General features: G+C 37.7%; 9 protein-coding genes and 1 non-coding gene across 16 annotated transcripts; 8 read left to right on the top strand and 2 right to left on the bottom strand.

Moving 5' to 3' along the window:
• The first annotated feature begins 18,072 nt into the window (after window positions 1-18,072).
• Window positions 18,073-27,032, top strand: notum (notum, palmitoleoyl-protein carboxylesterase). The gene is made up of 11 exons (XM_005801448.3): window positions 18,073-18,785; window positions 21,624-21,676; window positions 21,788-21,883; window positions 22,177-22,237; window positions 22,321-22,379; window positions 22,469-22,571; window positions 22,654-22,845; window positions 22,944-23,041; window positions 24,291-24,438; window positions 24,527-24,574; window positions 24,662-27,032. The coding sequence occupies exons 1-11, from the start codon at window positions 18,445-18,447 to the stop codon at window positions 24,963-24,965; spliced, it is 1,503 nt and encodes a 500-aa protein (XP_005801505.2). The 5' UTR covers window positions 18,073-18,444; the 3' UTR covers window positions 24,966-27,032.
• trnad-auc lies at window positions 23,215-23,286 on the bottom strand. The gene has a single exon. It is a non-coding gene; the product is annotated as a tRNA-Asp (tRNA).
• Window positions 27,033-28,396: 1,364 nt separating the features above from the next.
• On the top strand, window positions 28,397-30,556 carry myadml2 (myeloid associated differentiation marker like 2). Its single transcript, XM_005801447.2, has one exon. It carries the CDS (start codon window positions 29,135-29,137, stop codon window positions 30,044-30,046), a length of 912 nt encoding a protein of 303 aa, XP_005801504.1. The 5' UTR covers window positions 28,397-29,134; the 3' UTR covers window positions 30,047-30,556.
• Window positions 30,557-32,197: 1,641 nt separating this feature from the next.
• LOC102221562 (pyrroline-5-carboxylate reductase 1, mitochondrial) lies at window positions 32,198-37,231 on the top strand. The gene is made up of 8 exons (XM_005801446.3): window positions 32,198-32,302; window positions 32,509-32,580; window positions 32,692-32,762; window positions 33,500-33,679; window positions 33,771-33,992; window positions 34,107-34,199; window positions 35,831-35,994; window positions 36,250-37,231. The coding sequence occupies exons 2-8, from the start codon at window positions 32,514-32,516 to the stop codon at window positions 36,416-36,418; spliced, it is 966 nt and encodes a 321-aa protein (XP_005801503.1). The 5' UTR covers window positions 32,198-32,302; window positions 32,509-32,513; the 3' UTR covers window positions 36,419-37,231.
• A 790-nt stretch (window positions 37,232-38,021) lies between these two features.
• LOC102220945 (transcription factor MafG) lies at window positions 38,022-55,453 on the top strand. Its single transcript, XM_005801444.3, is given in 4 exon segments — window positions 38,022-38,504; window positions 38,507-38,544; window positions 48,946-49,018; window positions 50,026-55,453. Coding segments are annotated over 4 exon segments (618 nt in total). The 5' UTR covers window positions 38,022-38,450; the 3' UTR covers window positions 50,479-55,453.
• A 2,919-nt stretch (window positions 55,454-58,372) lies between these two features.
• Window positions 58,373-69,417, top strand: LOC102220329 (ethanolamine-phosphate cytidylyltransferase). Its single transcript, XM_005801440.2, has 13 exons — window positions 58,373-58,743; window positions 63,647-63,735; window positions 65,394-65,555; window positions 65,622-65,688; window positions 65,781-65,865; window positions 65,946-65,987; window positions 66,569-66,701; window positions 67,185-67,267; window positions 67,377-67,454; window positions 67,538-67,603; window positions 67,681-67,746; window positions 67,832-67,920; window positions 68,310-69,417. Exons 1-13 carry the CDS (start codon window positions 58,604-58,606, stop codon window positions 68,422-68,424), a joined length of 1,215 nt encoding a protein of 404 aa, XP_005801497.1. The 5' UTR covers window positions 58,373-58,603; the 3' UTR covers window positions 68,425-69,417.
• A 438-nt stretch (window positions 69,418-69,855) lies between these two features.
• Window positions 69,856-80,562, top strand: LOC102220072 (guanine nucleotide-binding protein G(o) subunit alpha-like). Of its 2 annotated transcripts, none has more exons than XM_005801439.3 (10): window positions 69,856-69,957; window positions 70,246-70,381; window positions 70,458-70,549; window positions 70,660-70,752; window positions 71,698-71,858; window positions 74,798-74,926; window positions 76,459-76,588; window positions 76,689-76,760; window positions 79,623-79,710; window positions 80,244-80,562. In XM_005801439.3, the coding sequence occupies exons 1-10, from the start codon at window positions 69,919-69,921 to the stop codon at window positions 80,432-80,434; spliced, it is 1,131 nt and encodes a 376-aa protein (XP_005801496.3). In that variant the 5' UTR covers window positions 69,856-69,918; the 3' UTR covers window positions 80,435-80,562. The 2 variants fall into 2 exon arrangements, with proteins under 2 accessions (XP_005801496.3, XP_023205284.1); XM_023349516.1 differs by having other exon boundaries at window positions 80,195-80,424.
• Window positions 80,563-81,924: 1,362 nt separating this feature from the next.
• Window positions 81,925-85,074, bottom strand: LOC102219813 (neuropeptide B-like). Its single transcript, XM_005801438.2, has 3 exons — window positions 84,986-85,074; window positions 82,617-82,967; window positions 81,925-82,105 (listed from the first exon to the last, which is right to left on the bottom strand). The coding sequence occupies exons 2-3, from the start codon at window positions 82,872-82,874 to the stop codon at window positions 81,977-81,979; spliced, it is 387 nt and encodes a 128-aa protein (XP_005801495.1). The 5' UTR covers window positions 82,875-82,967; window positions 84,986-85,074; the 3' UTR covers window positions 81,925-81,976.
• LOC111611573 (B-cell receptor CD22-like) lies at window positions 82,974-88,288 on the top strand. 2 transcript variants are annotated; one of them, XM_023348525.1, is made up of 9 exons: window positions 82,974-84,439; window positions 84,513-84,839; window positions 84,928-85,173; window positions 85,646-85,900; window positions 86,150-86,240; window positions 86,514-86,565; window positions 86,782-86,918; window positions 87,007-87,057; window positions 87,140-88,288. In XM_023348525.1, the coding sequence occupies exons 1-9, from the start codon at window positions 84,385-84,387 to the stop codon at window positions 87,144-87,146; spliced, it is 1,221 nt and encodes a 406-aa protein (XP_023204293.1). In that variant the 5' UTR covers window positions 82,974-84,384; the 3' UTR covers window positions 87,147-88,288. The 2 variants fall into 2 exon arrangements, with proteins under 2 accessions (XP_023204293.1, XP_023204294.1); XM_023348526.1 differs by lacking the exons at window positions 87,007-87,057; window positions 87,140-88,288 and having other exon boundaries at window positions 86,514-86,683; window positions 86,782-86,908.
• Window positions 88,289-94,803: 6,515 nt separating this feature from the next.
• On the top strand, window positions 94,804-131,778 carry rnf213 (ring finger protein 213). Of its 5 annotated transcripts, none has more exons than XM_023349655.1 (68): window positions 94,804-94,941; window positions 95,015-95,056; window positions 96,230-96,345; window positions 97,377-97,534; window positions 98,024-98,692; window positions 98,780-98,919; window positions 99,005-99,175; window positions 99,593-99,798; window positions 99,933-100,222; window positions 100,304-100,560; window positions 100,735-100,947; window positions 101,049-101,241; window positions 101,481-101,536; window positions 104,036-104,210; window positions 104,288-104,446; window positions 104,526-104,624; window positions 104,713-104,835; window positions 105,000-105,183; window positions 105,388-105,561; window positions 105,661-105,813; window positions 105,898-106,499; window positions 107,268-107,427; window positions 107,518-107,735; window positions 107,856-107,993; window positions 109,641-109,805; window positions 110,385-111,663; window positions 111,762-111,943; window positions 112,038-112,193; window positions 112,281-115,886; window positions 115,970-116,094; window positions 117,021-117,137; window positions 117,218-117,342; window positions 117,419-117,541; window positions 117,748-117,803; window positions 118,234-118,387; window positions 119,975-120,110; window positions 120,201-120,392; window positions 120,473-120,603; window positions 120,694-120,851; window positions 120,941-121,147; window positions 121,253-121,440; window positions 121,533-121,653; window positions 121,769-121,869; window positions 122,226-122,408; window positions 122,502-122,668; window positions 122,756-122,858; window positions 123,608-123,722; window positions 123,818-124,025; window positions 124,111-124,307; window positions 124,399-124,521; window positions 124,617-124,727; window positions 125,518-125,760; window positions 125,840-125,915; window positions 126,013-126,047; window positions 126,155-126,255; window positions 126,359-126,515; window positions 127,013-127,187; window positions 127,492-127,586; window positions 127,693-127,944; window positions 128,411-128,543; window positions 128,840-128,923; window positions 128,993-129,173; window positions 129,317-129,518; window positions 129,607-129,684; window positions 130,119-130,316; window positions 130,540-130,629; window positions 130,735-130,913; window positions 131,060-131,778. In XM_023349655.1, exons 3-68 carry the CDS (start codon window positions 96,246-96,248, stop codon window positions 131,214-131,216), a joined length of 15,603 nt encoding a protein of 5,200 aa, XP_023205423.1. In that variant the 5' UTR covers window positions 94,804-94,941; window positions 95,015-95,056; window positions 96,230-96,245; the 3' UTR covers window positions 131,217-131,778. The 5 variants fall into 5 exon arrangements, with proteins under 5 accessions (XP_023205423.1, XP_023205427.1, XP_023205425.1 ...); XM_023349659.1 differs by having other exon boundaries at window positions 97,377-97,528; XM_023349657.1 differs by having other exon boundaries at window positions 96,236-96,345.
• Window positions 131,779-143,174: the final 11,396 nt, after the last annotated feature.

Below are 143,174 nucleotides of genomic sequence, written 5' to 3' on the forward strand. Positions count from 1 at the left end.
AAGGAACATTTATTCTTACACATTGACAACATCTAATGTCACCTGGGCCGAGTTCTCATAATCTGTTCCTTTTTTTCATCAAAAGAAGCTGGACTCCAAAACACAGGATGTGTGCTGATAGACTAGAAAAAAGGGGGTGAGAGAATAAAAATACTGAGAAACAGCTCTCTGATCTTTATTCAGTTTTCCAAAGGGAGGTGTGGATTAGAATTACTTTAAAAAAAGTGTGTACAGATGGTGACAGGTGACAAGGCCTTCTGTCCACAGCTTAGACTCCTGAGCAGTTGCAGCTCCCTCCTGAGGTAGAGGTCTGAAACAGCATTAGTGCACGTTGCATTTTATATTAGTTTAAAAAACGTGGACAAGTTATACAAAAAAAATATCCATGTGTATTTACTCTGAATTAGAATGCTAATGGTTTCCTATTATTCGTATCTGATCGCAAGTGGAGTGTCTTAATACCTATTTTAACATTTGTATGCTACAAAAGACAACAGTAGTGTAGTATTGAGAATATAAATTGCTACAATATCTGTGAAAATGCACATTTAAAGGTAAATTATTTGCTTTGATATTCTTTTTCATATACGTAGGTCCAGCAATAACCATGTAACACAAAATCCTCACAGGCATGAGACAGGACAATGTGATATTTTGGAAAGCATGTTCATTAGATTTCATTTTTGCTTTGCAGCTTTGATAATCAAATCCATCTATAACACATTGTCAGTCACAGCCTGGTGCAGATCAAACAGGCTACAGACAACTTCTGTGAGCTCAGAATCTTATGTTGGCATCTGTACATGCAAACTTCATAAGTTTGTATCTTTTAGTCGTAATGTTAAAAATGAGATTGTTTCATATTGTCTTTGTGTCAGAAAATCTTCACATTGTGATAGTAAATAATACTCAACTGATCTTTTATAAAGGCAGGCTTTAATAAAATGGAATCTGTGTTAGTGTTATGTGCTTCGGCACATTGTATTTATTTCTGTCTATTTTTTTTTTTCACTTGGATCATTTTGTATAGAAGTTAGTTGTATGATTTTTTTTTGTTGTTGTTTAATATACTTTGGAGTTTTGATAATTCTTTCTTGTAATTTGGTCCGTTAATTTGTGACGCTGTTGGACCGCCTATAAATAGGCTGGGTTGCGCCAGGTAAAGGGCGACGCCCCCTCCCAACAAACACCCTGGTTTTTTTCACCAGTTTAATGTTTTAGAGACATTCAAGCAAAATTCAGATCAGAGACTTGCAATTGGTATAAGTTATGCAGAGGTTTTCAAGTTCTGTCACATTACAACCACAAACCTCAGCATAATTTAATCAGATTTTAAGTTATAGCCCCATAAAAAGCTGTCAATAACAAAGTGGAATGATACCGCAAATAAAATCCAGTGCAAGCGATTGCCCTTAGAAGTTAACTAATTAGTAAAATGATTACACCTTTGTGTGATCTAATATCAACATAAGTACAGCTGTTCTGTAAAAGGCAACACAAAGCACTGAATTTTTGTGCCTTCATGCAAAAGTCTGTGTGTGGCGGAAAACCACCACTCCAAATCACCCTTAACACAAAATCCCCACAGTGGAACATGTGGGTGGCAATATATTGCTGTGGGGTCGCTTTCTTCAGCAGTTGATGGGAAGATGAATCAAACTTAATAAGAGGCTATCTTTGTGAAAAAATTCTACTTGAAATAAAATGTCTATGAGTTGGATTATCATGAAGGTTGCCTGGTGGCTTTTGTTAACCCTTTTTTAATATATCCTAACTTTGTACATGTAAATGAATTGCACTGTGAACAAAAAGTCAAATCAAACTAAAAAGGGAAATGTGTCCAGACAACGTCACGCACGTTTCTCTAAGCCCCTTTGCGACGAAGAAGAACGAACAACAAAAAAGAACTGGAGGTCAACAAGACAAAACCGTTTTGTAAATTACAAGGCTTTGTGTCTACTATTCTGAGCTTTAACATGATATTCAGTTGAGCAACATGCTAGTTTTCTGGTATTTGTTTTTCTTTTCTTTTAAAACGGAGAAATGAGAAGAAAATACCACAGTTCGCTGGAAGAACACAGTGAAGAAAAGAAAGGCCATAATTATTGTGGAGGTTGAAAGAGGCGAGCGAGTCGCCGTCAGTTGTACTCATTTGCTCATCTTCATTTCATCCTTCACATGGGAGTGTGGTCAGCTCCGATCTTGTTTGGATGAACACATCAACAGTCATTCCAGTAATGACTGCATGTGTCTGGGGTCAGAGCATTTTTCAGAAGGTTCATTTTGGTTTACTGGAGCAAATCATAATCGCAAGAATTTTGCAGCTGATACAACCATTACAAACCTGTAGTCACCTCTGATTTTCACTTCGTGTAGAACGCAGTTAAAAATGTGCCGTACAACTGTTAAAATTTATTGGGAGGAATTATATCCTGGCTCCTTTGCAGATGTGATTTCCGCTTCCCATCTGGACACAGATGAAAATATGTCCAGATGAGCTTGTACTCACCTCAAAGACACAAGTGAGTGTATACATGCAAAAAAATAAAAAATAAATTCCATAAAACTGATGAGAAACAAATGGACTATTAGAGTAAAAAGAATGATTCATTTACTGCAGGATTTTTGCCCAGTTTTTAACAGCCTTTATGCCTTTCTTCAGAAGAACGCAGGGAGGAAAAGAACAATTTAAAGCTCACTAATTTCCAACAACAAATAAATAAATAGATTGTGTGTCTAGTGGAAACATTTTCATATTACAACAGTCTTGCTAAAACACGGCCTAGTCAAAACAAAGTCATTCTTCTCCACTGCTACCACATGCTTGTTCAGTGTTAGTGATTGGTGCAAAGTTCATGGTCCAATGCAATGGCTTGGTTTGGTTTCCTTATATATATATATCAAGATGACATGATTTATTTGGATTCAACTATTTACAGGTTTATTCCCAGTTCTTTTAAGTTGCACATTTTGCTCCTTCTACCTTATTTATCTTCTAAGCTGTGCTAACTGAGAAAGCCAGCATAAAAATGCAGTTAGTGTTTAATTTTTAGTACAGTTTGGAGCAATTTTTCATTTCTGGAAAGCCCAGCATTTTTTTTTTCTTTTTTGTACATTATTCAGCTATATTTTGCTCAGTGTCTCTGCTTTCAGGGGCTTCAGTTCTTCTCTTGTTTAGATACAGAGACATTTAAAGATAATTTTGGGCCAGCTTTGATCAGAGACTCGGTTCTGTCTTTCTGGTCTCCACCATATGGTTCCCTTGTCTGTGTATCTGTGCAAGTATCTGCACAAACATGCTAGATGCCTGAGCATCATTGTTTTTTTCCCTCCAGGCCCGGCCTACTGTTCTCAAGTGGATATCAAAGGGCTCCATTTACAGTTATCTTTGCTTGGTTGCGCCACGGAAGTAATCACTGCAGGTCAGGGGTCAGAACTCTGGGCCCAGACAGAAACTCGACTGACTGACGTGGAACTTCAAAGGAACGGGATCCTCTGACAGACTGTTGTTTTAGCCAGGAACTCTGGCTATCATAATCAGAAGAGTGAAAGGGGACAGTAAGAAAAAAGAAAGGGGTAAATGAGTGTGTGGAGGGACTCGTGTCTCTGAAGAGAAGTAGAGGAGAGAAAGACTACCTTTAAATAATAAGAGGCAACAAGATCAAAGAACAGGCTTGAGTTTGGTCTGCTTAACCTCTGTAACACAGAAATGGAGCACAACAAAAAGGCGTCACTTTATTCTGTCCTGTTGTTATTTCTATGCTTGGTGAAACCCAAAACCATGTTAAACATAATGGAAAATATTTGAGGTCTTCTTTTATTAACCAGGGGTGGCTTTGATGTTTGATGTCTTTATTTGTTTTAGAAGAAGAAAGAGAAAGGCCCAAAATGGCATGCTAGCGATCTTCTTTTGGAGAGAACACATGAAGTGTGTGCATGCGGGCATGCGCGTGTGTGTGTGTGTGTGTGTGTGTGAGGGAGAGGGGGGAAGTAATGAATGATATGAGAGCAAACCAAGCTTGTTTATGCTATGTAATCAATTAAACATCATTACTAGCCCTTTCAAGAGCACCAAGATGAAAGACCAGAAGGAAATGATCAAAGTGACGGCATTTTTTAAGCACTAAGCTGTCTCTGCTACTGTGTCCTTAGCAAGTGAACTTACAGCAGAGCTAATGATATGTGACCAAAATTGGTGTTACACAAAGTGCATCAAACTCTGATACACTGGATGCATGCTACTGTTTTCTGTCCATATTTAACATGGCAAAAAACCCCAAAAATGTCAAAGAAATAAAAAAGATAACAGATGGAAAAAAGACAGAGTACGGTAATACCAATGGCACCAAAGGAGAAACATATATATTTTCCCCATTGCTATCTTCAGTAGTATTTTCAGTATAAAGATCAAGTTGTATTGACTGCCATAAGCTGATGCACAAAGTCTCCCTTATTCTGCATTACTGTAAAGCTGGAAAATAAATAGGTTTTTCGGATAGTGATGGAGTGTTTTGACCCATGTAAGAAAGTCCAAAACAGCATTCCAGACACAAACCACAGACCATCTCAAGACTACATGTTCAGCAGCATTAGGGCACTTCAAATGTAGTCTGAAAAGGAGCCTCTTCAGCTTTACTGGATGTAAAAACAGGTAGAGGGAGTTTTTTGTGGATATCCTGTCATGAGAGAAGGGCAAGGGTGTAGCGACATCACAGCAGGATTTAAAGGAAGTCAGCGTTTCAGGGTGGTCAGCTGGAAAGAGCAGGAGGTCAAAGGAACCTTGTTGGCTACATAATCCACCTCTTATCTCTGAATCATTGTTGGATTTGGGTTTTCAAATGGGCTAAAGTCTATCAGTGCTCATGACATACGTATATATAAAGTACAGTTATGGAATTGCGGCTCTTTCTCATGTCTGAATTGTAGACAGAAGATGTAGTAAACTTTTATTTTGATTAGTAGATAAAAATACAATTGACACAGCTGGATTTAAAGTATTGTCAAAGTGATTCTTAATTTTGCTGCTGAAGGGCCTCTCTTAAAAATAATCTGATTTGCCGAATCTAATCTTTGACCTTCATTGTTTTGCTTGTATGTAAAACACCATCACTAAGATCAGTGTTTGAACATGTGCACAACCTTTGTTTATAAGATGCTGTAAAGGAAGTCAATCTGATTGGCTGAAAGGTCTCCTTAGATGACTCCTCATCTTGTAACTTCAGCTGCTTTTAAGCTGTACCATCTTCAAAGAGACACACAAGACAAACTCTGAAGAAACTTGTGTCCAATAAAGAAACAAGAGCTGATCTTGTCACATGGCCTGACCAAACTTTTCAGATTGCTGATACATTACAATGTATGCCAATCAAAGCTGTCTAATTTTGAGTGCAGCTCAGCAATGCTACCTTAATTGGGAGTAGTTATGTGTTAGAGGTGTTTCAAAGTAGTTCTGTCAACTCTGTAGCTCTCCATGGGAAAGAGGCCTTTAGGTCAAAATCGGTAGTTTGTTTAATCAGCATTATGTAATATTAACACCTTAAGATTTTCTGATTAATTACTGAAGGCTGTTTCATATTTCTAAGGACTCCGTATCTGAATTTACAATCCAGTTCTTATATGATCTAAAGTACCGAATCTCAAGAGCTTTGAAGAGATCAATAGTCTTTTGATAACTTTTAGTTTCTTTTAATGACTGCTGCCTGAGTGCTCTTTTAATGATTATTAGTGTTGCATGTCTTAATGTCTCTGAGTGATTTCATAAAGATTATTATACTGTAATTAGACTGATTGAAACGTTGACATTTTGCTGGTCCAACATAGTTCATCAATGCTGCATAAACGGTTGGGGAAAATTGATGTTTGTTTAACTCAAGCAGAAAGTCCGGTCATATTATATGCTAGCCCATCAAAAATTAGTTGTGCAAGACTTTGGTTTGGAGCTGGTCTCTAAGAGAGTGTTTCACCAACGCATAAAAGAAAAGATATTAGATCTAAAGCCAAAGTGGTGTTCTGTTTGGTTTGCAACACATCACATACTGCTGAACTATGCCAAAAAGGCTATTTGATTAGCGTCAGACTCGGGACTGGGTGACGTACCATCCGACAGGATTCACACGCTTCCCACTCTTGAGCACAAAGGGGCAGAACAACAATATTATGGTGTCCACTCAGACCTTACCCCCCGTTCCCCAGTAAAAACATTTCTGTGAGAGTCGGCTTGACCAACCTCTTCTCTCATATAAAAACACAAAGCTGTGCGTATTCTGACAGCTGCTGCCCGGGTGCCCTGTGGAGAACAGAAGGAGAGCTTTGAAGATCTTGACCTTCTGGAACAATAAAATGCCATCATCAAACACTCCTGAGAAAGGCTGCTGACCCACAGATCCATGTGTCTGCTTGAAGTAATTCATATTAAGCTCTGGGGATCCCTAGGATGAGTTGGGTGCTAACAGAAGCACAGAGAGAGTCAATCTGTTGCATTATGACGGTCCTAACTGGGAACAAGTGCAACAGAGTTTACCACTGTCACTTGGTTTTAGCAACATTTTTCAAATGATCTTTCAAATCTTCTTAGTTGAATAAAATGAACTCTAAGAAAACAAAAAGCATATTTCTCAAACCATTAAATCAGTCTTAGAATGCAAGAGAATGCATTTTTTTTGTTGACATTCCACATTGTTATTTTTGTTGTGAATGTTTAAAACCTTCTGCATCTTTTCCACGATCTTGTTTGTTGTCCTATAGGTCAACAGTTTCATTTATTTGAAATAGTCCATAAGTTGTCATCATCTTATAAGACTAGCTTCTCTAAGGGTTTGTCCTCAATTTCTGTGGAGTTAAAAAGGAAGTCTGCACTTCATTTAATTAAATATTTCCACTACAGTTGTTGTATTGTGTCCATGTACTGTATTTGAATGCAAATGCTGCTCCCTTCAAATATTCCTTTACTTAGCAGCTTTGCTTTCAGGGAAAACTTGGCCTTGGTTACTAAGTTGTAAACACAGGAAAGAGAAACAATCTACCTTGGTTCCTGAAAAACTTCCTGTGAAAACTGGAGCCTTTTTATACATTTCCAAACCGTAAAACTATTAACAACAACCTTTCCTTTCCTTTCAGTTCCTTAACCTGTATTATTATGACACACTGTTACTATATATTCTACATATTTTCAGTATGTCAGCTACTTTAAGTTAAAGTTAACTTAATATTTTGTCTAAAAGAGAATAATTTTCGTAGGCTAACCTTCAAAAGAAAGGGAATAAACGGATAACTCCAAATCAAAGCTATTCCATCAAATGGAGTCAGTGAAAGAGAATTGACCACATATGAAGTTGGTAATGGATGACTCAAAAAACCTTTCTGAACTTGATGATCAACATCTCTGCGGGGTTTTGGACTGAACAAGAGATCAGAGGAGATGAAGCGAAAAGCGACTTGTCTGAGCCGTCTCCAAGCCTAAGTTTGTGATCTATCAAGGTGAAAACAGGACCTGTCCCTTTGATACAGCAGGGAAAAAAACAAAAAAAATAACTTCAGAGAGTAAAAATATGAGGCACACGCTCAAAACAAAAAGGGCACACAAAAAAACTCATTCTGGATAAAATAGAAAACATTTTTCTTATCTCTGTTTTCATGCTTAGAGACTGACTTTCAGTCACACGACTGATAAAACAAGCCTTTGATCTTACATAACTCTGCATTTGCATAACTGTCAAAGAGGATTGCAAAGCAGAGATGCCAGCTGGGTCCACTTGCTCCTCAAGCCTTCTGTCTTTGTCCACATGTTAAACTTTACAGGGCTCTCAAGAAAGTGGTGTTGACAGTCTCGATTTGAGGTCAAGAGGGGTCGGGGGTCAAGCACTTCCTGCTGACATGAAAGCACATCGGAGCACACCTTGCTCTCAGAGTCTGTCGTCGACCCCACGGACCATCTGTACCTACATAATCTGGGGTTCATCGGGCCCAAACAAAACCCATGTGTTAATTACCTTTGAAGGTGCAATGACTTCAGAGCCACAGCTGATCTTCATCTTGTTTCAAAGGTAAAGCTGGAGAACAGGTTACGCTTCAGACACGTTACATTTGTCCTTTCCCAGCGGTAACCCGGCTGTTCAACAATCTCTTTAAGGAGATAAGCTTTCCGCTCGGTGTCCCTGATAGTGGCTAACCCCTTCAGTCTCACTCCGAGGAGCTCCCTAAAAATAGTATTGCAAAGATACAGTATATTTCTGATACAAGACGCACTCTGCTACACCTGCACACCAGATGTGACAGTGTTCTCTTTGTGGGAATTCAAGTTGTTCTCCTGATGTTTTCCAGTTTTTTCATCCCCATAATTAACTTTGTTCCACCATAGTAACAGCTTAGTCCTTCAATCGATCATTTTTGTACTTTTAGTAGAAGAATCACCAAAATACAAGAAAATTAACTGGAGCTGGAAAAGTAACTGGAGCATCATGAAAGCATTTATAAAGTTCTTTTTAGTCGTTGTATTTTATAAAGTTCACAGAAGATTCCAGGAATGTGATGATCACAACTCCATAGACATAGCAGAGGATGCTGGTAGCAGTCACCCTATTAGTCATGACAAAAACAAGATGATGTTTTCGCTCATTGCTTTTTCTTCCTCTGTGAGTTAAGCTTGAGTAATGCTTTTCTCTCCAACCACAAATGACCACCTTCCTCTGGACACAGGAGAAAAGAAAGTGGGCGTTGTACATTCCCAAACAGATATGTTAAATTCCTTAGAATAAATATACCTACAGATGACCTCAAACCAAAGACAGAATATTTGTGGTGATGACACACAATTTTAAAAGGAACACGTGGATGTGTTGGAAGTGGTTTCAATATGTTTGTTTGTTTTTCTACTTAGATCCCACAATACCTACCTGCTTTTGTAAGAGGGTGCTCTTTCACACATACCATCAAAGGCTACGTTAAATAAGGTTCAAATTGACTTGTTCCCACCACTGGTGAACTTAAAGCGTGACAGACCCCAACCTGTTACCACCTGATGGAAAATTCAAAAATGCAGTCTTTTTTTTTTCAATCAGCAATTTCCATAATATCACATACAAACACATTTAAAGATACAGCATAATTATGAGTTTATTTTTATTTTGAAGACGATATGTAAAAAGTTTGAAAATTAACAGGAAGTTGGCATCTCAGAATCCAGAATAAGCTGCTCTGTATATGAAAGAGCTTCAATAAATATTTGTTTGCACTTTTGGCTGTTTGTTTCACAGTAAAATTCTTGCACACACAATATGACACAAAGTTAGACAGGGAATCTGTTGTTATGTTACAGGCTGTTTTATACTGTTATGGTACCACTTCCTCTTTATGGTGGAACTGGAAGAGGGTTAAGCTAATTCTCCAAAGTTACAACTTCATAAGTACATGGAACATAACACAAGTGGTCAAGAAGCCTTGTTTCTGGTTCTCTATTTTTGGTTTCATCATAGTTATGTTGTATTTACTTTGAAAATATTTAATTCACAAAAACTTAATCTGAGTGCCACTAAAGGCAACCCCAGTGTCACCAGTGTTAGTTTTGTCTTAGTTTACAAACCATGACTGGGGAATATATTTAGAGATCGATATTTAAGGCAAATAAAGCTAGTCATGCTAATTTTTTCTTGCTAATCGCTAATTTAAGATACACAAAACAGTTTAGCATGTCAAAGTCACCCATCCATTTTATGTACACCCTTGTCCCCACTGGGGTCGGTAGGGGTGCTGGTGCCTATCTCCAGCGAACGTTTCGGGCGAAAGGCGGGGTCACCCTGGACAGGTTGCCAGTCTGTCGCAGGGCAACACAGAGACTAACAGGACAAACAACCATGCACACACACACCTAAGGAGAATTTAGAGAGACCAATTAACCTAACAGTCATGTTTTTGGACTGTGTGAGGAAGCCGGAGTACCCGGAGAGAACCCACACATGCACAGGGAGAACATGCAAACTCTATGCAGAAAGACCCCAGGCTTCTTGCTGCAAGACAACAGTGCTACCTACTGCGCCACTGTACAGCATGTCAAAATCATCTTTCATTTAATTTAATAAAACTATGTTTTCTTGACACAGACTGCTTGACTACTCAGACATGATGATTAGAAAGAAATCAGAATTGGGGACAATTGGTATTGGTAGGTAAAAGCATTGCAAATGTAAAACCATGTTGCCTTTACTCTTCAAATGTTTTTGAAGACTGAAGTCTCTAATCTCAAGATGGCGAAAATGAAAGCAGGCAGACCTGTAGGTGACAGATACCAATACTGTGAAAGTAATTCTAAGCAGTGATACAAGAGTATCGGCAACTAAAGTGGTAACAAAAGCCCAGCCTGAACTGAAGTTTCCTCGGGTTTCTCCAAGGAGTACCACACAAACTAATGTCTTCGATGTGCCTTTTTTTTAGAGAGAGAGAGAGGGCTGTAAAAGCTGAGGTGATGATTTCATGTTTCTGGCGAAAAAATTCCCAGGCTGGGAAGAGCCCGTGGAAAGTAATCAAGTGGCAAGGCTATGTCATTCTGATGAAAGATGGCTTGTCAGAAACTGGCGACTATGGGTGCTCTTTGGCATCACCCACAGCCCACTGTGCACTACAGTAGAATGTGACATCAAAGCAGGTACGAAGCCAGGCCCAGATGCTGGCAGTGATCATTGTCTTCTGTAGTACCAATGGCCTCAACATCTGTGTGAGGGGATGAAAGCAAATGGTGTTAAGAGTGTCAAAATGAGAACCTTACCACATGCTGGTGACTTTACAGTGGTACAATAACAAGAAGGTGCTGCATGCCAAATATATTGAAGCCATTTCTAAATCATTTTTGTCAATTATACCTTTATCCTTGTATCAACAGTTTCAGTCCATGTTTACTCATCCAGTGGTTTTACTATTAGACATATATGTTGCAGGTTAACAACACCAAAACAAAACAACATCATAAAAGTAATGGAAAATGCATTTTTTTTATCTACAGCTCAAAAAGAGCTCCAAATACAGCTCTTATAATAGAATAATGGCCATGTTTTATGACAGGGTGTGGACTTCAAAAGAGCTTCCCCATTGAGAATGGCAGGTTAAAGGACAAAAAATGAGTAATGTGTTGTGACTCTGCTGTGATGACCTGTAATAAGGGCTTTTCCATGTCCTATGGCAAATGTGTGGCATAAATAAACATTTTGGAGATGGTAGAGCCGGATTCTCCCTCTGTCTCACTGGGAATGAGATTAGACATAGTGGCAGGAGGGCTGCCGCCTCTCCGGGGATAATAATAGCACATTTTAAAAGGTAATTGGTCTCTGTTGTCTGCTTTTCTCCTGACTACCTGGCAGAGGGCATAGTAAAGGATGATTCAGGGACCAAGCATGAATACAAAACTCCCGGAAGATGGTTGCACGCACTTTCGTGCACCAGTATCTCCATCACACCCTGGTCCACCCCCAGTCATCCTGAAGCATACCGACACATTCCTGCACACATGCAGGCAAACACGCAAAACATGCATGTAAACCCCGCCCTGACAGACACACGCATCCATCTCTCTCAGGGTAAACGATGTGACAAAAATGTTAGCAGGCAGCAAGTGCTACCTATTCACTGCCAACAACAAACAGCTCAGCTGCAAAATCAACGGTTTGATTGCTATTTAGTGTCAATGAGATCTCTAATGCTATCTTAAGAGTTTGTTTTTATCAAAGAGGGCATCATCTGCAACCAATAGACGTTCTCCTCTTACGAAATGAGAGCCTGCTCGACAGATGTCTCCTGCCTCTCTTACTCTGTCTTACCCCCCCATCCCCAGTTTACATGCACATCTTAGATGGCACCTCTTGACTTCAGTCAGGATCAAGGTTGTTTACTGATTCTCTGGGAAATATCAGGAACATGTGGTTAGGGCACATGAAAGGAGCTCCACTGTGCATTAACACCCAAAAGCATCAGTACATGTTGTTGTTTGGGGTTTCAAACAAAGGTTCTAGCATTAAAATTAAGGGGGACCTCCTGCTTCCGTAGGGTTGCCTCAAGGTGACGCAGAACAGAAGCTGTGGTTAGAAAGGCTTCCACAGGGACATTATAACAGTGTTTGTTTGTAAAGGAAACTCCACAGTGCCAGGAAATATAAAATCTGGTAAATGAAAAAAATAAAAATAAAGAAGCACGAATGGTACAGGCAGTGGGGGAAAAGGTTTTAATGACACATATTCCAAAGTAAATATGCTCCTAATAGGTTTGTTGATATCACATCCATACAAAATGTTAGTATAAGCCCAAGTAATTCATGCCTGCAAATAAATACACACAAATAAGTACATAAATAACGTGTATTGAAATGTATTTAATACTTGGTAGAGACTTGCTTTGGCAAACAATACTTCAGAACGTCTGCTGTAAGCTGGGGTGCTCAAGTGTGACTTTGATTCATTTTTTCAAGGGAATTGTCTTCAAACAAACCAACATTTCTGTCTTTCTTTCAACAGATTTTTTAATTGGATCATTGTTGAGCAGTTGACAGTTCCATTGTTGTTGCTGCTTTAAAAATTTAGATTTTTCTTGGTTGTGTGGGATCATTGTCTTGCATCATGATCCATTTTCATAGTCTTAGCAAAATTGTCTTGACAGTGAGATATTCTCCCCTCTACACTGCACTATCCGTATGTGATTTCAGGAATAATGTGCAGCACCATGTCTCCTCTTACCGTGGCATGTATACAATAAAATCAATTGAGTCAAGTTTTGAGCTTGTCTTACCTCAGTATATTCAATATTTGGTTTGCTTGACTAAATGTCAGAGTCAATCTTAAAATGAGCTTCATTATTGTTTTTTTCAGCAGAGAAGTTTTGTGCAGTGACTTCAAATATATATATATATATATATAAAAAAAAAAAAAAATTCCCTTCTCACCCACCGCGGGTGGTTCTTATCCTCTGAGCTCGGGTCCTCTACCAGAGGCCTGGGAGCTTGAGGGTTCTGCGCAGTATCTTGGCTGTGCCAAGGACTGCACATTTCTGGACTGAGATGTCTGATGTTGTTCCTGGGATCTGTTGTAGCCATTGGTCCAGTTTGGGGGTGACTGCCCCGAGGGCCCCGATGACCACAGGCACCACTGTGGTCTTCACCTTCCAGGCCCTCTCCAGTTCCTCCCTGGGGCCCTGGTATTTCTCTAGTTTCTCGTGCTCCTTTTTCCTGATGTTGCAGTCGCTTGGTATTGCTACATCTATCACAACGGCTTTCCTCTGTTGTTTATCCACTACGACAATGTCTGGTTGGTTTGCCATTACCATTACCCAGAGAGAAGATATATATATATATATATATAAAATTCAAAATTCCCTTCTCACCCACCGCGGGTGGTTCTTATCCTCTGAGCTCGGGTCCTCTACCAGAGGCCTGGGAGCTTGAGGGTTCTGCGCAGTATCTTGGCTGTGCCAAGGACTGCACAGTATATATATATATATATATATATATATATATATATATATATATATATATATATATATATATATATATATATATATATATATATATATATATATATATATATATATATATATATATATATATATATAAATAAATAAAATCAAAAAATAAAGGGAACACTTAAACAACACAATATAACTCCAAGTAAATCAAACTTCTGTGAAATCAAACTGTCCACTTAGGAAGCAACACTGATTGACAATCAATTTCACCTGCTGTTGTGCAAATGGAACTTCGTACAGAACAAAGTATTCAATGAGAATATTTCTTTCATTCAGATCTAGGATGTGTTATTTGAGTGTTCCCTTTATTTTTTTGAGCAGTGTATATATATATCAGCAAATTCCAAGTCTTTCTAAGCCTTCTCCAAGTGGTCCGTGGCTCATCTGATTATAACTTCAGTCTTCTGTCAGAACTCTTGTAAGTAACTCTATCAACTTTATCAGTCTATACGTTGCAACAATGTTACAATGTCTCCAGTGTTATTTTAGCATCAATTTTTACACATAGTTTAATTGATTTTTGCTTATTTCTTTGCATAACTGGGTTACTTGAATTGTTGCTGACATATTGCATGATTTTCATGTCAACTACTCTATTAAAAATACATTTACTGAGAAAACTATCGATTTGTCTAATACTTATATTTTCTCCTGTGTCCCAAAATATCTTTAAATTTTAAAATAATTCAACACACCTGAGCTGTATTCCACACATTTCCAGATCCCTTTATGTTCTGAATCTGATCAGACTTCCAAGCTAAAACACTTTGTGGTATTATACTGCTAAATCCTGGTCTTTGGTATTGTGACCTTTATGAGATTTGCTTGAGGCTCACAGCCTTCAACTTACCATAATGCTTTAATATGTTTTATACTTCTACTTTTAGGCTTTTGCATAATGTGTGGGAAAATAAATGGTGATTTGAGGAAATTTAAAGAAACTCTTCAATGAATTATAAAAGTTTTATAGCTGGCGATCCCTTCTTTGTTCTTCCAATGAGGACCTCCACCTGTTTCTGATGATGTGAGCCAGAGCTTGTCCCTTTCAAGAGGCTGATCCCTCCTGATCTCTTTGATGTAACCTGACCTAACAGTTCCAACTAGCAGGATTTGACGATCACGGACAGACCCTCAGCAGCAAGCCTGCACAAATCAGAGCTAACAGCAATGGGGGCGATAGGAGATGGGGATGTGCACGCAGACCTGGTAGGGCACAAAGACGGAAAGGGGGCTCATAGAGCTATGAAGTGTCTGAACGCCAAACAGCTAGCAGTCACATGATCACTGCTGCCAGCTCAGACTTAAGCAGTAAAACCTGTGAATCTGTGAGGGCACATGCAACTGATTGGAGATGAAAGACAAGCTTTGACTTTCACAGGAGGCCTGGAGTTGGGGTGGGGGGGCTATTCAGGGGCACTTCTGAAGGACTGCCATCAGAACAGCTGGGTCATTTTCAGATGACCTAATTCTTGGATTAATCCAGTCAGGCTTGCATGGGTAAATTTGAGTGTATGCTACAAAGAGGACAAAAAAGGACAGAAAGAGAATTATTGGCAAAAGAAGGGCCTAGTTCTTCGATTTCAGCGAAGCTATGCAGAAAAACCCACCGTTCACACAATGGTGGGAAGTTGTAACCTTTCTTTAAAATTTCTTAAGTCTGTTATCATGCCTAATACATAGAACTTTAGATGCAATCATCTACAATTCACTCTTCTTTGGTCAGAGAACATTTTCTCGCCAGGGCACTATGTGTGTCAGAGGCCAGAGTCCATCTGCGAGTGATTTAAGGGTTTCATTTTTGAAGATGATGCGTGATAAAACAGGGAGGTATGGGTCAAAGTGACTATACACTCAGTCTGTGACAGAACCTCTACTCTTGGACCTTAGCACATGTTTTAATCTATCCAAGCATGTGTTTGAAGTTCGCATCGAGCACCATCAGATTCATTTTTCCTGGCTCACAGCGGCTTCACGTCATTTAGACAAGGGCTAAGTTAGGGTATTTTAAGCTGTTTGGTCGTGTTGTCTTTTTGAATGGCATTTTGATGGATGGTATATATTTGGAATTTCAATCATTTTGATCAACTTTTTGTTTTTTCACAATGAAATCATAACTTTTAACAGCAAACAGTGCAGCTGTTTATTTCAGATAATCTAAAGCCATTGGTTAAATGCTACCTCGATTATTCTGAAGCAACCCCTAAAGTGTTACTCCTCAAACCAAATCCACACAACCAAATGTGCACAGTAATAGAACTCTGGATGACAAATAATAGTCTCTTGGAAGACTGCCTAAAACAAAACAGGAAGTTAGCCATTTTTGTTAAAAAAAAAATAAAAAATGAACAAAATAATGTGCCATTTTACAGAAGTTATATTTTAACAGGCCTCTTCTATGTATTTTAATGTATCAGATGTATCAAACACAAACGTTTGATAAAAGTGGTATGACGTCAACAAGATGTGAGTGACATCAAAATTTCAACGTGGCATCACTCTTTTAAACAGGTGAGCAAGCTCCTCCTACTGAGAACAGGAAGTGACATGTTTTACTTGTGAAGGCATTCTAACTATAGCTATAGTTGAGGTTGCACAGGATTAAGAACTATGACTTTTCACTGGAGGGTGTGGCTATGTGGGTAGGCATGGAAGCATGGTAAATTTTGATTTATGCTGTGTTAAAATGTGGCTCCAAATCACACATATAACATCCAAAGCATATTTAACTGAGCATGAATAAATGTCAAACTCCAGGCCACATGGCCAAGTAGATCCACAGCATACTTTAGCATGTCTTAGGTTGCTGTGTCTCCCACATACAAGATTTGAGCACCACAAAAGTTTCTGTTGCTAAACAAACATACTCAACATCTGTGTCGTAATTTGCTAATATGGTTTTTGTCCTGGCCTCTGAGAAAGTGAAATGAAATGTCCAATTGAAAGTTCCTCTTTAATTGTTAATCATATTAGAGTCACACTTTTTCTGATGACATTACATTCTATTTGTTTGTCCATGCCAATCCTTCACCACCAATCAGGAAGTTGGCTTAAATGAATGAGGCACCTAACTTACTTTTTTCCCTTCACATCAGACATTATTCGTGATTGAATCCATAGTCTTGCAAGGAACACCACTTACTGGCTAAGCATGCCTATTGAGAGACAGAGATTGATCTTACTGAAGAGTGGCGCAGAGCCCTGGATTAAGCCACTGACCAACCTTGAGCGAAGGCTGCTCAAGGTTGCTTGCAGCTTTTCATTCAGACTTTATGTTTTGTCATGGTCTTGTTTTGTGAAAGATCTCTAAACATAAGTAGAAAGTAATTTTCTCATCAATAATTTCATCAAGAAGGAACTGGAAGTTTCTTTTTTCACCAAATCTGCTAATAACTAATATTAAAATGTACTTTTATTGAACAAAAAGAGTCTTTTAAGTCATCCCACTAAAATATGAAGTCACTACTGTATGCCAGTAGCACTGCAGTTGAACTCCTATGGGTGAAATACTGACTGACTAGGGACTGGCACCGTTACTGTCCACCTCCCCAGGTGACACAGTTGTTGGAAGAAATGGAAGTGTTGATGCTCACCCTTGTAGAGCTAGTTGGACATAAAGAAAAATAAGTTCAGCATCTAGCCGAATGCTGCAAGAACTTTAGTTTTAAAATTACAGGTTTGTAACAAGCAACCAAGTGCTTTTAAATCTCTGGGTGCTGGTTTGTTAGGTCTCCAAGCAGCTGTCCTCAGATGACACTTCTGACTTCCCCCTCCTCAATGGATTAATCTTTACTTTTGCCTCTTTTTTTAAATTATTTTGCAGTGATGCTAGAATTCGACATTTGCAACATAACCACATCCCTCTCACAAAACTTTTAGCCATATTCTTGGTGCCGTGTGCCTGCCCTTTTTGGATGCCTTTTTATTTTGTAGAAAATAATCATGTAAGCCCCTTAAGTTATACGCTTTGACCCAAAGGTGTCATTGACAAGAGGGAAGCTGCTCCCTGGAAGCTCAACTCAACCGTAACCAGGCATTCTTGTGTTAAAAAGCCGGCTTCCCATCAGGATGCTCTGCTCCACTTCAAATATACAGTACAGCAGGAAAGTTTGGGAAGGACTGAAGTGGGAGGAAGGACGCAAACAGGGGAAGAAAGAGTGATGGCTGCTTTGATCTTCAGAGGCCCAGTCTGGATGAAAAAACAGAAGCGTCCTTTCCTTTACGAAATGTGAGCAACTCAGAAACGGAATCAATAAAATATAAACATAAACAAATACAGTAGATAAATAACAAGTGCAAATTCGATGATGATAATACTACTACTAATAATAATAATAATAATATATTTTTTTTTCTTAAATGATTTCTTTTGCCGCAAAAATATTTGTAGGTTTTTCTCAGTTGTTTTTCTTTGAGTGTATTCTCACTTCATAAATTTGCGGTAGGATGGGAAATGGGCATTTCAAGGCCAGTAAAAGCTACCACATCAAATAAAACACTGTGGATCAAAAGAACCAACGCATCGACATTTTTTCCTGTTTAAATAAAAAAAAAAAAAAATAGTGGGGCTAGTCTGCCACGCTTGATCGTGCCCTAAGTCCTCCCCCCGCACCAGCGATTGGCTGGGTGGACGCACATGGGGGGAAAGTTTGAATAAAATACAAGAGCATGGCACAAGTGTTGTTGTTCAAGCTTGTGTGCTTGATCCAGAGGCACTCCAGTCCGTCTTGTAAAACAGAGGTGTGACCGCTGTCTGAGACGGTTTGCATCAGTTCCAGAAAGTTTAGTGGATGACTTGTTGGTCTCTTAGGACTTTTTGCTTTTAGGTTATTTTAAATTTGACATCTTGGGAGCTTGATAAGCTCCGTCGAATCCGTGCGTGACAGCCGTCGATTTACTCAGGAAAGTTGCGCGCATCGCTCCGTCCGTGTTGTATTTGTTGAAACATCTGAGATGAAAGCCGCCAGAATGGTCCCATCACTGCTCCTGGTACTGTTTCTGCTGGTGCTGATGCAGTCCGGTGCTCTGTGCGCGCGGAGGTTCCGGGGCGGCCGCAACCCGCAGCCTCGCCGCTCGCCGCCTCCTCCCACGCACCGGGCGGACAGGGGCGACACCACGGAGAGCTTCCCTCTGGACTTCACTGCAGTGGAGGAGAACATGGATAACTTCATGACGCAGGTGAAGAACCTCGCGCAGTCCCTGTACCCGTGCTCGGCACAGAAGCTTGACCACGACATGAAGCTGAACTTTCTGGTGAACACGTCAGTCACCTGCAACGACGGGAGTCCCGCCGGGTATGTAGCAATTCACATTAGAGCGCAGACACACATGTGGTCAAATTTAGGTTCAGGGTCACCTGAGCTGCTGTTGTTCCGCCTTCACCGGGGCTTTCTCTGCTCCTGGTCACCTGCAGCCAGTCGCATCTGACCTGAGGAAGAAAGTTGCTTTTCCAAAAGTTAACTTTCGGAACTCGATCAAGTTTCTTTCCCCAATTAAAAAATAAAATTGATTCTTATTTTCGCTTTTTACATATATAGCCTACTTAGAAAAGTGAAGTTATTTATGAAAGTGAGCCGTAAAAAGCTTTCTGTTGAGATGTCTAAGATGTCTAAAAGTGGTTGAAGTGTTTAGGGTTTGTTTTTCGGCTAACCAACCCTGACTTTTGATGTCCTTCCTTTGGCTACGTTTACACTGAACGTATGGACTTAAAAAAAAAAAAAAAAGTTCCGTTTTGTCATTTTCCACCCCTCTCTTGACTGATTAATCTTGCGACACAAACGACTTCGCAGTATTTGCAGCGTCGGTTGGAAAACACATGATTGGCAAACGTGTGTAAAGAGTGCAAAAGTACAAAAAGCGGAGGCTCGGTCAGGATAAGGTAGGATCTGGACAGCTGCTTTGCGTCAGCGGAGCGTGAAATTTGCGGGGAGCCACATGGTCCATGCTTCATTTCCTTTGCTTCGAATTAGAATGCAGGATTTGCTCTGCAGAAAGCTTCGGTGTAAGTTTGCTGAACCCCTGCCTATTGCGTGCACGTCACTTTCTGACAGAGAATGTTTGAGGACGGGACCCAAACAGTGGAGTTGGGATGTTTCAGAAGTGTTCTGGTTTATTCTGCAACTGACAGCTAAACTTGTTATGTGTTTGATTGGAAAAGGAGATGCAAGCTTTGAAAAATTTTAATATATCTAGATTCTTTAAAAAAAAAAGAAGTTCATGAAAATGTATGTGCTTGTGCATCAATTTAATCACAAAAATAGGATGTATGTTTGTGGCGGTTTTTATATTATGCAATCTGCACATAATGGAAATCTGAGATAAATTATACCGTAAACACATCATCTAGTTATTATTTGTAGTTTTCTTTGTTATATAAATCACTTTTAAGTGTGTCCTGTTCTGGCAATATAAATAAAAAACATTATGGTAGGTATGGCTGCCTTGCATTGTAGGTGAGATTTGTTCTTTAAAAAGGGGGAAATTGAGATATAACATATAAACTATGTTGTACTTAAGCTTTCATTTGAAGTTTTTAGGGAATTTGATTTGAATAATCACATAAATTCTCAAATTTAATGAATAATACAATTTATGTACATTTTATTTTCCAAAAACCTGTTTCAGTTGTAATCTCTGCTTGCTCCTGTAAATATGATATATTTTGACCCCGGATCAAGCCAGAATCTCCCTGGTGGGTATGAATTGAGGCATATGGCAGTTGGAAGCGATCTGTGGTAGAAGGCATCAATCAACCAAAAATATCAGCATCTGCAATAGCACCAACTTGGGCGTGTGGAGGATAATAAAAATAAAAGTTATAAAGGGTAATAAAACAAAAAAAAAGATACGATAAACTACATGGGTGTTCTGCTCCCGTAGGTATTCATTTCAGTTGGTTTTAGTTCATGAAAACCCATCCTTGAAGAGTTTAGACATGGATCACCTTCACTAAATTTCATGTACGTATGGATTTAGAATCCAGTCTGATTCCTGTTAAATCTCAAAGTGGCATGTGGTAAGAGCAGGCTGCTTTCACTGTAAGATTCTGAGCGCTTTGGAGACCCAGCATGGTATTGGCAGATGGCCTTTCATTCAAATAAACGCCATTTTCCTGAGAGCTATTAATCACAGCTACAGACATCCAAAGATGAAGCGTTTAAAGTTAATCGTTCAGGAATGGTGTTGTAATTCACCTCCCAGAATCACACTTGTTTAGCGTGAGTGGGTCAACACGACACCTTCATAGCGAAGCTTGTTAACTTTCCCAAGAATGCTCCAATAAATGCTTTGTTGTTCGGAAATTGCATCACTGACTCTAGCTGGGAATAGTTGCATTAAGCATCATCTGAAGCCAAGAAGTGTGATTCAGCGGTCTGAACAAGCAGCTGGAAGGTTCAAGCCAAGTCCGTCCTCTTTAAAGTCATTGAAATGTCTTTTGGCAGTCTCTTGAGTTGAGTCATTGGTGAAGTTGAAAGAATAGAAAAAATGAAATCCAGTTGAGAAGTTTCTTCTTTGCATAGCAGGTTAGATCATTTTCAATAAAATAATTATATGTTTTTAACAAGTGCATCCAAAAATCATAGCCATGCTCTCTCCTTGATTGTCCCACCATTAATTAAGTTGTTCTGTAGTTGTTGTTTGGAGAAAATACTACTTTCAATTCTTTTTTTCTATGCCTCAAAGTGCACTTGAATCTTGACAATTCTTAATTTCTCTTACTTTTTTTCTCCACTTATATCCACACTGTGGAAAAGACAGAAGAATGATGAGCTCTACGTTGAGAAATGATGGTATAACCTGGAATAGGGGTTGGTGTGATGTTTATCTCCCGTTCAAGCGTCGCATCAGAGCAGGAAACACACATAAGCTCATTGTTCTCCACTGTTGCGGTTTTCTGTCAGTTTTCACAGATAAAAATCAAATGAAGTGAAAGGACTTTTTGTTTATTTTAAAGCAATGAAGTCACATTTGTTTTGTTTTATGCTGGTGAAGAGTATTTAGAGTGTTACCTTGCAGGTTTCTATCTGTATCACATTTTTAGAGAAATGTTTATATAAAATTAAAAGTGAGTTGTTATATTGTTTGTTTGTTTTTTATGCAGACAATTCATACTGACTTTTATTCCCCCACAGGTACTACCTGAAAGAGTCTCGGGGCAGCAGACGCTGGTTGATATTCCTTGAAGGTGTGTATCTAACCAACTTCTCACTTCTAAATCCATCTCCAAATCAAATTAGGAATTAGTTGATGAGAGAACTGATTTGTGACGCATCCCATTTCACATATTATGTTCCAGGCGGCTGGTACTGCTTTAACAAGGAGAACTGCGACAGCCGATACGAGACCATGAGGCGGTTTATGAGCTCTTCCAAGTGGCCCCAAACTAAAAGAGGTCAGTTTGTTTGCACCACAGTGTGCAAAGTAGAAGCTGCCTTGACTTATATGCAATGAAATGAGATCGGATATGACGTGCACCCATTTACAGTGTTATTAAGACCTTGCATCCAGTCATGAGATGCTTCAGAATAGTTACCTGGCGCCCACTGCTAAGAAAGCATAGATTCCTTTCTCTGTCATTGCAGTGTAATGACTATAATCCATTTGGTAATGATGATGAGTAAGAGGAGGATGTGTCTGGGGATTGGGGGAGAGCCAGGATGGCTAATGATACATTTGTCTCTGCAGGCACGGGGATCCTGTCTCCACTGCCTGAGGAAAACCCTCACTGGTGGAACGCAAACATGGTGTAAGTTGACTGCTGTTTCTATGCTCAGTGACTGCTTCACTGAATTCCCTACTGCCAGTTTTAACTTTGCATCATTTGTGCAGGTTCATTCCCTACTGCTCCAGTGACGTGTGGAGTGGTGTTACGGCTAAGACAGAGCAGAGTAAGAAATTATTAAGTCTTCTCAGTCATGACGATGTATTCATCCTTAAGGAATTGCTATTTTAAACCTCTTCTTACTCTTTTGTTCAGATGGATATGCTTTTATGGGCTCCTTGATTATCCAGGAAGTTGTAAAAAATCTTCTGGGCAAAGGTTTAGACAATGCCAGGGTCCTTCTGTTAGCAGGAAGCAGGTATTTAATTTGAAATTCTTACATATCAGTGTAGCTTTGCTGTATGCTTGCTGATACAAATGTGAATTGTTGATGTTTGCAGTGCTGGTGGCACGGGGGTTCTTCTGAATGTGGATCGTGTAGCTGAGCTCCTGGAGGGGATGGGCTACGCTGGGATACAGGTGCGAGGCCTGTCCGACTCGGGTTGGTTCCTGGACAACAAACAGTACCACTGCACGGACTGTGTGGACACAATCGGTTGCACGCCCACAGAGACTATCAAGAGAGGAATCAAGTAGGGGATAAATATAAAATCAAAAATTCATCTCATATTTGATTGTTTTGCAACTGAGAACATGTTTGCTTACGTTGTTTTGTTGAATTTCCTTTAAGGTACTGGGGAAGTGTGGTGCCTGATAGGTGCAGGCAAAGCCATGAAGGAGAGGAATGGAATTGTTTCTTTGGATACAGAGTCTTCCCATCAATTAAAAGTGAGTTTATCATGTGGGGCCCCCTGCTGGCCTGGTTAGACCAATACAACTGGAAGAAGCAGAGGACATGCAGATAAATTAACATACTATAATAATAATAATTCTTTATTTAATAAGGTAAACCCCATTGAGATCTAGATCTCATTTTCAAGAGGGACCTGAAACAAACTTCACTCCCCGTCGGGGAATCGAACCCCGGTCTCCCGCGTGATAGGCAGGGATACTCACCACTATACTAACGAGGAGAATACATACTATATGTCACATACTAAATTTTCTTCCCAGCATCAGTTCAGTTTTTGTTTTTACAGCAGAGTCATAATTCAAAGCTGTATTGATGATTGTATCTTGTATCTAAGCTAGCAGAACATTTCTGATCATAAGTGCATCGGTTAGTAAAATTATTTAGTACTTTCCACACTGTGTGTATGCTATGTAACTTTGTCCTTTTCTTCTTCTATCGTGTAGCCATAAACATATTGCTTCCTACTCATGAACTAAAAAAAAAGAGTATCAGTGTATTCCTTTTTGTAATTAAGTTTTTTTTATTATTATTAATTGTTCAGACAAATAACCATAGAAATGCTAAAATCTCACATTTAATTGTGACCCTCACAATGGCTTTTCCCACTTCACATTTCACTTATATGAAATATATCCAATGATGACCTCAGACCAAACCAAAGTAACTGACTAACTGCCGACTGGTATGTATTATTAATTGGAGCTATATGACTACAATATACAGAATATGAGAAGTTACTTTAACTCCTCAGTTAAAAAGCAGCTATAGAGCATCTCTCTGGTGGGTATAAAATGATGCCTGATCAGTATAAACATCTTGTGGTAGACGGTTCAATTTCTACCTACGCTGCAAAGGCACACATGTGCAAAGTGGCAAAATTATCAATTATAGAAACTTTCTTCCATGCTTTCTGGTGAACGTAACAATAAACTTAGCTCTTCTTGCCTGAGTGCAGTGAGACTGCATTGAATCCAATGCAAAATACAAAGAATGCTAAATAAATGTAAAAGCAAAAGGGGATTCATTAATAAGATAAAAAGGAGGTCAGTGGCTTGTTGGATTCTCTGGACGCCAGTCCTAAAATGACAACCTGTTCCAAACCTGGGCTGGCTCTGTTTGGATTATTTTTATTATACTAAAATGCCTGTATCCACACTTATTTTTAAGGTGTACATTTTAAATTAATTTGCCTTTTTCTCTCTCTTTTTTTGTATCTCTGTGCAGGTCCCGTGTTTGTGGTCCAGTGGCTGTTTGATGAGGCTCAGTTGACAGTGGACAACATCCAGCTAACAGGTCAACCTGTGCAGGAAGGCCAGTGGCGCTACATCCAGAACCTGGGCATTGAGCTGAGGAACACACTCAAAGATGTCCCGTAAGGCTGCATTCTTGCAATTTAGAAGGAGAATTTAAAAATATATATATTTATTTACTCATTATTTATCATGTTTTCTTTTATTCAGGGCTATGTTTGCTCCAGCATGTTTATCACATGAAGTTATAACCAGAAAGTGAGTGAAATTTACTGTCCTTGGGGGACTTCGCATGCATTGTTTTTCTACTATGAGCTAACAGCGCCCTCTTGTGTTGTGTTTCAGCTACTGGATCGACGTGCAAGTCAAAGGGACCTCTCTGCCCAGAGCCCTTCACTGCTGGGACCGCAGCCTCCATGACAGCAGGAACAACAAGCCACCACCCAAAGCTTGTCCTGTGCATCTGATAGACAACTGCCCCTGGCCTCACTGCAATCCCACCTGCCCAACCATCCGGGACCAATTCACAGGGCAAGAGATGAGCGTTGTGCAGTTTCTCATGCACATGGGCTTCGATGTGCAGAAAATGGCCCAGCAGCAAGGCATGGACCCGAGCAAACTACTGGGCATGCTGAGCAGTGGCAGCTAAAAGGGACACACCGTCCAGTTTTAAGCTAGAACCAAGCAGGACTGGATGATCCTTCTGGCCTGTCTCCCATAACTGATACCTCTGCTCACCCTCCTCACTGCAGTTCCCCTTCTGTTGCTTTCAGACCTCCTTCCATCCCAGGTGCTTCAGTTTGACCCTGAAGTCAGGTCTAACACACCAGGCTCCACCATAACCAGGCAACACTTCTTGCTATCAGAAATGCTACAATAAATTATATTTTATTTTTTAAAAAGGAAAAAAGAAAAACAACAATAATATGAATGTAATCCAGTTTTAAAGATGCTATCTGACTTTATGTCTTGAGTGCTGTCATCCTTTTGTACTGAATAGATGTAGTGAACGCATTAATGGTACAACAAATGCTGTTTTATATTTTAGGTAGTCGATAGTGTTGATAATAGAAAAAAAAATCCTATTACCTCTTGTGTATTAGAGATGTATTTCTATAGTTTCTAATAGAAAAACACATCGGGTCATGTGTTTAGCAGAAACAGTGTAAAACGATATAGAAAAGCACAGTCAGTAAAGCTCTTAAAAGTAAAAAGAAAGTAAGTTGCCTTTATTTTATTTAATGAAAATAAGTTGTCAGATAGCACCTGCACTAAATATTGCGATGATTATGAAAATAAGCAAAGTTGGAATTTCGCATGAGCTTGATTGAGACTTTTATGATATGATCATGTTTTAGCAAAAAGGTATATCATGATCAAATTGATTTGAATTTAAACAAGAAGCAACATTTATTTCAATTGCTGCTAAAATTATCTAACATGATCAATATTACAGTTTTCATAGCTAAATCTATGAAATTTGTTTATAGAAGTTATTTTGACTGATACATTGACCCAAGCAAAAACACAGAGTAACTCCAGAGAAATCAGTTCCAAAGGATTAATATCATCTCCCATTTCCCATTGAAATATATTTTTTATAAATAATAGAACACCACTAACACGGGTTAAGAGGTTTTTCAGTATGATAACCTGAAAAATAAATGACTGGTTAGTCATTTCAGGTATCTGCTCAGGTGGCTAGCTTGTAGTCAGCTGCCTTCAATCATGCTGCTCTTCAGTTGCCAACTATGGTTTTAAAACAATGCCACCTTAATCAAAAGTGATGGGTGATGCTCTTTTTTATTTACAAGGCATGACTGTCTGTGATTTTTGCAACCAATCTGTTTTCTCCAATCTCCATACAGTCAGAGAAATCTTCAACCACATGCCACCGACCCTGGCATGTCATTTAAATAACCTTAAGCTGTAGGAACTTTATAATGAAACATTTTGGTGATTTTGAAACTATATTTTTATAAAACATTGATATACCTTGATACCTGAAATTGTCTACACCTAGTTGAAATCGGACATGCGAATTTTTGCAGCTGAAGTCATAAAAACATATTGTAGTTCTAATCGTACTCTGAAATGGTGCTAAGGTGGACCTGGAAACAAGTCACAAACAGCTACACATACATATTGTAGTGCCATTACATCCATACCTCTTTCTTACGGACTGTGTCATCATCACAGGACACACACTTATGTCAGGTCAACTCCCTACAGCTCAACAGTCATCAAACTCAATGCACGATGAACATTTAAAGGGAGACAAATGTTGTGTATTGTATATTTTATGAGTATTTGTATAGATTATTTGGAAGTGTTCACCATTGTAACTCCCTTCTTTTATTTCATCATAGAGATCACATTTTAATATAATGACATTGTTTGTATGTAATGATGACTTTATAAAATATGCTTGTAAAGGACCTCTATTTTTCATCACACCGGAAGAAAGGAGAAGTATTACTAATTGTAATTTTATTCTGTAACATATTTTTTAACAAAAAAGTAACTCAAGCTACATTGGTAACTTTTACATATTTATTTTGTTATGTAAATCATATTTATAAGTGCTATTGTTTTTTTTTTACAGAGAAGTGATTCTTTGTGAATTGTAAATACATTGCTGTTCTTTGCTTTGTGCTGATTGCATGTCTTTGTATCACACCCAAAAAGGAAGACATTACATATACTATAAGGTGAACATTGCTGAGCAGTCTTGTTATTATTTACATGTTATAATGATCACTGGTAATAAGTTGTAGAGGGGCTAGAATAGTTATTTGCTGACTACTTCGAAGGAAAAAGAAACAAAAAAATTGGGATCGTCAAAGATATCTCCCTCCATTTTCTTTGGATGATTCACCTGGATGGATGGACAGAGATAAAAAGCTTGAAACATATGTTTTTCTATATATTGAACTGGAAATGGTCAAAAACACCATAATATTCCAGATTTTCCAGGCTGGTCTGGAACCACAAGCTTTTCCTGAGGCATTTTTTCAGTTTTGAGCAACCCCCACAAGAGCCTACTTTGGCCATTGCCTTCTTGTGCAACACTCGGAAAAAAAATTCCCACTTACAGCACAGTCTGGGCTTTCTCCCTTTGACATAGATTGTGTCCAGTAGATTTTCCACGGGGCCAATCAACAAACAGAAGGAGAAGTTGTAAACGATAACGTTGATTTTCTGCACTGTTTTGGGAATGGCAGCAGAGGAAGTGATTGAAGCCATTCAGTCCGTGTTGGCCACACTTCCAAATATTGAATTAATAATATAACTGTATTTGCAGTGGAGGATGGTTGTTTACAGCACAAGCAACTTGCAATAAGCTTCTTAGCATAAAACTGGCACATTTTACATTATGAACAAGCATTAGCAATTCAATCAAATTTAAAACCTAAACACAGTCCACGCCTCCAGGAAGCAATCGTTTCTCAACAGCTGACATCCCTGACCCTCTGTACAAAGCAAATAGCACAAGACAAAGGGCTTGTTTTTACCAGGCTTAAAAGAGCCACAACAGGTTTTTTATCCCAGTGTATTTTTTTCACTTATGAAATTTGTAGGTGTTGCAAAATGCCCCAGATTCTGCTTTCTAAGCAATCCTCATTTAATATTGTCTATATAGCAGAGTTGCATTGGATCAAGATGCATTGGTAATCGTCAACAGCTATGAAAAGATTTTGGAGTAGTCATCCCAGTAAAAAACATTATTTGGTTCATAAATCAAAAATAAAAGTACACTGATCCTACATGTTGAAGCTTTGTTCTGGAAATGCTGCCTCCCTCTCACGTGTTTAGGCTAAATTTGCTATTACTCGTGTATAATCATCTCTCTCAACTCATGTGTAATTTATGTCCTTAATGGAAGTTTTTAACCTCCCTCCCTGTCATTACACTCCATGTAAATGCCAGTCTCTTATACTGAAGGGAGCTCTGAGTCAGCCTCTCCAGAAATACGACTCCCAGGTTGCCAGCCACATGTAGCCTCCCGCCCCTCTGTGGAATATAGACCCCCTATTTATAGAGCTGGCAAAGGCCTGGTGAGCCTGGGCTCTACACAAACTTTTCATTTAAACAGTCACCTCTAGCAGTCCACCAAGTGCACAGTGACACTCAGACACGGAGGAACAGAATGTGCCTGCTCAGGTAGAGAAAAGTTTAAAAAAACTAATCCAAGAGAGGCTGAAGGAGACTGGAAGAGCAAGCCGAAGAACAAGATTGAATCTGATGGACAATTAAAGGCCTACTGGACTTGATAGGCAGGACAACAACTTGTCCACCTCTCATCACAAATAGCTATTGCTGAAGACCTAAATCTGGATACGACTCTTAAAGGAATTCAGTGAGAACAGAAACTTCTTTTTACATTGGACACCAACAAAGGAAGACAGTAAGCAAGAAAAGAATATACTTTAATGGACTTCTACTGTGCCAATAATGACCAAAGGAAAAAATGGCTTGTTTATTGCCTTATTAAATGAGTTTTCAGCACTTAAGATGAATGCAATTTAACGAGTTGTGTGGCAAAGAAGAAACTTTCCAAAATCTTTTTTTAAATCTGATTGCCGGAGTCTTCCAGAGAAATCTCTACATATCTGTCTGTAAATGTAACCTGATCTCAAGCAAGCTTTTCTAATTGCAAAGCAAGTTCAGACATTTGTAATTAGTGGTCATCTTTACGAGCAAACCAGGAAAGGGTGAGGTCCGTGTGAAAGAGGGGAGTAGGCCGTAAGAACACCAACACTGAGAACAAGAATATCCCAAAGGAAGACATCTGTACTTCATAAGCCTACCAGCGTTATGGATCCACATGGGGGACACTACCTCAACAAGGATGCTGTGCTGTCACCTTTGGGTGCAGCCCGAATATGCCAGCTGGTGCTTGGATGTACCATAATCGCCCTGGTGTCCCACAGCGCAGGTTACAGTGCAAACTATGGAACCTTCTGTATGTTTGTTTGGTGCTTCAGCTTCACCGTCACACTGGTTATTTTCACCCTGGACATCACAAGGCTCCACAGCTGCATGCCAATTTCTTGGGACAACTTCACTGTCGCCTTCGCCATGTTAGCAACACTGATGTACATCACTGCCTCTGTGGTCTACCCAGTATACTTTCTCCAAACAGAATACTCTGACGAGGACTACGAAATACAAATCTACCGCATTTCCGTCACCGTCTGTTCCAGTGTTTGCTGTTTCCCATATGGAGTGGAAGTATTCTTGACCAGAGCAAAACCGGGAGCTGTGGTGGGCTACATGGCCACTGTGTCTGGTCTGCTTAAGGTGGTCCAGGGATTTGTGGCCTGTATCATTTTTGGGGCTCTTGCTAATGACAGCGAATACAACCAGTATATTGCCACCCAGTACTGCGTGGTGGTGTACAGCCTCTGTTTCTCTGTAACAGTGATCGTCATCATAGTGACAGTGTCCGGAAGAACTGCCGCTCTGAGGTTCCCGTTTGACCGCTTTGTGGTCGTCTACACGTTCTTTGCTGTGATCCTCTACCTCAGTACTGCACTGATCTGGCCCATCTTCAGCTTTGATAAAAAGTACGGCAGCACTGCTCGTCCTGAGGACTGCCCCCGGGGAGAATGTTCCTGGGACAGTAAGCTGGTTGTGGCAGTCTTCACTTGTGTCAACCTAGTGTTATATTTTATTGACCTTGTCTACTCTCAGAGGATTCGATTTGTCTCCAGCTCTGCTGTCTAAAAAACAAAAACAAACTTTTATTCCAGTTTCTGTGAAGAATATTTGATCCATAGTTTAATAGTGTTATATACTAAAAACCTTAAAAGTACTAGACAGTATTAAGCATGTTGCTTTCTCCATTTGCCACTATTTGGTCCCATAAATGTACATTTCTAGACTTAGCAGCTTATTTATTGTTTTAAAGACTTCAACAAGTTAAATATACCTTAGAGATTTGTTTAATATGTAAGGTCTACTGTGTGCACCAAGACTGGATATTGGTTTTGGTATTCAAGAATTTTCTCTTTATGTTTTTTTCCTCTTCTTGTTGCATTATATAATTGGTGGATTGCAATTTGGTACTGAAATGTAAATGTAGCTGATACATTTTAAAACCTAAGTGACGTAACCTAACTGAGTATTTAATTGTTTTCTATCTACCTTACAGTTAGCACTGAATGATTGTGGCATTCTTTATTTCCATATATTTTTTAATATTGCCAGTGTTCAATAAAATGCCCAAACACAGACCATGTTAAGTTTTGCATCTCTTTCTTTATCTGAAGAAGTTAAAAAATTTTCAGGCTGACTTCTAACTTGATTTCTAAAAGATTGTATTTATTTTCTGTTATAAGCATTTTAACATGCTAGATTGTCATTTATTCTGTCATAACCTTCATTTATGTTTTTTTTTGTTGATTTTGTTTAGAGAGACAGACATAAATACTTTGGTAGCAGCTGCTGAAAGTAAGCTATAGCCATTTTATAAACGTGACTTTTGTGGTCACCTGTTGAAGACATAACTTATTAGTTCAAAAATATTGTACAGTTATTTGTCCTGAAGCGGTATTTACAAATGTTAGTAAATGAATTTCAAAATAAACACAAGAAAATAACTGTGATGCAGAGATTGTGGACTGAACACTCTAAAAAATGTTTTATTTAAGCACCAGAAACTCACCAAAAGTTCATTCATCCACTCATTCCCAATAAAGGATACATCCGGGGGAGGGCTGAAAGAGTTCAGTAGGGACATTCTGAAGACTCCTGGTACAAACTGAAGTGGGTGGCTGAAAAGAAAATTATGCTACTGACAACTTTTCCTGTGTTACACTATCTGACAATAATCTGGTTTTAGAAATTAAATCAAATCCAACTGAACAGTGCTCTATATCCAAGCTTGAAAACCAGTGAGTCTTGTTGATTAATATGAGCAACCTAATGGCTGTTAACAACACAAGCTAATAACAATGTTGCTTGTTAATTTCTGTGCATGTTGTACTTTCCAACAGCGTCATTACATGGTTACAAAAGGAATATTTTGGAGGTGGGGTTTTCTTGCAAGTATGTAAGTAGAAGTGTGTAAAATTGTCTTTGCTTAGCACCTTTCACATATGAAACTCACAAAGTGCTTCACAAAACATGTAGGAAAAGCACATCAAAAATAACATCAAATTAAATTTAAAGCCTGTCTGTACAAATTGGTTTTTCTCTGTGATAATGTTAATCAGTGGAATTGACACATGCAAAACCAGTGGCAGAGAATTTCACAATCAGGATGCACCTGCTTACAAAAGGAGTTTCATTATCTTTTTGATATTTTTTGTCTATTTTGCTTTTGTTTCTTATTCCAACAGGAGAAGCAATAAATAATAAGATGGATCTTTGTCTATTGTTACACAAACTTGATAAACAAACTGTAAAATACAACTTCTAAATTTTGGATATTGTACTTCTTTTGTCTGAGTACAAAATATAACCACAGTCAGCACCATGTTGATCTTTGGATATTGGATGTTTGGTTTGACAAATAATTTGCTCTCTCCACTACAAATATTATTAACATGGGGAAAAGAGGGAAGACGGTGGTGAAAAACCAATGATTTTTCAGTGTGAAGCACACATTGAGAACAGAACAAGTGACTTCTGGCATGTTTGGTGTTGTCAACGCGTGAGAAATCACGCAAATATCGTTCTCTTGACTAATTTTGACAATTTCAGTATGGCTCTTCAATATCTGGGTCAAGGCATCTAATGTGTGATACAGACCGACACAACTGGCTCTTCAGCTTTCCACGTCCCACCCCTTAAGGTTGTTGATTGGTTACACGAGTTACGTATACCCAAAGGTACACGCTCATTGGCTGATTACATCTGCCAATGCCTGGTATTTTTTACAGGTAGCGACTTGGACGTGAAGAGGAAGCTGAAACACGTTGACTGTGGAATCATAACATTTTGTAGCTACATTGCTAATTCGAAGAATCTTCCTCATTTGTAAGTCTATGTTTTGCTTTAAAGATGCGATTTGTCAAAAATATGATTTTATACATTATGTGACGTGATGCGTTCGGAAAACAAGGAAGTAAGGGTTTGTTTACTACGTACTCAGGAAGAAACGTACTCGTGGAAGTGATGAAAAACAGGCGGAACAAATAACAAACATACTGTATGATACAATATTCAGTTTATTCTATTTTCAGGCATAATGAGTGTCGGATTCATAGGAGCTGGCCAGCTGGCGCAGGCTTTGGTGAGAGGCTTCTCGGTTGCAGGTAAATTTAGACGTTTACATTTGTGTTTTAATAGGTTTTGACTTGTATTTTTGACATATGAAGATTGCAATCATACACTGAAGTTGTTTCTGGACATTTCCCCCCTCCAAGGCGTGATTGCCACCCACAGAATCACAGCGAGCTCTCCAGACACCGAACTTCCCACAGTGCAGCAGCTGCGGGTGGGTACATATATACATGGATATTTGTCATGTCCATGAATGTCACAGACTATTAATTTTGGATTTGAACAGTTCTGTATATTCAACAAGTATATTTGGTTAGTTAAAAAAAAATCTTGTTTATAATTGAGTGAACAGACTAAAGAATTTATTTTATCTATTGCAACCAGGGTAAAAATTCTACAGGACTAAATGTATACATACACCTCCACCAAAACCTCCAGGGCAGGTTGTGGAAGAAATCAACCATATTTTAGCCATCAACCATACTCTGGAAAAGTTCTGGCTGGATCTGATAGGACGATGTGACTAATCTCACTACTAAAATGACATTGCTGTTTTAACCGGCAGGCACAGAAAGTGGTTTTGGACACTGTTGGCACTATTTTCACTTGATTTGGTTGTTCTAGAAGCTAAATGTTTTATTTACTCTAAAACCAGTTATGTGTGTTTGGGTCCAGTTATAACAGCCAGATTTGTTCAGGAAATTTCACCCCTTATGTGCTATATATATATATATATATATATATATATATATATATATATATATATATATATATATATTTGTAGAACTCATCAATCCTTTCTTGAAAAAAATAAAGGTTCAAATTCATTCATAAAAGCCCTGGGTTAATGGGATATTCATGCCACTGATGAGTGCATGTAAAGTTTTTGTCAGAACTTTGTAGGTCTTTATTTGCATTGAACTGATTTGTAAACAACTTCTGTATTTATAGAAATTGGGTGTGAACTTTACCACCAGCAACAAGGAGACGGTCAGCAGAAGTGATGTCCTCTTTCTGGCCGTGAAGCCCCACATCATCCCCTTTGTTCTGGATGAGATTGGGCCAGATATCGAAGACCGCCACCTTATTGTGTCCTGTGCTGCGGGTGTGACTATCAGCTCCATAGAGAAGGCAAGTCTTAGTCATTGCATTTATTTCTTCTTCACATGTTATGTGATTAAGAGAACTGGTCCTTGAAGATTTTGTTGTTACCGCTTCACAGAAACTGCAGCAGTATCGTACTTCTCCAAAGGTGATGCGCTGCATGACCAACACTCCAGTGGTGGTGCGTGAAGGGGCCACCGTCTACGCAACAGGTACACATGCAGAGGTGGAGGACGGGAAACTTTTGGAACAGCTGATGGCTAGCGTTGGCTACTGCACTGAGGTGGAGGAGGACCTGATCGATGCCGTCACAGGCCTGAGCGGCAGTGGACCCGCCTATGTGAGCTTGCTTTGCTTTACAGCATTTAGAAAATGCTGCCTTACCTCTTATATGATTCTCTCTGGATAGCTGCCCCTTTTCTGTCACTGTAATTGTATGATTGTTGTCTTGCAGGCATTCCTAGCTGTGGATGCCCTTTCTGATGGTGGAGTAAAAATGGGCCTGCCCAGGAGGTTGGCAGTACGCCTCGGTGCACAAGCCCTGCTGGTAGGACCCTCATATTTGACAATAAAGTCGATGGCACAGTTTGGTCCAAAATGTATACCTAAATGCTAGTAATTTTATTTTTGTTTTGTTAAATAACAGGACACACTTTTGTATCGTTTTTGTTTTGTTTAATTCTCATAATCTTTAACATTAAACATCCTTTCTAATATGTAGCTCCTGGATTTTGCATCATCACTTAGTACCTTGACTATTTTCCTTCTGTTAACAAGGCATTCAGGATAGAATAATTCTTTAAAATCTTCTTATATAGCTATGTTACATTTGATCATGCAGTTCCTTGCAATGATGGTCATGAGTTTTTAACATTTTGTCATTCTATTGCCACAAAAATTGCGATTTTATGGGATAGGACAACACATAGTTTTGCATAATTTTGAAATCAGTGGAACAGCTGATTTCCACTGCATAGTTGAAAAGCATGCTTTTAAATTTGTTTCACAGATATAAGTCTGAAATTTGTGGTGTCCATTCAGTGCATCCATCCCCCTTTACTTTGACACCCTAAATAAAATCTAGTGCAACCAATTGCCTTTAGAAGTACTAATTAAATAATCAGAGGACTCAGCAGGATGCCCTATTCTCTGGAGAAGCTGCAAAGGCTCACTGCTCTGGGGGACAAATCAGGACAACTGTTATATGGAAGTATGGGGAAAAGAAAGCTGTAATAGAAAAATAGAAAACCCGAAAAGCGTTTTGCTTAATGGAGACGATGTGGAGAAGATGCTGTGGTTAGTTGACACAGAAATGTAAAATACAATACATGCACAATGCTATGTGGTAGAAAACTTTCACTGCACATTACTCTGAACAAACCATGAAGCATGGTGGTGGCTCAATCATTGTATGGGGATACATTCCTTTAGTATTGACTGTGAAGCTAGTCAGAGATGGTTGATCAGATGATCCCAGAAAAAAGACTTAAGAAAGTTTTGGCGGTTCACTTCCCATCAAGACTGCAGTATTAAGCATAGATACAGAGCTCTGATGGATTAGTTAGGATGCTAGCATATGCATGTGTAACAGGGTAGGAACAGCTTGAAAGACACTGTGGGCTACTTCATGTATTTTCATATCTATGGAAGCCGTAAAGGGGAACTTACTGCTGCTTCTTCTTTGTATTAGTGAATAACAATGAAATTTATTGTAGGTTTGCTTTGCCTGAGCATTCACACATCTAAGCTTAAGATATAGGAAATGGTTTTGGCATAATGATTCTCCAAACTATAATATGATGTTCTTATTTTTTACTTTGCACTTGTTCATGTAAACTGGCCTTTGCTGTACATGTTTGTGTATGATTTATCTATATTTGTTTTTTAGACTTAATCTAATTGCTTTCTTGGGATTTAAATTTATATATGTATATTTTTTGGTCTTGTTTCTTTGTTATAAAAAAACAGACATTTTTAAATATGAATTCCAACCTTCTGTCTGGAAACTCCAGGCAATAGACAGTCATGGCATTTATTTAAGCACTTTTTCATTCCAGTGGAGATTAATTAAGCCGGTCTTGGCTGACAGCAGACAGAATCTGGATGCTCAGGTGCTGAATAACGATACAGAAAAAACATTGCTCTGTGTATCATTTCCTTCTTTGTGCTACTCTAAAGGGAGCCGCTCGCATGTTGTTGGACTCAGAGCAACACCCTGGGCAGCTTAAAGACAACGTTTGCTCACCAGGGGGCGCCACCATCCACGCCCTTCACGTCATGGAGAGTGGTGGCTTCCGAAGCCTCCTCATAAATGCAGTTGAGGCCTCTTGTGTAAGAACGAGGTAAGTTGATCAGATGAAGTGGAAAAATTTTTTTTATTGGCACCTAACAAAAATGTAATTCTTAATCATTTTTTATGTACCGTAAATTGATTCTAAACTAAATATGAACTTCAGACAGCAGATGGAGCTGTTATGCAGACATAATTTTAAAATTTCTTAATGTTCTTGGTTTTCTGGATTTTAAAGTACCTGATTTCATACTGCAATGAAAGCTATACATCCTGTTTTTTATGCTCTATGTGTATCTTTTAAAAGGGAGCTTCAGTTTTTGGCTGACCAAGAGAAGATCTCCCCAGCTGCGATAAAGAAAACAACTCTGGATAAAGTTCTTCAGCAGCCAGGCGTCACTGCAGATGCTGTCGGTGTCAGAACTCGTGGAATCAATATTTTTAACAACACCAGCCCCAAGATCAAGAAAAACTGAGTCTTTTTTGAAATACCTCGTTCAGTAGGTATACACTGTCTAGGAACCACTATTGACCACTGTTTGCGAACATGAACCCATAACATTTAACACTGTAGAGCAGTGGTCACTTCAGGGAGATTAAATCAGATTTATATAGGTTTTGACCATATTAAAGGAAAATTATGTGAATAATTATTTTTGTGGGAATTTTTTTTTAATTGAATTGACGAAATATAGTCGAACCTTTTAATTTGACATTGTGTGGAAGCTTGGCAATCCCTTTGGGTTTGATGCTACTGACTTCTTTGCCCTACAGAAATTGTCATGTTTAGCTTTTAATATATTTAATGTGAGGGCAGAAGATTTATTTTTGCTATTTTTCTAAAAAAGAAAAAAAGTATTAGGATTTTTTTGTGTAAAGATTTGGTGCAAGGTTTAGTTGTAACAAATTGGATGGCACTTTGGGATTTTATAATCAGATACCTAAAGACTATCATTATAGCCTGTTTTAAAAAGTGGAAGTAAGGGCACTTTTTTTTCATCCATTTGTTTAGGTCCTTATATTTGCGAATAATAAAAAAACATAAGTAAATGTCTTTATATTTATATTATCACAATGTTTTATGAACTTTAAAATATTGACATAACCATGTAAGATTATCTGGTCTGCTTGTTTTAGCAGTGCCTTACCAAAATATAGATAACCCCAGTACTTTTTTCACATTTCATCACTTTACAATGACAAAATGTATGTAATATATTGGGATTGCCCAACACCAAGTAATGGGTGTGAAGTTGGTGGAGAATGCTTCAATAAAAATGTCAACAATGTGATGTGCAGTTTAATTTGACACCTTGTAATATTATCCAATTCAACCACCTCCTACAAAATGGCCTTTATAAACATTAGAAAAGCCATTAAAGCCGTTAAAAGAGGGAAAATGTTGTGTTAATTTTATAGTTGAAAAAAAATAAATGTTTGTAATATTTTAATTATTACATTAATTATAATAATTATGTCAAATGATGTTTTCTGATTGATTTAAGGTACATTTGCAATCTGTTTATTTAGGTACAGCAAATGTAAGCAGTGTTCAATATAACATTAGGTGTAAAGTGTTTTTTTTATTATTATTATTATTGAAATGTTTGCTTTTCTTTTGAGGAAAATAGACCTTTCATGAATGGAGACACGTGACCAAACACGATGACGTCTGGCTTTGGTACAAGAAAGCAATCAACAAGGAGCGCACGAGCTGATATCTGGAAATCGCTTCTTTTTTGTTTGTTGCTAAAACCAAATAAATATGTATTTGTAATGCTCACTCCTCCTCACCGCGGTTTGAGAAGAGGAGTTTGGCAGCTCTGACTTCAGGGAGCTGCATCGTTTTACATTCAGGTGAGTCTGGAGAGCGAAGCGACTCGCTGTTGTTGTGCTGAGTGTGCAGAGATGTATTAGCACAGTTAGCTCGTCAAGCTAACCACATTAGCTCCCACAAACGGTTTTCAAACTAAAGCGTCCGCTGCACTCGACCGCTTAAAACACGCGTTTGTGCTCTTACTAGGAGGTTTATTTTGAAAGTTCAAACCTGGTACGTTATATAGTGGTTTAGCAGGACGAGGTTGTGCTCTTACTATGCAGGGCTAATCTTTTGTACGCTCGTAAAATGCGAATAAGAGAAAAAAACATTCAGATTTTAGTGCTCGTGGAGCGGGATTTGCCATCCGTTTCGCACCTGGTGGCCAATTCCCATCCCGCGGAGAATGGCACGGTGCCACAGTTGTAATGTGCAGACAGAGGCACGGGGATTTCCTCGCTTGCTCGCATCGCATTGCTTGCTTGCTTGTTTTTGTAGGCGGGGAGTTGTTTGCCACTTTCACACGAGCGGGGCGCCGAGGGGTTGAGTCGCGGAATGTCAGGAGCGCGTAGCCAGCGTGTAACCTGTGCAGGTTCCCCTTTGCCATAATTAGTTTGCTCTTGTGTTATTACGCCCGGTGTGCTTTGATTGCCCACCGTGTCTGAGCGCCTCTCTGTGGGGTTTGTCAACTCATGCGCTTCTCGCTGGTCAAACCTGCTGCTTCATCACCTCGTTGTGCGAAGGAACGAGCGGCAGCCGAGCCAGCCAGCGGTGTTGCCAGATCAGGTTGGTTGCAGTGTCCTTTTGTGACATTTTTGGTCAGACGCGAGCGCGATTACTAGAAATCGCAGCATGATGATGTCGCTTTTGTATGTGCATGAATTTGATCTTCCAGGAAATCGCTTCCACACCATCCTTTTCGTATTGAATTGCTTCACCTGGAGTGATCTTAATTCATTTCACTACTATTTGAAATGATCGTCAAATCAGACCCTTTTGCGTCCCTCATCAATATTGTTTCATTTTAAAATCCCAACTAGGAGGCGAGATATTTTTATCATGCTGAATCATCACAATGATGTATTTAGGCGCTCTCTTAGTCAGAATCCACCCCGAAATATGGCACCACCGGACAAAGGTCTCCTCGCCAGATGAGTGTCGATGATTATCACCGAGCCCGTCGTTATTAGTAGGAGACGGATGGAGATCTGGTTGCTGATCTCTCATCTTTCCTCAAGCCATCAGCATCAAGTGATGACCCATCAGGCAATTTATCAATAGCCTCATCGACATTCCGCTGAGAATGTGGCTTTTTATTGCAGCGCTGTCATGATGTACATCAACAAACAGATTTACACTAAATGCTTAGGTGTCAACCGCGATGTCAAAACCATTTATTTTTAATTGCACAATAAGCAGATATTGTGTGTTTTAGTATTTTAATCAAGTGCCGTTTTAATATTGGGTCATATCTAATTGTTGTATGATTAAAAAGAATAAAATACAAAAACACCACCTGAAAATTAGCATTTAAATTTATATTTTAATGTTGAATGAGGCATGATGTGAATCATATCTTTTAAGATTAACCTTCCTTATGATTTATTTTAAAGTCTTGCAGCTCTTAATTACTTTAATTTTGGGATGACAGCTGCTCTTGTTTCCCTGAGTGTGACATGATGAAATTTGCTGCCTATTAGAGCTTATAGAGGGCTTGCAGGTAATGAATTATCCATGGATAGTCTCTGTACAATTTGAAAAGTCACCTTGGAAACTGTTGAACACACATAGCCAGGGCTAAAACACATAGAAGTTGCCCATTCTTGCACAGATATCCCAACTTATTTCATCATCTCTGTTCATGCAAGAGAGGGGGAGCGCATTGAAGTGTGTTTAGCAGACAGGGCAATCGTACATCAGAAGCTTGGCTTTGCAATAAAGCGTAATGCCCATTGCCCTGCCTCTCTCTGCAGGTAACGAGGAAAGATGATGGTCCATATAAGCGTCGGACGGAGGCAGAGAATGGCGGAGATGAGCTCTTAGATTTATCTCCTCTTTCATTGAGGTGGTGAGGATAAAATAAAGCTAGGTATTGTAGAGGTGAACTGAGTGCACAACTCATACCCAGTGGCGTTGCTTGTAGTGGGCAGGCGGCGGAGGGTGGAAGAGGATATGTGAGGTTGATGAAACACGAAGCAAGACTTAGCTGTGCACAGAGGTACAGTCTGGCCACCAACACCACTGTACAACCAACTCAGCTGCGCTTTGGGAGTCGTTACGCCTATTCAGGACAATTATTAGCCTCCAGAAAGGAACACAAATGCAGGATTTGTCCACAAAAGTGCTGCTTAAGCTGCACAGGGAAATAGAAATGCCTTGGAGGAAGGAAGGGAAAAGATCAATATTTTTTTTTCAGCCCTCTCCTTTTGGAATAGGGAGGGAATGTTGGTGATGAAACCTCTTGCAAGTGTGCTGCGGATTAGGATTGCTAAGCATTGCGATATGCCCCCCTTCACTCCTCAAAGTAATACTTTCATCCAGATAGAGTCAAAAAAGTGTGTTTGATGGATTTCTTGGAGCTTGACTTAGACATGCTGTGTTCATTAGGGCTCTCTGTTTACTCAGAATTTAGTGCAATAAACGTGATGAGCATAAGTGCGCGTCTTTCTCATGGCTAACCTTTCATTCTTTATCTTGACTAAATTCTGTGCGGAACAGATCAGCTTTAAACTCGTATGGGGAAGCAAGTGATTTAAAAAAAAATCCCTGTAGTGCTGTAAAAATAAAGTCAAGATAAAACTAGTGAAAGGCTCAGAGTTAGTCTTCCTTGCTTTTTTTCAAGTACTTAAAAAGACATAACTAGGACTGTTTCTAGTAGATGTCTTACTTTCTGAGAAGCTTTAGAATGGTAGGAGCTTGTTTTAAAGCTACCACATTATGAAGATACATTGGAGAATTGTGAGAACTACAAACTGCTAGTATTGATTGGATTTAGAATTACACTTATCACACTTTTCCTGGCCAGTACTGATTAGAATTTTTTTAAGGACTGACCTAACAATTAAAATTTTGACTGATTACTTTTTGTCTGTTTTTCTAAGGACTGTTAGACATAAAACACAAACGTGCTGCAGCTTCTTTTTATGTTCTAACAGTAACGAAGGAATTTCAAGATTTTCCCCATGTATGCATCAACTCAGATATTCCAAAGAAAATAATTTTTTTAAAAGAAATACTGAACCACTTGCTATTGGGTTCCTTTTATGGGCTAAAAATTATTAGTTGTAAGTTTTGATGAATAGAAAAATAAATGATTTATTTTCAAGCAACTCAGTGTAACCAAATTCTTAAGTGAAAACATACTTATACTTTAAATGTTTGATTAGCTCCCTGTTATGCTTCCTAATGCTGTTTTTGGGAGCGTTAAAAATATGTGCAGTCATCTTTTGAATGATTCAGTAAGGAACATGTAAGACAATTTTGGTAGATCATGCTTGGTTTAACAAATACATGTTTTCAAAATTCAAAAATTATCCTAAAGTAAGATATTTAGAATTTTTCAAATAAATTCGTTTCAATATCAGGTTTTACTTAGGGAGAATCACATGGATGTAACTAATCTCTTGTGTTTCTGTTGTATTTTTTTCTGTAGAAATTCAGCTCTTTGAATCAGTTTGAATAAAAAAAACTATAGGAGAAAAAGTGACTTGTCTTTATACCTTTATATTTTGTGAAGTTTTCATTATTGAAATGTTACTAATAAATCTGGTCTGCATTTGTGCTTCAAAAGGTTACGATGTCAGGCCAATACAATATATTCTCAAAAACGCCAGTGCTACAGTAAGCAGCAAGGTTTGTCTGTATACCGTTGTTGGTTGCCCTCAACCTTTATTTCCTCTGCCAGAGTATCACAATATATTCTCTTCCTGTTTAAGCAAGTCCTCCAGGCAGATACAGTTGAAGGTCCAGAGTCTCTTCTCCTTGCCTGCTGCTTGTACTGACGGAGCAGCTCGGAGAGTAAATAGTGGCGGCCGAGACTGAAAATAGATTCTGTAAGACTAGAAAACATCGGAGAGCACAAACTAGTCCTTTTAAATAAACCTCATTTTATGAGTGACTTTAAAAAAAATGCAATAACGTCCCTGAGGGCAGTGATTCATGTTTTCACTTTAAACCAACATGAACTGGATGCAGAAGTTGAGATAATGTGCCGCATGCTTTTTTTTTTTTTTTTTTCAAATTCCGTGGATGGTGGTAGCTTCTTTGTTTATTTTTATTTTTTTTCTTGTTTGTGATCCGATCAACATAAATTACCTTATTATAACAAGGAAAAACACAAAATAGGAACAATTCTGGCAAATTCTTATTCTTTTAGCTGCACTGTTGAGGGGTCGCCACAACACATCCTCCACTTCCATCTGAACTCGCCTGCAGCACACTCCTCTGTCACACCAATCTTTGAATATTCTTCTTCACTACACCCATGCACCTTTTTTATGTGGTTTTTCTCTTCTCCTTTTCCATGGCAGCTTCATATTCAACACCTTTTCACCAATATATCCACTAACCTGCCTCCACAAATGTTCAAGCCATGTCTGCCTTGCTTCTCTGACTTTGTGTCAGAAGCTGTCAACCTGAGCTGTACCCCTGATGTACTCGGTTACAGTTCTGGCAAATATATATATTTTAGCTGATTTTATTTCCTAAATTATCAAACTTTTGGAATCATATGAAAGGGAAATAATCATAGAAGAGAATGGGATTCACAAGAAATTGGACAAAACAATTTTTCTTTATAGAATTTGTATTTTAAAGACTAATCTTCTCACGTAAAGTTTCAATATTTTACTACTCATATCTATAAATTTATTTTATTTAATATTAAAACCTGATTATAAATCACCCAAACAACACACTAAACAGCATATATTTCAATTTACTTGCTAAAGAAAAAAAGTGAATTGAAATAATTCTGGAAATGTTATGTTTCCTGTGCATTTGATCTGAAAGCATTGAATGTTAAAATATATAATCAGGTATGATTGGCTTAACTTTTTAAAACTGATTTAAATGTTTTTTTTATTTGTACATTTTTATTTTATTTTTAGACATCAACCTAATATTTTTATACCAATTTTACACAAAGTCTATATTAGTTCAGCTTTTTAACATATAAGCTATCAAAGCTAGTTGCCCATGTTTTTGCAGGCATTGGGATGAACAGGCAACAGGTGAAGGTGTCAGTACTTGTGTATTTGTAGGCTGTGGGGACATAAAACCTTTTAAGAAGAGCTTGATAATAAAGAAAAAAAACCAAACTAAATTATCGGCTAAGTTTCCTTTCTCTGCTGGAGTTCAAATCAGTGCTGTTTACAGAGGATCTAAACTGGCAGCCACTCTAAAGCCTGTCACAATAATTACACAGTCATATTATTGTCATCATTTGTAACAGTTGTCTGTTTAATGTTTGTTACTGTATAGCAGTACTGCAGTTGTAGCAGACAATTGAGCAGAGACTGGCAAATAATCTAGTAAAATGTTTGACAAGCCGTCCACTGGCCCTTCATTTTGAGATGTTATGTCAACAACACAGATCACATAAAAATTTGATTAGTTTTATTTTTAGAGCCTTTGCTGTACAAAAGAACATAGATGAGTATTTCCCTTTTACTACAAGCAGATCACATTTCCACTCTGAAAGCTACTGAATGATTTCCCTCCTTGCTGTTTTTGTCAGTCTTATTTCACGCTCTGAATACTTAGTAGTTAATGGCTTCCCACCTCCCACCATCGTACCTTACTGTTGCTCAGATGCACTCGTACACAGTTTCCCCATCCTTAAGTTTGCACCACTCAGCCCATATCTCTCCTCCAGAGCGATCAGAGGAGTCTGATTTTTAATTTGCAGTTAAATGCCTCCCGACACATGCAGCTTGCTTGATAATTGACTTAGCTCAGCTGACAGGAGAAATGATTAGATCTGAGTTTCTGGGTGATCTTTTTGAATCTGAATTAGAAGGGAGGTGTTGAAAGTAGGGCGTCTGTTCAGGCGCAATGAGTTCTTGAGCTGGGGTGCTTGTGGCGTACGGCTTCAAAATGCTGGCTGATTACATTAAATCATCTCAACTCTGTAAGAACAATCGAATAAGACGGCAAATGAAGTTGAGATGCAAGATTGACTCAGTGAGAAAAGGCTAGTATAGCTTTTTAATTTTCTTTGCCTGCCTGTTAATGTAATTTAGGTAATCAACATTGGCCTTTTTTATGTTAATAAAAACAAAGTGGAAAGCTTGATAAGCAGTAAAATTATCGACTTCAAATCAACAGTTGTCTTTACGGGGTTTGATTTGGAATGACAAAAAGCTGAAAATATTGATTTGTTTACGTTAGGCTGATTCAAAAGTAAAAAATAAAAATAAATATTGTCCAAGCATTGGTAGTTGAAAATATATATACTTTTTTTTTAAAATTCTTTATGCACCACTAATTTTTACTTTTATTTAAATAATCAAATACATTTTATTTTGAGGGTTTTGTTTTTACTCTGTTGGCTAACAATGAATGACAATATTTGTGCCTACTTTTCTAGCGGGGGAAATAAACTCTCACTGTATGTACATTTTGAGAATAAATATATAACAATCAAACAACTTTTGTTAATAAAAATAAAAGGCAATCAGCGGCCATCTAAGGGGGCCAACACACAGAGCTGGATCTTTGAAAAGAAATAGACTTCCTGTCAGCACTTTCTCTGGCATCTGCTTAGTTGCACTTTTAAACTGTGGCATCAATTTTAATAAAAACATTCCAATGTTTTTAAGCTGTACAGTTCTATAACTTTTCTCATCGTGCATCTCCAGTGTCTAGTTTTATTTAACTTATTTTCCAGCTTCTAGAAACAAGTGTTTAGAAGCTGCTTTGCAAGAATTGATCATGGCATTTTTTTATATGTATGCACTTGTGTGGTTTTAGTTTTCTGTCTCTTTGCAAATACCTTTTGTATTAGACGATGTGAAATCCACTACCTTGGCGGAGCAAATCTTGTATCCTGTTAGTCCTTCCCAGCTTTGTTTAGTATTCAGGCAGCAGGCTCTGTCGTAATCTGAATTCTGAGGCAGGTTTCAGGGGTTTTTGTTTGCTCTTATGGCCCTGATAATCTTGTTACACTGCTGTCAAGTGGAGATGGCTCTCCCTGCAGCCCCGAACCACCATGCGTGCCACCTCCAGTCCCCAGAAATATAACCTCCGCCCAGCCCCCACCAGCCTGCCGCCATTTTGAGACAGTTGTTGATAGAAGGGCCTTGGATGTATCCTTGAAGAATCACCTCCTGAGTATCTCTATTCTGCTTCCAAACCCCTGGTACACCCCACCACCATCCCCCTCCCATTTCAGGCTGTAAACGACAGTGATAAATATTCACCATCGGGACACAGTGCACGGGAGCCTTGGCTCTGGATCCCCATCAACAAAAAGTCCCCCAGCTAATGGTGTTCATCCTTGGCATCCTCCCGAGAAATCCTGTAACGAGATCTTTAAGGCAGGCCGCTGGCTTACAGCCAAATCTATCATGTTACATCAGCCTTTATAAGAGCAGATTTTTCTATGTATTTTTTATTATCATTCTTGAATATGAACCTGAGCTTACCTTTGTAGATTTGGATGAACAGACACTGCTTCTGATGGTCGGCTGGCCTGCTCTTATTGTGTTGGCTCAACTTCACAACTTCTAATTGGCACCTTGGTTTTGGTCCTTGCTGAGATCAGTATTTTTTTTTTTAACTCAACCTGCTCTACTCAGGCACCTCTAAATGTGCCGACCACGCATTTCACACAAGGCTTTTTCGTCTCTCTTTCTTTTCATCTCGTCCTCTCTTTTTCTCGCTCTCGCTCTCCCTCTCTGTCTGTCTCTCACCATTCCTTTTCTGTGGGTGACCACACTCAGCATTTTTCTATTTCCTGTGGGTGTGATGTCTCTCCTCCACAAGCAATCAGCCCTGATTTGTCAGCGTTCTTCCAGGCGATTCATAAAAATTCAGCAAGCATCCACAAAAGACGTCTGCGTCCCCACCTGCAATGCCCCCTGCTCTCCGAGCTGCAGATCTCACCTACTGCTCCGATGGCTAGATGCTCACTAAAGGCCTGGAATTTTTAATGCGAGGCAATATGCTGCAGGACTTTTTGTTTTTGTTTGAATTATTGAACTTAAAGCCATCCTGTCGCTATCAAATAACTCACTGGAGCACCTCTGACATCCCCTTGTCATTTCTGCAGAAAATTGTAGGTGTGTTTTCCTCTCCCTGGCTTCTCTATTTGTGTGGATGCCTCTTTGTCTCTGTGAGGTATGACATGCCCGGCAGTGGAAGGGAGCAGCTGTGCATTGGACCTTGTCTGTGTTGTTCTGCCATGCCCTGTCATAGCTAGCCGTCTGTTGGCAGCAGCCTGTGCTGGAGGCTTGCAGCCTGGACACAATCTTTCCTTGGTGTCATATGGTGAGCTTTCAGAATGCCAAGCCATGCCTTCGCACAGCTGTGTGACAGAACGTGTATCTTTAATAGGCACGGTAGCATGATATTCCCACTTTATAACCTTGGGTAAAAAAAAAAAAATAAAGCACCATATATTGTGTTGTTTACAGCCAAAAAAAAAAGTAACTCAGAAAATGATACTTACTCCTACTAAAAATGCTGATTTGTTATCACTGTTATAATAGTGTTTATTAGAATATTTTATCAGGCAGATGTACAGTAGTTACCTTGCACTTTCTGTCACTGCAAACTTGTAACGTGTTATAACCATTTTTAAAATCCTTTTTCATACTTGTAATTTATGTACAATATGATTTATATGTGAAAAAATATGAACAAAATTGATACATTTTGTGATGATTCTATCACTAAATTAACTTTTCTATAGTATCTGTGGAATTATTTGTGCTATCTTCTCAGTATGCTGCTTTATGGAGTTGTTTCTTATGTATTATCTTATATGATCCATTTTGTTATTTTTTTAGAATCTGAAAGATGAGGTAAACAAATGTATTACACAGAGCCCTACTTGTCAATCGTTGATTTAAAGAGTGTAACTCTATGTGGTGGGTGGTGTGCCTTTAGTCTCCTTAAATATTTTGTTAATTCTGAACAAAAATATTTTCAAACAACGAAATTCCTCTTTATTATAAGTGAGAGAAAACTCTTCTTTAAGTCATCTGACTCGCATTGAACAGCAACAGGTAGGGGAGGGGCTGTACTGTGTGACTGTGATTTATAAGGCAGAAGAAAGTCCTCTTCATTCAAACACTTTCTGTAACATCTTATTAAAGTGGAAAATGTTAGCAGTTTTTAAACCTAGCTACCAGACATTGCTAGCAACCATTTTTTTACTTGATTTTGCTATTTATTAAGTACCTTGCATTTCGTTCTTAAACATGTCAAAGAACTCCTACAATTTTTAGTTTATAAATGCATCAACCTATATCGTGTATTGTTCTGCCCTGTTTTCAGTTTATTAAAAATAAGAAAAATGGCAGGGACATATGTTAAGATGCATAATGAAGATAATCTTATTCTTGGAACAAAATAGTTACTATAATAAAATTAGAAGAAAAGAAATTTATCAAATTTTATTCATCAAAAAAAAAATAATAAAAAGGAGGAAATTGGTATTGGTTGTGAAAAGCCTGATCAGTGCAGCCGTAGCTCTTCCTTTTTTTTCGCTCTTATCCTAACAGCTATTAGCCTCATGCTTTCCTGTCTGTTTGTCCATTATCTGTGCATCATCAGACAGACCATTATCCCATTATGCTTTGCATCTGTGGTCCAAATGCTTACTGGAAATGAGTCACTGCAAAGGCCTGTAAGAAGTAGGTGTTACTATCAGACGACTATTCATAGCCAGCCCATCAGGGATGAAAACACCACATTTAAAAAATCCACTGAAGGCGGGGCGGGATGCAACCACATTACAGCGGAACACTGCTGGTTTTAAGAGGACTTCATCTTTAGAGTGAAAAGCATCAAAAAATTCCAGTCACAATCTGACCCCATGTTATGTCCCCAGTCTGTGCGGTCGTGTCGTATTCAGGTCATTTTTAACAAGAGTCTGTCTCTCCCTGTTTGGCTCAGGTGACCGGTCCACCTGTAGCTCCCCTTTTGTTGCCATGGTAATCTCCTGGCCTTCTTATAGTCCACTTCAGAGCTGCGACTCATCTGTTTTTTCCTTGTCTTACCTCACTGAGCTTTCTCCACACATCATACGTGACTGGCTTAATGTGCTTGGAGGCCAAAAACACTCACTTGCGTGCACACACCATCACGCACAGTAGCTGTAGCTCTTTGTGCTTTGTTTGGTGTGATGCTGTCTAAAAAAAAAAGAAATCCAGCATGTGTTTGTTTATGTAGTAACACTGCTGGCTGTGTAAATCAGCTTACAGAGGCAGTGTGCTGGGTGGGCAGACTGTGGTGGGTGTCGCTGACACAGCATTTATTGCATGCAGAGCAAAACTCCCAGAGTCACAGCTCTGTGTGTGTGTGCGTTTTTGTGTCTTGTCTTATGATGGAGCTCACCCGACAGACAGCGTTCGACCTTCTGTCTTTACACCCCTTGGTTACATTTCTCACTCACAAAGCTTCCCTGGGTGTTCCCTCTGTACTGACACAACAAAAATTAAACTGCATTGCAGCCTGGTTATTCTGGGCTCTGCACTAGTTACGTCCCCTTTATTGATTTGTGGGATTATAGCGGAGCTGATTCCAAGACAGGTGCGACTGTCTAGACTGGGTAGCTCGCTGCCCTGTGTACCTGAGAGAAAGAACTCTGTTTTCCTAGATATTGCAAAGTGCTGCCAGCCAGTTTAACAGCATCTTAAGTTCAACTCCCAATAATCCTTGTTGAAGACAAGAAGGTTTATCTACCTTCCTCTGAATTGCATATCCTGTTTAAAATCAACCTGAATCACGTTTGAGGCAGACGCGGCGTCAAATTATTTGTTTGTTCTGACAGATGCATAAAGAGTTCTCATTCAACTCTCTTGGTATCACTGAGAAGGGTGTCTGAAGTCCTTGACCTACTTTATATTTTTGGGTCAAAGTCAGGCTGGAGCCTATTTGCCAGAAATATAATATTCTGCACTGAAATTAATTCGCTCTTTTGACAGCAATATTTTTTTTTATTATTATGACTTTTCACAGAACAACCAGCAGTACAGGTGGAGGCTTCTCTTGTGGCATGAATACCATAAACAAAGGAAACAAGGCCTTAAAGGTAAAAAAATAATGTCTGATAAAAATGCTTTATTAGGATTGTGCCTAATTTGTGATTTTCTTTTTTGGTGTTGACATTTTTTTTTTTTTTTTTTTTTTTTTTTTTCCATTTCAAAACGTAGTGCCTTTTAACTAAGTAGAGTAATTTGTGTCCTTTTTGTATTTTTGCAGTGACACATTCGAAATGTACTTTTCAATAAACCATCATTGTAATTTTATTTTTTTTCTTCTATTATTCCCTGATGTTTAAATTTGATGTTTTATTTTCCACTAAGAAATGATATTTTTTTTATATGTACTAGAAGCCCATCAATCTTTATAAATAAGGCACAAATACAATAAAATTATCAGTCAAGGTTGCTATCAATTTTTGAAATGACCAGTTTTGGATTACACTTCCCTAACTACTGTTTGCATTTATGGGATGGAAGAGGAATCTGATAGCTTCTCTTATTTTCTCTGAAGTGAGTATTTCAAAGGAGGGCTGAACCTGGACAATGGCTAAAATTTAAAAAAATTGCTATATATTTGTCATGCGTAATGAAGACTGAATTAAATAATTGAATACTTCTTTGCAAAAATATGTTGATACATGCTCACTGTTAAAAATTTCTGTCAAACTTTAAAATAGTATTTTTTTGTGTCCAACGGACACAGGTGGAGCACAAATGAAGGGACTTCCAAGGGTTACAAGTATAACGTTTCAGTTCTCAGGATGGTGGGTCACATTTTATTGTTCAGTTGCAATGTCTACTGTTGCCAGAAGATGATAAAATGTATATTTTCTGTTTATTATCAAATATGTCCTTGGAAAAGTTGTGTTCAGCTAATGATCTGATCATTGATAACAGTCACAATTGCTTATGTGGCCTTTTAGTAAAAATAGAGAAAAATAATTGCCCACCCTCCATGATCTAATATTGTTACGTCGCCCACCTTGAGTTCTTATGATGACTTTATTAAACCAGTTTTGATGTCAGATAATTTATAATTGCTTTGCCTCTGCAGGTGAAGCGGGAGCCTGGGGAAAATGGTACCAGTCTAACGGACGATGAGCTGGTCACCATGTCGGTGCGCGAACTAAACCAGCATTTACGGGGGCTCTCTAAAGAAGAGATCCTGCAGCTAAAGCAAAGGCGACGCACCCTGAAGAACCGTGGCTATGCTGCAAGCTGCCGGGTGAAGCGGGTCACCCAGAAGGAGGAGCTGGAAAAGCAAAAAGCCCAGCTGCAACAGGAAGTGGACAAGCTGGCAACAGAGAATGCAAGCATGAAGGTGGAGCTGGATGCTCTGCGCTCAAAGTATGAAGCCCTCCAGAGCTTTGCCAGGACTGTGGCGCGCAGCCCCGTCACTACAGGAAGGGGACCCATGGCCTCTGTGATAGGGCCCCTCATCCCTGGTAAAGTAGCTGCCACCAGCGTCATCACCATCGTCAAATCCAAAACGGAGGCCAGGTCGTAGTAGCAGAACAGGCAGAGGGATGATTTTCACTTCTGAACTAGTCAGTGCATTTTAACATGGTCCAGGGTCTTCTGTGTTTTTTATTTTATTTTAACAGTCATAAAATGCTTCTTGATTCACTCTGAGCAATGCAACACAGCAGTCGTCCATTTTCTTTAATATAAGATGATATTGTTTGTCTTTATTTATCTCTAATTTCTTAATATTGACTCAATCAAATCTAACAATTCAAGGCCCTCTTGCTTGTTATTCTGCACTGACTTGATTAAGGATCAATAATGAAAGTCACTTTCCTGGTCTTAATGCTACAGAAGTCTTCAAAACAACTAACCCAAAACTAGCAATTTAAGTCCAACTTGTGATATTTCAGTTTGTTTTGTTTTGGTGTTAGGTGTCTCTCAGTGATGTAGGCATAAAACAATGCTGACAAACCTAGAGTTCGTTTCAGTTTATGCATCCGTGAAAGGCTTCAGTGAAGTTGTCATTATCGACATGACTGGTAGATGCAATAATATATGTATGCACTGAAAACACACATGGAAAAAAAAAAAAAAGAGATCTTGCGTATTTATCTTAGCGATATCGTTCCAGAGCTGAGTGCCATTCCAGTATGACAAGATTCCGCTACAATATCCGAAAACCTGAATGTTGATACAGTGATACCCTCACGATTTGTGAGGACACTCATTTTGGTCATAGAGAAAATACGTCATTTTCTTTAAAAGATATCTCTCTCTATATAAATATTACTTTTTTTTTGTAATTACTTCTTAACATGTCCGTCAAATATTTCCAAAAGAACGTCTTTACACAAGCTTTACTGTTTGAATTGTTAAAGTGTAGAAAACTTTGTCTATCACTGAGTTCTTGGTTTTTATTACTTGGTAGATCAAACTCCATTGTTTATAGAAATACAGAAAAAGAAAACTCATTAAAAAAAATCCTGTGACATCTCTTTTGCAATTGTACCAAAAGTGGCTTATTATTGAAGTCTGATAGCTTTTTTTCTAGTGACTAGGCGCGTACAGTGGGGTAGCGCGTAATGTGACGTATAAGTGGCAAGTTGGCGGTGTTGTTCACTGTATAGATGTCAACGCTGTGCTATTTAAAAAAAAAACAAACTAATCTGTAGAGCTAAACTAGGTGGTGTGAACAAGGTCAGTTGTCTGTGTGCGTATTGGCATCTGTGATATCCTCTGCTTTCTCGGTGTTAGTTACCAATCATATTGTCATGAAGAGTTTACGTCAGCGAGCAGTGTAAGACAGATATCAATGAAATAGTCTGTGAATTTAAATGAAGCTTAAACTAAGAATATGCTGCACCTGATGTTGGAAACCTTCAAAATATGTCTTCTGTGACCTGAAAATAAAGAACTTTATTGTTGGGAAGATTTCATTAGTTTTCCAGCCACTTACTTGATGCTAACTACAGTTCCTTTCAGAAGTTTACATACACTCATTGACATGAAGGACATTAATTGGAATCTTTTAATGTATATTTTTCAATATTATTATTATTAATGATAATTTTCCTTCCTCTGGGGTAAGCTTATAATATAATATACAACTTTCATATTTTTTAAAACTAAAAATTGAGTTGACAAATTCGTGTGCACCCCAAATACTATTTAATTAGATTTTCCTAAGCAAGGTGCCGACAAACCAAATACGTTTTGTAGCTACCAGCAGACTAGCATCATTCTGACTGAATATTTTACAACTATCTTTTGTAGAAATCATTGCGTTAATCTAAATTGCTTTTATTTCTTTCCTCAGCTTAACTTCTTGGACTCGTTATTGTGGCCCAGTAGCTCAATCTTTACATTTCAGTCCACAGTGATGTTAGACTTGTTCCACTGTGAACAGTAACGCTGCTGCTGTCCTAGAATCTTCCACTTCATGATCAGCACAGAAACAACCATAGTTGTTTCTATGTTTTTTCTGGACATCTGAACTATTTTCTTCTGTAATCTGTGGGTAATGATTTGGGTAAAATAGTTTAAACATCTTCACAGTTTTGTGCTCCAACAGGACAATTAAACAAAACACACATTTTGACTGTGTGTAGATTTAAATATCTACAATAAATTGAAACTTTAGGCCCTGACTCGTATTTTTTGTTGCATAATTACCTTGGATAAATGCACAATTTAAAGCTCAAAATTTATGTGCCATTCTTGTCCTTCTTGCATATGTATAACTTCAACTGTAGATAGCAGAAATAAATGCATTATATTTAAAATATGCAGTTTCCTAAGCCTATATCTGGATAATCCACCAAATAAAGAGGCAGATCTTCCATAAATTGACCCGTGGGTCTTTAGATTAAAGGTGGCATGGTTCGACTGAGGGTTTGTATGTATGCACTAAGCTCCTGCTTGTTTTGCTCAGGACAAAACAGGCCACTAAAAATAAAACAAACAGTTCTTGATAAGAAGCAAAGTGGCAACATGGATGGCAGCTCTGTTTTCTCTCCTTTTTATTTGATTTTTGTATTGTCATAAAGGGCTTCAATGCACACATAGAAAGAGACGGCATGAACATGTAGTTACAATCAAGAGCAGCTGCCAGCAGCGCTTCCCCCGTGCCGAGCTTCACACCGCCTGGTTGTGTAGAAGGAGAACCGTCGCTGAAGCAGCTGTACACCTCAAGGTGAACGCAGTTGTTCAACGTCATTAACAGAACACACTTCATCCAGGGGTCGCCCTCACTGAGGTGTTAATCTACAGTCGCTCTCAAAACAAACATCTCAGCAAAACTCCACGTCTGAGATCTGGGTGCTGGTTACACTGTCTACGCGCACGTCGTCCTATCCTCTCTCTGTCAACATGCTTAGCTATCTGCGGTGACGGGTTAACTGTGGGAAAATATATTTGTGACTCTTGACATAGCCCAGTATCGATGTTGGCGTCCTTATTACCGTGGCCGTCTTGTGGAGTTGATCTTTTTTCGTGTCAAGTGTCTTTAAAAGGTGTTCAAGTGGCACTGTCAAGCAATCTTTGAATCTCCTCTCGAAGGCGACGACTCTTTATCACGCATACTGGTGTATAGTATGTAGCTGCAGTAGGTACTGATGATCGTTGTAAAAAAAGTGACCCTTAATATGCAACTCAGTGGAAAGATGTGGGAGAGATGTGTAAGGTTAAATTAATATCGTCAGAGTTGTTAGTCTGTTGTTTAACTGTTCTTGCTGCTTTGTTTTGCTTTTGTTTTTGCAAACTGTGTGTTGTTTTTCTGACGTTTTGCATCCTGAGTAAGTGTATAAGCATTTGGCCCCTTTTTTGACCTAAAGGATTCCAGGGTTTCTGCGCTGTCTTGAAACGAACTTTTATCATTTTCCAAATTTGCCAAATATGGGGGGAAAGAAACCCAAAAAAAAAAACAGTTACCTAATTTATTTTTGAAAAAAATTCTCAACTAGTTAACTTAGATTTAACTTGCATCCTATGTGTTTGATTTGCCACATCACAATTTTTATTAAAGTTTTAGAGCGATTGTGTGAGAAAATCCTCTGGAAAACCACTTACCCTTCCTCCCCAAAATTATAATAATACTAATAGAATCTGTTTTCAACTCCGACAAATTGAATAAAGGTGTAAAAATGTACAAACACCTCAATGAAGCTGTGTTTATTGATGGGCAACTCTGTCCAAATTTGTCAAATCTGTCTCTTTAATTGCCCATTATGATCAGTTGAAGAGATGCTTTTAATTTCCTCCTTCTCTCTCTGCTTGTTGGTCCTTTTCAATTTTTCTTTGACTTGTGATCAGTTATTGAACTGGACATATTGGCAATATACTTGTTTTAGGAACCTTATTGGTGTGTAGGAAAGCCACCAATAAGCATCTTGTGTTAACCTTAAGTTTAACACAAGATGCTAAACTTAAGGTGTCGTAGCCCGAGTCTGCTGACATTTTTTTTCCAATGAGAAATCTGCCACCCCATACCATCATATCTCCTTCACCAAAAGCTGTTCAGGACTTGGCAGGTTTGTCATGAACACAACTCAAAACTAAACTCTGCTGCTCAATTTCTGTTTCTTACAAATTTGGCACCATTTCAGGAAGATAAAACTCAACCAAGTTTTGTTTTTTTCTTTTTTGTAAGGAATTCAAACCTAAAAACCATGTGGTAGCCCTGGAATCCATAAAACATCCATCCTTATTCAGATTATGAATTTCTAAATTCAAGGTTAACTGGCTTAGACGTCATGGAATTACAGATGTTTGTGATGTGGTTGCAACTATAGGATCTGTCCCAGGGGCTTAATCCAAAATCTGTTTTTGCGTTTTTTGTTTTAATTTATATATATTTGTATGCGTGTATGTAGGGGTGTGTGTGCGTGTGTGTCCTCCTCTGCTGCTACACCAGTCATTTATGCTCCTTATTTTCTGTTGCATCCTCCACAGCATTTTCTGTCCTCATTATGTGGCGTTTTTCTAATTGATCTCAACACTGTAATTTATTCTGCAGATGTAATTTTATAATTGATCATTGCTTGTTTTTCTTTGTAAGCAACATATGGAGAGGATAATAACAGCACTTGTGTGGCCGTTGAATTTATTAGCTCTCAAGATGTTGGGATTTTTTTAAAAAGTGGAGTTTGTAAAAGGTTGACTGTGCAGGGTTATATTTTTTTTTCTCTCTTGCTCTGTGGAGTGGGTTTGTGTTTCAAACGGAATATAAGTGAGTAATACAAAGTTAATATTCTGTTGTTATTTTTCTGTATGGGTTGTAATAAAATATTGCAGTACTTTGTATGAAAACAGACAATAGTTAATTGTAACTATTTATAAATTAAATTATTGTACTTTTTTGCAATCTGTAGATAAGCACTATGTATTCCTATACAGTATCAGCTGTGGATTTAAATGTGATTCTCTGAGGTGTCTAAGTTATTGATGTATATATTGTATGTTTGTTGATACAGCTTTCTTTATTTTCTATAAGACCAATAAAATGTTTTGGAAAAGGACTTTATGCGTTGCTGTCATTCGGAGTTCTTGAAATTGGGTTTTGCATTATTCTGTGGCGTCATTGACCCAGTTTGATACTTGTAAAAATAAACTGACTGGGAAGGCTTTTGCCGTCCAGGGTTGGTTTCAGAAGACAGCGATCATTTAGATGGCACATTTTTTTTCGTTTTTCCTTTTTTTTTTTTTTTTTTTTTGCACGATCCAAAAAAAGCTGCTGGGCGACCCACTTTGACTAACCTCAGCGGACGTATTTTTGGCCCGACACGAGTAAAACATTAGAGTCATGAAGGATGTCTAGGTGTGCTTGTCCTAGATTAGGAGGAGTTGTGAGTTAGTCATCTTAGCTCCCTGTGGAGCTCCTGAACCAACCCCCCTCATCAAACATCAGGCTCCTCAGCAGCGTTTCAACCAAAACACATCTCATGAGAGAAGCTGCTCAGACAAAGAGACAGATGGCTTCAGACAGGCTACATCTTACTGCTTCATCCTTGAGGGCAACTCCAAACCCCAGCTGCTTCGGCGTGATTTTAAAGCAATATTGTTCTTCACTTCTCCTAAATGCTCCTACAGGTCTGTGTGACCTGTGCCTTAAAACAGGCTCTGCCTCTCTCCTTGGACGGCTGCCCCAGACGAGTACACGGCCTCTGAAGAGTTGATTAATTTGGCGGGTTGGGTTAAGGTGAGCTGGTGGGCTATGTAGGACAGCATTCTTCATCTTCACCCACTTCTGCAGCAGGTGCCTGCCCCAGTTCTCAGACCACAACCTGCACTTACAATTAATGTTGCCATCTCCGTCAGCAGGGGTAAACTTTCACCACATGTGACCTGCTGAACTTTGACATGCTGCAGATCCCTGTATTGCAGAACATGCCTGTGCATTGTTAAGACATCTAATGAAAGGTTTATTTAACATTTGGATTTAAGTTTCAGTCGGCTTCAACAATTATTTAGATTACTTAAATATAAAAATGTTATTGATTCTAAGTATTATGATTTGTTAAGGGTTTGCGCCACACATCATGTGCCTCTGTCCTGATAAAGGATGCAAAAGAAAAATACAAGACAAAAGAGATCAGGATATTCAGTTCACTGATTGGTAGGAAGTGGCTGTGTGGAGTTAGGTTTCCCTCTGCTGGAAAAAACAACAAAGCTCAATAAGTAAGGACAATAGTCTAGGAAACTCTGTTTATTTCCCCTTATATGGCGCTAGAGTTGATAGAAAAATGCTTTTGTGCCATAACCCAGTGTTGAGTATGTGGGTTGCAGCCAAAACTTGCCAAGTCCTCTGCTGATGCCAAACAGCTTTTGGAGGAGGCTGTGTGATGGTGTGGGGAGGCATCATCTTCACAGGTACAATAAAGCTCAATATTATTCAAGGAAATCTCAATGCAGAAAAATGTCAGGAGAGGATCTTGCAACCAGTGGCAACCCCATTTATACACTCTTTGCAACCTTGGGCATGCTGTACATGACAGAGTGACTCTGACAACCACGTCAGTTAATGTAGGACAGGTTGTGGAATGGAATCCCGTCCCACAGCATTGTGTGACCAAACTAGTGAACTGCATACTGTAAAAGTGTCTAACTGATTTGGCAAGATTTTCATGGCAAAGTGTTTCGAAACTTATAAAGTAACCTCTGCTGACTAATAGGTCACCATTTCAAGAGAAATAAACAGGCTTTCTAACAGTTTGCAATGTATTGCTATTGAAAAATTGTTACAAGTAAATAATCGAGGTAGAGACTTGTGAACTTGACTGTCAGTTTAGTTTGCAACAACAGTAAATCAGTTAAGTAGGGAAAATTGCATATATTGTTTTTATCTATTTGTGATATGTATAATAGGCTTTTACAAATAACAGTTTTATTTAATTTAATCACTAAAGTAGTGAAATAATAATAATACAAAACAATAATAAGCTGCTGCTCTAATTCTGACTTTTTTTGCACCTCACAAATCCAAGATTCCCCCCTTCAAAATAAAATACAGTTTTCTTCAATAAAATGATTTTACATTAAAAAAAACGCACATTTGAATGTGCACTATAGTTTGCAAGACTAAAAAAAATTCTGCTGTCTCACATATAAAGTTGAAACCAAACATTTACACTGAAAATGTTCAAATTGAACAATTCCAGTTAAAAAAGAAACAGTCCTCATTTGACAGGGGGTGAAAGGTCATGCAGAAAGTGAGACGCTTCTAATCTAAAAACAAGATAAACAGACACATTCTGGCTTGGAACTGCACTCATGGAAAAATACTTGGAGGTGGCAGCATCATTGTGTTTTTTTATTATCTGAATGATGTATCTAGTGCTCTTTGCACTCATGAGGTGGCCTCATGAGGGGAAAAACAGCAAGAAGCTTAAAGTTAGGGAATTAATTGGTCTTCTGATTAAAAAAAAGACACAAAGTGAAAAAGTTGTTACATTGTTACAACAAAATCAATGTATATAAATTTCTGTATTTGAATGCATTTCTAAAAAAACATATTTTACATCCACCATAGATAGATAGATAGATAGATAGATAGATAGATAGATAGATAGATAGATAGATAGATAGATAGATAGATAGATAGATAGATAGATAGATAGATAGATAGATAGATAGATAGATAGATAGATAGATAGATAGATAGATAGATAGATAGATAGATAGATAGATAGATAGATAGATAGATAGATAGATAGATAGATAGATAGATAGATGGTCACCTGACGGAGGACAACGTCTATTATGTAACGATGTGTCGGTTGGCTTTGCTCTTTAACTTTTGTCAAGTGAAAACAAAGAGGCACGTTTCAAAATTTTCAAAATAAAACTCTCGCTCAAGAGCGCAAGGGGTGTATTTTTTTTTTTTAGCTCAGTGAGCTTCCTCTGCGGTGCTCCCCCGGCTTGACGCACAGTGGACCGTGCGTCTATGCGTCGCCGGTGGAGGAGGCGTTGGCGCATCGCACCACTGCCGCTTCTGCTGCTTCTGCTGCTGCTGCTGCTGCTGCTGCTTACTCTCAAAACCGGCCGTCCTGTACAGAGACTGGAACTGTCACCTGCCAGGCTGCTGTGAAAGAAACCGCCTCGCTTAAAACAGAACCGACCCGCTACGGCAAGGTGCGCGTTTTAATCCCTCGAAAGAGAGAAGCCTCAAAATGATCAAGAACGGTCACCACCACCACCACCTCCACCAAGTGAGCGCAGCTGCGGGGAAAGACGCAGGGACGACCCTGGCCTCAGCGACATGCAGTCCGGAGAAGAGGAGGCGAAAGATCCGTGTGTGGTGCGACGGCTGGTGAGTTGCCGATTGGATGTGTTGATTGGTGTGATGAAGATCGCACCGCGCTGTCCCCAGCCTTTGGTTCTTGTTTGAATGAAGAAGTTGTCACATGGGGACAGGCCTGCTCCATGCAGGCTGCAGGAAACTGCTTAACACCTTATCAGCTCAGCGCAGGCAAAACTTTAAATACAGTGTTCTGCAGCAGATGTCCTGGACTTGTTTTCATTGGGATAACCGCCTTATGTGTTATATGTAATGGGTTATAATACAAACCAATTGACGTTTCACCTTCAGTTGGCCTTTCCTTCTTAGTAAACACGTTATAAGAATAGATGTATTATTTCCTGCTGCTATTGCCCATAACTGATTGCTCTGAACTGATGATAAAGTGCTTATTAAGCCAAAATAGCATCATTAGATTTGTGCAAAATTAATAAATCTGCTTTACAATATGCAGGAGGTCTCTTGTAAAAGTACAAACTTGTATTTCCTTAGGTGTTTATTATTATTCTATTGAGTATGTACTTTAAAGGTTAAGATCAGCACAGTATCTATACTTTATCTACTACGAGTTTTTATTGAGCATTTTAGAAATATAACATCACATCTTCATGATGATTCCTTATATATCTTTTGACATTATACAAACAGGTGGCAGTTGCAATGTATTTAGTTCTCGCTTAACACAACACTTCTAAAATTAATGTATTATATAGTTTCGTTGTAATTTTCCAAATTGCAGCAAAGACCTATAGGCACTAAGCAAAAATAGATATTTGGCCTACTTTTAGTTTCGACTTTTGCTTAAATTTTCAAAGTTAACCCAATTAAGATAAAAGTGCAAAGAAAATGTTTATACATTAAACAAACATTCTTACAAATATCTATATAGTATAATATGGTTATAACAGGTATTGTCAAAAGAAATCAGGGTCTGATTTTAAAAAAAGTGCTGGCTATTAGTTATATCTAAATATTTGTTGATTGGACAGGAGATAATTAAGACAACGATTGGTCCATTTCAACATTTGGGTTTGTTTTTGGAGGTGATGGTAACTGTTTGTATCTATTGTTTTTTTATAACCAAGGTTGTCATCAAATTTCTTTGATTACTGTCTCTTATGAAGTCCTCTTGTTCTCACACATCCAAACCAGCCTGTAAATTGTCAGATTGCAACATCAACCATGACATGGCTTATCTTGAAATAGATAGTGTTGAAAACTGGGAGTGACCTCAAACACACATCTACCGCACTAAATATAATCTTCCAGCATGACAAAACAGGATAATAAACAGTCACACACGTTATTACATAAACACAACAGTGTTTTTTAATATCATAGCCTTGTCACATTAGGTCATATCTGCCTTGGTTTTTTTAATAGTATACCTAAATGCTTAAAGTGCATAATTCTCCAACAGTGCCTTTCTAATTACATCTTTTTTTATTTAACCTTTACTAAAGTAAGTGATGTAATAAGAACAAATTCTTGTTTACAACAATAACAACCTGACACTGTGATTTGTATATTTGGATTTTCAGCTAAGCAAGGCTCTGTTGCTTAGCTGAAAATCTTTATAAATCATTCTGTTTATAGGCATAGATTTTTATATTAACCCCAGGATATAAAGAAAACACCTTGTGAAGATGTTGGCTGAAACTGTTAAGAGAGCGTCATTATCCCATGGAAACAAATCCGTCAGCTACATGGACTGAAAGGCCACTCAGCAGGAAGAAGCTATTGGTCCCAAAGCAACACAAAAAGCCAAATTACGGTTTGCAAATGCAGACAAAGATCTGGATTTTTGGAGACATGTCTTGTGGTTTGGAACTTAAATCAACCTGCTTGGTCAGAATGTAGAACCACTACATTTGAAGGAAAAAGTTGGAAACTTGTAAGCTTGAGAAAATCCTCCCAAATTTAAAGCATGGTGATGGCAGAATCATGTTTTACAGATTTGTTTTGCTATCGAACCGACAGTTTTGATGCTAGGATTACAAACCTGATTCAGTTACATCAGTTCTGTCAGGAGGAATGAACCAAGTAAGGAAATGTAAACTTATGAGTTTAAAGAATGCTTTGAAAATATTTCACCCTTATTCTTTTATTTAGCAAATAGAAATAAGTTTGGTAATCCTAAAACTGTTTCAGGTCCTTTTTTCCGACCTAAAAACAGGAAAACTGAAATCTCATTTAATATCAGACAGTAAAGGCAAATGGTTTTGTCAATGCAGATATCTGGTTTCACCTGAAAGGGTTTGCTCCCGTTAGGCCACATCCTCTGTCATTACACAAATCTATATCACATGGTTTCCTTTACTACATTAAGTTCTCAAATTTCTACATCTTGGAAAATAGAATAAAACAAGGATATGGCCAAACTACTACATTAATAACTAATCCACTTGCCTTCTCGTTCTTAACAGAAGGATTTATTTTTAAGTGTTTTGCCAGGATGGAGAATAGGCTGGTTTAACTTCACATACTAAAATAAAACTACAATGGACTGCAACATTAAAACAACTCATCTGCATAAAACCAACTCAGCAGCTGAATACTGACATCAATTGAAACAGAAAACACATGTTATGACGTTGCTGTACCAGTCAAGAGTATTTTTTGATCTGATCTGATTTGTTTTAACTCGTTTCCTTTTCAACTTGCTTTAAAAATCAGCTGCTAGAACGGCTATCTTTGTTTGTTTAAGAACCATCCGAGTTCCTTTACCTTTTTATTGACTTTTTAAAAATTAATAAATAAAACAAAAGATAATTCAAAGTTAAAGAATACTGAATCCTCGCATAAGCTAGCATTTAAATAAAATTCCATGATTGACTCATTTGCAAATGAACCAAAAATGTTAAAACCCGACCCCTGATGGACACATTCTGCAGCGGCTGAACAGATGTTTTGAATATCTGCGCATGAAGACCAGGATTACGGTGGCTTTCTCTCGCAGAATTCCTGCTGTTCCTCTGTGGCTGCATATTTACGCTTTGGCGGCATGTCGCAGAATATTTGGGATGCCGGAATATTAACCGGTGGCGTGAGCATGCAAAGAAAGCCAATGTCAACAGAGCTCATGTCATTAACCCCCCCAGTGCACACCTGCAAAGGCCCCCGAGCAAATTGACTCCTTCCTGCCTCGCTCTTACTATTTCCTCATCCCTTCATTGCCGGTTTGAAAGGAAATTTCCTAGGAAGCCGTAGTGTTTATTTTTACGTATTGTGGCCACGTAATGTGGCACATTCTGTTCCTATTAGTCAACCTGGTTAAAGGTCTGCTGTCAGAGAAGCATCATCAACCAAGAGTGCAAAGTCCAAATTCATAATCTGCTATGGTGCTGTGCACACGCAGGACTGTAAAGACTCAGCCAATAAGCAGCGCTTTGCTTATTGATTCAAAGTCAGTTATCTTTGATTATTGGAGACATTAGACTTTACTGAATAAAATCCTGTTGTTTGCTGTTTCCTACACACGCCCAAACGGTCCCCCGCCGTGTGCACATATGTCTGCAAAGCCTTTGCCCTCGAGAAGCTTAGGTGCCACTTGGGTGTCTGTTAACAGGCTTCTCTAATTAAAATTTCATCATCCCCACAGTGATACGCTCATGATGCTTCCCTGCTAAAAAATACAGAGAGAAGAAGAGGGCCACTTGTTGGGCATGGTGCTGGAATAAACCCCACACACAGAAAGGTCTTATGTAACTCAGGGCCTTTCATTCAGTCACCTCCAAACACTGTTTATTACATTCCTCTTGGCCCCCTCAGTCACCTTAGAGCTCCTGAATCTCATTCCAATGATTTGACAACACATGGCACATTTCCCACTGTTACTCTTGGTAACGAGCTGATTTTCACCCAAAGTTATGATTTAAAAGTCCATTTCAAGTGTTGTTGCACTTTACAAAAAGCAAAGCTCAGTCTGTTTGCAGCAGGACTGGGCGTCATAGCAGTCGGTGCAGCCGTCATCAGTAGGATCAGGGTCTGGAAGCACCACAAGGCTCTCTTACTGCCTGTGCTGTGGATGTAATCTAATAATAATAGTGTTGTTTTCCTATTGATGTTTCTGAGCATGCTATTTATAGTGCTGTTCACTGTATACCAAAATAAATCAAGAGGACCAAAATATGTGCAAATATCTAACATCCTGCTGTTTTTTCTTTTATTTCCACTACATAAATCCTCACCCAGAGACAAGAGATAAAATGAGTATCAGTGTGATGTAGGCTGAGAGCTTTAAAGAGCCTCTGAAGGGAGGCTAACAGCCATCTGTTCTGTTTCTTTGTGAGATTACTGTGCTACACTCTCGGTCTTTTATCTGTCCTAATCTAATTAACTGGAGACACTATCATAGCTGAGGATAAACAAGCAGAATGGAAGGAAGACAGTTCATCAAACAGGTTTGGGTTTAGATACTTTTTCTAATCCAGCAAAGTGTGCACATTATTCACTTGAGTCAAAAAGTTGAAGTTGTGCATTAATCATAACTCCACAGTGATACATTTCAAACATTTCTTTCCTTCGTGGTTATGGTTTCCAGCTAATGAAGTTCAAAAATGAATCATCAGGAAAGTGAACTGTTATATATTACTAATGATTCTTAAATCCAGATGTTATGTTGGGATCATGTTACGCAATCATGAGGACCACTGCTGACAATGGCTGACAACCTCTGCACAAAATGTATCAGCTAAAGAGTCTGTCTGTTCACAAGGCAATGTATCCAACGTTTTACTGGAAAGTTGAGTGAGAGGAAAAAGTCAGAAAGAAAAAGATGCTCAAGAGACACATACTGTACATTTAGGAGAAACTCTGGTCGTTTTTGTTAATTCCCTTCCAAAATTTTAAATCCAGTCCTGCCATATAATTCTATCATGTCTAACTCCTTTCTTCTTGTGTTTTTCCACCTTAGCTATGACATGGTGCATTATGGCCACTCAAACCAGCTGCGACAGGCCAAAGCGATGGGAGATTACCTCATCGTTGGAGTGCACACAGACAGTTAAGTCTTAAACAAATGCCACAGATACTTAATTTAGCATAAAACTACAATGCCATACTGCTAAAGTACGAAGCCCTCAATTGTAGTGGCTGCTCAAGTGTGTTGGTCCAGAATAGAACAAACGATTCCTCTGACTAAACCAAATTCTGTCACCAAATAACACAAAATAAGTGATAAACCCAGAGTACAATTTGGTGTTGTTTCCTTGAAAGCCATTGAAATAGTTCAGGATTTTTGAATTGTGGTTCATCTGACTTTTAGACACATCAGTGTTATCTCTTAAATATGGCATATTTAACTCAATAGCCAGTAAATAAGCAGAATAGTTACCCAAAGTTTTCATTAATGCCCACCGAGGTATTTGCAAAATTTGTCTTCCTTTGACAATTTCTTAACCTTTGGTTTAAGATTTCATCCACTGGGTCATGGCCTTTGCTAGAACAAGGGGCAGTAAGTAAGAAGGCAAATATTCTTGATGAGCTGTAAAGGTCCCATCATTCACCTCCAACTGTTCAAACACCGGAAGAGAAGAATGTGTGACCCAGATTGCTGCTTATCTAGAAAAGTAGAAACTTATTCCACTTTTTTTGGTACAAAATTCTGGTACTGACCATGCATCAGTTTGTACCCATCTTGGGAATGTTTTGAATGTATTTTGACCATATAATGATTTATCTCAATAGTCTTTCTGGCCTTATGAATCCAATAAATAATAACTATCAGCAAGAGTTACCTTGGTTTGATCAAGGCTAAATAAATCTGCCATATTTATTAGTCATCTGGACAAAGGGGGATCAGAGTTGCAATCAATACAAACAGAGTATGAAAGAAAATATTGTCATTCATCAGTCATTAATAATACATGAGTTCATGAAATTGGATCAGGTGAGAATCAAATTGCAAAAAGAGGGAAGCATACAGGTGCAAATGAGTGAAGGAGCCAACCAACCCAGAGCCTTCACAAGTAGGTCAAGAAATGAAATAGCTGACCAATATCAGCTTGACCAGCAACAGACTTGTGGGTTGCAACAAAGAGAATAATGGCAAAAAGGTCTAAAATTCAGCACAATGTTTGTATCTAAAATGTTATACTGCATATTGCACTATTCTAGGTTTAATGGTCACTATGGCACATTTTGTAGCAGCAGTAAGAATAATTGTTGCTTTTCTGTCTTCAATAAAACATTCAGATCGTGTTGCACAATTAAACTCTTTGTGGAAATACCATGCATTAAATTGCATTGTTATTTTCACTTATCACATAATCTCTTAGCAGCCTATAGTAGGAAAAGTGCAATGTACTGTTATATTCAATGTATTAGAATATGTGTTCCACTGAGACTCATTTGTGAGATTAAAAGCACCTTTTGAAATAACCTTTAGGCGGGTACTTTTCATTAAACCACGTTTCTATATGATTTTTTCTCGGTCTGGTGTAATATGCTAGCCTAAATGAGTTCTATTTTTTAATAATAGTAAGCAGGAAATCACAATTAACACAAATAAAGAATTGAAAATATCTATATAATGTGTTTCATTTGGTAAACTGAGTTACTGAAATAAATGTACTTAAAACCGAGATTTCTGTTTCCATGTTCGCTTAACCCAGACGTATTGGCTCGTGTTTTTCTTAATTTTCTTGCTTTATCATTTGAAGGTGAGATTTCAAAGCACAAGGGTCCGCCAGTCTTCACTCAGGAAGAAAGGTACAAGATGGTACGGGCCATAAAGTGGGTGGACGAAGTGGTGGAAGGAGCCCCTTACGTCACGACCCTCGGGACGCTCGACAAATACAGCTGCGACTTCTGTGTTCATGGAGGTACTAAACACTCTGTTCAGCTATGTGGGACAGTGCTATAGTCCTGACTGTGTCATTTTGTTCCAGATGATATAACACTAACTGTGGATGGAAAAGATACATATGAGGAAGTAAAGAAGTCAGGACGCTATAGGTGAGTTTCTTTTCCTGCCAAACACAGAAGAAAGTCGGGGTGGGCTTCTCTGTGTGTTTCATTAACTTGCATGTTACACTGGATTGTTGCAGAGAGTGCAAGCGGACGCAGGGAGTTTCCACGACAGACCTTGTTGGCAGGATGCTTCTGATGACCAAAGCACACCACAGCAACATTGTGGGTTTTTACTAAATTCTTTTTTAAGGCCCAAACAAGAGCAATTTTGCCAACTTTTTTGTTTCATTTTTTATGTTCAGGACAGCTCAGACTACCAGCAGCACACAGACAACTTTGGAAAGGTAATTTTTTGCCGTGCTCACTCGACTGTTTTGTTATACAAGCAGAAAGTAGTTGGCATTTGCACCAGATGTTAGCTGATATTAAATGAAGGGCTTTGTTTTAGACCCGCTTACTAATCTTTTAGAAGGCCTTGCCAGCAAACTGTGAATAGCACTTCTGTTCCTGAATGAGTAGAGTAAGTAAGAGCCACAAAGCTTTTAGTCACAGGCAGTTAAGGGTCTCTTGACTGGAAGAACAATGCTGGTCATTTGGCAAGTGATGAATTTTGAATTTGTTGCCCAGTTTTGCGTTGTTACCTTAAATTTTACCGGTTGCTTTTACTACTCTCCCCACTAGGGGGCAGTGATGCTGCATAGAGATTGCCTCTCTAGAAAAGCAAATGCAATAAATCAGATTAAACATTTTAGCTTTAGATTAGTTAGACTCCCCAAATGTATTTATATTTGCTAAATGCCAGAATAAAAAGAGAGGGATTCATTGGAATGCTTATTTTAGTTTATTGAATATGGCTGTATATCAGAAGTTTGTCTGATTTAAATCTGCTCCATGTTTTGCTTTTTTTTAATGGTAATATGTTTAGAAGGGCCACAGTCCCTGGACAGGAGTATCTCAGTTCCTGCAGACTTCTCAGAAGATAATTCAGTTTGCTTCAGGCCAGGAGCCTCAGCCTGGAGACACCATCATCTACGTTGCAGGAGCCTTTGACCTCTTTCGTATCTTTTTATAAATTACAATTGATACTGCACAAATGTCTTTTCATGCTAACTCTTTTAAGTCTCTAAAACACATGCAATATTTGTAAAACTCCGACAATATAGTCTGAAATAACAGCACTGAATTAATACCTAATAAAAAAACACAAATCACACAACAAAAAACAAAAGAAAACAGCAAGAGAAAAACCTTCTTGTAACTAATTTGAAAAGGGAAATAGAACATAAGCACAATCAAATTGATAAAAGATAATTTAAGCCCAACAGGAAAAAAAAACACAAATAAATACTGAACATAACATCTAAAACAATCCATGTCAGAATAAATAAATATTCTGCTTTATTTTATTATGTTTTTGCTACATTTTTGCTTTGTAGTCAGTTAATATTAATATAATTTGTGGCCACAGTTCTGAATGTTGTCACTAAAACATTAGTTGTTTTTATGGAAGCCAATGATATCCTTGATGATACCCCTGCTAGACATTGGTCATGTGGACTTCCTGGAAGCCGTCCATAAGCTTTCCGAAAAGCCGTACATCATAGTGGGGCTGCACTTCGATCAGGTGAGACTTTTTAAACCGACCTTTTGTTTTAATCTAAGTGAAAATCTGGATCGGTTGTATTCTACTCAAAGACACGCTAGCATGTCTGACACATTTTCTTGTGTTTCAGGAGGTGAATCGTTATAAAGGAAAAAACTACCCCATCATGAATGTCCATGAAAGAACTCTCAGTGTGCTGGCTTGCAGAGTAGGTTCTTCTCCTTTGTAGTTCAGTAATTTCCTCTGCATTAAATATATTCATGTATTTGTTGATTTGATGTGGTTTTACAGTATGTTTCGGAAGTGGTGATTGGTGCACCGTTTGCCGTCACAAAAGATCTGCTGGATCATTTTAAGGCAAGTGCAAAAAAACCTCACCAAATTCTTGCTGTTCAATCATTTATTCTATAATTGTTGTGTCTTTGTGTGTTCAGGTGGATCTTGTTTGCCATGGTAAGACAGAAATCTACCCAGACAAGGATGGATCTGACCCTTATGCTGTAAGATTCAGTGACCTGTCATATTTCATCAGTCTCCAGTGATGATTTGTGATATTTTTTATGATCATTGTTGCTTATTTTCCAGGAACCAAGAAGAAGAGGCATGCTACGAACTGTAGACAGTGGAAACACTCTTACTTCAGATGAAATTGTGCAAAGGATAATAAAAAACAGGTGATTACAACTTAATCAGAGAGAAACCCTCTTTGATGGTTTCTCTCAGATGTCCTTTTTTTAAACATTTCATGTATTTATTAATGCTTATGCACGTTTGCTTTCCAATTTTCTCATTTTAGGATTCCAAATCTAATTTACATTAGTAAGCCAAATCCATTAATAAATAGGTCTTGCACAAGATTTTGCCATTTTTTTAGTATTAGTTGTTTCACTAATTATCATTGCTAATTACAGATCATTATGAGGCTAAACTGTCTTTTTTAAATAATATAAATCTCAGAGAACAAATTGCACATCATATTTTTGAGCAGAATTCCATCAAAGGGGTGTACTGATTTATTCTCTCTTCTTTATTTGGTTGCTTGTGTTTCCTTTTGTTTAATTAGGCTTCTATTTGAGGCAAGGAACAAGAAGAAAGAAGCCAAAGAGATTGCTGTGATCCAGGCTATGAAGCGACAAGAAGAGGAAAAGACTAAAGGAAGATCCCAAGCTCTGCTGTAGATGTGCACCACCATTTGTGGTTTTGACCTAACATTAGCAAGCTACATAAATATAAACTTCTGTATAACAAAGTCAACTTTTCATAAGTGTTATAGCATCTCTGGATCATATCAGCAGTTTTACAGTTGAAAGACAACAAACCTGCTGTGGGATCATTAGCTGTCTGTGAGCAGTAAGATCACTCATAAGCTGGAACAAGGAACATGTACTGTACCTGTATCTTCTAAAGTCGAATACATACATTTGAATATTTTAAACTTTTGTAATTTTTTTGCCTTTTAACAAGGAAAAAAATGTTGAAGTTATTTTTGGCTTTTAGCACAAGAAGAGTGCAGTTTGGCGAAGTTGGACAAACATTTATTTATCTAACCAGAACTGGAAATCTTCCCTGGGCTGTTGCTGCTTTTTGCACAGCAATACTCCTAATCCTAACTAATCATCATCTGTATATATTGTATCAAATTGCATAAGAATTTTTAAATTACAGCAGAAATCAGCGGACACATACCCTTTGTGCTGCTGTTCAGTTAATCCGTTTAAATATTTTGGACCTCATATGTTCCACTCTGCAAAAGGTATTGCCTTTTGCGTGCATTTTTAAAAAAATATAACCACTGAAATTTGTGGAATGATGAACTGTCTGCTTTAACTTTGGTTTTCATTGCATGAGTGGAAATTAATGACATTGTGTTGTCTTGAAGACAAAGTGGAGTTCATACTTCTCCTGAATCATGTGAAGTCTAACACATGTGGATATGAAATGGGGTCAAATAATATATTTTTTGTAGAAGCATATTTTACTCCTCTCCATTAGCTGCTGTACACATAGTAGTGTAATGTTTTAAAAGCATAATGCATATTATTGTCAAATGAAATGTAGATAGTGTTGCATATTATCTATATGTTATCGATCATTCCCAAAGGACATACTGTATAATATAAAGTTGATTGGATTTACAGTATATTATTCCTAATAAAAAAGAAATTCTGAAGGATGGTTTGACTTTTTTCCATTCTTATCAATATTATATTTGTAGGAGCAAATATGTTTTATATATATATATATATATATATATATATATATATATATATATATATATATATATATATATATATATGGTAATATGTCTATTGATATACTGCGAAATTGTGATGAAACTACTTTTCGAATTGGCTTGAGTCACCTAATTAATAATTTAATATATCTATTGGACCATCTCCACAGTGACTATTGATATCATCATTTGTCATAAATAATGATCAATGAGTTGACCATCTTACACATGAACATAAAAAAACTGGCCAATACAAAAATGCTCACTTTATTTCTTATTGACTCACCTTTTCCGGGGTCACAGGCTTTTATTTTGACAGAATGCGGTACAAGTGTGGTCCTAATTAAGCAAATTATCACCTCCGAGTTACGCTTGCTTGATGCCTGGAGAAGCAGCAACAAAACAAAGCTGTTGAGAAACGAAGAGCAACAACAGAGAGATGTTTCGTTGTTTAAAAATGCTTCCTCTGTCGCTGAAGGTAAGCAGCAAAAATTTGTTTGATAAACTACTTCAGAAAGTTTTGTCTGAAATTTGAAATCAGGAAATTATTCTCGCTCTCCCACTCACTGTTTCAGAATACGTATTTTTCTATTCAACTAAACACTAATTAAGTCCTATTGGTAAAAATAGGACTTAATTCGTCTGTAGACGATTATTTTTAATTCCTTTTTTTCTCTCCTGGAGATTTAGCAAAAAATAATTACCCTATCTTGGTTATTTGAACATCTCTGAAATTTAAATGCAGACATGTTGCTGTTTCCGTTAGATCTGCATGGGAATGTGCCTCCAACAGGACATCTCAGAGGAAAGTAAGAAAGCCCAAATAAAGAGCTCCACAATCGAGCAAGACCTTTGTGATCATGCCAGGGCTGAAAGGAATGTCATCAAAATCCTCATGCTTGGTGTGTATATGCTGCATCGTTTAGCAGCTCTCAAATACTTTGGTGAATTTTTTGCAAAACGCTGTTTGTGTGGCAGGAGTTGCAGAGAGCGGAAAGAGCACAATAATCAGACAGATGAAGATAATACACAGCCGTGGCTTCTCCAGCCAAGAACTTCTTAGTTTCAAGGTACCAAACATTCACACTATTATCACACATTTTTAAATACCGGATACTTTTTTTTTTTTTTTTTTGCACTCTTGAATAAAGATGAATGAAATGGACAAATGTTTTCAAAGCCTGCAGTGTTGGATAACCTTCTAACCTCTATGAAGATTGTTCTACAAGGAATGGGCAAGCTGCGGATAAACCTCGCAAATAATAAGAACAAGGTGAGCCACAGACACCTTGGTTACTCCACTTATGTTTATCTTTCACCGCACCTGCTTTTTATGACACTAGAGGGCCCTCTATGCCTATGTGAAGCATGGCGTCCTCGTCTCATGAGCGGTACTTGTATAATATTTGATTTGTCGAAGAGATAAGAAGCATTTGCATCCATAGTGAGGGTGCGTTGCAACACTTGGTTGTGTTCTAGCTTTCAGTGAGACTTCCAAGTGTTAAAGTCTGTAACAGAAATCATTAAGACTAGATAAGATTTCACGTTTTGCTTGGCGATTTATGTATTTATTTTTATCCAGATGATCTACATTTAAGTAAGTTAGAATATAATTCTTTAGGCAAATAAGCTAATATCTTATAGATTTGTTGTAAATGGCATCAAGCATTTATCTCTTAGTCTTGGTGATGATGCATTATAGCACAGGTGTCAAACTCCAGTCCTCGAGGGCCGCTGTCCTGCAGTTTTTAGATGTGCCACAAGTACAAAACACTGGAATGAAATTGCTAAATTACCTCCTCCTTGTGTAGATCAGTTCTCCAGAGCCTTAATGACCTAATTATTCTATTCAGGTGTGGTGCAGCAGAGGCACATCTAAAAGTTGCAGGACACCGGCCCTTGAGGACTGGAGTTCGACACCCCTGCATTACAGCATTTGTCCTTTCTTTTACACATTGTTTTATTGATCTTATATAGTGTTCTTTAATTTGGTAAAGTTAATTTTGAGGTTTCCATTGGCTGTAAGCTAAAAATCACCATAATTATCTGATACAACTACATCAAAAATTAACCTCTCTCTGATAAATATTGAGATTTTAATACACTATAAAATCTAATTGATCCATTTTGTGCTGTCTGCAGTGCATGTCTTGTAAAGATAATATCAGAGCATTATACTATTGACTCCGACTGTATTGTGTTCCCATACCTAAACCAGATCCAGGCTCGCTCCATTCTGTCCTGCAGCCAGTGTTTGGGAGACGATCAGCAGCTGCTCCCTTTTGTGGCTCAAGCCTTCTGTGCTCTTTGGGCCGACCAAGGGGTGAGGGCCGCTGCAGCCAGAGGATACGAGTACAATCTGAACGACTCTGCCCTCTAGTGAGTACATCAACCTCAGGCAATTTATATTGCACAATCCTTTCCCAATTATGACTGACGGTGGAAATGTCAAGGGAAATTGCCCAGTAAGAAGTGTGTAGTTGCAGTTTGTCTCTAAAGAGCAAATGGTAAAAGCAATGCAGAGAGTAACTCGCATCAGGAAATGATTTGCGTGACATTTATGGGATAGGAAGTCTAATTAGAACCACACCAAAAAAAAACAAAAAACTTTTGCAGCTGTCCAGGTGGAGGGGGAGGGGTGGAGTACATGAAACATACATGATGATAGAGACTATTTTTGTGTTCAATGAGAAGGCGAATAGAATAGCACCATATGTGTGGGGTTGTGTGTAGCTTGAGGTAAAGTGAAGTGTTTATGACTTGGCTGTAAAGTTTGCATTGATTTGAAAAGTGATGATACCCAAATAATTTATGGGAAATGTCAGGACAAGTTACTGCATTATTATGAACTAAAAGGAAAGATAATGGATATCTGAAAAATGTGGAGGAATCAATTTTACTTACTTGAGGGATGTCTTAAGAAAGCTACAACTAGCTGTTTTTTATCCCTTCTGTAGAAAATCACACCCACAGAATGATGTTGGCATCTCCATGTTTTATCATGGAGATGGTGAGTTCTGGGCCATGTGTAGGGTTATGCATTTGCCATGCATGGTAGTTTGTATGTATAGATATGTTGATTTTTGGTCTCATCTGACATTAGTTTCTTGTTCTGACTTTTGACCAACTCCAATTGGGACTTCAACATCTAACTACTTGTCACATTTTCATAAAAGCCTGTTTAATAAATGCACAATTAGAAGTTTTCCTGTCAACATGTTCTCTCACCTGAGCTATGGACTTCTTAAGTTGAGAGACAAGTTGGCTTTAATCAAGTGCATGCCACACCTTTCAGATTTGATTTTTTTTCTCTGCCACACATCAAGCTGGTTTTCCTCATAAAAGTCTGGTGAAAAACGTTGGAGTTTGTGATCTTCATACTATATGGCAAAATGTGAAAAAGTGCTATGAATACTTCTGCAAAATACTGTTATTTTTCCCCACATTTGTTCCAAAATGTTTTTGTCTGAACAACACTTGTTTTTCTCCACTCTATCGTTGGATCATGCAATAATGCTCTTTCAAGAGTTGTTTAAAAGCACAGCGGCCTTCAAAATTTCATCAACTCCTACCTCTCTGCTTTGTGCTCCGTGTTCAGTATTTTTGATGAGTGCTTTTGTGCTGCGTCATTATGTAAAGAATGGAATATGTTTGCAGAAAAGCAATCCGAAATGTGCACTTGTGCACACAATATTCGGTAATAAGCTGGATACCCGAGTGGCTGTATGATTAAATATTGGATTGTGATTATTTCTTTAAGTAAAAGAAGTAATTTGTCTTTTTAAATAAATGTGGACCTAGTGGGCAGAATGAACTTCTTATCTTTGAGGCAACAGGGAGGCGATCAGTCAAGATAAAATCTACTCCGGGTGGTCAGACGGAGAAAGGACGGAGGTGTGACAGCTTCATTACTGGAACTCGATAAAGTCGGTTGCTGGGGGATTATATGAGACTCGCCTGTCTCTCTTTCAGTGATCTCACCTTGCTAGACCCGCCATTGATTTCTCCCTCCAGAAATGTTGGATTAGACTGTGTCGTGACACACTTGACTTCCCCAGGCACCCAAATGTGTAAAATGACTTCTGATGGTAGCGTGGGCTTGAAGTGAGCGGTTAATGTTGTTAAAGGAAAATATGTAGTTACAGTAAGTTATCTGTGTTTGTAAGGTGTGTTTACGAGAAGCGTTCTAATTAAGCCCTACTATAAATGCAAGCCTCCAAGCCGTTTGGGATGTTTTAAATTGCAATCAGTTTGGAACAGGTTTAGCTTTTTCTCTGAGTCTTTGTAAAAATCAGTTAATTTCATTTTATATAGTGCAGTGTCAGAGCAAATGTCATCTTCACAGCACTTTATAGAAAAAAAAGAAGTCAAAAGCATTCCCAGTTATATAGAAGCCAGTTCTAAAAAAATAAAAATCTTGTTTGCAGAATTTGTTTCTGCAAACAAAATTCAGAGAACAAATTTCACAGCTGGCCTCAAATATATGCATTTTAACTTTTTCTGATGCATTTAAACAGGACACAAAACTGCTCAGGATTTTTCAAATATTTCACGGGATCTTGCAAAACTTTCTCAGAATTTAAATTTTTGCAGAATTTCAATGGTCAGAATAGCTTTTTTTTTTATTTATTTGAGCATTTCCAGCAAAACCTTTATTTATCTTGTCACAAATGATTACTGTATGATATTAAGTCACATCAAGTGATTAATGGCATGACTCGCATAAGACACCTGGAGGCAGAGTTTCATTGAAAGATTTCAATTTTCACTTATGCTTCAATCAGATGAAATTTCAGTTTCTAATGCATTTTCTTTTAATGCTTAAATACATCAAAGGCAATTCTCAAAATTCAGTTCTACAGCACATTACAGGGCTTTCCCCATTTACTTCTGTTGGGTATGAAAAGAACTAATTGTCTTGTGGTTAAGTGTGAAAGTACCATCATGACTCATAGGGAGGTGATTTTTTTTTTTTTCCTTTTGTTCCCAAGTGTGTATAGGAAGTGTTTCTGCTGCTTTAGGTGACTATACTGTAGTTTGGAGGACATTGCTATAGATTGAAATTACAATTGTTACAAAGGTCCTGAAAAAATATTGGCTGACAATAATTTTCCATCTTGTATTTAAATACTAAAGCTTCCTTTGTTTTTCTTTCATATGCTTTTAAATAATATATTTCTAAAAGTATATTTGTGAACTGATTGAGAATTGATAAAGAATACTAGAACCAAAGGAAAAAGAACAAGAAAACACAGTCGACAGCTTGTCAATTATGTATTTATCGTCAGATATCTTCCTTTTTTCCTGGTCGTCTGCAGCTTCTTTGAAAACATAAGTCAAATCATCTCGCCAAACTACATTCCCACGGAGATGGATGTCCTGAGAGTCAGAGTGAGGACCTGTGGAATCATTGAGACACAGTTTCAAGTAGATGAAACAATCTTTAGGTAAGACTTTGAAATAAATATTCTATATAAAAAAGCTTTAACCTGAAGGTGAGTGGATTTTTAAATCGGTCTTCTAAATTTACATCGTGAGTCAAGCAATCATGAGTCTAAAATGGGGGCTTAATAATCTTGAATAAGAGAATTTAAAACTACAAGTTACATTATTAATCAAACAAGTACTGTCAGTAAATGCAGTGGTGGAAGTGTCGGAGGGAGGTCTGTCAAACCTGAAAGCACATTAAACATTAACTAAGCATTTAGGGTCATTTAACTTTTTTACAAGGGGAGATGGCAACAAAATGTTAACTGCAACACTGTTTTACAAAATAAAAATGATACACCAAACAAAACTGTCTGAATTGCAGAATAAGCACATGTGTTATTTTTTTCAGATAAAGATTACTACTAAGCAGATGTCCAAAAGCGTCTGCCAACTGAAGAAATACCTGACCAAGTGATCCGACTTAAAATGTCCTAAAGAATCAGTTAAACAGACAACTTGATCTATACCCACAATAGTGAAAATAAGAAATAATCTTCCAGTTGTCTCTTATTGAGTTATTGAACCTCTGAAGACTCTGACTCCCCTTCAAGGCATTTCAACAGATAACAGAAGATGCTTTCAGTGGCGAACTGAATGAAGGAAACTTCCTGGGGGTGAATTGGACATTAAATATTGATAGCTTTAAACTTTCTAATTAGCCACAAAAAATCAAATAAATATGAAGAAGCGTATCAGTAAACCACTGAAACTTTTCTTTTCAGATACCTTTTACAGTGCTCTTTATTTACTTTCTTGGATAACATTATTTGTTTCTGTGGGCTGCAGGTTAGAATTCATAGAGAACTCGTGAGTGAGTGTGTATAAGTAAGAACTCTTACTATAAACTTGATGAGGATAATTTATGGATCTAACTCTTTTTCTAATATATCTGGATTAAAACTTTCTGCAGTTAAAACGGCTCAATAACTCAAATGCCTAATTTTGGCCTTGCTGTCATTTTGGTATGAAAATACTGATAACACATTTTGTACATTTTGTTGAATTAATTCTAAATAGAATTTGTCATAAAATGACAGGATCTCATGTTTTAAACTGGTAACTCAGGAAAGCTGCAGTGATTATTCTTTTCTCCACCACTTCAGCTGCTGCTGTCAGTTCAGTTAACACTTATCCTCCTCCAGCTTGGTACAACTGACTCAGAAGATAAATGCCTCGTCGCTGGTGACATGCGGCAATCTTGCACCTGGAGACTCTTTGGTCCAAATTGAAACTCATTATCCATGTCACCCAGACCCTAAGGTTGACCTGGTGCCACTCTGTGGAAACAGATGTCTTCAGTATTTTGAATAGTTTTGATTTTTTTATTGCTTTACTGCAGTTGATCACGAATAAAATTACTTTGTAAAGAAATACTTATTTTTTTCTTTTGCAGAGTAGCTGTATATGCTTTGATGATGTCTGGAAGGTTTCATGTCATTTTCTATCTTTTTTAAAATGGATTTAGATGTTATTTCTTGTCGGTTGGCAGATTGTATGACGTTGGTGGCCAACGCAGTGAAAGGAGAAAGTGGCTGAGCTGCTTTGATTCTATTCATGCCTTACTGTTTGTGGTGGGTCTCAGCAGCTATGATCAGATGTCGTTTAAGGATCCATCAATGGTATGTCATTAAAGTATTAAACTATATTAACATTTAATTTTATGGATTTTTTAAAACCTTTTTATAGCTTTATCAGCCTGCCCTTATTTTCTTTTATTAGAATGGATTTCAGGAAAGCCTTGAATTCTTTTCATCAATCTGCACAAACACAGTCTTCAAGAAAACTTCTCTGGTAAGTTTTTCTTTGTGAAATCTGAAGAGTGTGACATGGATTTAAATGTAACCCTCTACATTTTGATGCATCTAAATAAAATCCAGAGTGAACAACTATATCAGAAGTTGCCTGAAGGGTAAATAGTTTATTCTTTTGAAATGTTATGACACATGTTCTTAGTGAATACCTCAGAATTTTAAGGAACATTAATGAAGGAGAAATATGAAGACCCAAAAACACATCCGACAAGAAAAAAGTTAAAAAGTTTAACACACGGTTACTTTTAAAGTTATTGCCTTTTAAGTCTTTAATCGTTCACTGTACAATCCATTGTGTTAGACGCCGCTGCTAACCTACCAAAACCACATTCCACTAAAATGACTGACTAAGCAAGTGGAGTAGGAATCAAGAAGCAACCAAGGCTCTCGTCAACTCAGCTGCAGATATCACTTTCTCAAGTGGGAGTTGAGATTACATTGATTAGTCACGTACTCCATAAATCTAGCTTTCATTACATACAGTTTTCCACAAACTATATGTAGGTCACTGCAAGCGCGTGGGAGAAAGGGCTCTGATCAGACGAGACCAAAAGGAACCCTTTGATGAAACATGCAAAGTTTTATTTGTGGCAGAAAATGAACACCGCAAAGCAACCTGAACATGCCATCCACACTGCAAAAAAAAATAAAAAATGGTGTTGGCAGCGTCATGGTGTGGCAACGTACATAGAGCCTGATTAGAGATGATGGGAAATGTTGAAGATGAAAGGCTTTTGCAGGCTGCATAGGACATTGTACTGGGATGGAGGTTCAACTTCCAGCAGAATAACCCTAGTAATAAGGCCCTGTATTTTATTTGTGTGTTGAGCCAGGGGAACATGTGGTTTAGATGAAAGCATAGTACTGGTAAAAGTGGCTCAGTCAAAGTCATGATCTAAATCCGATTAAGAATCTCTGAAAATTGCTGATCAGACACACAATCAATCCAGTCTGATTTAGCTTGAGCTATCTTGCAAGGAATGCATGAAAACACCAGTCCATAGATGTGCAGAGCTGCTGCATAGCCCAAAAAATCTGCAGAAGAGGAGATGCAAAGATTGATGGAAAAACGTGGTTTTACAAAAAAGCTTGACAAGGGGTTTTATGCAAATGCATGCTACATTTTTTCAGACTACCATTTGTAAATATCTTAAAACAACATATTAATTTTACTTTGCAATAATTTTCTACTTTGTATCTGTCAAAATATGCATAAAATAGATGAAGTGTAAAGGGTATACAATGATTTGCACCCTTACCTTTTCTAACCTCTCTTTTCTCATGCTTTTGTTCTAAATATGACAGCAGGCTAGAGGCACTCATGGGCTTTTAAAGAAATCTTACACTCTATGTAAACAGCGCCCACAAAGCTTTGATTGCATCTGATGAGCATAATTGGCATACAAATTCTAGTTTACTGTCATCACATTTAATCGCTGCTGTTGTTTTCTGCTGACATACTGACAATGTGTTGCTCTGGTTATGAATGGAAATCATTTGTTTCAGCAGTTCATCTTGAGATATATGGGGTAGAGTTTTGCCTTTCTAGCTTCTTTTTTTCTACTAAATGCTATGTGGTCCTTTCCTTTTATCTCTAGTGTGGGGGAAAAAGTCAGATAAGGTCGCTGGAAATATCAGAACTATGGTGTGACTGGAGATTACTTGATATTTTATCTGCTATTTGAACAGGAACATTAATTTTATTGGGTTTGATGATCAAACAAGGCTTCTCTAAGGTAGTTTTAAAAATTATGATTAACCACACACACCAATTTTTCTCCTCAGTTATCCAGCATATGCATAATGACAAGACCTTATTAATTCACCGATAAACTAATGCAAACTCCACCAGCTGGAGACCAAGTTTTCATCCATATTTTTAGTGTTGGATCTGATTGTGTTTTGCAGTGCTGTTGACTTGTGAAGTTGCAAATGATTGAATCCTCTTTGGTGCTTGTCACTCGCCAATTTGTGCCTTTGTTGTTTTGGCCATTCTGTTCATGACTTGTTGTGGTATGAAAAGGATGCCATTACAATGAAATGTTTAGTATACTCGGCATGAATCAGCTCTGGGAATGTTTCATACCTACTTTTACAACTGAAGTAAATTCATTTCTTATCTGTTCATAACGTCCTTTAATAATATAAACCAGTAAGACGTTCCTTGGTTTTGATTGGAAGGGTCATAATCCTTTGGACTGATGGGTTAATTGGAAATGGTGTTCAGTCCAGTGTGTCTCTGTAAGTGATTTAAAAAAAAAACCCTGTATGAAATTGGTAAACACACATTTCTGCATTAAAATAATCAATTTTAAACATTTTGTTGTGAAGGCTACTCTTAAAGAATTTTTTTTCCCGTAAATTAGCCCTGTCAGTTTATTTAGGGAAATGTAATGTCATAAAAAATAGGAATCCATAAAATTTAAGTCAAATGTTTTTGACAAAATACCATAGTTGGCAACTACTGTTTATTTCAACCTGTTGTAGGGATTGGACTAATTAGTTCAACTCTGTTCTCCTGAGCCGTCACTCAGCACTCTTGCAGCACATTTCTTTTGAGAAAGTGAGATTATAGTAAACAGCCTTAGAGTCCCCACAAGTAACTCATTAATGTTGACTGGCCATTTAATTCTCAAAAACTCACTTTACACATTTTGTCCACAGATTTTCTAGCACAACTCATGCTTTGAAACGTGACTCAAGAAGCTATAAACTGACAAATACAAATGGAAGTGATGGAAAGTGAAGAAAATTCTGACCCATTTGTTTTTTGCTATGAAGTTATGACTGAAAATATCCATTTATATGTTCGGGTCTTTCTACTGCTTTTTTTCTCTTATAGATTTTGTTTCTGAACAAAACTGACCTTTTCCGGGGAAAGATCCTGCACTCTGGGAGACACTTGAGATTTTACCTTTCAAGCTATGAAGGTACAGTAGAGAGAACAACCCAGATCATTTATATTTTCTCTGAATGTTTTATTCCAAAAGCCAGTTTTAGCATCTCATCTGATTTTACTGTGTTTTGAACTTGTCATACTAGTCTCCATTTATAAAATGAGTGACACATTGAAAGCAGATTACAAGCAGAACACTTTCTTCACAGTCCTGCTTTGGCCATGTCTGTTACTGAACAATGAAAGGTGTGAGAGAGTTGAATGATCTAACATTTGAAAGTTGCTTATAAATTCAGCACTTTGGATTCTTGCAACATCATCTTTGCTGGTGACGTAAACGGAAATCTTTGTGCATACAGATCGAAATACATTGTTCATTTTATTCATTCGGTCTGGGTCATGGTGATGCATCATTCCAGACTCATTGCCAGGGGTTCTGTGTGTCAGCATTATGTTTTGTGTATTTGGATTTTGATGAAAAAAATGTCAGCCAATGTCTTGTTGCATCTGTATTTCAGAAAGTGAATAAGCCGTTTGAGATGAGACAAACTTACTTTGCCTGTCTAGGAGCAGACTGTGATGTGGACGCTGCGGCCCACCATGTTGTTGCCGTGTTCTCAGCCTGTAACATGGCCTTGAACAGACCTGTTTACCACCACTTCAGCACGGCCATCGACTCTGAAATCATGAAGGAGGTCTTCCACATGGTCATCGATCAGATCATCAAGGAGAACCTATCAGCTGTCCAGCTGTTGTAGGTCTCCTCTACACTCTGCCTTTAGTTGGCGATTACTGTGATTTTATATTTTTGTTTTAATCTTTTAAAAACAAAAGGCCATGTGACTTGCTAAGACAATTGTATATATGGTGCTGTTTTATTTCTAAATTATTTTAAATAAAGTATTTGTCTCGATCATCTCATATCTTTCTTTAATGTCCATGCAAGTTTTCTAGAAAAATAAACAATTATTGAGTTACCAAAGTGTCTTGGCTTCAATTAACATTTATTAATTGAAGCCAATAGATGTTATAACTGTTCACACTGCAGTTTTCTGTTGGTCATCCAGTCATATTTTAAGTTTGCAAATTTACAGTATTTTCAGTTAGTCTTTTTCTCTGTTTGTTTGTGTGTGTGTATATCTTTGGGGGGTTTTATCTTACAGAAAAGCCCAAAGCAGTGCATATTTGGGCAGTGGAAGGAAAATTAGTTGGTTCACTTTACCAAAGACACTTTGGGTCTGTAACAAAAAGAAAGGAATGAAAGCCAGTGTCCAAACGTACATGAACACTAAAATTTCAAAACTGCAACTTAGTATTAATATTTTTAGCAAATGCAATCAAACCCAGAACAACCTATTCATTCACCTGTTCATTTAATAAAATACCCCTGACAAAACCTACATCTATGTCTGAGAATTTTTAGAAAGACCTAAAAGTTCCAGTTCATATGCTTTTCATCGGTTCTGACTGAACTTGGAGAATTTTACTATGAAAAATCAGTAAAAAACAAAACTGGTAGATGTCTAAATACTTCCAGCTTTAATTGCCATGAAATACTGCGCTACAAATCAGTGTGACAATGGTGAAGGCCTTGCATGTTGATTTACCCATCAATATGATTGTGTAGGCCTTCTAACAGCTGTTTAGTGTTCATATTTCAAGTCAGATTAGCAAACAACTGTAACTGACTGTTACAACTATTTGTTTTTCTGTTCATTCTGTAATTTTACTGTAGATTAAGGGATGAAGCAACAGGATTCTCCCCAGTGTATGCCAGATTTTTTTTCACCCACTCATAATTGTTCAAGTAACTGTGGCTTGACATAGTGACGTTTTATCTTGATTTCATCTTGCTGTTAGGGTTTAAATGTAAAAATTTTGAGTTGGGTCTATGTTCTATCCTAAAATATTATTTCAGTTTAACAAACTGAAGATAGTGAATGAATTGTATCATAAATATGAAATAACCTTGGCAGGAAGTTAGAGGACGGTTTTCATCTTGTTTTGCAAACTTTTCTCCACTGCCAAAGTGATGAAATGTGAAGAATCAAATGACATCTTTGTGATTTGCGTTTTAGATCCACAGAACAATCCATTTATTGATGTAAACTCGGATCAAATATGAACAATTATACTGGACCAGATAACAATTAGACATATTTCATCATTAAAAAAAAAACAAGCAAAAAGGGCGCATTAAAAACAAACTTCCATCAACAGCATTACCCATCACATTAAACATATGTTGTTTTTTTTAAATGTCCTTTTAAGAATTATGCTTCATGATCCAAGGACAGCAATCAGTCTCCTTCACAGTCTGAGGAGTCCAGCGAGAGGAAGACATCTGCTTTGCATTTCAGAGATCCTTTGGTTTCCTGGAAGAGTTCACAGCTCTGCAGGTTTGGGGTAATGTCTTTAATGCAAAGAGGCTGTTTGGAGAGAACGGAGACAGATCAGGATTAAAGTATCTAAAATCACGACTAGTTTCGTGCACTTGATTGAAGATGATTCAAGAGGCTTTTACACAGCATCAAATATTCTGCAACATTATACTGTGTACATTCATGCAGATCTTGTAATATTCCATCCATATTTTCTAAAAAAAAATATTGTAGATTTATTTTATGCAGGCGGTCAGTTTCTAAAGTAAAGGTAGGACATTTTTCATACTGCTGATGTGAAAAATATTTGTCTAAACGGGGCACAGAATGCAAGCCCAGAACGGTTCGCTTTTGTTTTCTCATTAAAGTTTAAGATTTTGCAGCGAAGAGTCATGTGGCGCTGAATAAACTGTTACTATTTAATAATTAATACATAGAAAACGGAAAAAGAGTGCTGCCAAATTTCTGTAATGTTATGTTTAATCGTCTGCTAAATAATGAAGAAAAGCAAACAAAAAATACTTTGAAAAGTTTGCTGAGCAAATGAATTCCCACTAACCATCGTCTTTAAAACAGAGTTATGAGAGAGGAACTGAGATAAGACGCTGCTGGTGGCAGACTCTCCGCTCTCTGAGGGGGATTCTTCTCTCCTTGCGTACGATGACGACCTCCGGATCCCGGACAGCAAGCCGGACGCTCTGCCCACCGAGTAGTAGTTCGGTCCGGCCACCTGCTTGTACCAAGCCTCCGACGGACTGCAGGCGACGAGAAGGAAAATCGCCACGATAGGAAACATAAGTTTAGAAGTCATCTCCATGTCGAGAGCAGAGGTCTGAGCTGCTCCTTATCTCACTGAGGCTGCTGGTTCTTCTTTCTGAGACCACTCACTGGCCAAGACCCTTTTATAGGGCTCCAGATGATCATCCCATCGTCATGAGAGAGAGAGAGAAAGCGAGAAAGAAATTTATTGTGGCACTAAAATCAAAAACTTTGCTTAGGTTTTCTAACTTTGTGTTTTGCCTTTTAATTTAGGTTTTATTTTGCTTAGGTTGCCCTAAAAACAGAATTATTTCTATTACATTGTGTTTACTCTGCATTAAATGGGAGTCACGTATATTGTTAAGGTGCAAAACTATAGGGGCTATCATAGATTGTATTTATAATCTGTAATACATTCAATTAATCTCATATTTTGTGTTGCAAGGGTTCATCTCTTCCCCTCATTTTTGACAGGACAGGACTTGTAGTTGACAGAACAGATAACTCCTGTGTAAAATTTGCCAACGAACACTCACAGTAAAAGAACATTTTTATTACGAGCCTCAACTAACAAATACATTTATCAAAGTTCATTAGAGGGGAACAACTTTTTTCTGTGATTGTTATGAAGCTGAGCACTCTATCATTAGATCATGCTTGACATAACAGGAAATGAAAGTAAGCTTCATTGTGTTGCGGCATCAAATAAAAGGTATCTTCTTCTTTTGTGGAAGTCACTGAAGCAACAATATGTTGCCCTAAGATAAATTCAAAAATGGAGCATGTGAAACTTAATAAAATATAGGCAGAAGGGATAGAGAACAATCAACAGAACATAATAAAAAAGTACTGCATTATACAGTAAAATATATACGTGGTGGAGAGACGAGTTGGAGAAGGTTCTGCTAGTAATTCAAAGCCAAACGTATTATTTCCCCCGGTCTGTAAATACTGATGTTTTAAACATTTAAAAGGTTAAAAAAAAAAAAACAGTAGCGAATATCTCACAATATTTTAATAATCATATGAATCCCTATTGTTTCTAAATTATTTAAGAGTGACAATGGTCCGTTGGAACAACACTAGATTCTTTTTTTCTTTTTTTTTTTTACTCAGAAATTACCAGAAAACTCCTTTAAGATCTAATATGCAAAGTATATAAATATATAAAGTGGTATAGCCCATCAAACACAAACGCTGTGTGGTCTCGTTGCACAAAACCTATTAAACTATCATGGCTCCAACCCTGCACCTACTGTTAACCACAACATAAGAACATCAGGTTGCAGTGCACGAAGTGTGGCTCCCTGCATAGAGATTTTGTACATCTGACATTGAAATATGAAGAGCTGAAACAGGCTTTGTATAAGTGACCTGATTTTTACAGGGTGAGAAGTGCAGCTTTGACCTAACACCCTGTTTTTTCATGACAGGAAACTGCACATTGAGGCGATAGATAGAAAAGCACGCAGAAGAAAAAGAGACTGCCTGCTTTTCCACTCTGACAGATGTTAAAACTTCTGTTAAAATTAAAAGATCTGAACGATTTAACGTAACTCAGCCTGAAAATGTTGGCTGAAAGCAGACCATTGATGTGGACTCTGTTGCTTCTATTTGCAGAAGGTAAATACAATAGATTTTTGAAATATTTTTCAGCTATAGTACGTTGCAACATGTAGAAATTTTTCTTTTCCAGTTTTCTCCAACAAGTGCTTCGTGGATTACCCCCAGCAAACCATCTGTGCTGTCAGAGGCTCGTCTGTTGTCTTCTTTTGTATCTTTAATAATATTGAAAAACAAGAAGTAAAAAAGTTCATGTGGGCTTATGTGAAGTCTTCTAAATTTCGTTTAATTTTAAATTACCCTGGGAATGTATCTGAAAGATTTGAGTACGCCGGAGACAAAGAGCATAACTGCTCTTTAAAAATACACAAAGTGAAACATTATGATGCTGGGAAATATTTTTTCAGATACAATACCAACAAAAGATGCCCCACTAAACTTCTGGTATTGAACGTTATTGGTAAGTTATTTCTCATTTGATTTAAAATTGTACTATTTGTTTCAAATAAGTGAAAATTCAAAAGAAACTCAAATTCAAATTTTTATAGATCTGAATATTTCGATGCAAAAAGAAACGATAAAAGAAGGAGATTCAGTAAATCTCACCTGCAAAAACCGCTGCGATGGTGGAGAAGGTTCATATGGGTACAGCTGGTTTAAAGATGGAGAAGCCGTAAATGAAGGACCAGTACTTCATTTAACAAACGTGTCCTCTAAACATTCAGGAAACTACACTTGCTCCCTAAAAATGAAAAACGGAACAACTTCAGGAGTGGCTCATGTCGATGTTGAATGTGAGTATCAGCCTGAGCAGAAAGACTTTGATGTGTACAGAATCACCCATTTGCTCCCTCTGAGTAATGCTGACATTTCTTTTGCTAACAACAGCAGGGGACTTTTTGAAAATCAGTTTGAAAGGGAGCCTTGAGAAAAGTATAAAGCTTTTGTATTTTTTTTAATTTGTGCTTTTGATTTTTTTTCAGTTATTTTTTTCCTCAAAATGTGGCCAGTCAGATAAATTGATGTTTGTACTTTTAGAAGAAATTATTTTAAAATGCTGTCTTCACCAATAAATTTATTGTTCCCAGCAGTGACTGTAGTTTGTGTTGTATAAGTGGATGATGAAGGCAAGACTGCAAATGTTCCATGCAGCAGTAATTTGCAACTTTGTCGTGATAAATAATCTTCCCTGGCACTCATTTGCTCAATATCTACCTTTGCCTCCTCCTAAAAACCTAAACTCTAAACTCTTTCCTTTATTTTCAGATGGACCCAAGAACACATCTGTGCTCGTCAGATCATCATCTGAGATGGGTGCGGGCAGCAGCATTGTCCTGATCTGCTGCAGCGATGCACTCCCGCCTGTGGAAAATTACAGGTGGTTCAAAATAGTAGATGGTTGGATAGAGAAAGTTGGTCATCAGGCTGAGTTGCTTCCTGTTGATGGTGGTCAGTATTTATGCAGTGTCTCCAACAAACATGGAAGTCAAAACTCCACAGTTTTCACTTTGAAGAAGAATCGTAAGTATCTCACTAAAGTCGTTGCCTTCTATGAACTAGTTTTTGGAAAATGCATTAAGAAGTTCATTAGGTTTTGTTTTCTTGCACTGTTATATATATATATATATATATATATATATATATATATATATATATATATATATATATATATATATATATATATATATATATATATATATATATATATATATATATATATATATATATATATATATTAAGCATTACAGACAAACTATAATTTTTTTACAGCTTATTGGACGTTTATGAGAGACATGCTTTTTATTATCAGTGCCAGTGTTGTCCTACTTCTTGTCGTGACATCTGTTATTGCTGTTTGCAGGTGAGCTGTCTGTCCTTGCGTGGCATTTATTTTTGAGTAAAGTATTACACAGAACAAACTGGAGAACCTTACGTTTATTTTCTGAGCTTAAATTATAGACATACGTATCATCTATAGCTATAGAATCTGATGTTTCTATAAATATTAAAAACTGAATGCAGAAAACTGAATGAACACAATCTTTTTTTTTCCCTCGTCAGTATCAATTTGTAATATTAATTTTTTTAAATTGAAAAACAATCACCCTAAATTATATTTTCTGCTCTATTTCAGACTCACCAAAAGCAAAATGAGGGCAGAGACAGAACATCGGGAAGAAATGCAGGTCATCTTGTTTTGTTTCCTTGATTTAAACCACAGACAGCATTGTTATCTGAAGCCAAATCAAGTAAACATCTCAAACTCTGAGTCATCACAGATAAAATGTGGGAAAATAACCTTTGGTATGGCTAGGGTTAAAAACTTTGACTTCTAATATTTATTTAAACATTTTTGTTTCCTTTACTTATCTACTAATATGTATTTGCATTTTTGTATTCAGAGGACAGATGGTACGAATCGACTTAGGTGTGAAGACAGTCACCAGTCACAAGCTGACAACGATCTTAAGGTCGAAGAAGCTACAACAGAAATAATATATGCAACTATTGAATTTCAAAAGGGAAGAAAGAGAACCATGTGAGACATTTTGACATTTGCTAACCCATTGTTATAATCAATGAAAAGAATAGATGGTACAAGTGCTGATATACATTTTAACTTTCAGGAAACAGCAGGATTATGAAAGTGAAACTGTTATTTACAGCACAGTTCGCGGGTAAAGTCCAGCAAATGCGTTTTTTTATATATAATCTTTTGATTTAAACAGATTCGTTAAAAACATTTTATTTCTTTTTTAGGAACTAGCTTTTGAGCCACTGAAACAGGACATCCTCTTGATGTGATTGCTCGCAGCGCAGTCTGAGTAAGAGCAAAACCTTCTGCCTGTGGGATCTTTTTGGTTGGTGGATGTCTCTTTAGATGATGAAAAGAAGTACAGCAACTCACATTTAGTCTGTCTGCCAGAAAGTATCATTCTTGATGAGAACTGAAAAATAAAACTCCAATGAGATTTACTAAGAAAATGTTGAAGCACAAAAACCACCATTGTTTGTCGATATTTGCATATTTATTGGTATGTGACTACAGCAAAAGTTGTTTTCAATGACTAACAGTGAGTTACTTCTTTCCATTTCTTTTATGTGAGGAATCTCTCATAGTATGATTCTTGTGAGACACTAGAAGTTTCTTAGAAATGTTCTCAAAAACATGCAAAAGGCTGTTCAGTTTTTACTTCTAAAGCCAAGAAATGCATTGTTTTTAATAACTGTTGAACTTTACCTGTAAATTCTAAAGAACAATCTGAAAGTCTGTCTGTGCAAAAGTGACTCATTCACCACAATAAAACGACAGTGCCTCCCAACCTACGACTACTTCATATGTTTTTTTCAGGCCATTTTTTTCTCAGCTTTTGTGGCCTGTCACCTAAATATGTGGTTCTTTTAGATGTGAAGTTGAAACCGCATTCAACCATAATCCTGGGATGCCCACAGTACGGGTGGTGGGAGACTTCTGGACAATGTCTCCAACCTCATGCATGACGCTGTTGGAGCACAGTAAAGTGTACTACTATTACAACTGCTCCTAACAAAACACATAAAAAGAAAAACTGTCAGCATTCAGCTGATGTTCTTTTCATAGATTTCTGTGTTGTTGCATGTTGCATTTCTTTACACAAGTACAAAAAAGCACAATTTGTACAGCAAACTTTAAATTATTTTCATTAATTTAAGGATGTTCTCTTAATTTACTGCTACATTTGTTCGCTCTTTTTTGTGTTCTGTAGACTTATTTTTGGCACAATTTTTTTTGTTTAACATGCATATATTTCTGTGCTTTTTCTTTAATTTGACTCTTTGCTACTGTTAAGCTAAAAATTCCCCACACTTATCTAGAGTATTTCATTTGGATTTAGTGCAATTTTCCAAATGCTATTTTACAGTCTATCTTCCAGATGCTTTTATGATTCATGGAAATAAAATAACCATTGAAGGTGACTTAAAGAATTATACCTGTGTACATAATTCTGCAGCTCATACACAAAATTCATTGATCTTAATGGATGCAAAATAAATTAAGGTATGCTGATACACTGGCAATAAAAACACCCACCTCTATATGCTCTCTCTGGGTTGGAGGCCTGTTTGTCTCAAGTAAAATGAATCAACAATCTAGGCTAATGTTTGAAAATGGATTCACTTTTCCAGATTTTGATTTGGACATTTTTCTGAAATAAAATTGTGAATTTCTTCATTGTTGTTCGGTTGTTAAAGACAACCATTCTTTCAGATAGGCATCAACATCTGGAAGAAAACATTTGAAGTCTCCACTCAATCTATTTAATGAAACCTTTCTGACTTTTATTAATCAAAAGAGACATAGTCCTCTGACAATACCAACTTTAACCCATTTCACTCAAGTTCATCTTATGTCAAAGCGCATCCGGTTAGATTTAAATAAATATTTAGCATCATGACATCCTAAGATTAATATGTAATTTTGATGCTTCAAGTTTTTGTAAAATCAAAAACAAAAAAAGTAGACTTGAAGTGGATGCCTCAATTTGCCTCCTTTCATGCATTTGCTCTTCAGGGAATTTAGAAATGTTGGCGTCATAACTACGTCTGTCTCAACACTTCTCACTGTCTGGGGATGTTGTTGCCCTCATAGGGTACGCAGCATACTCTGTCAATGACATTCTTTGAAAAAACAAAAAAGGCTGTTTGTATAGCTCTTTAACAAAATGAACTATGAAGATTGATTGCATCTACATCATTAAAAAACCATGAGCAAAACTGAGGTTATGGAAATCAGCAAAAGCTATATCCAGATTATTTCATGTACTAGATCTGTTGCTCAAAAAGGTGTGACAGTGACTCAAAGATCAAACGTACACATAAAGATAATTATATTTTATACTGAGTCTTGTTTGTGATTACTGTGTAGCCAGAACTCATCTACATCAACTAGTACAGCAAAACCTCAAACACACAAAGAAAGTCTTGTGTGACGCTCAGGTCATCAAAGCATCTTTTAACTCCAATAGAAAGATAGACATGAAAAATTTGTTTTAGCTGCAAGCAATTTTTTCATAGAGCCATTGATGCAGAGTCGCTCATCGACTGCGTCACCTGCAGGCTAGAGCAGACGGACTCCCATGTGAGTGATATACAGCGAAGTTTGCAGGTAAAGTTCAACAAGCATAGGTTAAACATTAATAACCGAGAGCTTAAGGCGGCCCCGGTGCAAACATGTCTTTTTTCTTTTTCAGAACATCGCCGCTAAACCCCTCACAGACATCAAGCAACGTCATTTTGAGTTATAGATGTACACAGAAAGCTTTAATGGCATCTGTTCTTTAATATATATAAATATGAAAGAGAAATGACAATACAATAATAGACAACTCCTGTCTGATTTCTCTAAAATAATGACGTATCTGGCTTACACAACATGCGTTTGTCTTTGAAAGTTGTTTACCAACTTGCATTTAAGTTGCAGTCACAGAAATGTTACCTCTGGAACGTTTCACGTGCCGTCATGTTACACCCACAAACTTTAAATACAGACACTCGATTGAATCATAAGAGGCAAAACAAAAAACAGCAGGAAGACATCCACATTTTAAACACAGAACAAACTTCGACTATATGTGAAATGATTTCAACCTTAGCTTGCATTGGAACCCTCTTTTTTTTTATCTTATTCTTGATGTTACTGTTTCTTTATGACTGTGAAGGCATGCTCATAAAATATCCCAACAATAATTATCAATGTAATTTTTAATACAGGACGAGAACTGAAAAGAACTTGTGAGTTTCTATTTCGTCACAAACAGCATCTCTTTTACTTTTTGCTTGGTTCATTTAAATTTTGGTAAAGCGTTTAGAATATCACCATGCTTTCGTCTCACATTGCTCTTTGCATTGTATGTAACTGCTGTATTCTTCAGGATGAAAGACACATTTTCTAATCTTAAACCCTGACAGCCCAAGTGAACCTTTAGCTCTGACTGCAATCCAAGTTACCATGGCATTATGTTTGAACAAAAACCTGAAAATGTGAAAGTGGAGTGATCCTGCTGAAACACCAATCTATGGTGTTTCAGACAGATAACCAATGTGACTCTTATAGATGACTGAAGAAGTCACCTGTGAAATCCTTTGGCCGAGATGTCACTTTGTTCCACACACACTCAGATTCTGTCTCACGCTGCCCTCTGCTGAACATGTAAGAGCACAGCATGGCCTTTTGATCAATTCTGAGTGGCCTGACTTGTGGAAAGCCCGAACAAACGGCGCATGAGTGTCACATGAGAGCTATAAGGAGAACTGACTCATAACACATCAAAGGTCATCCTGCATGCATTTCAGGATGCTTCATATAAACAAGCTTAAGTTTTAAGTGTTTATTAAATTGCTAATCGGGTGACGTGGACTTCATTTAAAGGAACATTTAGTGTGCGATTGATCTGCTTGTTTTACTTAAGTATGCTCCAAGGTTGTTGCAGTACCAGTTCTTTGTGATATTAAATGATCTAGTGCTGTTTTTAGCTTTGGCACAGCCTGGATGTAGTTCAAAGTGCCAAACAAATAAATCAGTTAGTTTCACAAACAAACAAACTGATTTGTTTGCCAAACTCTTGCTATCTTGAGGGCATGCTGCCTTTAACTAACCAGTTTATCCAGTGCTACTACTAGGCAACCAAACATTCCTTCATGATTTTAGATTATTTTCTACTGGGAAGTTTTATGTATTTTAAAAGTCTGATTTGATCACTTTTGTTTCACTTCTAGTGCTACAGTTCTACAAATAGGTTCTGGGTTGTTTTTCAAAGAGAAAGTGAAAGTTAGCAATGAAGACTCTTACCTTACATTGCCAAGCTATAATTAACTTTTGACGGCACAGAAACATTTGCAGGCATCACTTTTAAGCTATTTGGAATTTCTCAATTTTGTATATGTTGTTCAAAGTTTATCAAAAGTTATATAAATATGTCCAATGTATATATTTTTTTAAAGTTCTACTACAACAGTGTGTGTAGTCAACTGTAAAACATGTTTTTGGTTCAATCGTGGTTCAGTTACATTATATTTCAATAAAATTAACAATAGCCTGTTTAGACTAAGCCAAAAGCACTGCTTATATATAAAAAAAACAAGACTGAATAATAAAAATGATGATGAACTGTCATTTCCAAAGCCCTATATATCTATAATAAAGCAATGTGGAATATTCTTGACTAGCTAAACACTAATGAAGAGTTTTAGGATGCTACTTAGAGGCTAAGAGAACTATTTCTGAAGTCTTTCTAAAGATGTTTCAAAGAAACTTCCTCCCAGTAGTTATAAAATCGATCTGCTTATACCAAATACCAAATAAATATCTGGTTATACCAAATATTTAGTTTTAGATTTGTTACAATTAAACAAAAAATATATATACACTGATTAGACATAATACACTAAGAGCACCTGCATTGGCTCACTGACCCAGCCTGAGATGTTCAGTTTATCGACAATAGAGAACCACCGACCTGGACTAGAAATGCTATATTCATTACCAGCAGAACCAGTAACACAGACCAGAGTTACTGTTCATCCCCACTTGAACAGATGACCCAGGCTAGAGATGCTCCATTTAACCCAGGATGAATATTCTATATTTAGCTCCACTATTCTAACCTTCTATGAAACTAAACACTGAAGTTTAATTTCATTTCATTTTCAGTTTTCTTTTTCACCTAGGGCAAAGAATATTTTCTTATGCCAAGTGGAAGCAGCAATCTGCACTAGAGATTCACTAGTAAGCTCCACATGGACCAACAACCAGGGTTGGAGATGGTTAGGTTGTCCCCAAATGATGAAGCTATAACCAGTTTTATTCGTGTCACTAGTCACTGGTCATAATTGTAAAACTAAGGTGTGCTTGTACACATTTCAGTGTACAAGCATTTCAGTGCTTGTCCACAAACTAGTGGTGTGAAAATCCACACATTAAAACAAGAAATTTAGACCACACAGGATTAAAGATTTTTTTATGTTGCTTTTTAACAAAATCGACCCCTGGTCTTTTTACCATACCATACCATACCATACCATACCATACCATACCATACCATACCATACCATACCAATTTCATTTATGAAGCACTTTGTACACCGACAGGACCAAAGTGCTGTACACAATCATAAAATACAATGCAATTATAAAATAGAAAAGATCAAATATAAAATACATATTAATATACAGACACAATAAAACAAAGTAAAACCTCTCAGATTGTGCCAAAATCCAAAGAAAAAAGATGTTTCTTAAGAAGGGACTTAAAAACAATGAGTGAAGAGGCCTGTCTTATGCCCAAAGGAAGATCATTCCATAGCTTGGGAGCTGCCACAGAAAAAGCACGGTTCCCTCTGAACTTTATTTATTCTGAACTTTGTCTTTGGTATTTTCAGAAGCAACTGATCACCTGACCTGAAGGAATGGGAGGGTGTGTAAGACTGTAACAGCTCAGACAGATAGGGAGGGGCAAGGCCATTAAGAGCTTTAAAAGCAAATAAAAGGATTTTACAATGAATCCTAAAATGTACTGGCAACCAGTGTAAGGAAGTTAAAATAGGGAAATATGGTCATATTTTCGTGTACCTGTTAAAAGACGTGCAGCAGCATTTTGTACCCTCTGAAGCTGAGAAATATATAAATAATTGACTCCTATATAAAGTGCATTACAGTAATCCAGCAATGTAGTCACAAATGAATGGATCACTGTTTCGAAGTACTGTCTGGAAAGAATAGGTTTTACTTTGGCTAGCTGCCTTAAGTGGAAAAAGCTGGATTTTACAACGGTTCTAATGTGTGCTTCCAGCTTAAGACCAGCATCCATCTTGACCCCTAAATTTGTAATAACATGTTTGACATACTGGGCCAAAGAGCCAAGATTGGTCAGGGAATCTACAGTGGATCTGCCAAAAATCACTACCTCCGTCTTATCTTCATTAAGTTTCAAGAAATTTAGAGCCACCCAGGCCTTCAAATCTTCCAGACATAAAAACAGAGACCGAAGAGAGGTGGAGTCTGTGTTCTTTAGTGGTAAATATATCTGTGTGTCATCTGCATAACAATGAAAAGCAATCCCATATTTTCTAAAAATAGAGCCAAGAGGAAGAAGGTACAACAAGAAAAGAAGCGGGCCTAGAACTGAGAACTGTCCCTGTGGGACACTACACAACAGTGGAGCAGAGGGAGACCTATGGGCATCAAGACAGACACAAAAAGTACGCTTGGCCAAATAAGATTTAAACCAATCAAGAGCTATGTGACTGATGCCCACCCACTGTTCCAAATGGGAAAGTAAGATGCCATGATCAACTGTATCAAAAGCAGCTGATAAATCCAACAAAAACAACAAAGTCACCAGAATCAGTTGCTAAATGTATAGTATTAAAAACTTTTAAAAGAGCTGACTCTGTGCTGTGAAATGGTTTCAAACTGGACTGAAAAACCTCTAGAATATTATGTTCATTAAGATAAGCCATTAGCTGATTATAGACTACCCTCTCAAGAATTTTTGAAATAAAAGGCAGTTTTGAGATAGGTCTATAATTCGCCAGAACAGTAGGATCCAAAATGGGTTTCTTAAGTAGAGGCTGCAGAACTGCATGTTTCAGAGTTTTAGGAACAACACCTGAGGACAAGCTGCTATTTACAAGAGCAAGGACAGAAGGACCTATAGTAAGAAAAACATCTTTAAATAATTGGGGTGGAATAGCTTGATCCGGAGAACCAGTTGGCCTTAAGTGACTAACCACCTCCTGCAATGATTGCAAGGTCACGCGTTCAAAGCTGTGTAAAACAGCAGAACAAGGCACAATGACCGAAGGGTCATAAGCAGAGGGGATGATCTGGGCCCTAATAGAACCGACTTTCTCATCAAAAAAGTGTAAAAAGCTTTCACATACAGTAGGTGAAGTCTCCATAAAACCACTATGTGAATCATTTTAGTTTTTGTCAATATTTAGTTTGTTTCTCCACTTTCTGTTGCTCTTGTCCATTAACAAGGGCTTAACAGAAATAACTTTCATTAACTGGTTAGTTGGAATTCCAGAAACTTCATATCTTTGTTTTGATCCATTTATCTTTGTCATGTATTTTAGCCAAGGATAAATATGGAGGCACAGCAGTTATGCAAGTAAGTAGGATGTTTGGGGAACATTTTTGCCCAGAGGGGGTCACTGTTTTATAATCAGTGATTTGTTTTATTAAACAGCTCTTGAAATCTTGTTATATAAAAATTATTTTGAGCACCCATGTTCTTCAAATAAAAAATATAGGCAGAAATTACTAATTATTATTTTTATTTTTATACCCTCACATAAAGTTGGGACCGGAACACACACGTTTATGATTCATAATAAAAGTAAGCTTTGAGGGTTTACGCCCATTTAGGATGAAACGAAACTTTAGGAGAGACGGAAACGTGCCTCAGCGACATTTTAACCCAGAGCAGCCAGCAGTGAGGCATAGCGCATGCAGCAGAGATGGTGCGTAGACTTTACTGAACTGACAGCAGGAAGAAGATTGAGGACCCACTCAGTTTCTGGTGAGCGCTGAAATGTTTGTTTTTGCTACAAGGCATCCGGCATGCAGTAACGCCACTGTCCTAATCCTATTAGCTGGAGAGACTGTGGGAGCTCGTGGTGACAAGACACAGCTGAGTAAGTGGAGGATTACTGAGCCAAAACAGTGTTGTGGTTCGGCGTATACCTAAATTTACAGCTGTCATGGGTTAGCTTCTGTTTGACAGAGGAGAGACGAAGCTTAAGTTAGCAAGTGTTAACTACTGGGCTAGGTAGCTCACTAGCTGCTTATAGCGGTGGTGGTATTTTTCTGAAGCGACTTCTGGCTTTTAGTGAGGATTCCTGATGGGACTTGTTATTTAAATTATCATAGCAGCAGTAAAAGTAATTGCTAAGCTTTCGTTCACGTTTTTGTGTAGTCAAAATAACAAGGAAGTTCTTCGTTGATATATGATTGGCCGACATGTATAGCCAAAGATCGTTTGTTATTAGATGATGCTTCACGGTACAGTTAAAAAAAATCTAACTGTGTTGCCTACAGTTGCCATTCGTTCAGAACTGGAGGTTTTCAGCAGAGACGAAACTAAACGGCAACGATTACCAGTTTAATAATGACTCACATTAATGTGAAATAATTCATTCTTATCACAAATATTTATTAATAAGGCTGACCCAAATTTGACTTGAAATAATAAAGAATAAAATACAGTTAAAATAAATAAATTGTCTTATTATTTTTTTTAACTCTGCATTAAATGTGAGCCAAGTAGGTGTAATCTAGATTTATTGTAATTCTTTAATTACGGCATACTGTTTCTGTGCCCCAAATGACTAAGCAATTATCTGCAGGGTGGAGAAAGGAAAATGAAACCCATCAGAAAGTGTTTATCTAGGGGTACCAAGTGAAGTCTGTTGAACTTCAGCCAATTAGCTGTATTTTTAATGCTAAATATAATTTTGTATGTTATTTGAGGACTTTCCTTATATTTGAAATGCTTAAGATGTAAGCTCTTCCCCTCATTTTTTGCGAGGTTAGTGTAACAGCACATGGTAATTGGCGGGACAGATGGCTGCTGTGTGAAAGTTCCCAGTGACACTCCTTTAAAAGAATATTTTTATTGTGATACACAACAAAGAACTTGCAGGTCAGTTTATTGTGTAAATGTTGGTCAAAGATCATGAGGTGAACTACTTTTCTGTGTGTTAATCTGAGCTCTCTATCATGAGACTGTGCTTCACATAACAGAAAGTGAAAGGAAACGGCCTTATATTGGGGCATCAAATATAAGATACTTTCTTCTTTTGTGGTAGTAACAGAAGCCTGACGATGAAGTGTCCAAGTTGTGGCTATGATATTTTGGATAAGAAATCCAAGTTTTGCAGTGATTGTGGCTTCAAGCTTCTTGCCACAACATCAAACACAGAAGGTAAGTGGACAAGTTTTAGAGATTCAGTTTATTCTCATGTATTAACTTAACTAATCATTTTGAAAAAAATATGTTTTTATGCTCATATGTTTAAAAAATCAACAAATCTGTTCACAGACAGACTGTATTCTGTCTGTTAACCTTGTTACATTAACCTATTGCATAGGTATCATATAGGGTAAGCATTTTCTCAAGAGTTAAAAATTTATTACATTAAGGATAATGAAATATACGATTCAACAAAAATCATGAAGGTGACATGAAAGTATGGTTATTTATTTAAAAACACATTTTAGTAACTAGCATTTAATGTGATACTGTAAAACTTATGAGCTTCCATAGAAATAAGTGTTTGTTTAGCAAGCTTTGTTCTCGTCCTAATATTTACCATACTACATATCAATTTTAAAGAGCTATAAAAAAACCCTTAAAATTACTTAATCTTTTATAGTAGTAGTGTCAGCTCCTGTGTTTTAATTTGATTGTTTTTGTGACTTGAAGTGAAATTATAATGTTTGGTCAAATGTAACTAAGATTAAGCTTTTTGGAAACAACCACAATTGGTGGATTTGTTGTGAAACAAAAGACATGTTAGAAAGCACCTCATGCCCATTGTTAAGCGTGGTGGAGGATCTATGATGCAGTGGGCCTTTATCTCTTTCAAAACAGAGCCACTGCATCACTAAAACTTCTGCCAGAGGACATTTGCTATAAAAAAATCTGGTGACCTCTGTTCTACCATAAATGATATCCGGTTATTGATGCGTAATATTATGGGTTTGGACTAAAGAAAAACTAAAAAAAAACTTTAATGAAAGTTAATAAAGATATTGAAGTATGGTTTTATTAAATTTTTAGTACCAAGAATAAAAATGTAACCTAATCAGCTTACTAAGAAGTTTAGATCAATTGTATATTTTGACTAATTAAAAGACTAAACATTGCAGTTATAAGCACAAGTATGAAAAAACTAGTTGTTTTCAAGTTTTTCAAATTAGGTTTTCATCCTTAGCTTTATTTCTCTGTTGCAGACACAGAAAATCAGCCTAAGTCCCTGGTTGCAAACTCTGAAAGCAAAATGGAGGAATCAAACTCTCAGAGAAATGCCCATCATGCAGAGAGCATGGACTCCAATAAATCTTCCAAACGACCAAATGAAGAACAACTCAACCCAAAGAAAAAGGTGAGAGTAAGTAACCCGAACAATTTTACTCTTCTTATTGATAAGATCATCATAAGTGTTGGCACCAAGAACTGTTCATGTAAACACATAGCTCATTGTTATTCATAACATAAACAAGGTTTCTATGGAGTATGAAAAAGTATTGCTATGAAAATAGAGTATACAATAAAATTAGTTATTTCCAGACTCTGTCAGTCAGTCAGCGGTTTTAGTAGCTTTAACTGCTGAAGCCTGACTGCTGTACAAATATCTACCATAAATATATGATGTTTACAATGAAATGCAGTTAAGCATTTACATTTTTAAGAAAATGTATAAAAGTGACTGAGAATCTGGAAATTTGAGTCATAAGAACTGAATTTTGAATTAAAAATGTAAAAAAACCGTTGAGAAATTTTATGATCTCTGAAACAACGCCAGAATTAATCCTTTGTATGTCCAGAATGTGATTTATTATTTGTTAAAACATATATATTTTCTTTTTGGCCTTTATAGAAGAAGAAAAGAAAGAAAAATAAAAAGAAGAAAGGCGACAACGTGCCTTCAGACCAAGATCAGAGCCAGTCTGACCCGTCACTCGTATCTTTGGAAGACAGTCAGGGGAAGATGACACCAGAAAGGGGAGACTCCAGTGACAGTGAAAGCTCAGATGCCAATATGGAGGAAACAACAGACTCACTCCAAGATGATTCCCCCTCACTCCAACAGCAGCCTACTTCATTACCAGCTAATAGCACGGCAGCCTCCTCTAAAAGTACACCGATTGAAGAACCTGTATCTACAGCTGAGGATACTTCTGCAAGTCAGTCTGAGGAAACCATAGCTAAAGAGACTGATGCCAATAAGTCAGTTCAAGATCAAACACCTGAGAAAGGAGCAGGTGATGCCTCAGCTCAAGCTTCAGCCTCAACAAACAAGCACGTCCCCCAGTCAGTTTCAGCTGAGGGGGCAAAGCCTGCTGACCCTATAGAGCAAAACGCTATCCCAAAAAAATCAAAAAACAAGAATGAATCTGTTGTAGAATCTAGACTGGACAAAAATGCTAATTCAAATCCAAATGCAAAACAGACAGAAGAAACACATCGGAAGGCTAAAGGTCAAGGTGATCAGAAACAGAAAGGAAAAGGTCAGCAGGACCAGAAGGAGAAATCAGCACCATTAAAGGTACTGTTGATTAATGTTGTACAAAATGTTTAATGAAAAAGACCTGTGTAAGGTGTGTATAAATAGCATTTATACTTAACATTGCAGGCTGATAACTCAGGCTCCAGTGTGGATCCGGAAAAGAACATGGAGACTGAGAAGAGGCAGGACGAAGTTTCAGGTGGTGAGGAGAAACAAAATCAAGACAATAAGAAAAGCACAAAAGCCAACACACCACCGCCTAAAACGTAAGACACGTATAACTTTCAAAAACTACTTTTATCTTTGGAAAATTATGTTCAGTAAACTAATTCTCTTCTCTTTGTTTTCTAGGCAAATTCAAAACAAAAACGTTGCCACAAGAGATAGGCTCACAATTTACTTCCATGCAGTTCTCTCAAAGGATTTTAAATTTCATCCTGACGACGATCGAATCTTTATCAGAGCTGGGAAACCTATTTCAAATAGCTGGAATGATAACGTAGCTGAGCTGCAAGTAACCAGGTAGGAAAGTACCGAAAACCCAATTTAATCTTAGGTCTTAACTCTTTGCTAAGTTATGTTAAATGTTGACACAAAACTGTTTCACTCATTGATTTTAGGTGGTTTTTATTGTTTGAATGGTTCATATTTAAGAGTGAAAAGCTTTTCTAGAAAAATATTTCTGTAAAAATGGTGAGGTAAGACCTGGCTAGGAAAAAAGAAACTTTGAAAAAGTATTATTTAAGAATGCTTTCAAAGAGGATCTGGCTCTGGTTGCAAACAATAAAGAAATGGCGAATAATTAGAGATGTTTAAATAGTGCATGAAATTTAAGAGAAACACATTGTTTTTGGTTCTTCCACAAACATGCAAAGTTGAACTTCATTCTTGTCTCACTGATTTTAAAACCTATGCCTTATAATTTGTTCTCCTCTGCAGGGACCTTGGAGAGCATGGTTTTCTTGTTGAAGGAAGCCTCACAACGAGCAAAGCCAAAACTGTGTCTGAGTCCATAGCATATAAATATGTTGTGTATAAGAATAAAAAAGAGAGTTATGAGTATGAGTACATATACAAACTAGACTCTACACATCACCATACAAACAGGTGCTTGTTTGTGAAGCAGCACCTCATCACTGATGATGGTAAATAAATAAAAAACAAGTCTTCTCTCAGTCAAGCTGTGCAGTCATTTTAGCTAGTATTTTATCATTTTAATCTGCATTATGCCGTGATTCTGTAGCAAACACTAGTATTTATTTTATATTTTCTGGTAAAGGGGACTGGCATCAGTATGACGACATCATCTGCGTTGAGCCATCAAAGGGCATGCTGACCCGCCTCAAGGAAAGGATTTGGCCTGATCAACGTAAAGATCTGATTCAAGGAAGAGAAATTGCTGCAAATGTGATGCTGGAGTCGATATTTGATCTTCTAAAGAGCTGGAGTGATACCAATGTGAAAAGTTTTCAAATTCAGCTGAATCAGTTTTTCCAGGTTTATTCAAACCCTTTTGTATTTGAGGAGAAGCAAAAGAAATGGTACTCCTTACAATTTGGGGAAGACGATGTAAGTTCAGAAATTGTGTTTGTAATCTAGACCCTCATTTTTGGCCAATGTAATTCACTCTTTTTTTATGCAATATTACAGGTGAGGAAGATCCTGAAAGAGTTCATGCTGACACACGTGCTCCCTCAGCTCCAGGATAGGGCTGAGAAAAATCTCTACATCCCAGACCAGATGAGAGCAGCTGTGATCATGCTTCACATTTGGAGACAGTACAAACTCAAACTTGAAAATCCTGAGCTCCTCCGCCTCTGTTCTGCACTGTGTTTGCCCGAACTAGAGAAGGACAAATTTCTTCAGTACTGGGCAAATTTTTCTCAAGCTGTGTCAGTATTCAAAAAGTAGGTACCCAACATATCTTTTAATATTAATTACAAAACATGAATTTTAGTAAAGAAGAAGATTAAGACCTTTGTTTGGAAGCAATGACAGAGAACAAATGCTCAGACATTTTATATGTAAAACATTAAATCCCACAGATTATTAACCAAATTTTAAATGTTGCTTATTTGTAGTTTGCCAGAAATGCTGGTGGATCTCATCAAAATAGTCAAAAGAGCTACAACGCCTCGATGGATTATATTACTGCCACTCCTTCATCTGCTGAGAGGCACCATAAAGCCCTTTGAAGCAAAAACCTCTGGAAACAGAAACTATAGTTTGTCTTGGGCAGGTTTGGAAGGCATTGACATTAACAACCAAACGCACCTGTACAGTCAAGAGAGGAAGTAAGATCCATCAGTTTATAGCTAGCTGCACATTATTTTTAAGTTTTTATTTTCAAATAGACCAACATTACTGACCACCTTTTTGATTGTTTCTATTTTAGAGCACTTATAAATGTGATGAAGAATCACAGTCACTTGATGAAGGTGGATCCACTTTTAGTTCGGTCCTGTTTGTACCTGATGCCACTTGAGGATCAGCTGCTCTGTAGCACCAACATTAATCCCGAGCTTCTGGACATACTTCATGTTTTTACTAATAAGGTTCCTCAGGAAATTACTTCCAGCAGCTCTCAGGTGAGTGAAAATCTGGACAATAGTGGTAAATGTAGATTATAATTTGTCATTATATTTCTGAAGTCACCAGCTTTTTAAATGTCTTCACTTGCATTATGCCAAACCAGTATTGTAGCTGCATCATAGACATATGAACCTCTAATTGCATGAAAATTTGTTAATTTCTAGAATGATAGTCAAGAGTTATTGGAGACAGTGTCACTTAATAATATTTCTGGTTTTCTGTTGTGCTTTTGTAGGATGTCACTGAAATTCTTGCCCACATCCAAGAGCATCTCATTGAGGAAAAGTACAGGTAGTGACATCAATAAAATCTTGTGTGTTTGTAAAGCCTGCAAATTGTATCTATTCATTTGACTACCAGCTAAGGATTCAATCAGTGATCTTTAAATTAAGGAACCAGAACCAGTCCCTTTTACATAAAGTCCCTTTTACACTCATCTATTGTCAACATTAGATGAGTTCGAGTTGTTAGAGATGGGTCATAATAAAACGGAAAAGGTAAGGGTTGAAATCTAGGAAGAAAAATTTAAAAAGTTATTTAAATTTGCAGAGTTCTCATCTTTAACAGCAGTTAAATTTAAAAGCATCAATTATGTTTAGGTGTATAACTCACAGTGTTGTATAAAGTACTGAAATCTCAGAGTCAAGTAAAAGTATAAGTACCTCTCCAAAATATGACTTTGGTAAAAGTCCAAGTCACTGACTGAAATGTTACTTGAGTTAAAGTCTTAAAGTATCTGAAACTTCTTGTACTTAAGTATGGAAATTACTGTAAAAATGGATGTACTCAAGTAATGTAATGAAAAGTACAAGTAAAAAGTAAAACAAAGCAAATGCAGTTTGAATGACATTTTTTATATTTTGGTAAACTTGTCAAATACACTTAAAATAATGTACACAACCAAGTGCAGGCAAAATTAAACCTGCAGGCATCATTTAGTTAAGAAAATTAGGTGCTTTACCTATAGCACAAGGTTAACTTAACCTGCTTTACAACTGAACCAGCTTCTTAGTATACCCTCCAGGACAGAAAATACAAAGTTTTTGTAAGCCTTAAGTTTTCCCTTCAAGTAAGATCAGTGCTGAAAATGAGAAAAATAAATAGTACAGAAAATGCGGCCAACATGAAGAAAAAAGAGCTGTTACGATTACTCTACTTCACAAATCAGTGAATCAGTCAATGCTACAGTCAATAGGTGGTGCACACAACTGGTCATTATGCAAAAGAAAAAAAGAATTGGGAGGGAAATGCAGCTTATTGGCATCTGTAAACCTTGTTTTGAACTTGCATGCCTTTCCTATATTCGTTAAATTTAGTCTAAATTGCTATCGCTATGGCTTCTGTCCCCCTTGAACAGAGGAGTGTAGGTAGCCTGCTACAGTCAACATTAGGCCTAAGCTAAATACACCACGTGTGGAACTGAAACAATGCCAAACAAAGTTCATTTATGGTCAACGTTTCACAATACAGTAGTGCCTAGTGACCAAGCTATAGTTACTGAAACAGGAGGATTATAACCATTTCATAAGACGTTACCTCGATGTGTTTCTTCAAGTTGGACGGGGAGTTTTTGTAAGATAGAATTTCCACATCTTCGGGCAGGAATAACATAAACTGCATGTTGTACGACGAATCTTTAACACCCACGAAAGAGTATATTGTGTTTAAATAAGGCCATGGGCTCTCATCACCAGCTGGTGGTTCCCCTGGAGCCGTGTCCGACGTAGTTGCAGTCGTTGTGGTCTCCGTCGCCTTCTCCATGTGGCTGCTGCTGATTGCGAGACTTGCTTTGTGTTTAATGGGAGAAGCGAAACAGGTGTATCCTATTGGTGGTGATGAACAAGCCCAGGCAAGTAGGCTACTGACTTTGTTCGGTAGCCTACTTGCTACTTGCTAATTAGTAGGTGGGATCAAAACACTTGCGTTTCTCTCTCTCGCTTTTTTGTAACGAGTAACTAAACCACACATTGAAAATGTATTGGAGTAAAAGTACGCAATTAAGTTCGGAAATATAGTGAAGTAAAAGTGAAAGTCATCAAAAATTTTCATACTCGAGGAAAGTATGAAGTACTCCAAAATATACTTTAAGTAAAGTAGTGAAGTATTTTTACTTCGTTACTATACAACACTGATAACTCAGAATAATTACTGTAAGTACGGTATATGCTGTTGCTTAAAGAACACTAAACATGATCCAATGCTCATGTTGCATGGGCCAATGCTCAACTAATGACATAAGATTGATTGCAAAATATTCACCTCCAATGTGAGTTCACTGGGCAGAGAGTTATGTGGTAGTTTGTCCATTTCAGAGGAGTTAATTTAGTATGAGATCTGGCTGCTTTACTTCTGGCAGATTTGAAATTACTAATTGGCGTGCCTTATTCCTCTTTGATCTTTTCCCCTAAATCTGTTCCACCAAAGTACCCTACAGTAGTGAGCCATGGAGTACTTGATTTAGGAAAAGAAAACAAAACCAAACAGTGAATGGAAGCTGGTGAAAATCTCACTTCTTTACACAAATTAATTTTTATTCATGTTGCTCAGATGCTCAGATATCAACGCAAGCCATAGTGAGTGAGTATCTCATATTTGGATAGAGTAGCTATGGATTTGATTTAACAAATCAATTCCTGGATGTCAGTGGGCAATTGGTACAGATTAATTTGGCTGTGCTTAATGTTTTCTTTAAAAAACATGGGTAAGGAACTCACGAAGGACTCTAAATTATTAAGAGCCATTTCATGTTTGAGTATCACCAAACTCATCGATTAATTTTCTTCGTCACAGCGGCTTCACACAGGTTTACAGGAAGGAATGTCTGACAACTACAGTGAGATTGTTAGAGAAGCTCTGCAAAGGTGTCAAACCAGAAAGTTATACCCAAAGCTTTCCAGAGATCCCTGTGGCAGCAACAAATCTTGTTGCTTCAGTTTTAGACTTCTTTTTGTCTAACAAGGAACAGGTAAAAAGCATAGGTCTTACAAGCATAGTTTGCTTTACATTTGTTTTCACAAATTAAAAATTGTAAATACTATTTAGGAGTCTGAGGATGCAGATGGAGAACAGCAAAATGCAAAAGACTTGGTAATCTATCAGGGGATGGAAATAATGAGAAACTGGATGAATCGGTCATTCAAACAAAGTTTACTAAAGAGGGGACTAACAACCTTTTACTCAGCAAAAACAACAGAACTGGAGGTGAGTTTTAAAAAATATCTTTTTAGTTAAATATTGACAAAACATGCATCTTATAGATTTTTTAATTCTTGCATTTCAGACATGGAACAACATTATCTCTATTAAGTTTAAAGATAAAAAATGTACAAACGAATGGAGGCAAACATTTATTATGGACTTTGAGGGCAAGTTCAAACAGGTAGGTGATACACTGGAGAGTTAAGATTATTTTCAGTCAGAGATAGCAGTGATTTAATTAATTTATGGATGTTTTGTTTTTGTTTTAGGAATCTTCACTTGATCAAATTGAATTCTACTGTACAAACATAGAGGAGTTTAGTGCTTCCTATCCACATGTTGCTGCCAGCATTGAGAAGTGTGCTCTTGAAGCTGTCACGTCTTTGTGCCAGGTATGAGACTTGATTTTATTGCTTTGCTTCACTAGCCTTTGGCAGTCTTGGCTATGTGAAAATGTATCCAATGGGCAAAATGGTTATGTTTCTAACAAAAATAGACTGCACATTTTAATTTTTTCCATTGATTAGCTGAATGATTGTCTTCTCATTATATGCAGACCAGGTCTGAAGGGAAACTGTTTGAGAGGTTAAAGATAGACTGGAAGTTTGGGAATCTCATCTCTGCAATTATCCAAAAGTCCTGGCCAAGGGATGGTCAAGGAAAATATCAAGAGAAAGAAGAAGTGGTCCTTCAGCACCTCCTCTCTTGGACGGCAGCTAAAGACATTTTTCATCTATATGGTATTTTTTCATTTAAAAAAACAACTATAAAACTGTATGGTCTGAAGAAAAGCATTCTTTAGTCTGGAGAGGTACACAAAACTGAGTAACCCCTTGTTTAAAAAGCAATTAAACAACAAACCACAAACTGGAGATAATTAGCACGTGATTTGGCTGGTTGCTCTGGGATAAAGAGACAATTACTTTTAAATTCTGTATGTACAGGTGCAGACACAAAGCTGATTGAGAAGCTCTCTCAAGATGCCAGAGACCGATTGGCCATAGCCATATCAGCCTTCACAGCCATAATCAATCAGCTGATACAGGGAGACATTAAGATCAGTCTGCTCAACATCATTCTGGAGAGGAAAGACGCCTTCTTAGAACTGCTGAAGATTGGTAAGACATTCTTTCAAAATAAAAATTGAAATTGAAACAATTGACTAAAAAAATCAAAAAAGAATCTGTTGATATTTTTGTATGTTATGTTTTTAAAAGACTGCCTCACTGAGAAAGAACAACACAGGGATCTTTCCAAAATGAAAAGGTTTTTGCAACACAGAGCAGAAGAAGTTAAGTCTGTGTACCACGAAAAGGAGCTTGTGGATGTCATATTAACAATGAGCCACAAACTTGAAGAACATATGACAGGTCTGAAGCTTATATAAAGAAGTTTAGTTAACTTTGATTTGTTGTTGCAAAGTTAACAGGTGGTTGTTTAATTTATTTTATTAGTTGATGTTTCTGACCTGGAGGACAAAACACAAGTCAACATTGAGATGATGCCCTTGAACCATTTCATGGAAGTTCATCATTTTGAAAAACTGGCTACCGCAATGTCTGGAATTGTTACTTTCTTCAGCCTGGATGAGGAAATAAGAGACATGGCAACATTCCTGTACAAATTCAATGAAAGTATTGTCTTACAAATGTGTTGGGAAAAATTTGCCATACAAATGGCCAGGGACGAAATGGAAGATGTGGATGAGGAGATTGGTGCCACACCAGAAATGATATACGATCAGATCTACTTGCCTTGTAGGGATGAATACAAAGACATCTACACTCGCTTAAAAGATGGAAGCATAAGACTTGAAGAAGTCAACCAGCTTTTCAAAGCCTACAAGGACAAGTATGAGGATCTCACTCAGGAGCTTGACATCATGTGTAAACAGGATACATCTGCAAACAAACAGTGGATTCATAACAGGGTTCAACAGGTCCAGCAATATCATGAGCTTCATCTTGCTGTGGAGTCTGCTAAAGTTATTATGATGGTCAAAGACACACTTGGCCTTCAAGGGGACTTCGAGGTCTTGGAAACGCTGACAGATGTTGTAAGTAGTCATGTTTAAATATGTTAATGTATGTGAATAATCAGTGTCGTGAATCGTCTCATAATCAATCAAAAAAGTATTGAGAGTTTGTCTGAAGGATTCACCTATTGAATGACTTTAATCACATTTAAAAAAGCAAGGAGGTTCTAGAAAGAAAAATGATTTGACAGAAGAGAAGAATTTAAAGTTTCCAAACAACTATTACGTGTTATCTTCCCTATTACCATGACATGTCAGTGTCACCAACACCAGAAAATAACTTAACTTAAAATAACTGAAGTGTAGGGCAAGAAAGTTTCTGTTTTGTATGTCAAATGGAAGTGATAGTGAGCTTCTGCTATAACAGTAGTTATGTTTTCCTCAGAAACGTATTAATGGAACATTATTAGTTTTAGTTCTGTGTGTTGCCTGGATAGTTCCTTACTTCTGAACAATCAATTAGTTGGGAACCCAGAAATAAAATTGCTAAAGAAAGTCATTAAATTGTTGCAGGCATAGAGGAAAAAAGCTAAATATATTTTTACATATTGATAAACAATCAGACAAAACTAAAATTATATCACTTCAGGGTCATAACATTCAATGACAACTTGAATGTTAAATATTCAAGATGTCTTGAGTGTAAGAGGTTGATTTTACTAAATCTTAGTGTACCAAGGGCATTTAGTTAAAGGTATGTGAAAGGTTAGATGGGGTGTATTTATGAATATTACACATTCATAGAGTGTGTTCTTAACACACTCAAACTCAATTCCCATTTCTCTTCAGATTCGTGAAGACTTCAAGAGAGAACCACTAAATCGGATTGATAACGACTTGATGCAGGCAAAGATGGTTCTGGTTGACATCACAGAGCCTCGCAGGTTGTGTTTGAATGAACTAGGACTCAGACGGCACTTTGTAAGATGGGTAAAGGATGCCCTAGAGGGTGTGTATAGTTACGTTTTCATGTAATAAATTTATGTAAGTGGCATGTTGGGAAACTATTTGAAAATGCTCATTTAAATTGTAATTTTAGATATCAATGAGTTGAAGGTGTTTGTCGACTTGGCTTCTATCTCTGCTGGAGAGAATGACATGGATGTGGATCGTGTAGCTTGTTTCCATGATGCGGTCCTTGGTTACTCTTCTGTACTTTATGAGCTTAAACCAGAATCTGGTTTTCGTGCCTTCAAAGATGTGCTCAACAAGCTCTGGAGGGCTTTGGAGAATGACAACAATTTGCCAAAAAAACTGGTGAGAATAATTTTTAAATAACTTTAACTAAGATTATTTCCGATTAACATTCGCATGAATGTTAATATTTGGGGAATAGGATATTTTATGATTAATATCTTTTAATAATATATATTTTAGCTTGACAGTGCACGTCACTTGGAGTGGTTAAAAACTGTGAAGGACAGTCATGGATCAGTGGAGCTGTCATCTCTCTCATTGGCCTCAGCCATTAACAACAAAGGCATCTACCTAATCAGTGCACGGGATGTGAAAAAGGTAAAAACACTTCATTAAGATAGATTGGTCTGTTTGTTTATGCACTAAAGAGATAGTCTTTAAGAAAATACTGTTGAAACCTGATATTTACATACACCAAATAAAAGTACACATACACATTTTTCACTGTCTGAAGTTAAACTTGATCAAACCTCTCTTGTTTTATGTCAGTTAGAATCCTACAAACCAGAACACTTAGTGAGAACATCTTCAAAGATTGTTTTGTAACTCCTTGAATTCAAAAGTTTACATACATTTCATACAGTTTCAGGGGAAACTGTCTTTTGAACTGTAGGACTTGGGTCAGATGTTTTGGGTTTCCTTTCACAAGCTTCTCACAATAGTTTGCTGGCGTTCTGACTCATTCCTCTTGACAGAACTGGTGTAACTGAGTCCATTTTGTAGGCCGCCAAACTCGTACACGCCTTTTCAGATTTTTCCTCAACTTCTCCATACAACCAAGATCAGGTCTTTGTAATGGTCATACCAAAACATTGACTTTGTTATCCTTAAGCCTCTCTGTAGCCACTTCAGCTGCATACTTGGGGTTATATTCCATTTGGAAAACGCATTTGAGCTCATGCTTTTACTGATGTCTTTGGATAGTGCATCAATATTGCTATATAATGTTCTTTACTCATGATGACATCTATTTTATGAAATGCACCAGTTACTCCTGAATCAAAACTGCACCAGCACGTGATACTGCCAGCCCATGTACTTTTAAGCATCCCTGTTCCTCCAAATTTTGGTTGTTATGCCCAGACAGTTTAATCAGACTACAGCTCATGTCTCCAAAAATGGAGATCTTTGTCGCTGTGTACATCTGCAAACTGCAATGTGGCTTTTTATGCTTCTTTTGAAATAAAGGCTTCTTCCTCGATGAGTGGCCTTTCAGCCCATCTCAGTATGGGACACATTTCACTCTGGATAATGGCACTGCCTTACCAGCCATCATCTACATGACTTCTTTGACTGTTATTCTGAAGTCAAACTGGACATTTTGGAACAAAACATTCATCTCTGGGACACTGAGCCAGTCTCCTTCATGAGCAGTATGGTTGGATGGTTGGACATTTTCATCATGTCTATACTTGCATATAATTGTTTGAAGAGATGTTTGTAGCACCTTCAAACATCAGTATATTGTTCCCAATGATGAACTACACTTGTGCAGGTCCACAGTTCTTCTCCTGGTATCTTGGCTAATTTCTTTAGAGTTTCCCATTGTGTCAAACAAGAAAGCAGCATAGTTCATATGTATCCTTAAAATACATGCATAGTTGTGCCTCCAATTAATTTAAATGTGTCAGTTAACCTATCAAAGTTTGTGTAAGGAAGCCCAAAAGGTTTTACCTATGTCATACAGTCTAAAAGACTATTATCCCTGATACTGACCAAATATATGTAAACTGTTGAATTCGAGGAAAATTATACAAATATCTCTAAAAATGTTCTTGGTACGTTTTTTGGGATTTAGGAAATATAAATAATTTGAGTAATTCTAACTGACATAAAACAAGAGAGGTCAGATTTAACCTAAGACGGTGAAAAAAAATGTATGTCTTTTTATTTGGTATATATAAATATCTGGTTCAACCTACAAAATTATAGATACAAGCTTATGTATGATTTTTTTTTACCTAGTTGAGTCTTGAAACAGCCGTGAAGTTGCAGATTCCAGAGGAGCATGATGAAGGTCGGCAGATGCGCTGCTACTCTCTTGAAGACCTGAGGGAGCTACAAAACAAACTCATGCTCATGTCTGGAAAAGGGGACCAAGGGCAGAATGAAGTTGAACGTTTTGTAGAGGTAAAATAAAATAATTAAATTCTGTAGAAAGACCATTTAGTCACGTTTCTATAAGCATTATTTCATTTTAAATTGATTCAACTTATGACAAGAAGTTTGAAATGTAATCAAAATTACAAATGGACTATTTTTGACATGTTAGGAAATTCATGATCCACCACTGTGGAGATTTGCATTATCAAGACATTAATTGGATCTGCTTTCTTGCCGACAGTGTTATGTCATGATTTATAATGGTGCATAATTCATAATGGTCAAAATGTCATTCATAATGGTGGTCACTTTAATGAAGTGTCATTTCTTCAGACAGCAATAGTAGCACGGGGACGAGGTTGAGAAACTCAATCTTTTCACGGTTTATCTGTCTCATATTATACTATCATGACATGGTGATAGTTTTAAGAAATATGCAAAAAACATATTTTTCATGAAAATTACATACTGCAGCTTTATGAGCTAGTGCTATGTAATATATGTTAAGCAATATTGATTATTCATTAATATAAAATCCTAAATGATTTTTAAAACTCATTCATTAGGGTATTTTCTGCCTTGTGAGTTGCTCTTTCTGTGTTACAGGTTTTTGCCAGTGTTCAAAGACTGACAGAGGCATTCATTGCTCTTTACACTGCTGGAAATCCTCTGTTCAGACACTGGGAAGTGCAGATTAATTGCTCTTCAAGTTATGCTGAACCCAGCATTTTGATGGATTTTAATTTGGGCAGGGCTCTTAGTGTCATTGTGGAGGGCAGCCCAGAGGAGGAGCTTCCTGAGCTCTGCAGAAAAATGGAGAAATGTCTGGAATACTGGATGAACTTTGTACACAAACAGAGATCCCAACAGTATTTCTTAAACTACTACACTGCCGAGCAGATTGTCTACCTCTGTAGCAAGCTGACACAACAAAATGCAAACAAGGTTGAGGACCAAGTCCTTATGATGCTTTCCTTTATCAAGCCAAATTGCACATCCACAGATCTGAGGCAAGTGTGGCATGAGCTCCAGTATGAAATCATTACTAAACCCCAGGATCAAAATGAGGACATTGAGTTTCAGACTTTTGTTGTGGTGTCAACAAGTGACCTGGAAGAGTGTACAAGTGAACTGGATCCTTTTCAAAGTCTTGTGGAAAAAGCAAAGGGTCTGCAGGCATTTGATCACATATGGAATGCTTACATGAAAGATATGAAAAATTTCCTCCCAAACATTCTTGATATAAAAAGTCTTGGCCGAGTGTTAGAACTACTGGCCAACAAAGATGATGAAGATGAAGAAGATGACCGTGAAGAAGACATTTCTGATGACAACAGTGGAAAGTTCATAAACAGGCAACTGCCCAGAGGTTTGGTCAACGGAAAGCCAAATCTCATTGTTTGTCCTCATGATGATGCCTTGGCATCCTGCATCTCAATTTACATGAGCAGCAAAGATGAAGCTCTTCCAACCTATGATGAAGTCCTACTGTGCAACCACTCAACCCCGTATGAGCAAGTGGAGCTGTTCCTCAGACGCTGCCTTGGCAATGGCTACAGGGGACAAAAAATATACTCTTTGGTGTATGGAGATCTCCTGAGTTACGACGTGAGCTCTAAAGTTGAGAACTTTTTCCACCAGATGAAAATGCAGAGCAGGACGGACTACAGGCTTGTTATTATTTGTAGCTCAGAGAGAGAGCATGCCTATCTTCCATCTGCCTTCAGCCAGTACAGGTTGCACATGATTCCCCAAGAGCCATTAGCAAGAATCCAGCAGTACCTGCAACAACACTACACTGTCCCATCTGAACAGTGCAGTGCTGCAGCAGCTTTTAAAGATAGACTGTGCGTTGGTGTTGTTTCATCTCAAAGGGCTGGTGTTGGTGAGTATATGAAATATTTCTACTTGATGTCTTACACTAATAGAAAATAATAAAAAATCTAATTGTTTATAGCTCTGAATGTATTTTTTTTATTGCAGGTAAATCTTTGTACATCAGGAGGATGTATGAAAAACTTAAACACTCTACTACAAAGCAGTCAATGTTGAAATGTATTTGCTTGATTGAACCTAAAGTTGATGAGACTATCATCCTTCAGTCTTTGCTTGACACCTCCAAAAGGAAAGAACTCATTATCTTCCATTTTGATGTCACATCATCGGTAAATATTATGTTATTTAATATTAAGTCATTGCAATAATTATTTTGACAGATTGTATCTTATTGTACGTGGGATCTGTTTTGCTCCTGAAAAGGTCCAGAAAGGACTTCCTGAATTCCTATTCAAATTGTTGGTTCTGCGCTATTTGATGGACTCTGAGGGGAAAATGTGGCGGTGCAATGACAAGCAGCTGTATGTCATTGAGATTTTAGATCCCACTGTCAAGTCAACAGGAAATGCTACTCGGGAGGTAAGACTTTTTAACAATTAGTATTTTTCAGTCTTTGTATATCTTTGTCTACCTTACTTGTTTTCTTCTTGCTACTTTTCTTAATAGGCACAAATGACAAGAAACACTTTTGTGGACATGTTTCCTAAAATTTTCTGCCGACCACCCAAAGAGGTCCTTATGCTAGAGATGAGAAAGCAGGAGGATCCTACTATTATGAGCAGTGAGGACCCACTGATGGATGATAAAGAGTTCAGGAGTGAGGCCTTTCAGCGGCCATACCAGTACTTGACACGGTTCCACAACACAATTGATCTAGATGTTTTCACATATCAGGGCGTTGAGGGGTCCCATGTAGAATGTCTTCAGATGCTTCTCATGTACTGTGGGGTAATGGACCCCTCCTGGGCTGAACTTAGAAATTTCACTTGGTTTCTTAACCTTCAACTAAGAGACTGTGAGACATCAGTCTTTTGTGATGCCACTTTCACTGGAGACACACTAACCGGATTCAAAACCTTTGTGGTGGATTTCATGATTCTGATGGCAAAGGACTTTGCCACTCCATCACTCAGTATCTCTGACCAGAGTCCTGGCATGTCACAAGTTAATCTGGTTGGTGTCCGAGACGAAGACCTGGCTCCTTTTCTCATCAGAAAAAGATGGGAAACAGAGCCACATCCATACATCTTCTTCAATGATGACCACGTCTCCATGACCTTTATTGGCTTTCATCTTCAACCCAATGATCAGAAGTTTGTTGATGCCATTGAACCCACCTCTGGAAGGGTGATCAGAAAGAATATCATGACCAGAGCATTGTATGAAGGCTTACAGCTCCAAAGAGTCCCTTTCAACATAGACTTTGATAGTCTCCCAAGATGTGAGAAAATAGAGCGAATCTGCAATGTTCTTGGTATCCAGTGGCCTCTTGACCCTGATGAAACATATGAACTTACCACAGACAACATTTTAAAGATGTTAGCAATCCACATGCGGTTCAGATGTGGCATACCTGTCATCATAATGGGAGAAACAGGCTGTGGAAAAACCCGGCTAATAAAATTCCTTTGTGAATTGCGAAGGAGTGGAGTTGCAACTGAGAACATGAAACTGGTCAAGGTGCATGGAGGGACAACGTCAGAGATGATCTATGGTAAAGTCAGAGAAGCAGAAGACATTGCTTCGATCAACAAGCAAGACTATAGACTTGACTCTGTCCTCTTCTTTGATGAGGCCAATACTACAGAGGCTATCAGCAGTATCAAGGAGGTCCTTTGTGACAAGACCGTGAAGGGAGAATGCTTAACACCCAACTCAGGGTTACAAATTATTGCAGCATGCAATCCCTACAGAAAGCACACGGCTGACATGATTCAAAGATTGGAATCTGCTGGTCTTGGGTATCGAGTTCGAGCAGAAGAGACTGATGAAAAACTGGGGTCTATACCTTTGCGCCAGCTGGTGTATAGAGTTCAAGCACTGCCACCAAGCATGATTCCTCTGGTATGGGACTTTGGACAGTTAAATGATCACACAGAAAAAATATACATCCAGCAGATTGTGCAAAGAGTCACTACAAGCAAATCAATAGATCAAACCTACATCAAATGCATCACAGATGTTCTTTCAGCCTCACAGAAGTACATGAGGACCATGAAGGACGAATGCAGCTTTGTCAGCTTAAGAGATGTAGAACGCTGCATGCAAGCTTTTGTGTGGTTCCATGACCACCATGAGATGTTCTTTTCAGAGCTTCAAAAATTTGAGTGTACTCAAAATGATGAAGGAAATGAACGGCATCAAAGACAACCTGAGGCTCAAGATCCTGTTCTCTGGTCCCTTGTCATGGCCATAGGAGTGTGTTACCATGCCTGTCTTGAAAATAAGGATAAATACAGACAAAAAATCAGTACCAAATTACCGTCATACACCCCAATGAGAGTAATGCATGAAATTTCACTCATGCAAGATTTACTTTTGAGTGGTGTGCCAATGGGAGATACTATTGCAAGAAACAGTGCCCTCAAAGAAAATGTCTTCATGATGGTTCTCTGCATTGAGTTAAGAATCCCCCTATTCTTAGTTGGAAAACCTGGAAGTTCAAAGTCCCTTTCCAAAACTCTAGTAGCAGATGCCATGCAGGGACAAGCTGCTCATTCTGAACTCTATAAGATGCTCAAACAGATCCATTTGGTATCCTTTCAGTGTAGTCCTCATTCAACTCCTGAAGGTATCATCAACACGTTCAAGCAATGTGGCCGCTTTCAGGAAGGGAAAAACCTCAATGAATATATTTCAGTTGTGGTTCTTGATGAAATTGGGCTGGCAGAGGACTCTCCAAAGATGCCACTAAAAACTCTTCACCCATTGCTGGAAGAGGGATGCATTGATGATGAACCACTACCACACAAAAAAGTTGGATTCATTGGTATCTCCAACTGGGCGTTGGACCCCGCAAAGATGAACAGAGGCATTTTTGTCTCACGTGGTGACCCTGATGAGAAAGAACTCATTGAGAGTGCTAAAGGCATATGCTCGTCTGATGTAATGGTTTTGGAGAAAGTCAGGGATTTCTTTCAACCATTTGCAAGATCCTATTTGAACATTTGCCGGAAACAAGGGAAAGGTTTTTTTGGCCTACGTGACTATTACAGCTTGATAAAGATGATCTTTGCTGTGGCCAAGACCTCTCAACGAAAACCTGCAGCAGAGGAGATTGTCAAGGTTGTTTTGAGAAATTTCAGTGGCAGGGATGATGTTGATGTAGTTTCTGTCTTTACCCAAAGACTTAAAATTTCTCCAAATTTGGAGAACATCAACACCATTGAGTTTGTGAAAGAAAACATCCAAGCAGTTGGACAAGATGAAGAGTGTCGGTACCTTCTTGTGCTAACAAAAAATTATGCAGCCCTACAGATCCTACAGCAAACATTCTTTTCAGAAAGTGGTCAACCGGAAATTATCTTTGGATCTAGCTTTCCAAAAGACCAAGAGTACACCCAAATCTGTCGCAACATCAACAGAGTGAAGATCTGCATGGAGACAGGCCAAACAGTTGTGCTTCTAAACTTGCAGAATCTCTATGAAAGTCTCTATGATGCTCTCAATCAGTACTACGTATGCTTGGGTGGACAGAAATATGTCGATCTTGGATTGGGAACCCATCGTGTAAAATGCAGAGTGCACAAAGACTTCCGGCTAATTGTCATTGAGGAAAGAGAAGTGGTCTACAAACAATTCCCAATACCTCTAATCAACAGGCTGGAGAAACACTACCTTGACATCCACACTGTCCTTAAAGCTGAGCAGAAAAAGATGGTTGAAGAACTAGAGAGATGGGCAAAGCTATTTGTATCTCTTACTGGTCAGCATGCTGGAGCAGCTGATATGTACAAGTACACACTCCCTGATGTTTTCATTGGCTACCACTCAGACACCTGCGCTTCTGTGATTCTTCAAGTAATAGAGGAGTGGAAGGACAATTTTGAAACTTCAGATTCTCAGAGAGGATTGCTTGATCAGGCCAAACTCATACTTCTCAAATGTGCAACACCAGACTCAGTGGTGCGATTGGACTGCACAGGCCTACCAAAAGTGGAAAGTCAACATATGGCTAAGGTGTACTTTGAGGAACAAAGTAATAGCTGTTTAGCTGACTACATCCATGCTCACACAAGACAGGAAACCAAGATCAACACATTCTTCACAGAGGTAATTCTTACTGGCCTTTTATTTTCACATGAATCCTTTACTTGTTTCAGATTATAGGATCTAATGTGAATGTCAAAATTTAGGTGACCACATTCTCCAGACTTTTGACTGCATTTGACATGGAACCTCTGGAGAAAATGTTTTATAGTGTTGAGCTCCTCTCACTTCAACAGTTTGACACAGAACACTCCTTCCTAAAGAAAATAAGGTTTGTTTCTAAATGTACTGATATTGTTATTATAGAATATAATTACAAGTACTTAAAATGGATACTTCTTTTCCAAATACCAATATGTTTAAAAGACATTTTAAGACACTTTTACAATATAACATGAAACAACAAAAATATAAAATTAATCTTTCTTATTCATTGGCAGTTGATTGAGTGAAGCGCCTATTTAAGAGTTTGATTTTTAGTTTAAGCTGAAGGTTACAAAGTTAAGGTTGAAAACATTTACCCCTAGAACTACAAAATTGTGAGTGGAAACATCATCCAATATGTCCCCCCTGCAGTAGTTGTTGAAAAAAAATTGCATGCACTTTTTATTTGTATCTCTTTTTATTTGTATGTATTAAATCAGTCACAGAAAACATGTGACTATGAAGAAATTGATTATTATTAGTTTGTATTGCCAACAGCGGTTAGCATGGTCACTTTGAAGAATTTGAATTAATGAGTTACAACACCATTTAATTTTCCTTTGGAATCAATAAAGTATTTTTGAATTTAAACATATTCATCGTCAAATCAATTGGCTCTTACTTAAATTAAGCATAGCATGAATAGCCACCAGCACTTTCTGCGGGTTCATAATTATTTTTATTTACCTTGAAGAATTAATAACAGAAGTTTTTGAGTAACATATATAAGTAGCCCAAATGACTGATATATGTAATTTATAGTAATCTTGTGTATACGTAGAAGCAAGGTTTTGCTCTTCTGTTGAGTAAAATATATCTGTGGTCATTTAATGATGTTAAAGACATTAGCTATTTTCAAATTATTGTTAAAAATGTTTCACTATTTCTTTACACAATAATTCATTAAAATGTAATGTTAAAAAAAATTGTACTCGTGTATATATAAGGAATATTCTTAAATTGAAAAGGTGAAATTCTTTTTTTTAATTGAAGGAACTTCCTCACAGCTGAAAATGGAGGAAGTATGACTGGACCCTGTAACCGAATCCTCATTATTCAGTGTGATTTTGATGAACCCTGTAAGAGCACCAACCTGATTGCATCTGCAAAGTAAGTCCTATTATTCATTTTCTGTATGGATTTCACCACTGTATCCTGTTATCATATTGAGTGTTGTGGTCCATTTTCAGGTATTCATCACTAAATGAGATCAACAAAGTTACACAGGAGAGCAAAGGAAGTAGGGTGTTTGTCTACTTTATCACAAGGTTGCCAAGGATGGAAGGAGGGACTTCTTACATTGGTTTTCATGGAGGTAAACATGACACTATTTGAAAATATTTTGTTTTTATCTGACCAGGAAATAATCCATAGTATTGTGCTTTTTATAGGACCCTGGAGATCAGTTCATATAGATGACCTCAGAAGGTCAAAGGACATTGTTTCAGATATCAAGACCTTGCAAAGCATGAAAATCAGTCAAATGTTTGAATCAAAAACAACTCGGCCTGAAGGTAAAAGAAAAATGCTAAATATATATGTATAAATATATATGTGTTGCACATTATATATGCAATACATAATGTGCACTACATTATATACAGTATGTGTATGTATTGCACTATATATATTTATTGCAAAATATTTTATTTACATATACTGTATGTAATATATACAAATATTTTATATAATGTATATATGTGTGTTTACATGATTACAGCTATGGAGACTGATGACATGTACATGGAGAGTGAGCAAGAAGAGTTGGAAGAAAACGTAAGTATATATGATATATTTCACATTTTTAGTTAGGTAAAACTATTGTCAATGAATAAGAATATTATTTAAATGTTTTTTTCTTCAGTAAATTAATTCACTAAGTGAAACAGATAGATTAATTATACAAAGACTGATGTTTTCAAGCGTTTTGTTATGTTATGATGACTTTCAGGTTAGGCTGCAGCTAATAAAAACATGACACTTAAGAATATTACATTAGACCATTATATAAAGATTCTTAATATAGGAATAGGTTGCTAAATGTTCAGTACCTGCTCAAAGGTTATTTTCAAGTGGTACATTTAATCTGCAAACAAGCTTCATCTAATTTATTGAATATGAATGTAAACATAATTTTTTTTATGTTTACATTCTGTTCACTGTAAGTGCATATTTTTCTTTTAATTTGTCTTTTTTCTTTACGAAGGACTTGGATAATGTTGTAGATACCACATCATTGCTCCGGAGCTGTGTGCAGACTGCTGTTGGCATGCTGAGGGACCAAGTGACAAGTGGCTTCCGCAGCACTCGACGGGTTGAGATCCTTTTAACTCTCCTGAGTGACACTGATGAACTAAGAGGTACAACAGAAATTATGTTTTCCTTTCATTTTCACAGTTTAGATAATTTAGCAACATTTAGCTTCATACATTTGCTATGATATGTAATGAAATGCCAGTGAAAATTTCAGAATGACCATAGCTTTCTCTGGCTTTTTGGGTCACAGAGCAATGCAGCTCTGCTCATTCTCCATCTTGTCTCTATCAGTTCATGGATGGGGAGCAGGAAACGGTCTTGGATAGACTAAATACAGTGTACACCTGCACAAATACATACCTAGTTACCTTGTTCTTAGAAATAACATCCATTAAACAAACTGGAGGTAATAACGTCCCATTGACTGACTATTCTTAAAAGCAACAAAAAATATTTTGAGAGTACAACTGACAAATAGGTCACACCTGCCACTTGGACACCCCTTTTTTTAATGGTGGCTTAGGCACCTTTCTGAATGCACCATATCATAACCGCCACAGCATGCACATCCATTGATGTGCTTTAACTAACAGTTGTGGACATTTGATATAAATTAGAGCTGTTGTAAACAATTATTTTAGCAATCGAGTAATATTGATTATTCTGAGAATTAATTGAATAAAACATTTGATCAAATAAGATATTGGTAAATACTGCCATGACAGTGGTATTAATATCAGATATCAATATCAGGCCAAATTTTGAAATTTGTCTATCTCTACCAATTATTTTCTACAGCAGAAAAATAACCTCACAAGACACTTCTAAAAAAATGTATATATGCCATTTTTTAATTCATGTCTTCATATTCACTGAATTTTATTAGATTAACTCTCACCTTGCCGTACTGCATTTATGTCCCCATGTGTGCGACAGATCTTTGGCACTTTTGTTACACACTGAAACAGATCTGTCAGGTATGCACACACCACAGTGCGCTCCTCCACCCATTTGTTGCAACTGGAATGGTATGAAATTTATTTTCTGGCTCGTCCGTAAAGCTACACTTACGCTAAGCATCAACTACCACAGCCGATGGTAGCTGATGCCTAACTGGATGTGTCCGCTCCACCTGTACACATACAGCCACTACGTAGTTTGCCGTTGTTTGGTGTTAACCATTCGCTCTAGGAGGAGAAAGGCTGTCCTATTTTATGCATTGAACTAATCAATTTTAAGGATGCCTGATGGTTGTCTGAAAAATTATGAAAACCCAGACATTTTAATCAAACAATGAAATACCACTGGATGCCCAAAACCGAACTGCTGCTAGCACTTAGCATTGGTTAAGAATTCATAACAGAATGAAAGTGTCTCACAACACAAATAATCACCCTGACTAAACACTTGGTGCTAAACAGTAAAACTTAATTTAATGTAGCTTTGAGGCAGATAATTTGCCTTGAGGAATTTTAATAATCGAGGTACTTGAATCATGACCTGATGTAAATGACATTATTCTGACAGTAACAATCATGTTATGTTTGCAGTTGTAGGTAGGAATAAACGTTTTTTGGTTTCTTAAATTATTGCAGTGAGATCATTTGCATTTTTGTTTTAAATATTTTATTATTTTGATGTATTTGTATGTTCCCTACAGTTTCCGTACTTGTCATTTTGTGTGTTTTCAGATGAATTTCTTCAAACTGTGAAGAAGCGTCTTCACTCGTTGTTACTGATTCATGATGGGAACGCGTTCATGAAGAGCAACTGGGTCCTCAAAGAGGCTTCAAACATTGATGCCTTGCAGGAAGGAGGCACTTTCAGGTAACTACTAGTAGTACTATTACCTCCAAAAATAGAATGCAAAGCAGTGTCTTTGAAAGCTTTTCTTGACTTGTTTTGCCATTATTTCAGACACACCTTATGGAAACGTGTTCAAGCTGTGGTGGTCCCCATTTTGGCACATCTGGTGTCAGTGATTGACCGGGACCAAAACATGGATCTCTTGCTTGACAAAAACTGCTCTGAGGCAGTGAAGAGATTGTGGTTGGATATCTTTGGCAATGAAAAACTGGTGGAAATCTCACACCTCGCAATGGACTCCAGGTCAGTGGAAGTCACATGTTTTTTATTATATTATTTACTTGAACATTCTGTTTACCTTTTCATATTTATATCTTTCTCAGCTATGAGACAAGAACAATCCTTGTGCAGAACTACATTCCTCAAGATAGAAACATCGGCTGCAGCATGCCCTTCAGCTGGAGAATTAAGGACTATTTGGAGGAACTTTGTGTTCATGTCCTTCAGAATGAAGGTATAAGCATTTTAATAGATCTTTAGGTTAATCTGTCACAGATGCAGATATACAGACTTTGCCATTTTTGTATCAATTTTGATTTTACAGGACACAATCAATTAAAACTGATTGAGATCTTTTGGAGTACACCACTTGGACGCTACATTGAGAAAGCTGATTCAGAGACTCAGATGGAGTTTTACCATCGCTACCTTCAAGATTTTATCTCCATGTCGATGAATGTCACTTCTCCAGAAGATCTGCAGGTTGTCTTGATTTTACTTAATGGCATAAAATGTCACATTGTGTGAGGTGGCGGACACATTGTAGTAAACCACATGATTTGCTTTTTTAGCTCCTCTGTGGTGCCTTGAATAGTTGCATCAGTGAACTACGACTACAGCTGAACGACACAGAGAAAATGACAGCTCTTCCATGGGTTCATGCTGCTTATCACAAGTTCAAAAACCGACTTCAGAACCTCTCCAGAATTATGTGTACTGAACCTCAGGTGACCAAGGACCTTCTGGGAAACCCACATGCAGGAGACAACGTTGAACTTGTAAGCATGAACTTACCCCTCATAATTTTTTCTATATATATTTTTGAGTTAGTCTTCAGGCTTTTGACTTTCAAATCTTTGAAACACATGCTCCTTGTCTCCAAGGTCCTCGACGTTTATGCTGCTTTTGCTTGTTTGGAGCACCTGGAGCCCAAAGTGCTGGCCACCGATGCTCAAAGACAAGCGTGGCTCAGGCAGGTGAAGAAACTTCAAGTTCCCATTGAACTGATCTGTTCAGAAGACGGTGTGAGACATTATGGAGAGAGGAGCAAGATGATAGTCCTCAGAGTCCAGTAAGTCAAGAGAAAGCTGTAATCATTGAACAAAGTTTATTACTTAATAACACAGACTGAGGAATTAAATTGTTGTTGTTCTTTGCATGTAGATCTGGATGGAATCGCATATTTTCTCTCTCTTTGTTCGTTGAGCACATGTTGATGGAAATTGAACAGTTGGACACGAAGCTCACACCTTTAGTGTTGGAGAATATGCGAGGGCTTGGCAAGGTTTCTACTTTTTTTTTTCTTTTTCGAGATAAGCCTGTTAGCATGGAACTGACTTTGTGCTTACTTTTAATTTTCCCAGTGAAACTTAAATGTCTCCATTTTTTCCCCCATCAAGATTCTTGAAAAAAATTCAGATGTTAAAACTCAGCAGATTTTTGAGGCAGTAATTGGGTTGCTGAAAAACTGCAAAGATGGAGCCGTGGAACGCATTTTCAGGTGAAAAATCAACATCGCAATATATATCACTCTTGGCACAAGCCAAATAGTTTATCTGTTACTACCTTTGTCTGTCATAATGTGTGAAAGTAGTGAAATGTTCTTAAATTAATTTATTGCTTAATTCATCAATTTATTCTGTTTGGTTGCTTTTACAATAGCCTTTTTGTTAATGCAATAAAACTGACCAACTGTATTTAAAACATACTTTTTTGTCTTGGTCTAAAAGAGTAATAAATGTTAAGACGTAGAGCGTGTTATTTACTAAATCCTTAACTCAAAATTTCCTCCTGAAAATAGATATTTCTTGAATAAAACATAGCTCTTGTAGTAATGTTTGTGTTTTCTGTGTTCAGGTTCGGTCATATGGTGTGTCCAGTTTGCATGGGAGACCCTCAAGATCCACTCTGCCTATCATGTAATCACATCTACTGTGTAGCTTGTATCAAACAGTGGCTGGTTCCCGGTCAGATGTACTGCCCGCTTTGCATGCAGCCAGTTGAGGAAAACTTCCCCTTGGTTCCTTCAAATGAGATGAGGTGAGTACATTTTTTAATGCATATTTGTTTCCTGGGATCGTCTTACTTGAGCTGTAATTTATTTAATATCTCTGTTTGTCTTGCTTTGTTTAGGATTCGTGTTAGTCAGCATGCTCAGTTCAGGAAGCGCTGCAACGCTTTCTTCATAGACCTGGTGTCTACTGTGTGCTTCAAGGACAACTCTCCACCATCTTCAGCTGTCATCTTTCATTTGCTGTCTTTTCTCATGGTGGAGGCCAGCCCGGCTCCCTTGCTCAGAGGTACTGTGATACAGATTTATCATCCTGCGCGCTATTTTTTGTCAGATGTGTGTGTAAAATCCAAAAAACACCTTTTTTTTTTTTCAGCCAAACGACAAATGCTGACAAAAGTGCTTTCTCCATTTGATGACTCTGCTGATAAAAATCCTGTTGTTCGCTCAGTGGTGCTCAAACTTCTGATGAAGTACAGGTGAGGTGTTATGGTTGCAAATTATTTTAGCTGTTTTGTGTTTGTATGCTTCTTATATTCAGAGACCCGCAGAAAAATCAAAAGCATAATACCTCTCAGTACATTTAGAATATTCCAGTTTTCATTCTAATACTTTTATTAAGTGGGGGGAAGGTAATGCAATATATATATACAGTATGTATATACAGTATATATACTGTATATATTAAGTCTTTTCCCCTGCCCCCAAATTGTGCATGGTGTCGAGTGAAACTCAGGCCCTTGTTTAGTCATGTTTCATCACACTTCCAGTTCTATTAACTTATTTTTTTGTTGCTTTTACTGTGAACATGGGCAAGTTTAAGCTAGCCAAAATTTAGTTGACTACACATTGGCTTTATTTGAAAGGCACGTTATCCTTTCTTCCCATTTTGAAGAATGGCTAAGACAGGTCTCTGTGTCATTTCATTTATGCCCCAAAGAAGCAGAAAATCTAGGGTTATTAGCTAGAACATCTAAAAACTGATCAAGTTCAAAAAGAAAAGTATGAATTTAAAGGAGTCTTCAATTAGTTAATTTTTTTGCGATTTTTTTTTCTTCTTTTTTTGTGATAGAAAAAAATTATGTCAGCGAACAGTTATTTTTTTCAATTTTTTTTGTTTCTTTTTTTCCAATGGTTTTAGCTGTTTTTGCACATCTGTGCTGAGAAGCAGATACGGGTAGAAGCTGCTGTATGTGCTGACATCTCTCATATAGACTTATTTTTTCAGCTTTGATGAAGTGAAAGAATATCTGCAGCAGCATCTGGTGGCTGTTGAACAGAGCAATATGTTGGATGAGACTGACAAAACTGAACTCTACTGCATGTACATCAACTGTCTGGAGGTGAGTTGAACTTTGACAGCTCCATCCAGATTGTAGACTTTTACAATACATTGCAATTCTTTTTTACCATTTCATCCCCTCTGACATCTCTCAAGGATTCCATGTTTGAAAGGCTCCAGTTCAGGTCTGCTGCAGATCAGAAGGCGTATTTTCAGAATGAAAGTGCCTTTCTGACTGAGTGTCTGCAAACACACGGTCAGCATGCTGAAAAACCATCTGTGGAGTATCTGCAGCAGTTGGCCAGAGTGCGAATGAATCTGGACAGGACTGCTAGTCTGATTGTGGAAAATTTGAGAGAAACAGGTCTGTAATGCTGGTGTTATGGTGCAGAAGAATGCCTCTTCTCTTTTATTTTAGGAGTGTTTCAAATGTTCTTTTCTTTTTCCAGGCTCACCTGAAGGTGGTCATAATGGAGCCGCAGCCTTTCTGGACAGTGTGGTGAACCTGTGCAGGCGGAGTGGGAACGATTGGTATCGTGTCTATTTGATCCGCAAGATTTGCAGCCAATATGGAGTGGAGTTTGTCCAGAAACGTCTTAGGCGGGGTCAGATGAGTTGGCTCTTCCCTGAAGAAGTTCAGCTCCAGGTTCAGTGTGATTTTTGTTTTTAATGATAGTTGCTCAATTACGTACGTTGGCGCTTATTAACTGTTGTGGTTTATTTTTTCCTACCCCCAGGATGAGGAGACCCCCCCAGTAGATCACTATCTTGTCTGTGGAAAAGATTACAAGACAATCAGAGAAGCTGTTGCAAAGACAGTTATGGAAGGCAAAGTAGAAGGACTGGATGAGGCCTGTGAGGTATCGTTATTACTTATTGTTAATTTGTATTTAGTCCAGGTGCTTCTCTGTGTATGATTTCATGAGTATCTTTATGTTCCATTGATGCATTACAGGGCTGCAGATGTGTGCCACAACTGAAAGCAGTTTACCTTCTATTAGCGCTGTACAGAGAAATCACCACTCTCTATGGACACGATAATGAGGGCTTCCACCCCACGCAGCAGGTACATTCTTAAATGTAAACCCCTAAATTAGCCAAAGACCAGCATTCACTGAAAAAAAAAAAAAATCATCCATATACACTGCCTGTATTCACATCCGTTCACGTGGATACAGGCACATAAAGTCTATGTGATAGACAAACACAAAGTAGTGTAAAAATATCCAGTGGAAGGAAAACTATGCAATACCTCACTTTTTTATTATTATTTTTTTACATATAAAAATGTTAAATGTCTTATATGCTTATAACTGCTGTTAAAGCTCCAAGTCTTTTGTGGTATCTGTCCAGGGTTATGGCCATTCTTCTTTCACAATAGCTCAAGATCAATCTCATTTAATGGAGAATGTTTGTGAACAAACATTTCCAAATATTGTTCAGTAATGATGACTTCCAATAAACCAAACAGAGGTCTTATTTTATACTGAAATATAGTACAATTAGTTGCACTGTATGTTTTTTCTGGATGATATTTCTGAGAATCAGCATAGAGGTTAGTGAAACTGAACACCTAGGTCATTTTTTAGATTTTAAAACATGTACCATTTGTTTTTCAGTTAACAATTACCCACTAGTTTGTGTCGTATCACATAAAACGCCAATGAAATAAATTTAAGTTTGGGGCTGTTGTGTGGTAAAGTTCAGATGTTTTTAATTGTGGCTCTTCATATTATCACCTCGGTCAGATCTCAATTATAAAATTCTTAAAAAATAATGCGAACATTTTATTGACTTTTTTTTTTGTGTGTGTTTATAACTGATGTTGCATATTTTCTGTATAATTGTACCAACAGCAACTTGAAGCACTTTCAGCTTTCATCCAGACATCCAAAATCCTTGCCAGCCCAGAGGTGAAGGCCTTTGCTCAAGACCTGGTGACCAACAGAATGGGGCCTCTTTCTGTCCGCCCCGGCATCTCTGGGGCCCAAAGTGTGGCAGTAGAATTAACTGTTCACTTAGCTGCTGTACTGCTCTGTGGAAACCAGGGGATCATAGCTCCCCTTCAACAGCTGGCACTGACACCTGTCAACATGCAGGTTTGTGTTACATCTGGTTTCAGTCATAACAAATATAACTTTGAAATTAGTGTATAACTTTTAAAATTTTGTTTTACAGGCAGCGTTTTTGCCCTCTATGCCAGAAGATATCGTAGCAGCAGCTCAACAAGCTTTGGGCCCACTGCAGTGGTACCGTAAGTAAAAAAACAAAGATTTTATAGACTCACTCGAGAAATTTCAGATCAAACTCCCATACTATTAAAAGTTGAACCTTTTCATATGATCACACAGGTTGTCCAAATGGTCATCCCTGCACCATTGGGGAGGTATACTATATTCAGTCAAATTAGTAAAAATCTTGTAAAAACTCACATTTTTCTAGACCTTTATTTTTTATATTGTGACATTGTTTTTGCAACTTGTGTTTTTCTAGTGTGGCCAGCCAATGCAAACCAGTCGTTGCGTAGACTGTGGTGCTGTAATTGGAGGAGACAACCATATTGCTGTGCAGGGTTTTCAGGTTCTTGCAATGCAGTAAGTGCTTTCCAAAATCCACGAGAAAATGTGCAAAGAAAGTTTATCACATTTGCTTAAGAATTTTCTATTTTTTTCTTCTTTCTTTTATGTCCTCTGACAGAGGTGACCGCACCCAGACAGGCCACATCCTTGGTGATCCAAGTCGCCGGGACAATCCCGATATGCTGGACACAAAGAGCATGTCGCCTGTTCCCTTTAATGTTGTCCGAATGCTCACTCACACAGCAATGCTGGTTGGGGCCTATAATCACACACAGGTGACTATCCCATTTTATTTAGCACTTTTTGGGAACATGACATACTGTAAACAGTTTAAAAGCAAAAAAAGGGAAAAAAGTACACAACAACTACAGCAAAAAATGTTAAACTACGCAAATAAAATAAAACTTTTGAGGCAACTGCAACAAAATCTGATAAAAATAGGGGCAATGATATTGCAATAATGAACAAGGAAATGTTTATTGAACTCATCATTATAACCTTAAAATTATGCATTATTTAACAAATACAGAAACATGAAATTATATTCCTTTTATGATGTGTAATGAGATAGAGGTAATTCATTGAACCAAATTAAATTGACAATGTAAAATAACCTAAACAAAATTAAATATGAATAAAAATAAAACAGAAGTACTGAAGTTGAATTAAATACTAGGCTAGAAAGACACAGCACTATTGAGCTGTGTGATCACAGTATTCCTGCCAGATTTTTTTTTCCTCATCATTAATAGTTTCTTTTTTGTGTTTTTAGTTCATCTCTGCAATCATCAAGCCTCCAGTTCCAGAGCCTGCTGCATTCCTACTTAATCACCTGAGAAAAGATATGGAACATCTGATCAAATCACTGGGAAAGGGGACAGATGAGACAATCACAACAGTTCACCTGGTAATCAGCAGCTTGCTGGGACCCCACCAGCAACAGAAATGTAAGTTACAATCTTGGTGACCCTTTACACCAAATAATATTCTGTGGGATCTTTAAAGAAAGGTATTTGGCATTGAATCTTAAATCTTTTTTTTTCCCCCTCTTACTTATTAAACTCAGGCTGTGCATCTGAGTGTTTTTTCCATATCTTTGTTTGAGAAACAGCGATCTCTAGTGGCCAAGAAAAACAAAACATTGCTGCATTTTGCAAAATAAAGAATTTATGATGAGGCCTGTATCATTGCAATGTTTTAGCTTTGACTTACTGATGAATCTAGTTTAAATTATTTGAGCTTGTTTTCCAGGGCCAGTTCCTTTTGACAATCGCCTTTCAAATAAAGAGGCCAGAAACGGATGGGAGTTGGAAATGAGCAATGCTGTTATCACACCTCAGCTAAAGGTAGTACATATAAAGTATTGGAATCAGGAGATGATTCTGCCGAAACATGATTCTGAGGAAACAAATGAGTGAAACATATTGCCATCTGTCATCTTCTCTTCACCAGCACTTGGACAGACGGCTAAAAGAAGTGAACGCCTTCATCCGGGCAGACTCTCGGATCTCTGCCAACCCAATCATGAAGCTGGTGTTTGGTGACCCTCGTCTCTTTTTGGCGTCTCTGCCGGCGAACTCTCTGCTCCACTGTTCCGCTGTGTGGAGCTGCAGGGAGAAAGTGTGTGTGCTGAGCCTAACTCACATCCTAGAGCAGAACGATGGCAAAGACACTGTGCCTGTGCTTTGGAGATTTCTCCACAAGGTGAGAAAACCGCAGCAAAAAGATGCAAGCTTTAGGAGCAGCTTCTCTGCTGGGAGGTTACTTTGAACAACTTAAAGACTTTTTGGTCCGCATGGTAAAAATCTTTGAAAAAAAATAAATTGTAGCAGCAATTTTGCTGTACTAAAATGTATATTAGTACAATTTTCTAAAACTTCCTGTCTTTGATTTTGTCCCTGCAATAAAAGGTGAATTTGTTTTATAAACTTTCACACATTTTTAACAAGTGGTACTAAATGTCAAGGAGGCTACTCTAAAACAGAGGCTTATCAGCATTATATAGCTGGGATATGTTTTCACATGAGACGACATGCATTGCAATTCTGTGCTGTAAAAATGTTTAAATGTTATTTCCGGTTGCATAGCTTTCTGTAATCACTTCAGTTACTCACTAGTAAAAAAAAAAAAAAGTAAAATACAATTTTTTTGTAACAATTTGTTTTTGTAGGAGGCAGAGCTCCGCCTGGTGAAGTGTCTCCCTGACATCCTCACACTGCAGAAGAATCTGGTGAAGAAGTTTCAGAACATCACTGAGCTGACCTACGAGACAATCAATGAATTTCTTCACAGTCAGAAAGCCGGTACTTAGACAATCCAGACAAATCGATTTCAGCTTTTTCAACCATGTGACTCGCATTATGCAATACGTCATTGAACTACATGTTGAGTTTACTTTTAAATCTTATGGTCAGATACTTGGCCGAATGCGTTTTGTATTCTTGTTTGCCAGGAAATGGGTACATTTATCCTAAAATAGAACAATGATATAGTATCCTTGAAAAGGGGGGGAAAAAGTGTAAATATGCTGTGGTCAGTCTGCATAGTTAACAGTGGCTCCATGTGTCTTAAAACATGTCTGGTTTCTTTCTGGTCACAGCTTCACTTAAAGCCTGGTACGAGAAGTACATCAAAATCTTCCTAGCAACCTGGAACCAGCTTAGAGTGTCTCTGGCAACCAATGGTAAACACAAACAACAACAGTAAACTTGCTCTAGTTACGGAGTGTTAGTCTAATTTGCGTGTCCTTCAGGTGAGATTAAGATCCCAAATGAGTTCTGCCAGAAGGACCTGGACCTGAACAGTGACTTCAAGGTACTTCTACCTCAGCGACAGGGTGCAGGCCTGTGCTCCACAGCTCTTATCAGCTACCTGATTGCTCTGCACAATGACCTCATCTATTGTGTGGACAAGCATACTGGAGAGGAGACCAGGTGAGGGCGCTCTTGCCACATTTTTCCTCATCTTCATGTCTGAACTTATTCTGCAAATGCATTTTGCGTGTTTTTAGGTATTTAGATAATCAGGGTAGCATGCAACTAACAAACTGCATTATTTCCATGTATTAATTTTACAGCTACAAAGTGAGCCCTGCAGATCTCACTGATCTGCATGTGATCCATTATGAGCTGGAGCGGGACTTGATGCCCCTGATTCTGTCCAACACTCAGTACAGCATTGAGAAGGGCCAAGAGACCCTCCATGAATATGACTTGTTCAAGATCCAGCAGCAGATCATTTCGCGCTTTCTGCTGGGAAAACCTCGAATCACTCTCGATGTGAGTACATGGAAAATGCGACTACAGCAACTTTTTGAAGTTCAACAAAACTTTTTTTAACCTTCATATGAATGTCTTCTTACTGCAGGGTATTCCTACACTAGTTAACAGACACGATCGTGACTACAAGATAATCCTCAGAGATGTTAAAACCAAAGTCAAGCAAGTAAGTTACTCATACTCCTTGCTTTAAATCGCATTTACACCCCTTATCCTGATTCGCCTTAATAAAATCCAATCTAACCAAACCATCTACATTTCTAAGCAGGCCTCAGAGGTTTATTTTAAACATTAATAAAACAAATGGCATCGTGATGACCAACAGCCTAGAGGTCAGGGATAAAGTTGTGAAAAAGTTTAAAGTTAATTATTGATATTAATAATTATGTACTACTTAGTGTTGGTCGATCATGTAAAATCCCAATAAAAATACTTTGAATATTTTGGCGTTGTAACGTGACTAGCTGTGAAAAAGTTCCAATGGTATCAGTTCTTGTGAGAGGTTTTGATTATTGTTCATTCAATATACTTAACATATTTTATAAGTATTGCTACACAAACTCACATGAGTATCTGGAATGTCTCTGATTATGACATCAGGAGCCCCTGCAGACCCTCACCCTCTTCTCCGTTGCTGGGGAGCTGCACTCTTACAGCGAGGTGTGCGAGGCCTTGTCCACGCTGGAAGTGGCGCTCGGCTTCCTCGCCATGACGGGGGGCGAGGCTCACATGCAGCTGTCCTGCTACCTAGAGGAGGTGCTGCAGATGGGAAACCAGGTGGCTCAGCATATTGTCAAGGTCAGCCTATCTGAAGCAGTGGTCATACTATCTTCTGCATGTTCACTCCCTCTTCGGCAGTCTAGACTGTTTGGTTACATTCTACACTCACAAATCAAACAAACTTGCCTTTTGTTGATACTTTTTTTGTTGACCAACCTTAAAGCTATGATATTTCATTTTAGTGAACATAGTCTTGTGCATGAGGTGTTTATCAGGGAATGGTCTCCATTTTTGCTCGCAGGTTTTCAGCATGTGTTGCCTAAAGCATTGTGTTGCTCTGTGGCAGCTGTTGGTTTCACTTAAATCGGAAAACATGCTGCGGCTGAAGAGGGTAAGATGTCACTTTCCCTTCTCCTACCAGTACTGGTGGTGATAATCTCTAGTTTATGTTAGAAGAATATCTAAATGCCGTGTTGCTAATTCTTGTGTTTTTCAGGACCCATTTGTGGGGGTCCCTGAAAAGTACAAGCTGCCTCTGGGAGAGGAAGAGCACAGGCTGCTTACTGCCTTCTTCTCCAAGAACAGTGCTGACACTTTCCTGTTAGAAATGCATGAGTTCTTGGTTCTGGTTCTTAAAAAGTCCAATGATCCTGATGCCTACAGGCCTGACTGGGGGTAATATACATTTTCTTTATGTACTTAATGTTATTTTATTTCACTTTCATAGACACAATTTTAATGACTGTTTCATGCCTTGTGCAGTATTTTTACGACTGCTGTTCCCAATCCTTTTTTGAAATGGTTCTTTTTCTCTTCTCTAGCTTGAAAGAATCTTTAGTGTCTTACATGGAACAAAAAGACATGGACATACCTCCAGATGTGGAGGAGCACTTCCCAGAAGAAATCTTCCTGTCCCATTATGTTGAAGCCTGGAAGTTCATCATTGCTTTTAAGCAGGAGCGTGGTCAGAGACAATGAGGACATCGGGAACAAAAGTGCTATTTTTGCTGCCTTTGTACTTAAATTTAATTGCTCTTGTTAAATGACAATATGGTTGAGTCATATTTTTGCACATAAATCAAAATGATGTGCCTTTTTAGGAGCACAGTGCCACAAAATAAGTGTGTCATTTACCCTTATGAAGATCTAAACTTTGGTATGCTTTTTGTTTTGTATTTCTCTCAATGAGGTTGGGAATAGATTTTTGCTGTTTAAATGTCTTTAATTGTACTTTACTTCTTTACTGACAATAAGAATACCTAATTGAAGAAAAACAAAAACTCAGGTACAAAATGTAGGGGTAGATTTGGAGATGTAAGCTGAACACATCCCAAACCCTTAAAAGTGATGAATAATGTATTTCACCTGCTTGTATTTGTTTTAATAATTTGTTTCTATTTCTGTTGCATGATTTATTCTTTTTGAACTCTGCTGTCATTCCATTTTTTTCATCTATATTTTTTTTGTTTACATTATTTTTTTATTCCTAATTGCACTGGTGTTATAATAATGTGGCATAAAAGGCATCTTATGATAATAATATGTTGTGGCCTGCAGTTTCTTTTCTTGTTCTGATGGCATGAGGTGCTATGTTAAATGTTGTGTGTCCTCATTTTCAGGGAAAAAAAAAAGAAAACAGACATGATACCTGCTTTTAAAAACAAAGAGCAGCGTTCATTCTGTTACCTGAACCAAATAAATCCACATGGATGCAGTGAATTAAATGGAGCTTCTTTTGCAAGAAGCTTAAGATGCTGATTAATGTGACCTTATGTATTCTGGCTTGGAACAACCTACATGGATCCCATTTTGACATAAGGATAAAGTATCTCTCCCAGAACTAAGTGAAAACTTGTTCTGTTTAATAGAAATATGTTTTCCTACCATGCATTAGGAAATGCATCTTGATGTTGAAGTACGTATATATTTGCTGTATTTGCTTCTTTCACACCTTTTATGGAAGTAAAACATGTGCGGTCTCTTTCTGATTGCGCAGACATGGATCTTCACATTAACAGTGGTATAAAGCGTAACGTTAGTGCTGTAACTATGTTTTTAGATTTTAGTGACTTTGTTTCAGCATCTTTCGTGTGCTCTCAGTGTGAACTTGCTTAGATGACCATATCTTGGCCTACTGGAGGTCTTCCGCCTCCAGATTAAGTTTAATGTTTTGCATGGTTTTCCTTTTGCTTCAATAGTCAGAACCACACTAAACTAAATGTGTGACATTTGAACAGAGCAAACCTCCTTCAAAATGTGTGTTACTCCAATTACGTGTGCAAGATGGAATATGACTGTGTGGAACGAGCTGAAGGGGCTTAAAAAGAAGAGTGAACTAAAGCAGCTCTATAATGATTGGAAACTGATTAGGTCATACTAAAAATAATCAAGTCATAGCAAAGTGGAGTATATAAAGATGTAGATGTACCGCTTTATGACAGTAAAGACCATAGGAATTTTTTAGATCAACATTTTGCAATGTAAAACTTTATTTTAGATGTGCTATGTTTTTTTTATTAATCACGTTGCAAATGATATAATATAACAAGTCAATTTGCATCACAATAACACTATGCCAAAAAAAAAAGTAAATGTAAGTAAAGCCTTATTTGCTTTTTCCTACTGATGCATGGTTTTCAACAACTTGAGTGCTGCTGGCTAAATAAATTAGTCCTTATTTATGAATTACATCACCGGCAAAAATCCAGCACTGGCAACATATGATGCAGTGCTCAGGAAATGTCTGCCTGCCAAAGGTTTTGTGCCTTTTTGACCCTTGGCTGGTGGGAGCCCAATGTGTTTCTGATCAGGCTGATGGACATGATAAGGACAAGACAGCCCAAAGAACGCCGCTGGATAGCTCCTTGATTCAATTTCCTCTGTGCCAAAGCAGTGTTTAGCACAACAATGGCAAATGGAAGCCTTTGCCTGTGAAAGTAAACTATGTCCATGACCACCCTCGAGGAGGGCAGAAAATCTTAGATATGCACTTTAGATCCTTACCAGTGTGCCTAAACTAATGAAATATAATTAAAATTTTCTGAGGAAACAATAACTATCTCTAAGTTGATGATCTGCTATGTTTTTCAGTAGATTTCACAAGCAATGGTATCATGCAGACATCCCACCTGCCTCACCGTGTCAGTGCAGATCATTAGAAGCAAAAAGAAACTGGACATTGACTCAATAAACACACCCACAAATGGGTCAGTGGCATGATTTATGCAACTTAGTTCTGCAGAGCAAGCTTCACTGAGTAAGTTCAATCAGTTCACTTCCACTCCTGTAGGCTTCAAAGCCACCAAGCCTGTGGTATAAAGGGAGGAACAAATTATTTTCCAGTTTTCAGTTTCCTGTCTTTGTTTTTAATGAGGAGAAATCAGGGACAAACTTGGTAGTTTGCAGTTAATAACAATCATGGTCAATGCACACTTTGGATTAGGTCCGGAGCCTTTCCATGAGGAGGTTTGTTATGATTAACGAAGCTGGACAGCTTGTGGGAGAGGCTGAGTTGACGGCTTCCATAACTTTGTTAATACTCTTGTAGATTCTTAGTCATCCAGGATTTGACTATCCTTCTACTTCAGCACCTAAAACCTTGTTAATAATAGACGATGGAATTACTTTGCAAACCTTATTTAATGCATTAGCCTTTACATATATTAATTTGGCAATATTTTATTCATCATTGTATTTGGGCTTGTTGCTAATTATGTATAAAAGTGGTGAAAATGAAAAGGAGCAACCATAAAGTAATTGAGGACAACCCCAAAAGTTGCTGAAAAATAATTATGCAGCGTTTGGAAAGCAAAGCTCAGCTGTGATAGGCTTCCAAGCTGTGACAGTCTTTCTCATTATATGAAAGTGGATGTTCAATTTTAGTGAGTGTGACTTAAGTGGCTTGTTTTGTGTCGAAATAGTGCAGCTAAGACTTCATATTTGCCTTGAAAAACAATAAAAGGCCTGATTATGATTTATCAGCTTCATATTTTTACATACATGCTCTGCGACAGACTGGGGACCTGTCCAGGGTGTACCCCGCCTCTTGACCGAAACATTCGCTGGAGATAGGCACCAGCACCCCTCCCGACCCCACTAGGGACAAGGGTGTATAGAAAATGGATGGATGGATATTTTTACATACATTTATCTTTACTGGTTCTGAGGTATGATTTTCTCTGAATTTCTCTTAGAACATTATTGATGTGTTGTTACATCTCACTTTGTTATCCTGATCTCGTTCGTCACTTGGCTTATCCCTTTGAACAGTTGTATAAACAATTAGGCAGAGAACAAGCCTAAAATGTTTAGAAGTTTCAAATGGAACCAATTCACCAGTCTAGGATACTTGCTCATGTTTGACTTTGGATCTCCTCTGTACCTTGAGCTATGAAAGAGCTTCAGCCTTAACCCTTTCCATAACAACCTCAGATATTCATCAGGTTTACACCTTGGGGATCTAATATCACTCACAGGCTTTGACGCCAGGCAGGCGCTCACAGCCAAAGGGGAACAAGGTTTTTAATGACTCTGGTATGAAATCAGTACCTCAAAATACCCCAGAGACCTTAGAAAGAGCACCGACGGGCTACTGTATTTTCTATGGACCTTTATGCTTCACTGGGAGTCTGCGGAAATGTTTTCTTTAAATTAGCCCTTCAGGTGCTGCTGTTATTGCATTATTATCAAATTAGTGTATTTTAATTACTACGTCATATGAAATGTATGTGCCAGCAGGTCACTGTGAGGTTAAAGCTCAGAGGGCCGTGTTATAACTCTCAGGTTGCTCGGCCCGCTGTGCAGCTTTAAGATGAAGAACAGAGAGGCAGAAATGCTCCATGAGCACATCTGTGAATTATATTAGCTAATTGTGTGCACTTCTCTTTGCACTCAACACTTGAGTTGTCCTCCAAGCAGAAGGAAGAAATTAGGAGCACTGCCGCCATGTTGTTCTGTTAAATACGTGAAGAGAAAATACAATTATTAGTTAAGTGGGAACATACCACATGGGATTATAAGAGTGCTCAGCATTTAAAGATTTCAGATTTAAAAACTATGCCGTGTGCATGTTTACCTGGAAAACAGACAACAGAGGACATTCATACTAGCTTGTGGCATTTGAAGTACGCATCTGAAACATAAACTGCTATTTGATGGTGCTTTTGCTGAAGCAGATTCTTTTTTCTTTACCTCTTTTACCTTCAAGTATACTTGCTTCAGTGCTTCAACTCAAGGTCTCTTACAGCACCACAGCTCATTCTTTGAATCCATAACATAAATATCATATATTATCGAATCAAATTGTTATGGAAAGACGAGAAGGTGTTTGAGAGCCCAAAAATATGTCTTCCATTCCATAAGTAATAATAAGGAGCAAGGTCAAGAGTGTGTTCCAGGTACATTATGTCGGAAATGTTTGCTGTCTTCACTGACTTTTGTTTGAAATAATGCTGCATGAAGACTCTCCGATATGTTCTCACCTTCTCAGCTCCATGAAAATGAACAAGAAAATGCACCATGAATTCAATCCTTAAATTCCTTTTAGTAAACATATCCAAATTAAATTAATGGATGTAAAGGAAACTTTGTGGCTGCTCTGAAAACCATTACTTTGTTTCTCTTTTCAGCCCAGTGAGGCATGTGTTATTCAAAAATTTTGAAGTGGTTCCAAGTTGTGATGCAGTGCCCTGCAAAAGTATTCATACACCTGAAGCTTCACATTTTGCCACACTACAAACATACATGTCAATGTAGGTCTGGTCTTTTGAAACCTCTAAGTATCTTCCAAGATTGTGTTGTATTTAGCTCAACCCATTTTTCCATTAACTCTAGCCCGTTTTCCTGTTCCTAAAATCACTACATGAAACTGCAAATGATGTTTCACGAGTGCAGTGTGTTCAAAGGAATGAGCAGAGGTACTTTTCCACCATTTTGCATGGAGGTCAAAAAGTTTCCTTAAGGTTTCATAAGTGTCTAAATGAATGGGTTGTGGTAAAATGCCAGTAGAACATCTTTTGGCTTTCTCCTAACAATGGCTTTTGCCTTTACCTCTTTTGTATAGGAGGCCAGATTTGTGATGTGCGTGGCTAATCGTGGTCATATCAAGAGATTCTCTTTGCTGTAGTCCTTGCGATCCATAATGTTGTCCTCTAATTTTCTCTATCAAACTTTAAAAGCCTTCACAGGACAGCTGCATTTATACTGCGATTTTTAGTTTTCAGAAGATCTAGCAACTTCTGAAGGCAAGTGGTTACACTGGGTTTTATGTGCATCAGTTACTTAAGGTTACAAACAAGTAGACATTTTTCATATTTTTGAAAATCATGTGTTTTTCTATCTGTTTCACAATTATAAACTACCTTGTGTTGGTTTAAGGACATTTAATTTAAATTTGCCTGAGGTTTGATTTTTGTTTGTTGAGGTTATTTCTGTGCTTTTGATGATTTCTTTATTTTTGATAGAATTTTTAACAAATACATTATCATTTTCATCACGATCATCTTGCTAGCTCCCTGCTTGTTATTATGTACAACAAAAAATATGTCAGATATTGTTTCAAGAAGCAGTTTTTGTGTTGTTGTTGTTGTTGTTATTGCTGCTTATTTATTCTTTCAAGAATCACTGTAATTCAGATTCCTAGAAATGTGTCTATTCTGCACTTTTGCTCTTGGACGGCACTGGTTTAGTGGAACAATAGAATATCCTTTTACATCAAGACTGAGAAAAACTGCAGGTTTTACAACACAAAATCTTCATCTGAATATAGCAAGCCAAAAGCCACTTGGCACACCACACATATTGTTATATAATACGATTAAATAGCATCCCACCTTCTCTTGTTCCCTCAGTTGTCAGCTTCATTGACTTCCTCCAAAACTATTTCTCTTTCTAGCTTCATTCTCTCTTCTTTCACTCACTCTCTTTACCCAGATCTGCTTTGTTATCTGACGGCCTTTGGCTGTGAATAGATAATGACTGTGCAAAAGGGTTTTGTTTACCATGGATACATCAGGATTAGAGTGATTACCACTGGTGCCAGCGTTGTAACAAGGCCGGAAAGCATTTCACAGTGTATGTAGGTGCTGACAGTTATCCTCCACAAGATTAGAGCAGATGGATTATGGATTGTTGTTCTTCCACCTGGTGATGAGAGACTAGAAGAAAAGGCTGAATGTAGACCCCCAGGAACAAGGCTGTCATGAGTGAAAGTAATCCCTGCCCCTTGTTTGTTATAAAACTTGTTCAACGTTCAGCTTTTTGTTAGATGTACTCCTGAGTATGGCGTTTTTGTTGAAGACGTTATACTTCTTACCTTGACCTTTGACCTCCGTATTCCCTGCTGCCTGAGGCAGGCAAAAGAACGAGATGGGTCCCCTGCCTCCATCTAAGCTCTCCTGTGGTCAGGGCTCAAACTGGTGTTCAGTTTCACTGAGTTTCTCGTCTTGGCCCCAGCACAAATACACAACACCCTCTCGGATTGCACTTGATAATATTTATCCTCAATTATAATTCCTCAAAAGGGATTCTTGAGCAAAGTACAGTGGCAGCAGACAAAGCAAGGCGACCTTGAGCCTTGTTGAAGTGGGCTCCCCCTTTGCTCTCTAGAACTTTTTACTCTACCTAGCTGTAGTGCAAAATAAGCAATGTAACCTTTAAGAGATTCTCAGCAATATAGAATCACTTAGCTGTATATTTGTTCTGGTGGTGAATGCATGCATTGCTATAGGGAAATGTGACACCATCTTGAATATACACTTGTGAGACATGTGAGGAGTGGCCATAGTTTGCTTGGAGGCTACAAAGGGGCATATGTATTTCAAAGGCACCAGACAGAAACAAAGAACCAAAACATTCATGACTTTATTAATACACAATATATAGACAACCAACAAAGGACTGCCCTCATATTTAGTTCCATTCTTCAGTCTGCTCTTTCCAGCTTCTCTCAGCCTGCTGAAAAAAAGCCTTCCCACAGCATCACTATACTATCACTACCATGTTTGAGGGTTGACTTGCTATTTAGAGTGATGTGCCGGGTTAGTTTTCTAAAGAACATTTTGTTTTGCATGTCGGAAAAAAAGTTCAGGTTTGGTTTCATCTGACCAGAGGACCTTGTTCTCCATTTGCTATGTCCCTCAAAAGGCTTGGGGAAAATGGGGCTTCTTTAATAAAGAAACAGACAAAGGTAAATGTTCACGTACAACTACTAATATAACTTTGCAGTTTCAGAGGGCAATCTCATCATGCTGTCCCCTGACAAGACGCCACCCTGGGTGAATGCCCTATATCAGAAACTGCCACCGCTCATAGCATCACATGCTTTGTAATTCAATGCCAAAATCCCAACATTTGGCTTGAACCCTTTTGTTGGGTACTCATAATATGCCTCATTACCGTGCTGGTTGCTTTAATGTGTGCCACTAAGCACAGTGTGTATCTTCAGCTCATCCTTCTCATTTCTGGTTAGCCTGTAATGCATCATTTTGGTTTACAGATCAGCGTGGGATTTGTTGGTTGTTTTGGCTCTTACAAATGGCATCAGAGGATTGAGGATTTTCTTGCTGGGGAAGTTGATGGAAATAATGAGAGGAAGGTACACTAGCCAATTTCAGATTTTTTTTTTTTTAACATGCACACATAGAGAGATCTGTGTATAATGTTGTTGTTTCTGGCAGAGCCTTATTTGGGCAACTCAGCTCCACTCTGCAATGCCCAGGAACGACATGCGTGTCATTTCCTGCTGGGAGCAGACATTTCGTTATTACTGGTGCTCTCTGGCAGCCTCAACATGTTCTTTCTCTAATTTCCAAAAACACATAAGTCGTGTATTTTTTTCGCCAGTCAACAGCAGCATTTTTCCAGACAAATTAGGATTGTGGTTAAAGAAGAAATAGAGTCTTAGTAGACTTTTGGTTTAATATAAAATGTACAAAATGCCATTTGCAGTCCATTTATGCATATTTTTCTAAAGTGGTCTTGGCTTTGACAAACAGCCTGTTTATGCTACTTTGCAATGCCTCTGGGATGGTTGTCCAAACTATACACCTAAAGTTTCCACAACAAGTTCAGACTAATTACAAAATATCTTGTGTTACATGATTTTAAGCACATGATAACTGAAGCGTGACATGTAATTAAATGTTATAAATGAATGTTCTGACCAAAATAAATGGTATTCATTATCTAAAATAAATGAGCTCCGTCTCTTTTAAGAAAATAGATTTTAATAAACTAAAATATACTGACCTGATGTGATTTCACTTTGCGTAAATTCAGTCAAATCATCTGAGAAAACAGAAACCCTATTACTTACAAAAGCATTCATTCTTCCTAAACTTTTTAATGTTTTCTCACATTTAACCACAAGTTTTTGTGTTTTCGCTGAACACAAATTAATATATTTTGAAGTAAGTACGAATCGAGTCTATCCTTGTCAAACTTTCTTAAGGACAAACAGTCTTCAACCAGCTGGACTGACCTTGATTATCTCCCAGTTAGGAAATAGTTATCTGTGTGGGCTGGAGGCCATCCCAGGTTATCAACCTCTCCCACCTCTCCTTATTCTTTTAGCCTCAGGAGAAGTTAGGGTTTTTGTATACAGCCTGAACAAAACTGATATTGCGATCATTTGGTGGTTTAAAAAAAAAACCCAAATGTGTAAACAGAACCCTCTCTGAGGCCATCTGCTGTTTTCATGAGTTCATTCTTACTCTCTCTCTCTCTTAAATCTGGCAGTCTTTACAAGGAGACCTTAAGGTCGAGACACTGGCCTAATACTTCCTCCCTCTGTGAGTGTATTCTGACACCTCGGGGCTGTTCTCCCTCCATTTCTCACAAGCATGGAGGGTTCTGTTTCCACACCCCCACACTCCCACACACCCCCACAAATAAACTTGAAATACAAGTACACCAAATTACAGTGTCCTGCAAAAGTATTCATACACATTGCACATATCCACATTGCTGCAAACAAAAACTTCAGCATGTTATACAGTTGTGAAAAACCTACATAAAGTTGTGCATAGTTCTTGATTAACAGAAAATTTAACATAAAAGAGATGGAATTATTGAGTATTTTAATTCAGGATTAGGTAATAAAGCAAAATCTCAAGTTTTGTACGTTTAATTATTCAAAACTGGAAAGAGCATGGGGAGACCAAGACATGACCATCAACCACAACTGACAGGCCAGACTGAAAAAAAAAAACAGTATATTCAGGGAAGCAACCAAAAAACCCAGTGGTATCTCTGGAGGAGTTGCAGAGATCCACAGGTTTTTAAAGTTTAATTAAATGGTCCTCTGTGAGAATTTTTTTAAGTTCTTGGTTGTAACGTGACAACATGTGAAAAGACTTTGAGGGATAATATATCTGGCTTTTAAGTATTTTGAAGAACCCTCTTTTGGAAGCCATTACCGAAAGAGGAATTAAAGAGGTTATTATTCTAAAGACATTTGGACATATCCGTAGTTCACATCTTTGGGGTCAGTCGCAGGGCTCTCTAAGTCAGGCTCACTATGTCAGGCCTCGACACTGGATCAAAATTTGGTCAACCATATAAATCTATGACATACATTATGCAGCTGATGTCTGAAATAACATTAATAAATCCAGTAAAGGAGGAAAGATGGAAGTAAAGGAGGTGGCTTGAGGGGAGAAATGGGTAAAAACTTAAACAAGTGTTTTATTTTGTTTTGAACTGTTGCAGAGAAGCCTCGGCATGCGTCTGCTTTACATCATAGTGTGATGACTTTACCACACAGCCTTCGTTCCCCCTTCAGAGTCATCCGTCTGAAGGTCTTTAGTGCAGATAAGCAGACAATGAAGGATCAGAGTTCATGCCAGAAAGGCGTTTAACATCCTGTCTCCCTCGCTGTATAGTACGAGCTGCCAATTTATTATCTGCTATGGAGTCAGACAGACATGGAGACAGTCTACTTTAGCTTTCATTGTGTGTACATGGGATTTAATATTCTGTTGAGATCTTTTGCACGATGCAAACATGTAAATCTGTCAATTTCCACTGATTTCAGAAGAAACCTCACAGATTTACAGCTGCATGTTTCGACCTGCATTCCTTGATTAGTGATAACGTGTAATTTATCATTCAGTATCTTTTCAGTAACAAAAATGGTTAATCACTGTTGGTCAAATTAATCTCACTGCATGTGCAATTTTTCCAAAGTAAGCAAGTAGAAATAACATTTCTATTTTAATTGCAGCAGTCAGGATAGAAATTGCAGAGGTGTTCACTAAAAACAAACAAAAAAACCTAATAAAACAATTTAAACAATATCTAAACAAAAATGCATATTTTTAGCTGATTTATATATATTAAAAAAGCAAAGGTCTAAACCATAGACAGATATCATGTCAGGGCGTCAGTTGAAGATCTCTGTTTGGACTGATTGCACAACTTCAAAGACTTGCTTGGGAAATAATAGAGGCAACTTTTCCGGTTCTGGTGCTTGTCTATGAAAAGCTCCAATAAGACAAAAGCAAGGTTGTTGAAGTTGACTTTGAGCTTTTATAAGTTGCACTGGCAGCCAGGGCAACTAAAATATCAAGCATATACAGTAGCTTAGCTGAACAATACAATGGATTTGATCAGCTTTAGGAAAGAAAGAGGTAAAGATGAGGTGATGAAGTACATTATCAGTAAGAGTTCACTGTCTTTAGACTTGTTTAAATTCAAGCATTGTTTAGGCAGACATACAGTAGATCTCAAACAGATTTTTAATGATTTGAAAAGTTTGTTAATTTAAATCTCAATAGAATTTTTCTTTTGTTCTTCTGAATTTTTCTTTTAAATACCTGCAGTCAATCAAATCCTGCTGATTGATTACATATCAACAAGTCTTATATAAATAACACCAAGTTATTTTATCTGCTGGCTCAAATTTGAACAAACAGGCTTCAATCAGTGAAGCGTTTTGTATAGTAATTAGCAGAGATGTGGATGTTGATCATAAAGCCGTACGGCAAAGTCTTCCGGGACATTGCTGATGGACTGTTTGCTTGGACTGTGCTCCTGCGATTGAGAAGTGATGATGGCCAGAAGGAAACTGTCAGGCCTGGCCGTCACTGCCACTGCTAGCAGGTGTGAATGTACAGCAGTATCCATGTCTTTAGCTGGAGCTGGATGGAAATGCACGTGTTCAGCAGCTGTGAGGAGAGCGCATGTGTTTATGCATAACCTCGTGAAAGGGAAGTGGCATTATTCTCAGAGGGAGGAAGCCCTGAATCTCTCCCCCTTCTTTACTATGAGTCTGTCAGTGCTGCAGCTCCTCTGGGCCTCAGCGCTTCAATGTGGTGAATCTATGTGTCGAATAAATTCAGGTCCTCGGGGTGAAAGTATTACTGCCTGAAGGATGAAAGTTCATATGTGACCAGACAGGCTGCTGCTCCTTAACTTTTGTGTCACCTTTTATATTTTTTAGCAAGCAAATTGTGTTTTACTCCCAAAAATTGTTTGTGATGTGACAAATACACAACAAAAACATCAGTTGGAAAACATTTAACACAATTTCCTTAAGTACTTTTTAAAATATTTTTTAATTTATTGATTATTATTGAATTTTACATTTTTTGTTGCTGTTTTGAGAAGGTCTTTCTTTGGAATTACTTTCCAACAAAAATAGAATAATAATAGCTCTTTAAAACGATTCTAATATTTTTGGAGAAAAAAGCAATAAATATTCCTATAGAAATAAACAATAATGTAAAGATTATATGCATTGCATGCCGTTACAGTTCCCTATAAACACATTACATAAATACATAAATAATTACAACAATAATAATATTCAGTTCAAGTTACTTGTTGGCTCATAAAGCTCATAAAGTAGCTCAGAGCATGAGAGTAAAATGAGTCCAGCCAAAGTTAAAGGTAGAGAAACTATTCTTTGTTCCTAAATTGTGGAGGTTAAAGTTGAAA

This window comes from Xiphophorus maculatus, chromosome 16 (genome assembly GCF_002775205.1).
Source record: "Xiphophorus maculatus strain JP 163 A chromosome 16, X_maculatus-5.0-male, whole genome shotgun sequence".
NCBI classification, from domain to species: domain Eukaryota; kingdom Metazoa; phylum Chordata; class Actinopteri; order Cyprinodontiformes; family Poeciliidae; genus Xiphophorus; species Xiphophorus maculatus.

Bases quoted from the DNA above. Each gene is read 5' to 3' on its own strand.
- LOC102221562 (XM_005801446.3), top strand. From the start codon at position 32,514: ATGAGTGTCGGATTCATAGGAGCTGGCCAGCTGGCGCAGGCTTTGGTG. The intron at 32,763-33,499 runs GTGGGTACATAT...CTGTATTTATAG, and splicing joins CCACAGTGCAGCAGCTGCGG to AAATTGGGTGTGAACTTTAC. The intron at 33,993-34,106 runs GTGAGCTTGCTT...GTTGTCTTGCAG, and splicing joins GCGGCAGTGGACCCGCCTAT to GCATTCCTAGCTGTGGATGC.
- LOC111611573 (XM_023348525.1), top strand. From the start codon at position 84,385: ATGTTGGCTGAAAGCAGACCATTGATGTGGACTCTGTTGCTTCTATTT. The intron at 85,174-85,645 runs GTGAGTATCAGC...CTTTATTTTCAG, and splicing joins GGCTCATGTCGATGTTGAAT to ATGGACCCAAGAACACATCT. The intron at 86,566-86,781 runs GTCATCTTGTTT...TTTTGTATTCAG, and splicing joins AACATCGGGAAGAAATGCAG to AGGACAGATGGTACGAATCG.
- myadml2 (XM_005801447.2), top strand. From the start codon at position 29,135: ATGGATCCACATGGGGGACACTACCTCAACAAGGATGCTGTGCTGTCA.
- rnf213 (XM_023349655.1), top strand. From the start codon at position 96,246: ATGAAGTGTCCAAGTTGTGGCTATGATATTTTGGATAAGAAATCCAAG. The intron at 105,184-105,387 runs GTATTTTTTCAT...CTGTATGTACAG, and splicing joins AGACATTTTTCATCTATATG to GTGCAGACACAAAGCTGATT. The intron at 125,916-126,012 runs GTAAGTAAAAAA...ATGATCACACAG, and splicing joins GGGCCCACTGCAGTGGTACC to GTTGTCCAAATGGTCATCCC.
- notum (XM_005801448.3), top strand. From the start codon at position 18,445: ATGAAAGCCGCCAGAATGGTCCCATCACTGCTCCTGGTACTGTTTCTG. The intron at 22,238-22,320 runs GTAAGTTGACTG...TCATTTGTGCAG, and splicing joins TGGTGGAACGCAAACATGGT to GTTCATTCCCTACTGCTCCA. The intron at 22,380-22,468 runs GTAAGAAATTAT...TCTTTTGTTCAG, and splicing joins TACGGCTAAGACAGAGCAGA to ATGGATATGCTTTTATGGGC.
- LOC102220072 (XM_005801439.3), top strand. From the start codon at position 69,919: ATGTTTCGTTGTTTAAAAATGCTTCCTCTGTCGCTGAAG. The intron at 70,550-70,659 runs GTACCAAACATT...ATGTTTTCAAAG, and splicing joins AAGAACTTCTTAGTTTCAAG to CCTGCAGTGTTGGATAACCT. The intron at 70,753-71,697 runs GTGAGCCACAGA...TACCTAAACCAG, and splicing joins TCGCAAATAATAAGAACAAG to ATCCAGGCTCGCTCCATTCT.
- LOC102219813 (XM_005801438.2), bottom strand. From the start codon at position 82,874: ATGGAGATGACTTCTAAACTTATGTTTCCTATCGTGGCGATTTTCCTT. The intron at 82,106-82,616 runs GTTAGTGGGAAT...CTCTCCAAACAG, and splicing joins ACTCTGTTTTAAAGACGATG to CCTCTTTGCATTAAAGACAT.
- LOC102220329 (XM_005801440.2), top strand. From the start codon at position 58,604: ATGATCAAGAACGGTCACCACCACCACCACCTCCACCAAGTGAGCGCA. The intron at 65,866-65,945 runs GTGGGTTTTTAC...TTTTATGTTCAG, and splicing joins AAGCACACCACAGCAACATT to GACAGCTCAGACTACCAGCA. The intron at 65,988-66,568 runs GTAATTTTTTGC...TAATATGTTTAG, and splicing joins ACACAGACAACTTTGGAAAG to AAGGGCCACAGTCCCTGGAC.